This window comes from Gossypium arboreum, chromosome 11, assembly GCF_025698485.1.
Source record: "Gossypium arboreum isolate Shixiya-1 chromosome 11, ASM2569848v2, whole genome shotgun sequence".
Taxonomy (NCBI): Eukaryota; Viridiplantae; Streptophyta; class Magnoliopsida; order Malvales; family Malvaceae; genus Gossypium; species Gossypium arboreum.
The window spans coordinates 2,780,193-2,922,982 of record NC_069080.1 but is presented as its reverse complement, the minus strand read 5'-3'; the positions used below and the strand labels follow the sequence as shown (position 1 = coordinate 2,922,982).

At 30.9% G+C, this 142,790-nt stretch overlaps 18 protein-coding genes and 1 long non-coding RNA gene across 24 annotated transcripts; 10 read left to right on the top strand and 9 right to left on the bottom strand.

The window, feature by feature from the left end:
• Positions 1-349: 349 nt before the first annotated feature.
• LOC108463404 (transcription factor PRE3-like) lies at positions 350-1,728 on the top strand. The gene is made up of 2 exons (XM_017763347.2): positions 350-733; positions 1,485-1,728. The coding sequence occupies exons 1-2, from the start codon at positions 605-607 to the stop codon at positions 1,632-1,634; spliced, it is 279 nt and encodes a 92-aa protein (XP_017618836.1). The 5' UTR covers positions 350-604; the 3' UTR covers positions 1,635-1,728.
• Positions 1,729-9,068: 7,340 nt separating this feature from the next.
• Positions 9,069-11,451, top strand: LOC108461515 (vacuolar protein sorting-associated protein 29). Of its 2 annotated transcripts, none has more exons than XM_017761377.2 (4): positions 9,069-9,217; positions 9,314-9,458; positions 10,443-10,580; positions 10,931-11,451. In XM_017761377.2, exons 2-4 carry the CDS (start codon positions 9,327-9,329, stop codon positions 11,234-11,236), a joined length of 576 nt encoding a protein of 191 aa, XP_017616866.1. In that variant the 5' UTR covers positions 9,069-9,217; positions 9,314-9,326; the 3' UTR covers positions 11,237-11,451. The 2 variants fall into 2 exon arrangements, with proteins under 2 accessions (XP_017616866.1, XP_017616865.1); XM_017761376.2 differs by having other exon boundaries at positions 9,304-9,458.
• Positions 11,452-12,687: 1,236 nt separating this feature from the next.
• On the bottom strand, positions 12,688-14,037 carry LOC108462168 (uncharacterized). Its single transcript, XM_017762151.1, has 5 exons — positions 13,875-14,037; positions 13,744-13,793; positions 13,544-13,667; positions 13,365-13,463; positions 12,688-13,277 (listed from the first exon to the last, which is right to left on the bottom strand). Exons 1-5 carry the CDS (start codon positions 14,035-14,037, stop codon positions 12,688-12,690), a joined length of 1,026 nt encoding a protein of 341 aa, XP_017617640.1.
• Positions 14,038-25,245: 11,208 nt separating this feature from the next.
• LOC108463791 (ABC transporter A family member 2) lies at positions 25,246-31,130 on the top strand. The gene is made up of 16 exons (XM_017763705.2): positions 25,246-25,679; positions 26,096-26,327; positions 26,418-26,587; positions 26,686-26,871; positions 26,985-27,080; positions 27,159-27,359; positions 27,543-27,699; positions 27,792-28,021; positions 28,463-28,580; positions 28,679-28,755; positions 28,906-28,995; positions 29,134-29,277; positions 29,379-29,687; positions 29,769-29,849; positions 29,960-30,136; positions 30,237-31,130. The coding sequence occupies exons 1-16, from the start codon at positions 25,314-25,316 to the stop codon at positions 30,495-30,497; spliced, it is 2,895 nt and encodes a 964-aa protein (XP_017619194.1). The 5' UTR covers positions 25,246-25,313; the 3' UTR covers positions 30,498-31,130.
• On the bottom strand, positions 30,902-35,899 carry LOC108463792 (protein IQ-DOMAIN 31). 2 transcript variants are annotated; one of them, XM_017763707.2, is made up of 8 exons: positions 35,788-35,899; positions 35,596-35,634; positions 35,094-35,207; positions 34,447-34,752; positions 34,111-34,314; positions 33,530-33,610; positions 31,496-33,092; positions 30,902-31,192 (listed from the first exon to the last, which is right to left on the bottom strand). In XM_017763707.2, the coding sequence occupies exons 3-8, from the start codon at positions 35,175-35,177 to the stop codon at positions 31,161-31,163; spliced, it is 2,304 nt and encodes a 767-aa protein (XP_017619196.1). In that variant the 5' UTR covers positions 35,178-35,207; positions 35,596-35,634; positions 35,788-35,899; the 3' UTR covers positions 30,902-31,160. The 2 variants fall into 2 exon arrangements, with proteins under 2 accessions (XP_017619196.1, XP_017619195.1); XM_017763706.2 differs by having other exon boundaries at positions 35,094-35,197; positions 35,788-35,898.
• A 13,002-nt stretch (positions 35,900-48,901) lies between these two features.
• LOC108461313 (uncharacterized) lies at positions 48,902-50,600 on the top strand. The gene has a single exon (XM_017761118.2). It carries the CDS (start codon positions 49,215-49,217, stop codon positions 50,388-50,390), a length of 1,176 nt encoding a protein of 391 aa, XP_017616607.1. The 5' UTR covers positions 48,902-49,214; the 3' UTR covers positions 50,391-50,600.
• A 2,337-nt stretch (positions 50,601-52,937) lies between these two features.
• LOC108463492 (uncharacterized) lies at positions 52,938-54,079 on the top strand. Its single transcript, XM_017763424.2, has 2 exons — positions 52,938-53,203; positions 53,290-54,079. The coding sequence occupies exons 1-2, from the start codon at positions 53,077-53,079 to the stop codon at positions 53,784-53,786; spliced, it is 624 nt and encodes a 207-aa protein (XP_017618913.1). The 5' UTR covers positions 52,938-53,076; the 3' UTR covers positions 53,787-54,079.
• Positions 54,080-56,060: 1,981 nt separating this feature from the next.
• On the bottom strand, positions 56,061-57,257 carry LOC108463004 ((+)-cis,trans-nepetalactol synthase NEPS2-like). The gene has a single exon (XM_017762932.2). The coding sequence runs from the start codon at positions 57,059-57,061 to the stop codon at positions 56,288-56,290; it is 774 nt and encodes a 257-aa protein (XP_017618421.1). The 5' UTR covers positions 57,062-57,257; the 3' UTR covers positions 56,061-56,287.
• A 2,119-nt stretch (positions 57,258-59,376) lies between these two features.
• On the bottom strand, positions 59,377-60,528 carry LOC108461717 ((+)-cis,trans-nepetalactol synthase NEPS2-like). Its single transcript, XM_017761640.2, has one exon. The coding sequence runs from the start codon at positions 60,383-60,385 to the stop codon at positions 59,618-59,620; it is 768 nt and encodes a 255-aa protein (XP_017617129.1). The 5' UTR covers positions 60,386-60,528; the 3' UTR covers positions 59,377-59,617.
• Positions 60,529-64,244: 3,716 nt separating this feature from the next.
• LOC108463620 ((-)-isopiperitenol/(-)-carveol dehydrogenase, mitochondrial-like) lies at positions 64,245-65,299 on the bottom strand. Its single transcript, XM_017763538.2, has one exon. The coding sequence runs from the start codon at positions 65,206-65,208 to the stop codon at positions 64,408-64,410; it is 801 nt and encodes a 266-aa protein (XP_017619027.1). The 5' UTR covers positions 65,209-65,299; the 3' UTR covers positions 64,245-64,407.
• Positions 65,300-66,046: 747 nt separating this feature from the next.
• LOC108465763 (LRR receptor-like serine/threonine-protein kinase FEI 2) lies at positions 66,047-69,794 on the bottom strand. The gene is made up of 13 exons (XM_017761942.2): positions 69,482-69,794; positions 69,183-69,318; positions 69,028-69,099; positions 68,861-68,932; positions 68,705-68,776; positions 68,538-68,609; positions 68,369-68,440; positions 68,006-68,112; positions 67,737-67,910; positions 67,295-67,627; positions 66,945-67,199; positions 66,675-66,808; positions 66,047-66,583 (listed from the first exon to the last, which is right to left on the bottom strand). The coding sequence occupies exons 1-13, from the start codon at positions 69,561-69,563 to the stop codon at positions 66,359-66,361; spliced, it is 1,806 nt and encodes a 601-aa protein (XP_017617431.2). The 5' UTR covers positions 69,564-69,794; the 3' UTR covers positions 66,047-66,358.
• Positions 69,795-76,774: 6,980 nt separating this feature from the next.
• On the bottom strand, positions 76,775-80,553 carry LOC108464368 (calcium-dependent protein kinase 10). 2 transcript variants are annotated; one of them, XM_053021576.1, is made up of 8 exons: positions 79,663-80,553; positions 79,108-79,251; positions 78,835-78,987; positions 78,210-78,325; positions 77,931-78,098; positions 77,602-77,832; positions 77,338-77,512; positions 76,775-77,173 (listed from the first exon to the last, which is right to left on the bottom strand). In XM_053021576.1, the coding sequence occupies exons 1-7, from the start codon at positions 80,327-80,329 to the stop codon at positions 77,339-77,341; spliced, it is 1,653 nt and encodes a 550-aa protein (XP_052877536.1). In that variant the 5' UTR covers positions 80,330-80,553; the 3' UTR covers positions 76,775-77,173; position 77,338. The 2 variants fall into 2 exon arrangements, with proteins under 2 accessions (XP_052877536.1, XP_017620133.1); XM_017764644.2 differs by having other exon boundaries at positions 76,775-77,512.
• A 14,831-nt stretch (positions 80,554-95,384) lies between these two features.
• Positions 95,385-99,857, top strand: LOC108464336 (pentatricopeptide repeat-containing protein At1g74750). 3 transcript variants are annotated; one of them, XR_008274464.1, is made up of 3 exons: positions 95,385-95,634; positions 96,924-99,564; positions 99,655-99,857. XR_008274464.1 is itself a non-coding variant. In XM_017764596.2 (3 exons), exon 3 carries the CDS (start codon positions 96,927-96,929, stop codon positions 99,507-99,509), a length of 2,583 nt encoding a protein of 860 aa, XP_017620085.1. In that variant the 5' UTR covers positions 95,385-95,634; positions 96,080-96,290; positions 96,924-96,926; the 3' UTR covers positions 99,510-99,857. The 3 variants fall into 3 exon arrangements, 2 of the variants coding, with proteins under 2 accessions (XP_017620085.1, XP_017620084.1); XM_017764596.2 differs by adding an exon at positions 96,080-96,290 and having other exon boundaries at positions 96,924-99,857; XM_017764595.2 differs by having other exon boundaries at positions 96,924-99,857.
• A 5,132-nt stretch (positions 99,858-104,989) lies between these two features.
• LOC108464233 (uncharacterized) lies at positions 104,990-113,545 on the top strand. Its single transcript, XM_017764409.2, has 14 exons — positions 104,990-107,910; positions 107,997-108,125; positions 108,226-108,417; positions 108,510-108,562; positions 108,694-108,970; positions 109,115-109,421; positions 110,028-110,141; positions 110,929-111,125; positions 111,240-111,455; positions 111,580-111,855; positions 111,955-112,102; positions 112,189-112,322; positions 112,450-112,536; positions 112,631-113,545. The coding sequence occupies exons 1-14, from the start codon at positions 105,352-105,354 to the stop codon at positions 112,715-112,717; spliced, it is 4,776 nt and encodes a 1,591-aa protein (XP_017619898.1). The 5' UTR covers positions 104,990-105,351; the 3' UTR covers positions 112,718-113,545.
• Positions 113,546-114,467: 922 nt separating this feature from the next.
• Positions 114,468-115,525, top strand: LOC108462167 (LOB domain-containing protein 27-like). The gene is made up of 2 exons (XM_053020885.1): positions 114,468-115,338; positions 115,423-115,525. Exons 1-2 carry the CDS (start codon positions 114,548-114,550, stop codon positions 115,523-115,525), a joined length of 894 nt encoding a protein of 297 aa, XP_052876845.1. The 5' UTR covers positions 114,468-114,547.
• Positions 115,526-122,987: 7,462 nt separating this feature from the next.
• On the top strand, positions 122,988-125,919 carry LOC108463049 (protein NUCLEAR FUSION DEFECTIVE 4-like). Its single transcript, XM_017762987.2, has 2 exons — positions 122,988-123,642; positions 124,576-125,919. The coding sequence occupies exons 1-2, from the start codon at positions 123,184-123,186 to the stop codon at positions 125,743-125,745; spliced, it is 1,629 nt and encodes a 542-aa protein (XP_017618476.1). The 5' UTR covers positions 122,988-123,183; the 3' UTR covers positions 125,746-125,919.
• A 958-nt stretch (positions 125,920-126,877) lies between these two features.
• On the top strand, positions 126,878-130,118 carry LOC108461495 (uncharacterized). The gene is made up of 8 exons (XR_008274122.1): positions 126,878-127,221; positions 127,609-127,699; positions 128,200-128,287; positions 128,419-128,468; positions 128,570-128,639; positions 128,738-128,819; positions 128,951-129,366; positions 129,733-130,118. It is a non-coding gene; the product is annotated as an uncharacterized LOC108461495 (long non-coding RNA).
• Positions 130,119-130,580: 462 nt separating this feature from the next.
• Positions 130,581-132,346, bottom strand: LOC108461494 (AAA-ATPase ASD, mitochondrial-like). Its single transcript, XM_017761351.2, has one exon. It carries the CDS (start codon positions 132,237-132,239, stop codon positions 130,737-130,739), a length of 1,503 nt encoding a protein of 500 aa, XP_017616840.1. The 5' UTR covers positions 132,240-132,346; the 3' UTR covers positions 130,581-130,736.
• A 1,939-nt stretch (positions 132,347-134,285) lies between these two features.
• LOC108463279 (PRA1 family protein B4-like) lies at positions 134,286-135,392 on the bottom strand. Its single transcript, XM_017763227.2, has one exon. It carries the CDS (start codon positions 135,133-135,135, stop codon positions 134,485-134,487), a length of 651 nt encoding a protein of 216 aa, XP_017618716.1. The 5' UTR covers positions 135,136-135,392; the 3' UTR covers positions 134,286-134,484.
• Positions 135,393-142,790: the final 7,398 nt, after the last annotated feature.

Genomic DNA, 142,790 nt, shown 5'->3' with positions numbered 1-142,790 from the left:
TCGTATATTTTTTTTAAATTTAAAATCCCTCAACAACCCTACAAATACATTTAAAATTAATAAATATATATATATATATATATATATATCTTCAAATTTGCGTGAAATACAAATTTAAACCATACATACTTCAAAATAAAAAATAAAAAATAAAAACCCAAAAAATTAAAGTTAAAAGATAGCTTCAAAATAAAATTAAAATGAAGCGAATTGGGAACAACCCCAATGAAAGACAGGATGGCATATCCAAGTGTGGGTTTTGATTCTTTTGTTTGTATTTTATTGTTCTTATTTATTTTTCCATCAAAACCCTATTTAAAGACAAAGAGGCATAAGCATTCTCCCATGCAAATTGTCCCCCCTTCTCTCCAATCTCCAACACACCTCCACTAGCTTTTCTCACTTGAGAGTTTAAGCCTACATTTCACACCAACTAAATCTCTTCCTCCATAACTTGTCTCCCTCAATACCATTCCTTCCTGTTCCTCATCTCCATTTTAACTAACTTTTGCATTAATTTGCTTTCACAAACTCCCCACCTATATATATTGTAATCTGTGTGTTTGTTGAGAATTAATTTCATTAGATCATATATATCCATAAGATGTCAAGCAGAAGGTCAAGATCAAGGCAATCAGCAAGTAATTCAAGAATAACTGATGATCAGATCAATGATCTTGTTTCTAAGTTACATCAACTTCTTCCTGAGATTCGTAACTCCCACTCTGATAAGGTATTTCAACTCCCCTAACCTTTCTCTCTCTCTCTCTCTCTCCATATATATATATATATATATATATAACTTTTGTAATTTTCATTTAAGTATTATTAAGTCTTGAAAACTGGGGTTCTTTTTTTTTTCCTCTGACAAATGATTAAGGACCAAACCCTTGTTTAACTTAACTAAAATAAAAAGATAAGAAAATTGGGTGTAAAATTCAGACAATTTCGCATGCATGTATTTGGCTTTTTACTTCATCGAGAAATGGAGGAATAAAAAAGTTATCAAATTTGGAGTTTCTCTCGGTTATTATTTTTTTTCTATGTCACTTTGCACTAAGCTCGAATATAATAAACTACAGACGGTGATGGATCTTTAACTTGATTTTGGATTTAAATCTAAATTATATTTATCTCCTCTCTTTTTTTTCGTTTGAGGTATTTGATCATATTTACTGATATATTTATATATAAATTTTAGCAGTTTATGATTAAAATTATAAATATAAAATACGTTAAGTTATAAAGTATGAACTTATATATTTGAATATGATATTTCAACCTTTTTGTTCTTTGATGTTGATGGTAAACAGAAATTAGATTTTAATTAATTGTAACTTATAAAATGATCTCACGAAACAAATAAAATTAACAAAGAAGTTCTGTTATTAGCGACGGAAATAGCAGCATAACTTTTAGCGACGATATTATTATTTTTATTTTAGCGACTAAAAGTAGCAATTTTAAACCTGTTGGATTGACAGGTTTCAGCGGCGAAAGTGTTACAAGAGACCTGCAACTACATTAGAAGCTTACACAGAGAGGTTGATGACCTTAGCGAGAGATTATCAGAACTATTAGCGACCACTGACAATGCCCAAGCTGCCGTAATTCGTAGTTTGCTTATGCAATAATAGATCACTTAATTAATAAAAATGAGGGTTAATTTTTGTATTAGGACTTTTATGGCTTCACTACTTTAATTTTATATTTTTAGATTTTTCTTAATTTGTCTTTCTTTATATTTTTGTTATTTCTTTGCATTTCTTTTCTAATTTATGCTTTTTATTTTCTTTTGATTACGACTTTATTTGTTACTAGCTAGCTAAGAACCTAAGTTGAAACCCAATTGAGTAGATAATCTTTGTGCAAAGCTTTATGTGTTAATTTAGAAATAATTTTAAAAATTTTAATCCATCCATTTTAAATTCAACTCATGATTTTTAAATTGATGTATCAAGAAAGATATCTCTTGAATTAATAATTAATCAAATTTATATAATTAAATAATTAAATATTGTTATCTAATGTGTTGTTTAATGTGATTTTAAGGAGAGAAATTTACTTTTTTTTCTCAATAGTATTTCAATTGACCATAACCCATGTTCATAAACATTTATTAACCAATATTAGATTATGATATACACTTATGTGGATGAAAAATAAAATAATATAACAAATATATTTATAAAATATTTGTATAAAAATAAATAAGACTTTAGTTGAAATAATAAAGAAACCCAAAATCATAATGTCCCCCATTCAAATGTCCGTTTGAATAAGAATAATTAAAAATAACAACGAGTTGAATATTAATTTTGTTTTAATCGTAATATTCAAAATATAAATCCGTTTATATATTCATACTAAATTTAAGTATTATCATATGAATTTAGAATAAATAAAAAATCAAATATCTATAAATATCTACCACACATACTGTCCACTAGAAAAAAAATTAATGAATGCGTAATGATATTAATTAATATGTAAACATTAAAAAGTAGTATAACTCAATAAAAGAACTTGATTAAATACAAAATTATCTTAAATAGTGATTAAATAATTTGTAGTCGGTGCTTATTATTATAAAATAATAAGAGAATAGAGATCTTGATCCACTGATCAAGCTTCTCTCAACGTGCAAACGTGATGAACTCACCAATTTCAAGACATTAGTTAAACCAAACTAGTTTTCTCTGCCAATTAATTAGAATGGTAGTAATTGTTAATTACTTATTAAATCAAAAGTGCTCAAGTAAAATATCTGTCTTGGGACTAATCTGTATAACTTTTCTTAAATTTTACTCAGCAGGTGTGTCTACTGATTCTAAAGGCTACCTAAAGTTAATTAATATTGTGAGTACAGTTTAAGATATTCCTTTTGTTTGTAATGAAGATTGAAATTTATAAATTGAATTTTAATTTAGTTAATTTCGTTATTATAATAATAATAATAATAAGATATAAATTTAAACTTATTTAAATATATCTTATTTTTTAAACTTATTTAAAATTTTTAAATTTAGACCCAGTTTATTTTTATTTTCACAAGTAACATTTTTGAAGACAAGTTTTCATAATTTTTCAATGTTGACATTATATACCCATATTTGTTCATAAATTCATAATGTTGGAATTGTGCATAAATGTTGGCATTGTGCATACATGTAGAAATGGGCAGTCATATATACTTAATTGTCTCAAATTATATAGCAATATGAATAGAGGCATGGTCAATTTTATCGTTAAAGTTGAAAGTACTTTTAAAAATATTGTAAAAGAATGTTATTTTAATTATGTTGTTGTAAAATAAAAGTTATATATTTAAATGATATTTAAATTAATTAATATTTTGATATATGAAATATATAAATTTAAATTATAATAAAATATTAAAAATATTTTATTAGAATAATTAATATTATGATATATGAAATGTATAACGAATTTAAATTTATATATTCACATATTATATTTAAATATTAAAACCCTAACCATCACCCCTAATTCATCATCACCAATAGCTTTGTCAAGTACTGCATCACAGTTTACTTTCAACCAATTATCCTCAAACCTCTCTCAGTCATATACATATTTCATAGTTTCGTCTCTATAAGGGTGTATATAAACAATGTTTAATAGGATTAACACTAGTGCAACATTTTCATAGAAAGATCTTTAACTTACTTAGCATCTTTAACTTCTAGATTACTATCTATATTCTGTTATTAACCAAATGTGAGGAAAAGGGTTTGTTTTGCTTTGTACCCTTAATAACTTATACATTGACCTAACAATGTATATGTCACGGTCTGCTCACGAGCAAGGCACCCAAAAGTGCGGAATAAGCCACTAGATGTGAACAAATGCCACTCCAGATGTGGAAGGAGGCCCTCTCAAGTGCAACAAGCCCTCAACATGCCTAATTCAAGAAGGAAGAGTCAAAAGGTTCTTGGAATGTGGTTGAAAACTTCTAGAATGTGATGAAAGAAGGCTTGAAAGAGTTTGGAAGTATATAAGGAAGAGATCAAAATTTTGTGGAATTAAGTAAAACGTTACAGAAGCTCTAGAATACTCTAGGCATGTATAAACTTGTAAAACATTATAAAAAATATTTAGAGACACGATCTTAACCACCCATTGTAATAAATCCTAATTACAGGATCAAAAGGGCTTGACCTATATAAAAGAGGCATCATTCCCTCATTTGTACACAATTTTGCATTTTATCAATAATAGTATATCCCCAAACTCACTTGTGTTCTTTAGGTACTTTCTTATTCTGATTATTAGAGACTAAAGGCTAGTTAGTAGCTCCCGAATTAGATCCAAAGTTGACTTAGGCATATGTTAACATAAGACCCAAGTCAAAAGTTGCACATTAGCAGCACTAAAGTCTCAGCCGTAACATCTACACTAATATAATATAAGGTCATACAATTTTACCAAATCATCAATTTCATAGATTAATATTTTTTGAATTGCTTACTTTTTTTTTCTCAATCAACCATTCTTTTATACTTGATAGATCCCACTTTCTTTCCTCCTTCAATAATATCTCAACTACCTTAACAAGCATATAGATTTATAGTGTCAGGTGCAAGTAATTTATGTTTCTCGATCACTCTACTAATCTATCTTCTCATAGCTTAATATTTTCACTATATATAATTCAGTAGAACAAATACCATGTTCATCATCAATGCATCTCGATAAATCAATCATAAAATTAATGACTACTCACAAACATGCACAATAACATTTATATTAACTCTAATTTATATTTAATTTAATTATATATTAATCTAATTTATAAAATGGATGGAATATAAATTACAACCACATGCATAATTTAACACCGCTTTAAGTAATTAATAGCCACACATTCCATAAACAATAACCATATCATATAAGTACACAACTTAACCCATCCAAAAAAAAAACACATATAAAAATACTCAACAAAACTAAATTCTAATGATAAGAGTGAGATTTACAATAGCATATCTACCACAAATGCATGTTACCTTTTAAGACAATATTAAGTTAAATTAGATAAGTAATCATAATATGAACAAAAATTGTACAGAAATGCTTATGCTAAGAAGATCATTGTAGACCTTTCTTGGAGTCTCAAAATTTTATTTTAGAATCATCAATTAAATAAATATTATAATATTTTATATTATGAGGAAAAATAAATAATTAAAGAAAAACGAAGGGTGGTGGTGGCATTGACGCATAGTCCTCGCTAGCCATAGGATGAATGTCATGTGCGCCCTAATTGCACCCTGAGTACTTCACTCATCACTCTATATTTAATATTTGAGACTGCTCAAATAGATACTTTCATCATCAAAATTACAATACTATTCCATAGTTAATATTAAATTTTGAATTTGATTAATTTAAATTTGAATTGGACTAAATTTTTAAATGTGAGTAAAAATCATTTGAGATTATTTTTCTTTTTATAAAATTATAGACTAGTCTATTTTTAGGGTTTTTAGGATTTATTTGGTATGAGAAAATGAAAAGTGATTATAAGTTTTAATTTTTAATTACATTTTATCTATTATTATAAATATATATATATATATATTTTACTTATTTTATCATCTTTTGTATCAAAGCAAAGCTTTAATCACCAAAACGCATGGGTGAAAAATGGAGATATGGAATGCATTTGACTGCCCTAATTTTCTGAATTATCTTTAAATTTTTAAAAGAAAACATTTTTAAAATTTAATTTGGTCTTGTTGAAGGAGATTAACTCTTTTAAGTGAGTTTTTTAAAGTGTCATTTGTTTAAAGTTGTCAGGAGGGATGCAGTAAGAGTCGAGATTAAGTTGTATATAATTATAAGATTTAAAATATAAATTTTACTCTTGTATTAGCTTGTATTTTTATACATTTCAATTAAATCAAAATTCTAATATTTGGGGGACAAATTGTAAGTTTATCATATATTAAATTAATATTTTATGAATTTTGGAAGGTCTATAATTTCTCATTTTAAGGGGGCCAAGACCCTGTCTACTCCCTCCCTTCACACCCTAGTCGACAGGTTTCTTAACGAGTTAATATTATTTCAAGTTGAAATTTTGTCTCTCAACTTTATGAAAAACTTGAGTGTTGAGACATTAAATTTAACAAAATATGAGAACAAAATTAAAGTTAATCATCTATCAAAAGAATTTAAAGATTTGACATAATAAAATTTTAACTCATATCCTACAATATGAAATGCTACCACTTAAATTAACCTCTATAAAGTTGAGAGAAAATCTCAAACCGTTGAAAACTTCCTAGAAAAAAAAATCATTCAACTCCTAACCAATAATATTTTAAAAACTTGCTCGAAAAAAAAAATTCCTCAACCGCTCCTAATTTATATATTTGAATGTTGATGATTGAAAATTTTTATAATTCATTTCCTTTACATCTTTACTGCTGTAGTATAAAATTCTTAATTTCATCATTTCCAAAGTGATAATAATGCATACCCAAATCATTTGATTTTCCTTAATTAATTAATCCAAATCTCTACCCTTTTCGACTTTTAGCGGTCACAGGCACGTGCTTGCTTATATAAAAAAATGCATGCAGGATTTATTTTTTTAATATTATAAAGAATGGATCAAATCTCACATTAATTTTTAAAAAAAAACATTAATTTGTCACTAAACATAATGCCATCCCTTGTTAATTAATCTGGCAAACCAGCTGTTTAGTATTAATTAATTAAATTTATTTAATTAGTTGAAAGAGTGAATTATGGAGGTACTTTCAATAATTTCTTTTTACTTTTAATTAATTATTTTTTTATAAATATTAACAAATAACAGGTAGGCATCAAAGAATTAATGTACACTAACAATTCATGACTGTGTTCTTAATGGTGAAATTATGTTCTTAGTATTTGTATTTTTTAAATTGCATATTTAGTCTTTATATTCTAATTTAGTCAATTTTAATTTCTATACTTTTTCAAATCTTAAAATTTAAGTCTTGGCTCAAACGGTGACAATTAAATTTGTTTGATAAATTTTACTATTGCTTTAGTATTATGTTCTCCAAGTAATCATTTTAGTCATAATTTTGAATTTTAAATTTCATTATTAACTCAAATAATACTAGTTGAACACATTAGTTAAAATGATGTGGCTTTTTATGAGTATTGTGTAGAAATAGTAAGTTAAAATGATATTACACATGTGATAATATATTTATTGCATAAGATTTTGAAAATAGCAAAATTAATGTTATTGTTTGATTAGGATTGAAATTTCAAATTTTGAAAGGTACAACGACTAAAATTGATCAATTAAAGTGGATGGACTAAATTCATAACTTACGCATAGTATAATGACTAATAGACAAAACTTAACCTATTCTTATTCTCTCTTGCCAAGTCAATAAATAAATGATTAAATATCTAAGAGGTCCTTGCAGTATAGAGTCAAGAACAAAGTAGTCAACATCGCACCAATAGATATATCATTCTTTTTCTACTAGAATCGATTTGTATTGAGACTATTATGTTTCAATGTATCTTTTCGTGTTTATCAATTTTTTTGTATGTATATAAAAAAATCTAAAAAGATGTATAAGATTAAATAAATTTCAAATATAAACATGCATCAATAAACTTCATAAAAATTTCGATCTTATTGTGATTATTAAAGATTAGAGGCTAGTTAGTGGCTCTCCGAATCAGATCCAAAGTTGACTTAAGCATATGTTAACTCAAGACCCACGTCAAAGGTTGCACATTAGCAGCACTGAAGTCTCAGCCGTAACATCTACGCTAATATAATATAATGTCATACAATTTTACCAAATCATCAATTTCATAGATTAACATTTTCTAAATTGCTTACTCTTTTTTTTTTTTTTTCTCAATCAGCCATTCTTCTATACTTGATATATAGGTTCCGCTTTCTTTCCTCCTTCAATAATATCTCAACTACCTTAACAAGCATATAGATTTGTAGTGTCAGATACAAGTAATTTATGTCTCGATCACTCTACTAATCTATCTTCCCATAGCTTAGTATTTTCACTATATATAATTCAGTAGAACAAATACCATGTTCATCATCAATGCATCTTGATAAATCAATCATAAAATTAACAACTATTCACAAACATGCACAATAACATTTATATTAACTCTAATTTATATTTAATTTAATTGTATACTAATCTAATTTACAAAAATGGATAGAATATAAACTACAACCACATGCATAATTTAACACTGCTTTAAGTAATTAAAAGTCACACGACCATTATGTAACGTCACTCACCTGACCTGATAGTCAGATCTAAATTATGGTGTGCCACATTCGTTGTCGGAACAACTACAATTAAATATGCAATAAATAATTATTCACACGTACAATTAAGTACTAAACACATTCAATTCATGTTAAACAATTAATATGTATTTAATTGACGATTTGTTCCTCAAAAATTATTTGGTGCTATTGGCCCGGTCCATTAGTTTTAGTCCATTTAATCCAAGTTTCGGATTTTTTTATGGATTTAGCATTGTTTGGCTTTGAATATTTTTTTATAGAAAAATATATATGTTGATATTTATCTCACAATTAAATAAAGATGTATGGAAATTTGGGATTTTCATCTTTAATTCACTAGTTATAGGTTAATAATCAATCTTTTTATCTTTCAAAATTGAGAAAAAATAGATATTTAATTGTGAAAAAAAAATTTAAGTATTAAATTGAATATTGAAATTAAATTAATATATCAAATAGAATATTAGCCCTTTATTTAGTGATAAAGTATTTTTTAAGGCATTCATTCACCCTTGACCTCTAGTTTCAAAAATAATTTTTAGTTGAATTTGATTTAAAAATAAATATTAACATAGAAATTTGTTTATAAAAGAAAATCAAAAGCTAAACAATATTAAATTCAGAACAAAATTCAAAACCTAGATTAAACGGACTGAACTTAATGGGCCGGGCCAATCTTCTGTAGGCAAAAACCAATCTACCATTGAACAAAATCGAAATAGCAAACAAGCCACCAAACAGTTTTTGTGGAACGAATCGTCAACTAAATAAATACTATTATATACAAAATTCTGTAAAATAGAGTAAAAAGGGAATCTTTTCATTTATTATTAGTGTTTTATGTGCATTTGTGGGTTTCATCCCCAAAATTGAAAGCCAAATCTTTCACCGGTAATCGATCATTTATACAATTTCTTTTCATACTCATGTTTCCTTGTTTGGGTTTCTTTCAAAATTTCTGAATCAAACTGGTGTAGTTATTGGTAGATATTAGAAGAAGATGGTGCTGGTTTTGGCTTTGGGGGATTTGCATATACCCCATCGGGCGGCTGATCTCCCTCCCAAATTCAAGTCCATGCTGGTTCCTGGAAAGATCCAACACATCATTTGCACTGGTAATCTTTGCATCAAGGTATCCCATCTTTCTTTTCCTTTCTGGGTTTTTTTTTTTTTTTGTAGCTGAAATCATAGTTGAATTTGGTTCCACTTCTTTAGCACTTTGGGTTTTATGTTTCTCGGCAAGCAATTGACTATGTTAATTTTCTCTTCCTTTTTTGGAACTATGGATTGTTCATTCCTTTGTAGTAGTTATGCTAAATTTATGCCTAATTTAATCTGGATTTCATGTTTTTGCCCAATTATTTTCTCTTTGAGCTGTAATATGCGAAGAGATATTATTTGCTAGTTTGAATTTGGGAAAAGCAGCTACCTTACCTGAATTATTAGTATTTTAAATGATCGACAGCAATTGTTTTATTTGATAATTGTAATTTTGATCCGAATAGCCATTGCTGCAACCTTGCTTTTATACATGCAAAGAACGATTCCTGTCATGTTTGATCTCAAATGCGTATAATCGCGTGTCAGATACTGGTTTGTGTTCAAAATTTCCGAAGCTTTTCCGTATGTTTGAAGGATTTTATCTCAATCCTCTGAATATTTGTAGGGCATATGTGCCACTTTTGAGAAAACGAGAAGAGTCCGTGTAACATAGCATTAAGTAGGATTGAAGTACATATTCGGTTGAACTTAGAAACATGTAGGAAGTTAGTCACTAAGGGCTAGTTTCTCATTGCTTTTGAAAAGTGCTGCAAAAAAAATGCTTATGAAAAATGCTTTTGAAAAGCTTGGTTTAAAATTTAAGGGTTTACTATCTCTTTAGTATTGCTATGGCTTTAAAAGCACTTTTGAAAAGCAATGAGAAACGATGCCTAAGTCTAAGCTGTTTTTCTCTTATTTGCATAGCCAACAGCTAATCAAATGAACCTGATTTGTTAGCTTTAGCTTTAGCTTTATGGAAATTACGCCATAGTATTTCTACCAATTGAACTTTTACGGTTTTCGTTTATCTTATTAAAATTACCACTGGCTCAGCTAATTCGGACTAAAATTTCAGGAAGTTCAAGATTACTTGAAGACACTTTGTCCTGACTTGCATATTACCAGAGGTGAATATGATGAAGATACAAGATATCCCGAGACCAAAACATTAACTATCGGACAATTCAAGTTGGGATTGTGCCATGGCCATCAGGTATTATTTTCTTCTTTCCGCTGGTATATAGTATTGGACTCTGCATTTTAAATCAGTACCTAGTTTGCCATTGATGCGGATTATAAATTTATATTGAAGCATGCATCTCCTGCTGTGAAAAATATGTGATTTCATGCTAATGGTGTTATCCACACCTATGTCACTTGGATTCTGTTGTGAAATATCGGATGCAAGAATGAGTCCAACTTGAATATGCTCTTTTTCCCTTTTTTTTTCAAGTTTTCCCATGTATTTTTTAATGATCCATGAGGGATATATCTCTGAACCCTTGTAGATCTGCACATTTCAGCCAATACTAATCAGTCTTAATACGACTTTGATGCATCAAGGTCATTCCCTGGGGTGACCTAGACTCCTTAGCCATGCTACAGAGGCAACTGGATGTAGACATACTTGTAACAGGTCACACCCACCAGTTCACTGCTTACAAACATGAAGGCGGAGTTGTTATAAACCCGGGGTCTGCTACTGGTGCATATAGCAGCATCACTTATGATGTCAACCCTAGCTTTGTCTTGATGGATATCGATGGACTACGTGTTGTGGTCTATGTCTATGAACTCATCGACGGAGAGGTTAAAGTCGACAAAATCGATTTTAAGAAGACACCTGCTACAACTCACTCTGCTCATTGAAACTTTGGGGTTTGTTCTCTGTTGCTGTTCACATTTTCTATGAATTCGCTCAAAAGTTTGTCTTTCTAATCTAATGTTATGTCCTGTTTTGGAAGCCATTGGTTTGGATTAAATTAAAGAAAATGAAAGTAAAAGCTAAGACAAGCTTTGAAATGGACTTTTTTTTTTTTTTTTGAGATGTTAGTGTGCCTTTACATGAATAATAGTTTTGATAAGTTATTGGTTTTTATTATTTTTTTTCATGCAGATTATCAAAACTAGATAACCTTTTTTTTTTCTTTTAATGTTGGGTTCGGGTTATCAGCTAGCTTCTAATATGATTTCTTTTTATCACATGTATGAACCGACTTGCGATTTGTCTCTTCTTTTATTTTTCTTGAGAGGGCCATTTGTCTCATTTGGTTATATATTATTGCATAAATCAAGTAAATTGGGTACCTTAAAAATGGAAAAAAAAAAAAAGAAAGAAAGTAAATTGGGGAAATTTTAAGCTACAATTTGATATTCGACACGGTAGATTAGTTTTAAGCTACAATTTGATATTCGACACGGTAGATTAGTTTTTATTGATGAGTAGAACATAGGGGGAAATTTTGTTTAAATTTTAATTTATATATTCGTTACATCTAAAACCATATCATGAAAAAATTTAAACATGGAAAGAGTTTTAATTGATACATGTAATAACAATTCTATCATTTTAGTGATTTAAATAAAATTTTAAATAATTTAATATTTTATATTTTTGAAATTGAGTAACTAAAATGTAAACTTATTAATACTTTAATAACTTTGAGTGAAGTTTACCCTTATATATATATATTGGTCAAAAGAAAATAAACCTAAGACTTGCTTTCACAATAGGGATATTGTTTACACCTCCCTTGTGATCTCTTCAAACAATGTTAGGTTTTTTTATATCAAAAATCAATTTGACCGTACAATCTGTAATTCATTTAACTCCCTAGAAATAGGGTTGCATGACTCTATATCTAATATTTACTAAGAGTTGATGAATATATAACCCATGTATTTTTAAGTATTTTCAAATATCAATCATTAAACAATGAAACAAATTAATCAAGTGTACTTTAATGACATTGGGTATAATTTAATTAATCAAGTGTTTTTATGTCAATCCTTAAACAACATCCTTTTAATTTAAATGGAGATTTAAGGCTCGACTACTAGTCTAACCTAACATAAATTATGTACATATAATTAATAATTGTGAATTACAAAATTTATATTAGTATTTTTATTAAATTATAAAAATTAATAAAATAAAATGAGAATTTGTGTTCAACTTTTTAAGTGTATACACACCTTCAATTAATCAATATAAAAATTATTTTTTATTTGCAACTGTTCTAAAATAATAATAAACAAATAAACAAATTTAAACATACTATAAAATCAATTAGTAAACCTAAACCTTAATCCTCATACTCTTAATGAGCAGTGAACCTATAAACCATAAAATGCTTATATATCCCTCGAGGCTTAACGATCTGAGATGGAAAATTTGGGTGATTCACTGCATCAGGGAATCCTTGAGTCTCAAGGCAAAACCCTGCATGTTTTCCATACACAGTTCCATTTTTTCCCTTCTCATTCTTCAACATATTGCTTGTATAAAACTGGACCCCAGGCATATTGGTCCATAGCTCCATTTTCCTTCCACATTTGCTTTCTACAACCACAGCAACTTTCCTCAAGTGTCTCGACCGCCTCGATTTATGGAGCACGTAGTTTATGTCGTATCCGTGGGGTAATTGGTCGAACTTGCTGCCGATCTTGTGAGGCCGGCGGAAATCATAAGGGGTTTTTCGAACTGGAACCGGTGTTATCTTAGAGCCAAATAGCTCAAGTGTGTGAGACATGATGTCGCCACTGTTGTGGCCACCGAGGTTCCAATAGGTATGTAAGGCTAAATTCACTGGGGTTGGTTTGTTTAGTGGCTTGGCCATCATTTTCACAGCTAGTTTGTTCTTATGAAGCAACATATATGTCACTGAAACTGAAAGATTTCCGGGAAAACCTGCAAAATTTAAGAGAAATTTTTTAATGTTTTTAGGGACGAAAGTTATAGCTTTAGCAACGATTTTGAAGTTTAATGTAGATATACCTTCTTCACCGTCAAAACTTTCGTAGCTAAAAGTTACATGGCTATGTTTTTTATAACTTTTCACGGTCCATATAACATCAGAAAATCCCTTGCTTCCACCTAAATTTAAAAAATGTCAAAATGTTAAAATATAACTAACAATTTCAATTTTAGTTAGAAAATAGTAAAAAAAATTTTACCATGAAGGGTGTTTTTTCCATCATTAGCATCGGTTTTATAAGTGACACCATTTAAAATAAACTTAGCCCCTCCAATTCTATTTGCCACTCGGCCTATAATGGCTCCAAAATAGGTTGTATCATTCTGAGAGAAACCCAAAATTCAAAATCATAATCGATTATAATAACATTCATCACATTCGCTATCATCATAATATTACCTTGTAATCATTAACCAAGTCATAACCGAGAACAACATCATCCAATTTCCCTAAATAAATAAACAATTTTGCATTAGTTTTAAAATTGTGAAAACACAAAATATAAAGTAAAAAAAAAGTACTAGGGATACCAGTTTTATCAGGGAGAATAACAGAGAGCATAGTTGCACCATAATTAGTGAACTTAGCAGAGAAATATCCTCTCTTAAGTTCATATACTTTAACATGCTGTGCTTTAGAAAAGCATAATAAAGAAAGGACAATAAAAACACAAAAGGAAAAAATATTAGCCATGGTTTAATGTTAATGAGAAATACAGCTAAAAGTCACAGACTATATAGAGAGAAGAAGGATTTGCATTAAGTTGAAACTGGGTAAAAAATAAGTAGATATGCACAGAGTTTACAGATCAAAGATAAATATCCCGCTTATTTTGCAGAAAAATCTGTAGGTTATGATTATGAATACTGAAAATTATGGCAAGAATTTATTGCATTATAACTCTGTTTTTTTTTACGCCACCGTATATGGATTTGGTGTTTATTCTTCTAAAACTCAATTTGAGTTTATTAGTTTTTGGATAAATATCAAAATTATGTATGAATTTTATTTTAATTTGTAATTTGATACATAAATTTTTATTTAGTACAATTATATACTTGAAATTTTAATCATGGTTCATATGTATACATAACAAAAATTTGTGATTCAAACTATTAAGTTTAAAGAAATAATACATCACTTTCTTTTCATATTAGATAAATATAATTATATTTGTATATACAATATGTATAAAAGCCGTATAGTTTTGATATTTATCCCTTAATAAATTCAAATTAATTTTAATAACATGTGGAATGATTGGATTTGCTTTTTATTTATATAGATATTTAAAATTATTTTATTTTTATTATATTTTATAAAAATATATATTTTATTAAAATTACATTATATTATCTCTCAAAAATACATTATATTATAGTATTTATTATATTAATAAAAATATACTTATTTTAATAAATTATTAAATATCTTCATGTAGCATATAGGATACGTACTATTTAAATCTGTTTAGATACATAAAAGTAGTGTTATTTGAACAATTACATAAACCAAAATATGAAAATATATAATTAATACGATAAAACTTTTTCACTTATTAAATTTTAATATTTAGCGGATTTAAAATAAGTAAGAAAAATCCACCCATTGGCCATTACTCTTTCTTTTCGCCTGGTGGTTCCAAGAATATGAGATGAGAGATTCGATTTTTTCTTTGTTATCTTTATTTTTGCCTTTAATGGACTTAACGAAATACTAAAATTATTCAAAAAGTTTGAAACTTAATTTGTACAAATAATAATAAGACAAATTCAACATCTATGTCGAAATATATATGTGCAAACTTAATTTTTGCCTTACAGATAAATCACTCTGTGCATATAATTGTTTATATTGGTTTCTGGTGTTAATCAAGTAAATGTAGTTTTCTATCATTTTAACTCTTGGATTTTGTCACTTCTGATGTTTGATGGCAGGCTGCTTATGCATTCATGATATCGACGTTCATTTACAAGTCATCTGCAGCCATGACATACGGGTACTTTCCCACTCAATATCTTCTTAATAGAGGGCTACACCATCTTAATGCGACTACTGAAAATCCAACGGATCCTGGAATGAAGTGGGAGGATCGAAAGGGTAGGCTGGCCAGCTCGCAAGCTCGCACTTTGACAGGCTCACCAAGTGAGGGAGCTGCTGCATGGTTGACCAACTCGTAACAGTATTTTCTAGCAGTGCCTATCCTACTCATAATATTTGCTCAAATTCCAGGTAACTCAGAGTTATTGGATCAGGTCAAGCTCTCAGAAAGTACCAAGTTAGAGCTGGTCGTTACAGTGGAGGGATGAAGCGTCGTCTCAGTGTTGCAGCTGCCCTTTTAGGCAGAGGCGGATACCGGGGGGGGGGGGTGGAGAACAATTCTTTCTTGACTTACGTCATCCCTTATTATCGAGAAAATTACCTCACTGTAAGCACTTCGGTAATCTCAAACTATGTATCTGTTGCATTTTACTTTTTAACTATTTGCCTCCAACAGAAATTCTCCAGGGAACTCCAACCGAGAGAAAAGGAATTCGGCATAGGCGATGTACAACTCGGTCTCACTACGCTCGAAGAAGTTTTCATGGACGTTGCAATGAGGACGGAGTTAGAAACCGCTTTCACCGAAGGACGAATGACGACTTTTACGATGCCAAACGGATTAGACGTTGAGGTATGTTTCAAACGTCCGAACACTCCTCAACGTTTATATATATGTGTCGGATAAGGATACTTACAAACCAATGGGTGTTATTACAGATACCAGTTGGGGCAAGGTATATAGGGATTTCAGGGACAGAGTCACCACACTATCCGCAAGGCTTCGCAGTGGAAGTGTATTGGCAACAAGATCCTTTAACAGAGAAATTATGCATGGCTGGTCACTCGGCTGAAATTGCAGTGCCTCCCAATTTTCAACGCTTGCCTTCTGTAACATCAACTACTCCGCCTAATACCTTAGGCAAAGGTGGTACGTACAGTTAAAAGAATCGTGGTCAGTTACTAAAAAAGAAAAATTATAACATCAGTTTTTTAGAGGTAAATTGCACATCACCCCCGTCTACTTAGAAATTGGTTGGTGAAAAAAGCAACAATTTAATTATTTAATTTGTTTTTAAAATAATAAAATTTTTAATTATATAATAATTAATTGAAATATTAAGTGTTTATAAGTAATATATTTGTTTTTATTGGGAGAATTTACATGTAGAATTACAATATATATTTGAGCAATTACAAAGTACAAATGAACAGTTAAATTGTCTAATATGTCGTTTTTTTTATTAATTAGTCAAATAGACCTTTTTTTTGAAAATTTAGGAAAATAAATCGGTTTTGGAGAGAGTGTGTGTAAGCGTATCTAGCTAGACGTGGAAAGCGTGTCGCATTTTTTTAACTTTTTTAATATAATTAATCTTTGGTTAGATGGTTAAATGTTAGTGGTTTTGTTCTTGAGTTCTGGGTTCGATTTCTCTCTTTGAGTCTAAGGTTCAATTTCTCCTCTTTTAAACATATTTGAAATTAATAACTCTATCAACTAATTTTTTGATATATTTTTCTTTATAATACTTATATGTCAAATATTTATTTTCTCCACGTATATTGTAGACATGGTAATTTCTAATATTATAAACTGAAATAATTATTTCAAATATAAATATTATTTTATATGTAAACTATTTCAAATATCATTATTTTTCATCTACATTGTGCTATGATGCTTCAAATATTTTATATATGAAATATTTTAATTAATTATTTCAAATATCATTATGTTTATATGTGAAATATTTTTAATGCGAAAATAATATATTTATTAATTAAAAAAGAGCTTGAAACAACACGAAATAAAAATTACAAATATGTTTAGAAGAGGAGGAATTGAATTTGGGACTCAAAGATAAAATCATTATTGTTTAATCATTTAACCAATTGTGTAACAGCCTAATTTTCAGTGGTGTTGGAACAGTGATTCGAGATCATTAAATCCGACAAATGAGTAGGAAATATTATTAATTTAGTGAGTATAAGTTAAATGTGAAGTTAGGAAAAATTTTGAAATAGTGAAATGTACAAAAATATATATATATATATTAAAATAATTAGAATTGAAAACGAGGTATCGAGACCTCGAGAATTTTAAATCGAGCCATAAATATTTTTATAAATATTTATGGAGTGTTAATAAGTTAGTATTAAAGTTTCGTCAAGATATTTTTCATATTTTACTGCAAGTAAGTTCAATTCTTGATTATTTCTTGAAATTTTGTGTTTTTTGTGACTTTTACAACTAGGTCCATTTGTTGAATTCATTAGTTCTTGATTCTATGAAAGAAATTGAAAGTTTCTATGAATATGTGCTGGAAGTATATGATGATTTGATATAGAATTAGAGCTTTAAATTGTTTATATGCTGATTTTATTGAAAGAATTGAATAGAAAGTGAATGTTTGGGACCTAAATTGTAAAAGAGTTTGAAGTTAAGAGTTTTATGTGGAAATTTTGAATTTCAATAGTTATGAAATAACTTATAATGTCTAGGAAAAGTATTAATTGAGAAAATTAGTTTAATTGAGGGGTTAATTAAGTAAGGACTGAATTGTATGAACTGTGAAATTTGGGGCAAAATGAAAATCAACATTTTGCACTAAAACAGTTTTGGACAGCAGCAATAGTCTAAATTTGAAAAATCTCCAAAAATTGTATAAATCTAATTAGAGGATGAATAAAATATGAAATTAAATCTTATTGAGTCTAGTTTCTTATAGAAGAAACGGTGTAAGCAATGGAATTGTAAATCATGAGATATAATAAGTTTTGTGAGACAATGTCAGAATGATTTCGGGTTCCCCTGTTCTAACTTTGGAAAATCATAAAAAAATTGGATAAAAATAATTAAGGGATTAAATTTATATGTTTAAAATCCTTAAAGAGTCTATTTTCAATAGAAATAAGCGGGAACATCATCCGAATCTCGTACGATGAGATAATTAATTCTTAGTGAAGAAGGGTCGGAACTGTCAGACAGCAGAACAGGGGCAACTTTAAAGAATTAACTGTACTTATTGGCTAAACCAAAAATTCTGAAAATTTTATGGTAATAAGATAAGTAAGTCTAGTTTCAAGGAAAATTAGCAGATATTAATTTCGAGTTATGTAGCTTAATATATAAATAATTTAGTGACTATGACGCAAATGGACAGTTTTGAATATACATAAGTAAATAGTGAAATTATTGATAATGTTACTTGTTGCATGTTATATAAATTAAGGATGTGGAATGGAGAGGAGGAGGAGGAAAAATATGTATGAATATTCATGTTTTAAGCTCAGGGACTAAATTGAATAAAAGTAAAACTTTATGGGTAATTTTGTAAAAATGTCAGAAATGACCAAATTGCATGAAATGGATTATTTTATTATTTAAATTACAAAATTGAATGAAATTATTAATTTAGCTCAAGATCAGGGAAAAACATGTTTTAAGGATTAAATTGAAAAGTGTTGAAATTATGGAAAATTCTGACATTTTATAGAATTCATAGGTTGTTATCAATTTGTGTGAGAATAACGGCTGGAAATAAGGATTAAATTGCAATAATTTTATTTTATTTTAACCTAAGGATGAAATCGTCATTAATTAAAAGTTTAGGGGCAAAATGATGATTTTGTTTAGAGCATTAGTTGAATGTATTATAACATGAAATAAATGAAAACGACGATCAAATTTCTTTATAAAGATCCGGATGACTTGAATACGAGACTTGAACGTGATAAAGAAAAGATATCGGATTAGTGAAATATCTGATAAATGAATCGGTAACTCCGATAATGCTTCGTAACTCTATTCCAGTGACGGATTCGAGTTAGGGGCGTTACAAATTGAGCAAATATGTTAAAAATATTAATTAAAAATAATAAAAAGTTTAAAACAATATGAAATAAAAAATACAAATGTGTGTGGGGAGGAATCAAACTTGGGACTCGAGGACAAAACTAGAGGTGTGCATGGGCCGGGCCGGGTTCAACTAAAAATTCAAGCTCGTTTGTTAGGCTCGGGCCTAGCTCGGCCCAAAAAATGGGCTTAAAATTTTATCTAAGCCCGATCAGGATAAAAATGTTAAAACTCGGGCCCGGCCTGGCCCATAATACACCAAAAATACTAAAAACATCAAAATAAATATTTTCCAACAAATTGAAAATAAATTTTAATAAATATGTATATTTAAATAATACTAAAATATATGCATCTTAACAAGCAAATGCCTCTAAAATAATAACAAAACTAACAAATGTCTTTAAAATAATAACAAAATTAACAATAAAATAAGTTTTATATAATATCCAAACAATAACAACAAAATAATAGCAGCATAATAGTACAATGGTCGCAAAATAGGAAGAAAACAACAAGAAAAAAAATTAAAAAACAAAAAAAAGCATATTTTTTTCCTTTAGTGAATTTGGGCTCGGGCCAAAAATGCCTTACCTGAGGCTGGGACCGTTTTTTAAACGGGTCTTTTTTGTCTAAGCCAATTTTTCGAGCCTATATTTTTGTCCAAATCCTTCCACATTTCGGGTGGACCTTCGGGCTGAGCAGGGTGGGCCGACCCATGAGCAGATATAGACAAAACTACTAACATTTAAATATCTAATCAAAGATTTATTATATTAAAAAAGTAAAAAAATAAAAATGTGACTTAAAGGGAAAGTGCATCCAACTGAGCGTGTTTCCCTACCACTTGGACGTACTTTTATATTTTCTCTCCAAAATCGACCTATTTGACCAATTAACAAAAAAAATCATTTTTATACTATTTAACCCTAATAAACTAAGAACCAAGATAACTTGTACTTAAAAAGTAAAAAATTAAGTCCTTTTTAAAATAAAAAGAATCTCAGTTCAGTCACTAAATTTGTAAGTGTTTTTTGTGAAAATTTATTAACTTGAAAATTTGTTTAGCTTATTTTCATATGACATGTAATATGATTAATAAAAATGAACATAATGAGTTGACAAATGTTAATAAAAACTACCAATAACAATTATGGATGAATTATAATTTTAAATTAAAACATACTTAAATTTTAAATAAATATATTTTTTTGGTTAAATTTTCTGAAAAATTCGCGTCAGCTCAAACTTAAAAGCTTAGAAGAGAAACAAATTAAACTTAATAACTTAAAAGAAACCAAAAATAAAAAGGAAGAAACTGTTCCACTTTTTAAAGACGTTTCGAGGGAATTATCTACGGAGTTGAAATGTTTTCATAAAGTCATCTGTCAATTGCATTGGATGGTTGTAAATTATGGTTTAAAATTCCAAAAATCAATCTAATATTAATCTAGATTAGATGTTAAATATTAATTTCAATTAGACTTAAAGTATATTTAAAACACAATAATCAACTTTTAAATATATATATTTGTATTACATAAACAACTTAAATAAAACGTATTTAAAAACATATGACATTATTAAAATTTATGATGATATTTAAACATATATATATTCTCAACGTATCAAAGCTATTTATGCAATATGTTAACACTCAAACCAACATAATGATCTAATTTACGTGATATTAATATATGGAGTACTCAATTAAAACACTTAAAATTTGAAGATCAATTTAAATTCTAAATTATAATTTGAAAATGTCTAAGAAGGTTTTTGGCTCATGTTACATTCTTAAGATAATCTTATTTTTCAACATAAACGTTCTCAAGTCCCATAAATTTCCTTGAGTTAGTAATCTTATATTTCCAATAGTGTTAAGATTCTAGATTACACAAGTTAACTTAAGAGTCGATTACATTTTACCTTTCTATTAAAAAAATAGACAAATTAATCTATGTACATTAGATCAAATAATAAATTAATTATTTTTGTTAAAAATTCCATCAATTTATATTGTAAAAAATTGGTGCAATTTGTAGAATAACCAAATAGTGACACATGATATGTCATGTATACCTAAACTAACTTTTAATGATACAAATAGATGTAATTTTTATCGAATGACTAGTTTATTCTTTAATCTAATATATAAAAATATTTTTTTATTTTTAAGTAAATAGACAAAATACATTATTTCATAATACTTTTATCATTAATTTGAATACCAACTCTTTCGAGATTCTAAGGGTAATCATCATGTAAGGACATTTTATCCTTTCAAGGGTAATCCCAATACCTCCCTGGTTTGTCCTCACTTACTGATTTTGGATCCTCAGATGGCTAGAAAAGAAAATATAAAATAAACGTTATTTTAACAATTACTTTGGATCATTCGCAAATTGACCCATATTATTTAAATAATTTTTTTCTGAAATTAAATAATAATCATTTTCTAGATTCATCCTTAATATCTGAAATGACCATACTAATATCACATAATCATTTTATTTTCATAGTATTTTTCAAGTTTTATATAATTATAAAATATTACAGACACTGTTAATAAAATTTATAGACTCCATAATTAAGAGATTAACAATCATTTTATAAAATATAATAAAATATTTTAAAAATATATGATAATTTTTAAAATTATTTATAAAATAAAAACATACTGCGAATATAAACAAATATTCACACATAAAATAATTAGAATTAGTTTATTATAATAATACATAAACCCGGTACAAAATTCTAGAAGACATATATAATAAATCCAAGACGGTGGGCTTTGCTTTGGACAATCTTTTGTGCTTATATTATGGTGGCTTTTGTTTAATGTTAAAAGTGCCAAGACAAATGGCAGGAGCTTCAATATAAAAAAACAAAATTCAACGGTCAAAGGCGATGCCATCAATCCCAATTTTAAAACAAATAAAATATTTAAAAGATAATATACTGGGGTTTTGAAAACCGAAGATTGCTTACTGTTAAAGTAATAATTAAAAAAAAAAAGGCTTTATTTCAAAGAATAGAAAATAGGAAAAGTTCTAATTTTATATTTTCATTACAGGTTTCTTTTTTGTTTGTTGAAACTTTATTATGGGTATTTGAAATAGAATTTTGATCTTCCAGCTATATTTTTAATTTAAATCTATTCATATATATAAAAACTATACCTAAGAGTCGGTTGAGTCATAGCTCGATTGGTATGAACATTATTGTCAATATAGGAGGAAGTAAATTTGAGTACATTTGTCAGCATTATCCTCTTATATATAGATTGGAAAGGGCTATAAATAGTTTTAGATATTATATAAAAAATAGATATGACAAATATCCTTTTATATTGCTCAAATTTCAATTTTGGTACTTTTATTATATTCAAATTTAAGATCATCTTAAAAAATCTATTTCAACATGAGTTAAAATTTGTGTTTTTAAAAATATTCAACTCAATAGTTTAATCAAAATAAATAAAGGTGTTAATTATTTATACTAACTAATGATATTATAAATGTAGAAACACCGAATCATATCAAATTAAAATATAGAAATTAAATCTTAAATTTTAATATAGTAAAAAACCATAAATATAATTTGACTTAATTTATATACCTTACACAATAATCTTGAGAGAAACTATGCTTTTGTTTATATAAATATCTATAGTAATTTGGTGTATAATAAAATGGTAAATGGTGTTGATTTAAAATAAGTATGAACATGAAACAAAATAATATATTTTATCTAAATTTGTTTCTATTTTAATTTCAAATATTTTAAAATAAAAATTTTGAACATTCAAATTGAATGTCTAGGCATATATTGAATAGCAGTAATAAAAAAATAATGAAATTTATTAAATCATTTGAAACCTATAATGATTTAAATTTCCATTTAATAAAAGTAAAATTATAATTATAAAATCTCCAAACGAAATATTGTTAAAAACTCAGTATTAATCTATAAACATACCAGTTAAAATTTCCATGATGAAAATATAGTTATAATTTTATTTCCAATGCTATTAACGAAGTTCAAAAATTTTATAAATTTGATTATTGGATGACACATACCACTTTACGATACAATAAATTAATAAAAATTAAGTGTTAAAAAACATATTACAGCATTTGAATATTTTATTAGTGAAATTAAAATTTCTTAGTGATAAGTGTTGGAATTGTTTTATAAGAAAAAAATTAGTATAAGGATAAATTTAGTCTTTGATTTTTATTTTTTGGCATTTTAAATTTAATTTTTTAGTTAAATTTGATCATTAATTGTTTTACAAAAAAAAATGGTACAAGGATAAATTTAACCTTTAATGTGTATTTTTTTAGCTTTTATTATTTTTTTGTTAAATTTTATCATTAGTTTTTATAAAACAGTCAAATCGAAAATGTCAACTAAAACATCAAAATTTTATCAATATTGTTGCATGACAACTCACGTGGTGGTCCATATATATTTCATGCTAAAATGGCATTATTTGTCTTATGAAAAATTTTCATTTAGGTCATTTAAAAATTTTAATAAAGGTAAAATTGTACTTTACCCCTAGAATGATAAAATTTTAATTTAATCATTTAAAAAGTATAAAAATATAGGCTATTCAAATGGTGAAATTACATTTTTACTATCGTAAAAATTATAATTTAATTTTGGCCCTCCCAAACAAAATTTTCTGGTTTCGCCCCTATGAATCATGTCAACAAATAATTTAAAATTATAAAAATATTTAATAAATAAAAATTTTATATATTTAAAAAAATATAAGAAGTACTCATGGATTATCACAGAATTACCATATTTAAAAATATGATATTTTAATTATTATTTCTATTAAAATCAACAATTCAATTCTTTTTGAATATTGATGATTAAATTCGACATTTTAAAAACTATAAACTAAATTAATAAAAAATTATAAATATTAAAAACTAAATTCATTATTATACCACAAATTTCAAGTCAACCATTTGCGTTTGAAAGCCACGGTGTTTAGAAGCAGGAAAATTCTTTCCCGTTGCTTGAATCACAGAATAAAACAAATATTATTACAATCATAAAGTCGCAATCCTAATATATAAATTAATGTAAATTTACGGAATTGACCATTCTTCCATGGCGGTGATTTATAGGAAAAGTCTTCGTAAGCAGATACAAATTCACATTTATAAACTTTCAACGATTAAAGTACTTTGCAATTGATTGCATCATTAATTTTCACACATAATATTTAAACAAAAAAAAAAATTCATAAGTTTTACCATTTATTTAAATAAGTCCCTATAACTTTTACTCTAACAAGCCAGCCTTTACCTCTGCTTTCAACCATCAACTTATATTCAAATAAGTCCCTAACATTTAATCTATAAGTGGATTTGTTTATCTACAAATAAAAATTTAATGGTTAATCTTAAATATAAAAAAGTAAATACTTAATTTTAATAAATATTTGTCATAATTGATAAAGACGTGTTAAAATTAGAAAAATAAAAACTAAACTTTCTAACATTTTAGCCAAAATATTTTCATTACATCCCAAAAAGTTAATAAACTTAATATTAAAACAAATTGCGAGGGATTAATGAAAATCAAATTCAAGGGATCTGTTTTGTTTTTATCATTTTGGGAATTGAATTGAGAGTTCCGTACTTCCATATATACTTCTTTGTTTTAGGGAACCATTTATAATTTTTAAATACTTATTATTCAATTACTATATTTGACGTGCAATAAAAAATAATATATTTTTAGAATGTATTCACGCGGCTTTTTATAAATGGAAGTGACATAGTTAAGCTTCGAAGTAATTGTTGTTTACAGTTTTTTTCAGTAACATTAATATTTTAAAAATTAATATATAGAAATTATTCGTAATTAGTCAACATTCAATTAGTAACCTTCCGGGAAATGACCCGTCAGTGGCAAAATGGGGAATATCTTAAACTACAAGGTCATTTGCTAGCCTATCACTCTTGCATAATCAACAAAACCCCGCGCCTTTTCAACTGTTATAAGAATCCAAGTCCGTACTTTTAAAAATCGAAGGAAAAAAATGGCGATGAGAGGAATTGGGTTACTTTACTTGCAATTCAGAGCTTTATTAAAGAAAAATTTGATACTTTCATGGCGGAGCAAGAGATCGACGTTTCTTCAACTCTTCTCTTCGCTCTTCTTCATTTTCCTCATCTACTGTATCGAGAAAGCCACAAATGCTCAAAACTCCAATTCGACGGCGTACAAGGTGATCCGAGACCCCAAGCCGTTGGTTGCTCCGGTGATCTCCCCTTGCGAGGATAAGTTTTTCATCAAGCTGCCTTGTTACGACTTCGTTTGGAGCGGAAATGAGAGTCAGACCGTTGATAGGATCGTTAGAGCCATTAGAGAGAATAATCCCGGTAGACCTATTCCCGAGTCTAAGGTAAAACTTTGTTGAATACGAATTTCTCCAACAAAGCAATGAAATTATATTTTCGTTTAATGCTAAGATTAGGATTCGATTAACGGAATGGCCGTCCAAATTTTTTATTTTTTATTTTTGCTTATTAGGGTTCTGTTAATTATTTTGATGTAATTTTGCTTAACAAATAAAATTTATCAACAAGTTAGATCTGAATTTTGAAATTTGAAAAGTAGAGGAGCTAAATTCGTGAAAATACAAGTACATGGATTAAATTCCTAATTTTCCAAACGTACACGGACTATAACCATTTTTAAACTTTTTTTATAGATGTGATAGTGGCAGAATGCTAGGGAAGTTTTGCTGTAGCTATTCTTGGATAAATAATACAGTAACTTAATCCCATATATATATATGTTATCTATGTCTTTTTTCAGGTTAAATCGTTTAGGACTACTGTTGAAGTTGATGACTGGCTTTTCAATAACCGTATGCATGTGCCGGGAGCTTTGCATTTTCAACAAGTAAATGCAAGTGTGATTAGCTATGGTTTACAGACAAATTCTACTCCAGTGGCAAGACGAGGGCAATATGAAGATCCCACACTTAAATTCCAAATTCCACTTCAAGTTGCTGCAGAACGTGAGATTGCTAGGTCACTAATCGGAGGTACTAAGTTCTATCCTCTTCTAGAAATTTTATTTGCGGGCGGTTTGATTTTGTATTTCTTTGTCTGATTGGTTTATATGATGAGTACAGATCCAAGCTTTAGGTGGACTGTTGAATTCAAGGAATTTGCACACCCAGCAATGGAAAGACTTGAAACTATAGCCATGGTTGGACCGACTTTTTTCCTTGCTATTGCGATGTTCAGTTTTGTGTTTCAGATCGGTTCATTGGTGTCAGAGAAAGAACTCAAGCTTCGACAGGTCTTTCAAATTTTATGTTTGAACTGAGATTAGCATTGCATCCTCATACAGAAACATCATGGATTCTCTTTGTTGACTTTCTGATCCTTTCCCTACAGGCTATGACTATGATGGGTCTTCTTGATTCTGCCTATTGGTTATCGTGGCTAACGTGGGAGGGGCTTATGACACTTATTTCGTCGCTCTTCATAATTCTGTTTGGGATGATGTTTCAGTTCGATTTTTTCTTGAATAACAGTTTTGCCGTTCTCTTATTCATCTTCTTCCTTTTCCAACTCAACATGGTAAAAACATGTTCCTTGATCTTCGCTGATGTTTTGTTTGTGTTTATAATTGCTTTTGTTGATTTCTAGTGTTAATTAAGTCATGATTTGTGACTTGTGATGCTTGATGGCAGGTTGGTTTTGCATTCATGTTGTCAGCCTTCATGAGCAAATCATCTTCAGCCACGACAGTTGGCTTCTCTATTTTTATCATTGGTTTTTTTACTCAGGCAATGCTCCAACTCTAAACTTCTTGATTTGAAATTACATGTTCAGCTATATTTATAGACATTAGTTATTTATTGCAGATTGTTACCACCGTCGGATTCCCCTACAGTGATTCCTACAGTCAAACCCTTCGAAGTATCTGGTCATTATTCCCACCCAATCTTCTTGCTCAAGCACTAAGGCTTCTTTCTGATGCTACAGCCAGCTCGACAGACATTGGAATTAGCTGGAGTAGACGAACCGAATGTGCTCCAAATGATGATGAGTGTGTAATAACAATTGTATGTCCATTTCAAAATTAAAGATTTTCTCTATTGAGAATGTTTCCCATTATATCTTCCACATACTCTTCACTTCTTTCCTTCCTGTCTGCTTCGTTCTCCTTTCATCAGGCTGCAATATTTCAAAATGTTTTTGGATAGTTAAATCATTCGTTTATGCTTTATTTCACTTGTTCTTAACAGAATGATATCTACATATGGCTGTTGGCTACATTTATTGTGTGGGTTGTTTTGGCTATCTACTTTGACAACATAATTCCAAATGCATCTGGTGTGAGAAAACCAATATTGTACTTTTTGAGGACTGGCTACTGGACAGGGAAAGGTGGAAAGGAAAAAGGTAATTAAATTCCAAATTCAATTTATATTCAAGAATTTTCCTATTGAATTAGTGAGCCTAACTTATATAGTTTTCTGGCTTTCTCTTCATAGAGGGTGGTGTTTGTAGTTGTATTGGTAAAGCTCCACCTCTAGAGCATAATACTCCTGATGATGAAGATGTCCTTGAAGAGGAAAACCTTGTTAGAACACAAACAAGGGAAGGTACCGTTGATCCAAATGTTGCAGTTCAGACACGTGGTCTTGCAAAGACATTTCCTGGGACCAGAACATGCGGTTTCTGCTGTAAGTGCAAGAAGACTGCACCATACCATGCTGTTAAGGTAAGCAAATCCCTTATCAGCCTTATGCTGTCCAAATTTAAGCACCAGAACCTAAATGGTTTTCTCTTTCCAAAGTACTATTTTTCCTAATATACCTCTAAAGGAAATTTTCTCGTCCCAGTTGTGCTATGTTGGGTCATTTAGGATTGTAAGAGTTGTTTAATTTGATTGGTCTTTGGCCTGCTAGCACCCTTTCAGTTGGACTTCATGCAATGACATCATTATGGCTCCTAGGCAATGTTCTTCCCTATCTATATTTGTTCAACAAGTAATGATTTATCTACAATATGAATATGCATTTAGATTTGGAACTTAATTATCTTTTTCTGCATATCTTGTATGGGTGAACCTCACAAAACATATTGTAGATGTGCATCTAGATTTCTTCTGTAAGTGGAGATTTAGTTAAAATCTGCTGCTTACTTGTAAACTTGTCTTCAGGGCTTATGGGTGAACCTTGCAAAGGATCAGTTATTTTGTCTTCTTGGACCCAATGGAGCTGGAAAAACCACAGCAATCAACTGCTTGACTGGCATAACACCTGTGACTAGTGGAGATGGTAAGATGCCTTGTTCCTCAAATCTTTTTCTCTTGATGCGTATTATTCAGCACAATGACTCATCTAGGGAAATATAATATGTTATAAATTATAAACAGCGTTGATCTACGGTAATTCTGTTCGAAGTTCTGTTGGTATGTCAAACATTCGAAGAATCATAGGAGTTTGTCCTCAGGTAACCCTCTCTCTCTCTCTGTGATATGCAGCCATTCATAGTCGGCAGGTGTGTCAGAGCTTGCTGTTTTCAGCATTTCTAAGAAAACATATAATATCAATTGACATTCGATTCGGATCTTAACATTTTCTGTATCTTGCATTTTTGTAGTTTGATATTCTTTGGAATGCTCTATCCGGTAAAGAGCATCTGGAGCTGTTTGCTAGTGTCAAAGGCCTACGTCCATCTACAATCAACTCGGTATGTACCACGTAGATATGTCTATCTCTGTATAACCATTTAAATATTTACAAGCATGCCAGATGAAATCTTTTACATCAGAAAAGACCCTTTCAACTATCCTACCCATAAAGATCGATTTATTTGCTCAAATCGCAGGTAGTTCAAAAATCATTGGAGGAGGTCAGACTCACAGAAGCTGCAAAAGTGAGAGCTGGGAGTTACAGTGGAGGAATGAAGCGCCGACTCAGTGTTGCAGTCGCCCTTCTAGGGGATCCAAAGTTAGTCATTTTGGATGAACCGGTATGTCAATCAGACCTTATCCTCACGTTAATGTGCTTAATCAACTTCGCAAGCACTTCTCTATCCCCTGGTACCTCATCTTTATTCCCTTATGACTGCAGACTACGGGTATGGATCCGATAACCAGAAGGCATGTATGGGACATAATAGAAAGTGCAAAGAGAGGTCGTGCCATTGTCTTGACAACACACTCTATGGAAGAAGCTGATGTTTTAAGTGACCGTATAGGAATCATGGTAAAAGGTAGACTCAGCTGCCTTGGAACCTCGATCAGGTTGAAGTCACGATTCGGTACTGGTTTCATTGCTAATGTTAGCTTCACTGGAAACAACAATGGACTTAGCCCTCCCAACGGAGATGCAGCCGACACAACACACCAACGGGAGTCTGTAAAACATTTCTTTAAAAAAGTATGTTGTATAATTCCAACTTATTTAAACTCTTTTGAGTTTCAAACACTTGGTTTCTCATTTGGGCTCGTATTCTTTCAGCATCTAGACGTGGAGCCAAAGGAGGAGACCCAAAATTTCTTGACTTTCGTCATTCCTCATGATCGAGAAAAGCTTCTGACTGTGAGCACTTTCTAATCTCGGTTGGAGTAATCTCTTTTTTTTTTTTTTTTCCTTTTTTTGCTTTGCTTGTTAATTATTTTCATTTCTTCGGTATTTGTAATCTCAAACAGGGATTTTTTAAGGAGCTAGAAGAGAGAGCAGGAGAATTTGGCATAGCAGATATACAACTTGGTCTCGCAACCCTTGAAGAAGTTTTCTTGAACATCGCAAGGCAAGCAGAGTTAGAAAGTGCTGCAGCTGAAGGACGATTAGTCACTTTGACGATAACGTCTGGAGCATCAGTCCAGGTAAGTGCAACCAAATTTGATGATAGAATCATGGATATATAAAACTAAAATTGAAATTTAACATAATTTCGAAATTAAAAATCCTCAAAACGCAATGCAGATACCAATAGGTGCAAGGTTTGTGGGGATTCCCGGAACAGAATCCGCTGAGAATCCTAGAGGTATCATGGTTGAAGTCTACTGGCAACAAGATGATACTGGGACACTCTGCATTTCAGGTCACTCCGCTGAAATACCACTACCTCAAAATTTTCAACCGGTGGCTTCTGTACCGTCTCATACCCGGAACCTCTTTGGCCGAAGAGGACCAGTTCAGGGAGTTGTGATCAACCCGGATGAAAGTTTTAGATCTACTTCATAATCATACATCATAAACACCGCCTCATACCAGGAAACTCTTCAGCTGAAGAGCACCAGTTTGGGGAGTTGGTCAGGCCGGATTACACCTACTTCATAATCATACATCATAGACACCTTATTTTCATCATCATTTTACTTGTTTGCTTGAATCACTATAGTCATCTTTCAGGTTTTTCATACGTATATTTTTTGTGGGCATAGTAAGTAATTATTTTTTGTAATTATATTTTTATTTAATTTATAACATTTTGTTTGTAGTTGTGGAGGCCCTTTCTTTAATATCATCTGATAGCAAAGGAAAATATTAGTTAGCTTAGTTAACAAGAGAACACAATTATAAAAGTTGGAACAAACTCTAATACGCAAGTTAGAAGCCAAAAGGACAAATAAAAATAGCAAGGCAAGTTTAGAAGAAACAAGCGAAATGAAACAATTTATCACAACGATGATTATTTTGCGGCATGTTTGAAAGTTCAAAATCTATTGATTTACACTCAAATTCACTCACAAACACTGAGAAACATTGAATTTTCAGAGGCACTCAGCCCGCGCACACATCCTATCGACCCGGTTTCAGTTTCAAAGCAAGTTCTATTAATTTACACCACAAAGCATATGTATCTTGAACCTAATAGTGCCAACAACTCCTCAAATCACAATAAGATCACCTCCTCCACTCTACTTGAGTTGCCTTGGCTGCAAAATCGAACCAAAACAATAAAGTTATTTATTAACATGGGAAAAAAGATAACCATTTTCGATAAAGTAAATGGTACAGCATAACCATTTTCGGTAAAGTAAATGGTACGGCATTCTTTAGCTTCTTATGTGATAGGAGCTATAGTGCAAGTGCTAGCTGTGAACCGACATTGGTGAAATATGTGAACTAAATAAGCTAATATACAACCTTTAGGGAAGCTGCACAGTGAAACATGTCAAGCTTACAACAAGCTATGAACAAAAATAGGTAAGTATTAACCAAGAATCAGCACTTCATACCATTTCTGTCTCTGGATGACAGTGGTCTGTCGCTTTTGCTCCCTTCCTTCCCTGCATGAACCAGTCTCTGCGTCCTTGGTGACTGTGAGTTGATTTTACTATTGGCTGAAATTGGCAGAGACTGGCGACGAGCGAGGTTAATTTTTTCACCTCCGTCCTGGCTAAATCGAGGAGAGCCTTGCAGTCTCAGCTTAGCCTTGGCAGATTCAGTTGCTGCCATGTAGCTTGGCAGTGCAGGACTGATTTGGGGCCCATTCTCAGTATGATCTTGTTTTGCAGGATTAGAAGCTTTCCTGCCAGACTTCTGATTCTCATTGTTGGTTGAATCACCCTTCCTGTTCAGCTCCACGTTTGCTATGGGATTATTTTCATCCTTAACAATACTATCTATCGAAGGCTTTGAATCAACAACAGAAGGATCTGCATGAAATAAACCTGATGTCTCATTCATCCCTAATGGCCCCGGCATAGTTTCAATGTCAGGTGATTTCAAAACTGCCACAGTGGTCTCTTTTTTCATCTTCTCAGCTGAGCCATTCACTTGTGAAGCAATCTCTTTATTAACCTTCTCAGCCGAGTTATTTACTGTCAAGGCTGTTTCTTTCTTCACCTTCTCGTTCGAGCTCTTTACTGTCAAGGCCGTCTCTTTCTTCATCTTCTCAGCCGAGCCATTAACTGTAGCTGTCTCTTGTCTCGTCTTCTCAGCTGAGCTATTCACTGTCCTGGCCATCTCTTTCTTCATCTTCTCAGCTGAGTTATTTATTGTCAAGGCTGTCTCTTTGTTCATCTTTTCAGCTGAGATATTTACTGTCAAGGCTGTCTCTTTCTTCATCTTTTCAGCTGAACCATTTTCTGTAGCTGTCTCTTGTCTCATCTTCTCAGCTGAGCTATTTAATGATGTTTCTTTCTTCATCTTCTCAGCTGAGTTATTTATTTTCAAGGCTGTCTCTTTGTTCATCTTCTCCGCTGAGCTCTTTATTGTAGTTGTCTCTCTTTTCATCTCCTCAGTGGAGCTATTTACTGTCATGGCCATCTCGTTCTTCATCTTCTCAGCTGAGCTATTCACTGTCGAGGCCATCTCTTTGTTTGCCTTCTCAGCCAAACTATTCAGACTCTGTTCCACAATATCCGGATTAGTAGCGCTTGGGAACTTCTCCAAACTTTGCTTTTGCTTATCAGATTCAACCTGTGACTGCACTGAATTTTCTACTACAGGATTATGAACCTTTCTCAAGTTGCGTTTAACCTTTTCAAGCTCATTTTGTGGGTTTTCCTTCACTGCCATCTCAGCTGGATGACTGGAAACTTTCCTCAGGTTACGCTTGGGCTTATCTAATTCAGAGGTCGCTTGAACAGAGGCACAATCCAGATTTGCAGGACGAATCCTGCGAACACTCAGTTTTGGTCGACCTGAATCAGTTTCAACAACTTGACCGTTAGCTTGTTTCTTCTGCAACTTAGAGGCTTTTTTTGGTTGAGGAACCGGTTTCCAGAAGCAGGATGCTGACCAGCGCTCTAACCAGTTACAGACTGAATTTGGTTCCCCAGCATCATCATGGAGGTGCAAAGGCATTACAGGAGGTGATGAAGCAACAAGCTAAAGAAACAAACCCAACAGTCACTTGCCCAGTGTGTAAGAAAAAGAAGGTAAACAAATCAAATGACATTCCAATTAAGAAATCATGTCTACTGATGGTGAGAAACAGGAGAGATTTTAAGTTAGATTATGTGCAATAGTTTTTGTGCCACTGATTCAGATTTTCTTAAAGATATGAGAAATACCAATGCACCATCTAGTGACAGATAATTATCAATCAGACTTTCAAACATCTCGTATTTGCAATACTTTTGGGTGCCAGGTAATGCCATAATGTTTTCACCATCAAAAGGAGTTTATGGATAAGGATAAAGCCCCGAAAGCATAATAGCTAACATATGGAGTCATCTCTAGAAATGTTGCACAATATCAAGGTAAATTCTATATATTTTCAATTTCGTAAACAAGATATATTATAAGCACAAAAGCAGCCATACCTTACGAGCAAAAGCATTTGCAGACAACTTTCCAATGCGTGCAGGCATATTCACTCCAAGAGAAACCACAGGCTTGCTCTCCTGCCAAACAATGAAATAAGAATTAACAAAGCAAAAAAAGCCGGCTTACCTATTTCTTGAATAAATACAAATTCGGTGCAGGAAGATGAGGACAAAAGCTAAAAAGTACATGTTCTGTACCTAAAAGAATTCATATATACTACGAAATCCTGCATATTGCGATTATGGGAAATAAAGAAAATGCATGGTGTTAGATTCAAAAGCATTTTGACCACCCACAGAACATAGTGTTCAATTGTGCACAAAAACCTCAGGCCAAAGATCTCTTTTAATCATTCTCACTAAACTTACTTCATGATGGACTAGTCTAATTCCATTTACATATGGACCATCAGATGGCCAATACAAAATTTAATTTATATAAAAAATCAAGTTGCAAAGTAGTAGGCATGCCTATTAAATTTGAACAAAAAGATTAGTGATTGTAAGATAAATTTCAATTAGTAGCACCGGGATCATGAATGGTAATTGGTCCATGATCGGATTCACAAAGAAATTACCCAGAGGTTCATTTGATTGTATTTCTTCTGCACTTCAAGACCACCATCAGAACGTCTGGCCATTACTCCACGAATATGACTTTGTAGCTTGACAATCCCCATCACACAGCACAAAGTAGCAATAGCTTGTCTTCTAACCAAGTGACCACGAATAAGTGCCTGCAGCCTTATAATGCCTTTGAGGGCCCAGAATGCTCGGCGAGCCTTCACATAATGAACTAATATGAGTGTAGGGATAATCTCAACTAAAGGTCCTTCCTTGGTTATATAAATTATTTGAAAATCGATAGTAACATTTCACAGGCAAAAGGATAAACAGGCAAAAGGATAAAATACCAGGTAACCCCTAAAAGCAGCCTGAACGATGGTTGCTGCTTGCTTTTGCTTCATTCTTTCAGGATCATTTTGGAAATATTGAAGAGCGGATTCCTGAGAATCTATGCCTTGACTCACTGGCAGTGATATCCTGTCATCGTTAGAGATATTTGCAGCCTCCTTGTTTTCCAGTTCTAATTTCCTTTCATCTCTCTCATTTCTCTCATTAGCATATTGATTAAGCTGTGAAGGGAAAGGAGGAGCCACAGGGACTTCAGCTTCTGATGCCCTGGCTGAAACCAGCACCTCATTTACATTGGCAACATTCTGCAAATAACAGTCCAATAAAAAATAGAAGTGTACATTAATATTTTAGGATTGATGGAAGAAAGATGCCATATCATGTTTATCTCATAACTCGAGGAAAGAATGATACATTCCCAAAACCAAAGCATCAAAACAGCCATGTTAAATACAACAGCTCCCGAGAAATTTCGGGGAAGCTACCGCTCAAATCAGCTAATCCTTTACAATTACTTAACTTTCTCAGTAGAGGGAATGAAGCCACCAAAAATAAACCAAATGACAGAGGAACTATATGCAGTTCCTCATGTACATAATCTAAACATTATATTTTTCGTTTAGTAGTAATTAGCAATAAATATTACCTCCCTTCCTTTATGATAACCAGTTTTCGAAGATTTCTTTCCAAAAAGCACAGCCTTAATCCATTTTCCCGGTGATTTTCCCATTTCGCGAAGTTCAGGAGAAACTGCAAATACCTTTAACCGACTTTCAGCATCATTTTATGCGGTAACAGCTTAAGAATACATTTAACCATAAATTCAATAATAATTAAAAATAATGCAAAAAAATACAATGTCAAACGAAAATAGAAATTACGCATAGCAAATTACAGTATAAATTCAAAGTTCAACAAACAATTATAAACAAAAAGCAAAGCAAATTACTAGAATCCGTTAAGAATCCAATGATCTAACAGATTCAAAGACAAATTTCAAAAACTTGAAGAAATTTAAAATAATTAAGCCAAACATTTACGATCTACTGTGAGATTAAATAAAAAATAAACAGATATGGCGCCAAAAGGAAAAAAAGCAAAACCAAACATCTTAAAACTAACAAATTTACACTAGATCTGATACTTACGTCACAAATGCAGTACTTTCAGAGCTCAAATCTACATTCCTGATTTTCAAAAAAACACCGAAACATCAGTTTTTTTTTTCTTCGAAACCAAAGAAAGAAACACTAAAAAGAAGAAAAGATTTCAAAAATCGAGACAATAGAAATCAAAATGTACTATGAGAAAAGTTAGCACAGAAGAGAGAGTAAGCTTACAAGCAAAACAAGAGGAAGATTTTCCTTTTTGTTTTTTTGATTCGCTTTGGCTTCGCTTTTGTTTGCAGTGGTTAGGTGTCTTTGTATTGAGAGTGAGAGAAGGATCTAAAAATAACGGTGACTAATCCAGTACAAGCGATTTTAGTGTAATGATTTTGAGTAGGACAGTTCAGACCGTCAGATGGAGAAACTTGACAGAGATTGTAACCGACAGTGGGATTTGACGGTTGAGATTGATAAAAGATGATAGGCGTTGGCGTAGGGGATGATTAAGATAAGTAAAAGAGGGAGGTGGTGGTTGCCCTATATTACAGTTACTTCGGGAACAAACAAACCAGCCGCAAGTCAAGTTTACATATATTCGCAATTTGTAACTTAAATTTTAGAGATATTTTGTGTATTCGTAATTTAATTCACTTAAAATTTATTGTATTATAATTTAGCACGATGTTTGTTGTTTTTTTATTGCATTATATAGTTGTACTTATACTTGTATTTTTATGTTTTAATAATTTTTTTGTCGTCTCGTAAAATTTGTTCAATTTTTCTTGAAGTCTTGTGCTGAACTTACGTTTCTGCCCTTTTACCTTGGTGTCGCGCGTCGGAGTTATTATTTAAGTAGTGGCAGTTGCACGGGTAGAATGCCATGATGAATTGATGGATAGATGTGGCGTTGGATACAACCCAATATGAAGTAAAAGCAGAAGTAATTTGCTGCGATCTGTTTAATTTATTTTTTTTATATTTTATTATAATATTGTTATAATATTTAATTTTATTATCATTATTATTTTTATACTATTTGTAAATAAATGTATTGTATATCTAAACATATATTTTGTAGCACCCCAAACCCTACTCGAAGTTATGGCGGATCCGATGCCACATCAAAACGTAAAAAAATTCCATTCTAAGTCCGAAAATCGTACTTAATGTTCAAAAGATTAATTCATTAAAGGTTAAAGTGAATGGAAGTCGTGCACCGTAGGAAACCTAAAAAGAGGTGGTGAGTCCATCTGATCGCTAATACCAAGCTCCTTCGGATCCAATCCTGACATGCATACCGCCATTGCCACACCTTAACGTCATGGATATTTCTAGGAAACCGATTCGATTAAGTCATTTTAGGAAAAGTGATTAATTTTGAAAAATATTTTCATTCATGAAGCTTTGCTTGTTGTCGTGTTATTTTGAAATCAACTGTTGTTTTTGAAAACGCGCCTAAAGCTATCCAATTTCAACAATTAAAATAAGTATTACCTATCTTAGTAATACATATTAAAACCATCAAAATAAATAAGCGGCCTTATTACATTTAAAAGCCCAAAACCTCAAACGTAATTAAAAGGATGTCCAGTTCACCGAAGAAAATCAAACTTTCGAGCGGTGGCCACTCAATTCCTCACACTCCAAGCCCACTATGGTTGGGGATTTCTGCGTGGATGAAAATAAAAGGGGTGAGTTTGGGAAACTCAGTGTAAGGAAAACCCATTCAAAGCCCAAGTCACTCAGCTTATTGGGCCTAAGCCCATTCAGTAATATGATGGTCTTGGGCGAGCCCTTTTCAGATTATAATAAAGCTGGGCCTTAGCCCCTTATTCAGATAATGATATGGCCCATAGGCCCATTTCAAAATACATGCAACATCAATAAACATATGCAAGCCCATTTGGGGAGACTACTCAACCCACCAACCACTACACTCCACCCGTACCAGCCATACACTCCATGTGGGGAATAACTCAACCCACCAACCACTACACTCCACCCGTACCAGCCATACACTCCATGTGGGAATAACTCAACCCACCCACCTAACACTCCACAGCTTAAATTCTCGCTTCGATTAACGATAAATTGAGGCAAAGCCTCCAAGACGTGGACAAGCCACTTTCAAGATTCCTCCGTCAATATCCCAGTCCCATGTATTAGATAATAACAACATGGCATACAAAGAAATAACAACAATCAAACATGCATTTAAGTCAATTTAACCTAGGGGTATTTCTTAATTTATCTCCTAGGGGTAAAGCGTAAATTTTTCACTTTTAAAGGTATTTCAGAATTTATCTATTTTAGGGTTTTTCATGCATATTCTTACTTTTCACGTACTAATGTAATCACGCATCGAGGGTTCTTACTGAATTGGGCCCGCTGGCCTATCATTCCAATTTTGGCCCATTAAGCCCAAAAATATTGAGGCACGTAAATCATGCACTTTGCGTCAAACATTGTAACTTACCAAAAACATTAATCGATTTACCTCACGAGCATTCGCACACTCGCAAATCTACAAAATACAGGTTTTCGGCATTTCGCCTTTTCGACTTTTGTCGATCTAGACTAAGAAAGAGGGTGTTAGTTACACGCCTGTTTGCGACGATATGCTGACGAGATCCACACACGAACCGCCTACAATTGGATTACTAACACGTTAATCTAACTATTTAAATACAAACTACGTATTAACCCCTTAAAATATTCGATCAACCACACCTATAGATCATAGTAAGCTTATAAGAAATCAATAAGTAACTCATTAACAAATTTTTGTCAATGTTTACCACATAATCATAATTTCACTGCAATCTGTCTTCCTGAGCAACAGTCACTAAATTATTTATAACTGAAGCTACGAAACTCCAAATCAAGTTCTATTAATTTTCCCTGAAAATAGACTCATATATCTTTTATCCGTAAAATTTTCAGAATTTTTGGTATGGCCAATCAATACCAGATTTTTCTTAAAGTTTCCCATGTTTCACTGTTTGACTAATCTAACCACTCTTCATTACAAATCAAATTTCTCATTGTACAGAATTCAAAATATGTTCTTGTTTATTTCATTAGAAACTAGACTCAATAAGCTTTAATTACATAATTTATTCAGCTTCTAATTCAAGTCCCACAATTTATGGTGATTTTTCAAAGTCACGTTCTCGCTCATTGTCCCAAGCAGATTTATTACCAAATCACTCTTTCACACATACCTTGCATGCATGTTATTTAAACATGTATATCACCAATCAATCATCACATATCTATGATTTTACTTAAGTATAATCTCCATTTCATCATTTTAAAGCACAACATGTTAGCTGATTTTTCCTTTAACATCTAAGGCACATGCATGCTCATCTGCTTGGCTCAACTTCACCTATCTTCCATTTTTCATCAAAAGAACATGAAACAACAACCATTTCCTTCATTTTAATTCATGACTAAATGCTCACAACACAACTAAAAATCAAAATATACTTCAAGAGTTAAGGTAGAATCAAGAAGAACTCATGAACCTCAAAATAGAAGCAAGGTACCAAGAACTTACCTTCAATTTTCCTCCTCCTAATGACCGAATACTCAAGAGCTTTCTCCTCTCCTTTCTCTTCTCTAACTTTCAGCTATGATGAACAAAGATGGACAAAACTTTGTTCTTTTCACCTCTTTTTCTTTTAATAAAACTTCATATTTCATCCATTTAATTCTTTAATACAAAAGACATGAAATTCTTATCATGAAACATTTACCTAACCCATTATCATGAAACATTTACCTAACCCATTATCATTGAACATTTACCTAACCTATTATCATGAAACATTTACCTAACCCATTATCATGGAACATTTACCTAACCTATTATCAATTTGTATCAATTTGTACCATAAATTATGGATATCAAGTGTACATTTTGTCTACAACAACATGATGGTTGGCCACTTCATGTAAAATGGGAGGTTTGTCATGCAAATCCTCCTATTTTGCACTCCTATTTATTTGGCCACTTCAATTTAGCCTATAGCATTTTCAAACATTTTCACATAGGTCCTATTTCATAATTTCACCCCTTTTTTCTTATGGAACAAAAATTAACTAAAATTGCCGGGTTCTATCTTAAACTTGGGCCATCTAGAGGCCCACTAACATAATTAAACCTATGCCAACAGTCACAGGATTCCTGAAAATTAGGGCGTTACAACTCTACCCTCCTTAAAGAAATTTCGTCCTCGAAATTTACCTAATCAAACAGATGAGGGTATTCTTTGTTGCATCGTCTCTTCGCTCCCAAACTCAGAAGTTTCCCCTTCCTTAACTTGTTGAAAACGAGCGACCAAAGACTCATATTCCAACTGCTTTTCCTTAATCTGATCCACCCAGGTTGGCCTCACTTGTAACTCAACCAACAGACTTCCATCATCATAGACTCGCACGAGCAAACATTGCTCTCGGATCGAATCTGACTCTACGACTTAGAGCATCGGCTACCACATTAGCCTTGCTTGGGTGATACTCGATCGAACAATCATAATCCTTAAGCAATTCAATCCATCTCCTTTGCCTAAGGTTCAGCTCCTTCTAAGTCAAAAAATACTTAAGACTCTTATGGTCGGTGTATATAATACACCTTTCTCCGCACAAGTAATGTCTTCAAATCTTAAGTGCAAATATCATCGCCGCTAACTCTAAATCATGAGTCAAATAGTTTCCCTCATGAAGCTTAAGCTATCGTGATGCATATGCAACCACCTTACCTCTTGCATTAACACGCAGCCCAAACCCACGTGTGATGCGCCACCGACACAAGAAAATCATTCCCGGACTCTACTGAATTAACACAAGTGCTTCAGTCAGAACTTTCTTCAACTTCTCAAAAGCTTCCTGTTGTTTCTTAGTCCATACAAATGGTACTCCTTTCCTTATCTGTTTTGTCGAAGGTGCTACTATCACAGAAAAACCTTCCACAAACCTTCTGTAGTATCCTGTCAGTCCTAGGAAACTCCGTATTTTCGACACTGACCTAGGCGGGTTCCACTCCAAAATCACTTCAATTTTCCGAGAGTCCACCTTAATCCCCTCAGCAGAGACCACATGTCCTAAGAAGGTTACCTCCCTCAACCAAAATTCACACTTGCTGAACTTCGCAAAGAGTTCCTTCTCCCTTAATACTTACAGCACTATACGGAGATGCTCATCATGTTTCGTTTCAGATTCAGAATATACCAAGATATCGTCAATAAAGACGACTACGAACTGATCTAAAAATAGTTGGAACACACGATTCATCAAATCCATAAATGCTGCAGGAGCGTTCATCAGTCTAAATGGCATAACCAAAAGCTCGTAATGACCATACCGAGTCCTGAATGCTATTTTATGGATATCTACCTCTTTGACCCTTAACTGATGATATCCAGATCGAAGGTCGATCTTGGAAAATACAGAAGCTCCTCTAAGCTGGTCGAACAGATCATCAATCTTTGGCAGTGGATACTTATTCTTAATCGTCAGTTTGTTCAACTGGCGATAATCAATGCACATCCGTATCGTACCATCCTTCTTTTTCACGAATAGCACCGGTGCTTCCCATGGAGACACGCTTGGCCTAATGAAGCCCCTATCCAACAACTCTTAAATTTGAGCCTTTAACTCCACTAACTCCTTCGGTGCCATCCTATACGGTACGATGGACACGAAGCGCCGCTCGTGCAACAAATCTATTCCAAACTCAACTTCTCGATTCGGAGGCAATCCTGGAAGCTCCTCCGGAAAAAACATCTTGGAACTCCTTTACGGTCCTAACCTTATCCGCTGTCAATCCCTCCTCTTCTGACTGACTTACAAATACCAATTAGGCCTCACAACCTTTCTGAATCCACTTTTCGGCTCTTAATGCCGACACCACATTGGACAAATAATCCCTTCGCTCACCTATCACCATAACCTCCTCATCCTTTGTGGTCCTTAACACCATTCGTTTAGTAGCACAATCCAGGGTCGCTTTATGCTTAACAAGCCAGTCCATTCCCAAAATGAGATCAAACTCTCCGAATGGTAACTCCATCAGATCTCCAGGGAAAATCTTACCTTGAGTTTCTAAGGGTACATCCCTATACAGTTTGTCTACCCTAACCGAGTGACCCAAAGGACTTAGTACAGATACCCCATTCACAATCTCCTCAGAGCAGTCCAAGTCGTCCATAATCTATTCTGTGGCCTCCAACCAATATTCCGCCACATTCGGGGCTATACCAGACACGCCCCTAACGATCTCCGCTCCGTTAGCACGGAGTCATTCAGAAATCGATCCTCAAATTTCGTTGCCCGAACTTGTCCCGGTAACCCTTTCTAGAACACGAAGCATTGCCTGTGACGGGGAATCATCCTCGGTACCGCGATCATGAGACTCTACCTCATTATCGGTGGTACGGTGCATCCACCGCCAGTATATGTCTCAAGACGAAGATCTCGCCGAGCACTTCCTCGGCTCCGTCCCACGGCCTCTTGTACTCATATCGTATTATCTTGATTACGAATTTTATGCATCAATTAATATTCCGGTGTTTATTACGAGATGTTTTATGAATCGACAAAGAGTTCGAGTTTGTTTTCGCAGAATTGAAGTCTAGCTACGCTTTGATCTCTTATCGATTTTCTTATGGTTTCAGATCATCCTATCTAGAGTATCATAATAGGATTTCATCTGATGCAGATAAGATGTAAAAATATTCGAAAGAGTTCGAGTAATACTTACGAGCTTGGTAGGAGATTGAATGCCACCTTCGAAGATCCAAATTTAAAAAAAATTGAGAATTTCTTTCCAAATTTTTTTAATCTTTGTTTTTGTAAACCCATTCCACAGCTGAGTTGTTGCAACTGGGCTCCGATACCACTAAATGTAGCACCCCAAACCCGCCTGAAGTTATGGCGGATCCGCATGCCACATCAAAACGTAAAAAAATTCCATTCTAAGTCCGAAAATCGTACTTAATGTTCAAAAGATTAATTCATTAAAGGTTAAAGTGAATGGAAGTCATGCACCGTAGGAAACCTAAAAAAGAGGTGGTGAGTCCATCGGATCGCTTAAGTACCAAGCTCCTTCGGATCCAATCCTAGACATGCATACCGCCATTGCCACACCTTAACGTCATGGATATTTCTAGGAAACCGATTCGATTAAGTCATTTTAGGAAAAGTGATTAATTTTGGAAAATATTTTCATTATGGAAGCTTTGCTTGTTGTCGTGTTATTTTGAAATCAACTGTTGTTTTAGAAAAAGCGCCTAAAGCTATCCAATTTCAACAATTAAAATAAGTATTACCTATCTTAGTAATACATATTAAAACCATCAAAATAAATAAGCGGCCTTATTACATTTAAAAGCCCAAAACCTCAAACGTAATTAAAAGGATGTCCAGGTTTACGGAAGAAAATCAAACTTTCGAGCGGGTGGCCACTCCGAATTCCTCACACTCCAAGCCCACTATGGTTGGGGATTTCTGCGTGGATGAAAATAAAAGGGTGAGTTTGGGAAACTCGATGTGTAAGGAAAACCCATTCAAAACCCAAGTCACTCAAGCCTATTGGGCCTAAGCCCATTCAGTAACATGGTCTTGGGCGAGCCCTTTTCAGACATAATAAACGGGCCTTAGCCCTTATTCAGATAATAAGATGGCCCATAGGCCCATTTCAAAATACATGCAACATCAAGAAACATATGCAAGCCCATTTGGGAGACTACTCAACCCACCAACCACTACACTCCACCCGTACCAGCCATACACTCCATGTGGGAATAACTCAACCCACCCAAATTTCAACACTCCACGATTGCAAGACATTCTTGCTCGATTAACGATAAATTGAGGCAAAGCCTCCAAGATCGTGGACAAGCCACTTTCAGTACTTCTCCGTCAATATCCCAATCCCATGCATTAGATAATAACAACATGGCATGCATAAATAACAACGATCAAACATGCATTTAAGTCAATTTAACCCTAGGGGTATTTGGTAATTTATCTCCTAGGGTAAAGCGTAAATTTTCACTTTTAAAGGTATTTCAGTAATTTATCTATTTTAGGGTTTTCATGCATATTCTTACTTTTCACGTACTAACGTAATCACGTCATCGAGGGTTCTTACAAATTGGGCCCGTTGGCTATCATTCCAATTTTGGCCCATTAAGCCCAAAAATATTGAGGGCACGTAAATCATGCACTTTGCGGTCAAACATTGTAACTTACCAAAAACATTAATCGATTTACCTCACGAGCATTCGCACACTCGCAAATCTACAAAATACGTGTTTTCGGCATTTCGCCTTTTCGACTTTTGTCGATCTAGACTAAGAAAGAGGGTGTTAGTTACATCACTGCTTGCACGATATCTTGACGAGATCCACACACGAACCGCCTACAATTGGATTACTAACACGTTAATCTAACTATTTAAATACAAACTACGTATTAACCCCTTAAAATATTCGGTCAACCACACCTACAGATCATAGTAAGCTTATAAGAAATCAATAAGCAACTCATTAACAAATTTTTGTCAATGTTTACCACATAATCATAATTTCACTGTAATCTGTCTTCCTGAGCAACAATCACTAAATTATTTATAACTGAAGCTACGAAACTCCAAATCAAGTTCTATTAATTTTCCCTGAAAATAGACTCATATATCTTTTATCCGTAAAATTTTCAGAATTTTTGGTATGGCCAATCAATACCAGATTTTTCTTAAAGTTTCCCATGTTTCACTGTTTGACTAATCTGACCACTCTTCATTACGAATCAAATTTCTCATTGTACAGAATTCAAAATATGTTCTTGTTTATTTCATTAGAAACTAGACTCAATAAGCTTTAATTACATAATTTATTCAGCTTCTAATTCAAGTCCCACAATTTATGGTGATTTTTCAAAGTCACATTACTCTCTTTGTCCCAAGCAGATTATTACCAAATCACTCTTTCACACATACCTTGCATGCATGTTATTTAAACATGTATATCACCAATCAATCATCACATATCTATGATTTTACTTAAGTATAATCTCCATTTCATCATTTTAAAGCACAACATGTTAGCTGATTTTTCCTTTAACATCTAAGGCACATGCATGCTCATCTGCTTGGCTCAACTTCACCTATCTTCCATTTTTCATCAAAAGAACATGAAACAACAACCATTTCCTTCATTTTAATTCATGACTAAATGCTCACAACACAACTAAAAATCAAAATATACTTCAAGAGTTAAGGTAGAATCAAGAAGAACTCATGAACCTCAAAATAGAAGCAAGGTACCAAGAACTTACCTTCAATTTTCCTCCTCCTAATGACCGAATACTCAAGAGCTTTCTCCTCTCCTTTCTCTTCTCTAACTTTCAGCTATGATGAACAAAGATGGACAAAACTTTGTTCTTTTCACCCCTTTTCTTTTAATAAAACTTCATATTTCATCCATTTAATTCTTTAATACAAAAGACATGAAATTCTTATCATGAAACATTTACCTAACCCATTATCATGAAACATTTACCTAACCCATTATCATGGAACATTTACCTAACCTATTATCATGAAACATTTACCTAACCCATTATCATGGAACATTTACCTAACCTATTATCAATTTGTATCAATTTGTACCATAAATTATGGATATCAAGTGTACATTTTGTCTACAACAACATGATGGTTGGCCACTTCATGTAAAATGGGAGGTTTGTCATGCAAATCCTCCTATTTTGCACTCCTATTTATTTGGCCACTTCAATTTAGCCTATAGCATTTTCAAACATTTTCACATAGGTCCTATTTCATAATTTCACCCCTTTTTTCTTATGGAACAAAAATTAACTAAAATTGCCGGGTTCTATCTTAAGCTTGGGCCTTCTAGAGGCCCACTAACATAATTAAACCTATGCCAACAGTCACAGGATTCCCGAAAATTGGGGCGTTACATATTTAATTCATATTAGCGGAATAAATGAGATATTAATATTCGTAATTTATTTCAGTTCAATTAGAAGAAAATTTAAATTGGATTCAATAATTATCGAGTTGAATTCAAGTAGCTTGAGCTATCAATCGAACTGAATTCAAATTTAATAATATTTGACTCGAATGACTTATAAATCTTATCAAGTTTTTTATATTTTTATATTATTAAATTATGTTGTTGCCTTTAATTTATGTCATTAACTCTAAGCTTAATTATTGAGTCAAGCTTCAATAGTTTAATCATATTTCGAGTCGAGCTTGAGCTTAAAAATAGATGATTGATTGAGCTCGAATTGAGTATCCAACTCAAGCTTTGTAATATTTGGGGTCAGTTCGGCTCAATTACACCCCTAATTCATGCTTATATTCAAAGGACTATATTTCATATTAATATCAAAATATGTTTAACATAAAACTTTTGTGTCATTAAACGTAAAAATATCAATGTAATGTTTTGAAAGCCACCTAGTAAATAGATTTGGGTGTAATTGATTATAATTACAAAAACATGGCATATTTGGGGAACCATTGTAGCCGGTGAATCCTACCGAATTGGATGTAATTGAAGCACTCAATTACACTTTTTAATTCTTACGGGTGAGAATGAGAGTAATTACACATGTAATCACACCCAAATTCATTTTTTAAATTTATTTTTATAGAAGTTAAAAAAAAACATATTACAAACATGAATACATACAGTGCTTAAGATGATTATAGCAAAAATATATATAAATCCTATAAATGTATGTAATAAAATAATTTGTATGTTTTATAAAATTATAACAAAAATTATATTATTTAAATTCAAAAAATTTTGAAATTTATAATAAAAATTATTATAAAATAATATACATATTAGAAAAGTATTATAATATGTTTATTTATAAAAATTATGGTCTAATATGGACATAACTCATATTATATATTATAAAAATAATATATTTATTCATAAAAATATTATATATGTTTCTCATAAATATAAATAAGTTTCTAAAATTATAACAAAGAAGTATATTATTTGTAAGAATTGTTACAAAAGTTTTGGATATAAAACATTTTTATAAAGGTTATATATTATAAATTTTATATTATTTTTACTTAATTTACTAATTAACTTAAAATAAATTATTCTCTGAATTAAGTTTATATAAATTTTTATAATTAAAGGTACAAAGTATTTAGATGATGAGTCAAAATATTAGAAGGTTGATGCTATGCAAATATAAAAAAAATTTATTGCACCATATTGTGGGATATTATACCATTTAAGAGAATTGTGTCAAACCCAAACATCATAGATAGCTTGTAAACTCTTTAATTTGAGACACTCAGGGCTTCGAAATCTGATTGAGAAGACATTTGTTGTTCTAAAAAATATTTCTCATATTAACAACCTCACATTAGTAAAGCATTAAAAAATTAGATCATAGTAGCATATTGCATATTTCATAACTTCAATTATAAGTGGAACTAAAATGATTCATACTTCGTAAAAAGTGCACGGGAAAAATTAATATCAGTAATCTTAATGATGCAAATTCAAATTCAGATGATAATAAACTTAATTAAAGACCAATAGATGTTGAGATATAGCATATGTTAAACAATAAAGAGGAACAACCCGACAAAATTGTACTAGAACAATTAGATAAAATTACATATGATGTTTATTTTTCTAATTATTTTTATTAGTAATCACGTTATTAATTATTTTTTAAACTAACATAATACATTTGATGATTTGATTTTAATTTTTGTTACTTGTTTAAAAATTATTTTTATCGTACTAATAATATTTTGTAGTAAGTAATATATTTTAAAAGTATAAATTATGTAATTGTGTAATTACAATTTGTATTACTAAACATCACATAGACATTAATTTTTGTTACTTGTTTAGAAATAATTTTTAGTTTTTTCAATAAAAGGTAAGGGAAAAACTTGAGTTTTTTTTTATAGGAAAATTTCGTTGTTTTATACAAAATTGAGTTATAGAGAAAACTTGAATTTCATCTCTCATAGTTGAATAACTTAATTTCCTATAAAATCTCAAAATTTTTATAGAAAAAGATAAAATTAATTTTAAAAAGTAAATGAATGACCAAAATTAAAACTTAATAAAGTTGGTTAACTAAAATGAAAACAGCTGTTAACATTAATGCTTAATTTGTAAATTTATGAAAACATATGAAAGTTAAGTGACCAACTATGAATTTACCCATTTCTTTTGACCCACGCCATGTAAGGTAACACAGTAAATTTATGTGATTCGGTAAGTCACGGTATAAAATTACCAAATCCATCACCAAACCATCAAAGTGGAAGTCGACGTTTCACCCTTTTATGTCCGATTAATGTTTTATTTTTTTCCATCTATATCCTTATTGTCGGCAATTAACTACTACTATAGGGATAACATTTTATATTTTTATAAAATTGTCTTGTCCAAAAAATTTCTATCAAATACCAACCATATTACCAAATGACAAGTTTTGATTTATGACTTTTTGATGTGTGGGATCCTTAACTAACATTCATCTTATTTTGAATTAACTAACTAACATACATTTATTAGCATTTACTGGGTCTAATTTTTTCAATTATTTAACACTTGGTTAACGTAAACACCAAACAACCCATTTCGGGAAAAAAAATTAAACGAAAAATTACACTTTTAGGTCCACATATTTGTCAATTCTCACATAGACAACATAAAAATTAAAATCAACGACAACAATAATAATAGATTTATGTCACTACTCACTTGTAACAAATTTAGTTTTAATACCCACTGAAACAAAATGATTTCACGTCTTAGAATTTGATTATTAATTTCCTCAATTAGGTGATGATAACATTAATAATAATGAAATTGGTAGTTGTGAAAGTTTAATTCATAATTTTAAGCTACAAATGAAAAAGACATTTGAAATGCCTTGGAATAAGGATTAAGAATGATATTAATCTCAATTTGGTACTTCATAGGGCAGCACAAATTTCTCCTTCGACCTACTAAAACAAGTTTCAAGTGAAGCACTAAACTAATTGGCACACTTCTATCTAGAGGTGTCCATGGTAGGGTTAAACCTAACCAAAATCTTAGGTTTGTCTCAAAAAATAGGTCTAAAATTTTGTCTAAATCCGACAGAAAAAAATGTTAAAATTCGAGCCCGGCTTATCCGTATTAATTTTTTATATTATTTTATATATATTTTAAGCTTAATAATTAAAATTTTAAAATAATCAGCCATAGAATATGGGCCACTATAAACTTGAAAACCTATCGGACCCAACCCAACTAAAAAACCATTTCTTTCTTTTTAGCCCCTATTGGCTATTTGTTGCTTCACTGTACTATTTTCACCAAAACCCTACCGACTAATACCCTATGTTTTCTTTCCAAACCCTGCTTTCCCTCTCAGTCTCTCTTCTCATTTGATTCGAGGGCCTTCGTCAAGCTCAAACTCGGGTCTTTCATTTTCTTCACAAGGGAATCCCTTCAAGGTAGATTTTTTGTTTTACTTCTTTTTAAGCGGCCTTTTTCTAATTGCCTGTTGGGTGGCTTTTGTTGGTGATTCTTTATTTTTTTTCATTGTTTGTTTCGAGGGATTGTTTCTTTGCTTTTACGATGACCTTGCTTGATGTAATAACAAAGGCTTCGGCTAGTACCGAGCCACATACTTCTCAAGCAGACCACCCCATTGTTCTAAACACAGATGATATTTTCTTTAACTTAAAGCCTGAAGTTGAAAACACCAATCCCACATCGCTTGTTAATCCCCTTACTGGATGGGGAATCTCTCAAACCGATGCTAAACTCATTGACTTGAGCAAAAAGTTTTATACAAAGTTAAACAGAAAGCTCAAAGACATCCATAACTTTAATAAAGAAGAGTTTATTGGAATATTGAATCCATTTCTAGAGAAAATTAGGGAGAAAGGTGGAATTGTTATCGGGGTTGATCCAAATGATACTGGGTATACTTCTGTTTTGCTTGAGAAAGTTGGGTTTTTGATTGGTAGAGATGTTTTAAGTTTGGTTTTGGAAGCTTGTATTAGTTTGGAAATTTGGGAATTGTTAGAGGTGTTGATTTTTAATGGCCTTGTTGAACATTCGTGTTATCCCAATTTGGTTGTTAATATTGCTGCCAAGAAGCGGTCGGATTTGCTTTGTCTTTGCGTTAAACATGCTCGAAATTTGGGTTCGGTTGAGTTGCTTTGCATATTGAAATATTTTCTATGTCCACCTAAAGATAGTAATGTTAGTATGGTTAATGTGAGGAAGGAGTGGGAGAGTCAAGCTTTGCTGGCTATTGAAAAGGCCAAACTTGGAAAGAAATCACGTTTAGCCAAGGAGGCTTCGATTTTGCTTATGGTTGCATACGATGGGTTTTCAGATCCTGAGCTTTGTTTGCATTATTTGTTATCTTCGAACAATGTCGATGAGGTGATATTGTCGTCTTTGCTTGGTAAATTAGTCGGTAAAGAGTTGATGAATTTGATTCGATACTTGGGGAAATGGTTGAAAAAGTATGAGAGGTTTCCTCAAGCCATTCCATGTCCAAAGGCATCTTCTGCTTTAGGCTTAAAGGCCTGTGATTGGGTTCCCAAGGTCGAAGATGTTGTGAAATGTCTCGGGTTTGTCGTGGATGAGAACTTCTTTTCACTGATGTTGCAGCCCAAGTTCTGTGAAGAACTCAAATCTATTGAGGGAGTGGTTAGTTCCCTAGCATTTGAAGCAAGATTCTGTTGTTCGATGGCAAATGTAATCGAGAAGTTGAGAGCTGAAGATATTCAAAGCTAGGAATTACGGTAATGTTGCATTGACACACTTTCCCTATCATTTGCACTGCTGTGTCTAATATATTTTTGTTAACTAGACTTGTATTCCTTTTGGATTGAATCAAAGTTATTTTTATTCTTTTTGTCTGCTCATATTTAGATAGTTGAGTGCTTATGATTGCTTTGTTAGTTTCTATCTTTTGTTGAAGCTATCTATCTGCTAGTTGAAAAATGTTTATCTTGGAGTGGCATGGTTCGTTTATTAGTTAGTTAGCCGTTGACACTTTGATAGAATTATTCATGATCAAAAAGAGCCCTAGAATAGTACTTTAATTCGAGACTGCAGGCATGCATGCGCAGATACTTGCGTCAGTTCTATGATTAGGTAACCAGCTATTTGCTTTTTGTCATCATAAAATATGATCTCAATATGAAGAACCTAGATCAGGTTGTATTTTCCTAGGATCTTTCCAAGTTCTTTGCCTTAGGAAGTAAGTTGATTCTTGGATATAAATGAGCTCTACTTGAAGCATGGATCTTGTTGATCGAAACCACAAAAAGACCTTACAATTTTGAATGAGATAGGAAATATGATTGGAGAACTTTGTATCGTATGAAATACAATAATACTATGATCGATACGATGTCATGGTATGGAAAATAAATATTGGGTTTTTATTCTTTGGACCATTCCAAGTTCTTCACCTTAGGAAGGAAGTTCATTGAATCTCCAAGCATTGATCTTGTTTGTAGAAATTGAACCTCTATACAAATAGACTTGATAACTTCGGACACGATTGTAAACACAAAATAAACACATCTTTATTAAATACAGGACTTGTTATATGTATACTTGATATGTCCCATACACATTGGTTGTTTTATTTTTTTAAAGAATCTGAATTGATGTAAAAACGATCAACCTCCACACTCAAGCAATCTATCATCTGTTGCTTTATTTTAACTTTTCTTAAAGATCAATCTCCATTCCTTAAAAGACCAGTTCTTTACTTAAGGCATCATATACTTATTGTTTGCATTAGCTTTCAAAAGTGTAAGAATGAGTTAACTTTTCTTTTCCAGGAAAGAATTTATACAAAATCAACAGTGTTACATTAAGAGAAATAATATGAAATGTAAAAGCAATTGAGAACTAAGTAGCTTAAATGCTATTTGAAAAACCAGTTTGGTGTGATTTTTAACCCATCGCTTGGCCATTGGACAACTTGGCTTTTATATAATCGGATCAAAAACAAAAGAGGGTATCAATTAGGAGAAGGGTAGAATCAGATTTTTTTTTAATGATATTTAATTAAATTGGTTGAATCAGTCGTTTGATAAATTTAACCACCAATACGGATGTAAAACATTGGTGCATTTATGTAAAACTAAAAAAAAAGGAGCCCTTTTATTTAGAGCACGCGGAGCCGCACACTTCCGATGTATTTTTCGTCATGGTATTAGAAGTGTAATTATATTATGGATTACAGACGCTGATTGGCTGACTTAGATCATACATGTTACAACATCGTGCATAATTATTTAAATTTGCCTTTGAGATTTTAAATTTTGTCAAATTTATTTATATTTGATACTTTATTTTTTAGTTTTATTAGTAAAGTTAGAAAATTTTTATGTATTTGTTTTATATATTTGATTTTTCTTTATTTTTTACTATATTTTAAATTTATTTTTCATCACTACAATCTTACTTGTAAAATTTTAGCACTTTACTAACAATGTGTTAAATGTTTTTCTTTAAATTATATAATACACAAAAATATTATAAAATTGAAAAATGATTTATACTCAGAATATTGAATATTAAAACTCAAATCTAATTAATTTTCAAGCCTTAACGTTTTTTTTTGGAAGCTCATTTTTCAAATATTTCAATTTTCATTTAAATTTTTTCCAAATATTGAAGGTGCAAAACCAACCATTGATTGAAGTTGTGTTGATACACGGTTGGAATGATGGTGGTTGGTCACCTTGTGAGTGAGAGAGCCTTAGGTGATAATAGGTAATCGAAGTTTAAAAGATTTGACTATGGGTAGAGGAAGGAAGGGGTGCTCTAGTCTTTTTAAAGACGTGATATGTCGTTGTCATATTAGTTTCATATTTTTTAGAGTTCAATCAATTATTTAATGTTTTTTTTGTCGGTATGAGTTGTCATATCAAATGTTTATGTGACACGCAATTAGTAGATGTTCTGTTTACATTAGAAATGTGATCTCCACTATGTGAATCTGTAAGATCTTAAACTCACAGGTTTAGAGTTTGCCGATATTTTTAATTTATAAAATAATTTTAATCTACTTTGATAAAGCATTCAACAATGTTAAATAAGAGGTGAGTTGAGCCCATTAAGTATAAATGTAATTTACACATGTATCATAGCAATTCCAAAAAATTTCAGAAATCCTCAGTTGAATGGTATTAAAAAAAACAATATTTAAAAAATTGCCTTTATTTTGGTGAAACAAGCAATTCCACCCAAAAGAACATTTCAAGAATGGTAAGTTAAGAATATAACGAAACATAGCTTAACAAGAAAAGCTGTATGAACATAAACAAAACCCAAAATGAACAAAAAAAGAAAAGCATAGTTTCAATGCCTCTATAAAATGATAATACCATGCATGAACTTACAATACGTAAAATATACAAATTACTCCAATTAGCAACAGTAAAAGGTAGCCACAATTATGGCAAATTCTAAAGGTAGCTGGAGTGAACGGTGGCCCAGCCATACTGCCGAGAGGGTTTTCCCCTCATGGGGAGACTGGACTCTGGATTCTGACGGAATTTATAGTCTTGATGTCGATCTTCCTGGTATTAATTAATCAACCATTCTTCTTTAGTTTACCCCTTTATTTTTTAATTGAATATAAATCATATGTATAAATCTTTAAATTTAGGGTTCAAACAACACGAGGTGAAAATATGGCCAGATTCAGATGGTTCTATAAGGCTTGAAGCAGAGACGATAGTTGATGAGAGCAAATGCAAATACATCGACCAAACCATCCAACTGCCGGAGAATTCGGATATCGTAAACCTTTACGGACGATTCAGAGGCCAAGTACTCACCATTACTGTCCCCGAGAAGGTGAAAGCTGATGATCACAGTTCGCAAGAAGATGACCACAAAGGTGAAGATGAAGCTGAAGGCGAAGATGAAGATGAAAGAGATGATATTAAAGAAAATCGGACGAAACCGGAACCCGAAAACAAGAAGAGCGACAGCGATCAAGATTGTCGTAGTTTACCGAAGGAGGATATAAAGAAACCACCGGAAGGGAAAGAAAGTGTGTTAGCGATTGTGATGAAGTGTCTTGAGCGAAACAAGGTGATTGTTGTTTCTAACGCTATATCGTTTTCGATGGGGATGTGGGTGTCGAAGCTTTGGACGTAAGCATTATATGTCTACGTTTACATATATGTGTTCGTGTGTTATGTAATTAGCTCAATTTCTTTAAAATATATTACGTTACACCTTTCACATTATCTAGGACACTTCGTTAAAAAAATGAGTAAATATATGTATACATAACATGTGGAGTTCTTCTCGCCAAGGACAGATGTCGGGTATTCTATTCCATGGGTTCTCATCTCATTACAACCTACCTAAAGGGTTATTGTATTTCCTAAGTGATCGACCATGAAAAAATTACGTCGTACATGTATCAATATTCCAAGTTAAGAGAAGAGCACTCTCATCTATAAATACTCTTCTTTTAACATTGGGGGGAATGCCATCCTCTTTCTAGTTTCTCACTTCACCAAGAACACCAAAACGACCACCTTACAACCCTCGGCACACTTTCACGTAAACCTTCACCCAAACCTCCTACCTCTTCTTCCCCTCAATACACTTGCAAAAAAAAAAATTATAAAATATATTTAAAAATAAGGCATAATAATAAATTTAATCTTTAATGTTTACTACTTTTTCACTTTGACTTGTTGTCTTTAAAATTTAGTTAAATTATTTTTTCGAATCAAAAGTTGATTGAACCATTAAAATTATTTTAAACAAAGTCATAAAGTTACAAAAATATTTGTACTTTAGAAAATTGTTTAAAATTCAAATTTTATTTTAAAAAATTATCCACTTGAATTCCATACTACCATACATACCACCATGTAGTGTCATTAAAATTTTAATAATTCAATAAGTTTTTATTCTAAAAATAATAAAAAAATCAAAACAAAAAAATATTAAAACTAAATTTATCATATACTCAAAAATAATACCATAGACCTCACACACATAAAAAAAATTTTTGATTCAACCATTAACCAAACTTGAAATTATTATTAAAATGGTAATTTAATAAGTTATATAATTTAAAATAAATTACAGAATTTGTGACAACAGCAGCCAACAATGAGACATTTTATTTACTTTTTGTCCATAAAAAACTTTACATTTTAAATTAATAAAAGTAAAACAGCTGAAATTTGTATTTTATAAAACCTTTAAAAATCGCAACACCTTTCAAAAACTTGACAAAAACAATATGTATATACTCATAAACACGTGGCACACACCCACATGTTTCTTTTTTTTTTTCATTCTATAGAAAATGTTAAAATTTTAATTTTGGTCCTTTTAATATATTTAAATTTATAAATTAATCTATACACTTTAAATTTCAACATAACTGGTACATATAGTTTTTAATGTTATTAATTAGTCCACTTGATATTTTTGAGATTTGCTCTTTTTTTATTATCTTATAAGATAATGAAAATTGACCCTTATATAATGCTAAAATTTCAGATTTAATTTGTATACTTTAATTTTTATTTGATACCTCTACTTTTATAATTTGATTCAATATTATTTTTATTGTTACTTAACTACCAAGTGATTCAATATTACTTAACTTCGAGTTTTTATGGTGGTAACTAATGCACTTAAATTTTAAATTTAAAAAGTAGAGAGACTAAATTCTTAAATAAAAGTAAGGAACTAAAATCTAAATATACAAAATGTATAAACACTTAAAAATATTTTAACATTTAAATTTTTACTCTATAATTTGATAAAACAAGTAAACAATCCCAAGCGAAGCACAGAAACCATACTAATTTAATTTCATTAATAACTATTATTCAATAATTATCTAGTTTCAAAAAAAAAGTAATCCTCTCAATAAATTCTTAACCATAATACAAACATTTATGTTTTAAATAAATTTAATGAGGAAGAGATTCAAGCGTAAAATTAGAGTATTTTTATACATTCTAATAATTTTTGTGATTAATATTTTAACAATACAATTATTGAATTTATTAAGATATTTATGCATGTAAAGTTTTTAATAGATCCAATATCTCTATTATATCACTTTAAAATATTATCTATATTAAATATTTAACAAGTGAAATTCTTTTATATAAAATAAATAGTTAATTTTTTTTAATTTACTTCAAACTTGACATGTATAATATATATAAATGAAATATTAAATGTGACGATTAAATTGTTAAAATATTGATAATATAAAATATTATTAAAATATATAAAATACTCTAATTTTATGTTATAAGTGGATCCCTCCCAAATTTAATTATCAAATAATCTTCAATTATACCATAATAATATCTAACCCAAAGTATTGTCCAGCAACCCAATCATGCCAAATGCAATAACCACTTGGTAGTGAATATCTAGATTCACTTTCTTTTGCAAGGTATCGTCATATACAATTAAAGAAGTATCACTATATATGATGCATTAAAATGTATAAAATACAAAAACCTTTTATTTATATGAAAACATTAAAACATAATCAAATTCGAAGGTGCATAATATTGAGAGGCTGCTGGCCTTGTTTGAGCTATCACCAATCAAACATCAAGTGGATGGCCTTAGCTCACTGCGCCAAATAATCGAACATCTGGTGTCTAGTAGACTAGATGATAACCAGCATCCACCACTAAGTCATGCCCGGTAATAAGCTCAGAATCCTGGGACGCAAGAAACAGCACGGCATCAGCAACATGCTTCGTTTTCAGCACCACCCCTTTCAACCGAGTGTAGGGTTCATAGGTCTGCTCCACTTCCTCCACCTCCTTCCCGAGGTACCGACAGAGTAACGGGGTTCCCACAGCAAACGGCGACACACTGTTTACCCTAATCCCATGCACCCCAAGCTGTTTGCTTGCCGATCTCATCAACCCAAGCACTGCATGCTTTGTAATGAAATAGTCGGTGTTCATTTCACCAGCGGCGCTAGCGGCGATGCTCGTCGTACAAACGATACTTCCTCTCACATTCAGTTCCACCATGGCTCGTGCAGCGTGTTTCACGCAGGCAACCATGCCACGGACATTTATGTTGAAGAGGCGGTCAAACTGTGCTAAGTCCAGTTCAAGGACGTTTTGAGTGCAGCTGCTAAATATCCCAGCGTTACTGAACATGATATCAAGCCGCCCATAGTTTTGGACGGTCGATTGAACTGAATTCTTTACTTGCTCTTCATCGGTAACATCACAGTGCATGAATGAGCACTTATGGGAACCGATCGATTCGACTACCTTTTGGCCTAATTCATCTTGGATGTCAGCAATCACGATCATTTGAGCACCATGAGCAGCGAAATGATAAGCGGCGGCTTCTCCAATGCCGCTAGCTCCACCGGTGATTATGGCTATTTTGCCTTCTAGCTTGTTGGACATTGTAGAGTTAGCCGATTTTGCTACTCAGAGTCTCAGAGACCACTAGTAAATGGACAATGATGATATGCTGAGCACCATTTGATGCATAAAAAGCTCTGGGCCGGAACCACGAGCGACAGATATTTTCCAATATTTCTTTCTGACCATTCTAACCCACATCAGTTGGCCGTGGAGCATTAACCGATGCTACACACTTGTAGGGTCTTGATTAAGAGTCAGGCATGGGCCGTACAAACGTGTCCAAGTTTTCTTTGGCACAAACGTTGCATGTCTCCATCAGCTGTTCGGTCTCTCAGCTTTTCTAATTTGGATTATGTGGAATATAGGGATCTTTTATTCAAAGAAGCAAAATTATAAAAAAATAAAATTATAGCTCAATTTTAAACATAAATAATAATATTATTAAGTGATATATATGCGTTTTAATTATTATTTTTAAATAAAATTATTAGCATATATTTATAATCTTTTTATTATTTTTATTTTATCTAATAATTACGTGTAATGTTAATGTTTTTTTTGTAAAATGAAATTTCATTCATTGAAAATCAAATACGAAGGTGGGCTAAAACCCAAAGATATACAAATAAAAACTCAAGGCTTGACCCACACACGGCTACCTAAAAATCCTAGTGACCTAAACAACACCACCGTCACAAAGGAGGAGGAGAGAGCGGAACAAGGTCCAGCAAAGATTTACTTCATGAATCGCATCTCAACAATGTTCTCTGTATTCCCTCAATTTCAATATTTACTCCATGAATCATATTATAAAAGCTTAATCCATAATTTAATATTTGAGTTTGGTATTTAAGTTTTTTCATTTAATGTGAGATTTATATTTAACAAAAGTTATAAATTTTAATATTTAAAGGTAATAATATTAATTTTTAAGTGTTTAAATTAAAGTTTTAGAGTTGATTTAATGAAAATTCGTAATTAGCTAATATTATTAGTAATTAAATTTCATTCAATCAACCCTAAAACCTTAATTAAATCACATTCAGTTGACTATTTTTTACAAATTAAATGCAAAATTAAACAAAGTCACAATTATACTAATTTTTCTATTAACAAAATAATGAAAAATTCAAATATAATAATATTAGCAATTAAATTTTATTAAATTAACTCTAAACCAAAATTAAGAACTAAAAATTAACATCATTACCTTTGAATACTAAAATATATTACTTTTATCAAATACTAAATTCAATAAAAAAAAAGACATAAGAACCACGTTACCATAGTTAGATAAATTGTCAAACTTAGATTATCGGAGAAATGAGAAATAATTTATGTTATGTAGACATGTTCATGGGTCGGACTATTCTTTCAAGCTTAAAGACCTGTCCAAATTTTGGAAGGGTTTGAGTAAAAATATTAGGCCTGAAAAATAATATTGGAAAAAAAAATTAGGCTCGTTTAAAATATGGGTCGGGCTTGAGTTTGAATATTTAATGTTCGACCTGGCCTATTTTAAAGTTTATAATATTTTATATTATGTTATTTTTATGTATTATGTCATTTATAACACACTAAAAATTAAACCTATACTAAATATATAATACTACTCTAATGTAAATATTAAAATAATATAAATAATTTTTTAAAAACTAAAAAATAACATGAGTGGACTTGGACAAATTTTAAACCTATATATCAAGTTGGACCAAGCTTGGACAAGTATAAAATATATTAATATTATGCTTAGACTCGACCCGACTCGACTCATTAACAGTTATGTGATCGAAATTTATTAAACTTCTCACTAGTTATTAAAGCTAAAATGGGTCCATTTCTTAAAAAGGAAATTAAAATAACCTAAAATGGGCCCATTTTTAAAAGGGAATTAAAATAATTTATTGTAAAATAAAAGCTTAATTATAAAGGATTATAATTAAAATAAGGAAAAGAAAAAAGATATGCAGGATTTCTATACTTTTTTTGATAGCAAATAAAATTTCATTAAGCCAATAAATAAGGATTACAAATTACATGAAAATTATAAGGATTGTAAAATTTTTGTTTTTTTAATTTTTAAATTAAGTTTAAAATTTATATTTAAGAATTTACCGACTATGATTTTAGGATATAAGAATTTAGGGTTGGATTTTAAAGTAATAAAATTTTATAAAAGATAAAATTAATTTTTAAATAACTTAAATTAAAAATAATAATAATTGGCTCACGTTTGTCCGTGAGCTAAGTCTCATCCCAAATTATAGCCGATCGGGGCAAAGGATAATCAAAGCTTAGATAAATTAAGAACAAACTGATTTCCAGACAAGTATGATGAAAAGACATGTTCCAAATTCTAGTGCCAAGTCCACAACATTATTACTTATCTCTTCAAGCAAATCACTGCCATTCTTATACAATAGGAGCAGTCAATTGCGATGGTTCGATACCGGCGACCTGTATAGTCACTTTTCAACATGATATTTCGAACCATCTATGCAAAAATAAAACAAGTTCAAACCAACACAAAATGGGCTAGCCTTATTTGAGGAGGGACACAGCTCACTGACTCAAAATAATTAAGGACCTGGTGGTCTACTTGACAAGAAAACCAGCATCCACCACCAAGTCATGTCCGGTAATAAGTTCAGAATCCTGTGACGCAAGAAACACTACAGCATCAGCAACATGCTTCGGTTTCAGCATCACCCCTTTCAACCGTGCGTAGGGCTCAAACACCTGCTCCACCTCCGCCTCCGTCCCCAGGTAACGATAGAGTAATGGGGTTCCCACAACGAACGGCGACACACTGTTCACCCTAATCCCATGCACCCCAAGTTGTTTGCTTGCCGATCTCATCAACCCAATCACCGCATGCTTCGACATGTTATAATCAGTGTCCCTTTCACCACCGCAGCTAGCATTCGTGCTCGCCGTACAAATGATGCTTCCTCTCACGTTCAGTTCCACCATGGCTCGTGCGGCGTGTTTCACACAAGCAGCCATGCCGCGGACATTGACGGTGAAAAGGCGGTCAAACGCTGCAAAGTCTAGTTCAAGGACGGTTTGAATTGAGTTGCTAACTGTCCCAGCGTTACTGAACATGATGTCGAGGCTGCCGTAGTTTTGGACCGTCGATTGGACTAAATTTTTTACTTGTTCTTCATCGGTAACATCACAGTGCATGTATGAACACTTATTTGAACCGATGGATTCGACTACTTTTTGGCCTAATTCATCTTGGATATCAGCGATCACGATCATACGGGCACCATTGAGGGCGAAACGATGGACGGTGGCTTCTCCGATGCCGCTTGCTCCGCCGGTGATTATGGCTACCTTGCCTTCTAGCTTGTTGGACATTGTAGAGCGTTAATGTTGATATTCGGTGACGCTATGAAGCAGACAATAATTATAAGCAAAGCTGAAAGCATCGTTAGATGCACTAAAAACACCAAAGAAAATGTTCAACAAAAAACCTTACGCTATAATTTTCATGTTTTTTTAATAATTAAAATACTAACAGCGTGTTTGTTTGGTTGTAACAACCAACGGAATCAGGCGTTATTTACAGCCAACCGTCATTCAGCCATTTTCGTTATTTATTCATTTGGTTCATGGAAGTTGGTATTCAGTCAATGGAATACCATTCAGAACTCATTCGTTGATTTCAACTTAACTGATATTATTTTTTTAATTGTTATAATAATATATTTAGTGTTGAATATTTATACATTTTATCAACTAGATCCTTAAATACATTAATATAAATATAATTATATTTAAACACATATAATTAAATCATGATAAATATATATGTAAATTTGTGATTTTTATAAACTTCATTTATGATGATGCTAATATCAACAGAAACCTAATTTTTCCCATGAAAGCTAACAAATTAAAAAAAAGTTTCCTACAAGCCATTTTCAAATCATCTTTCACATTTTGTCAATTTAAAGAATCGTGCAATAATCTGCACCTATCTCTAAGCATAAAATTTATTGAAAATTTTATCTTCATCTAATTTGTTTGCAATTTATTTTAAAAAAAATGTAAATTATTTGGATTCTCAAATTTTTAACTTGAATTTTAGTTTTTTAGATACATATATTTTTTAATTTATAATTTATTTTATAATTTAAAATATATATAATTTTATTAAAAATAGATCGTCACATAACCAGTACCATGTATCCTATTCTTAACTTTGTTACCAAAAAAAGAATATCAAAATATTTGATGGAATGAAAATTTAGATTCCAACTTGAGGGAATGTGTCAAGTTGAGAGACTAAATGCATATTTGAACCTTATAGTTATAATTAAATACAAATGCATATTTATTATATATAAAAATAGATATAAATAATATTATATTTCATACTTTTTTATAATATATATTTTATATTTAGTTAGATGTGTTTAAGAATTAAATTGATAGAATTTGTAAGTACGAAGGATTAAATTCCTTAAATTATTTAAAATTATAATTAAATTGATAAAATCTAGAAATATTAAAAACTAAATTTATTATTGTAAGTTAAAAGAAAAATCACATCTATCAGTTCTCCTTCTATTAGTAAATATTTAATCGAGTGGAATTGTTAAACTATCCCAGCGTTACTAAACATGATATCAAGCCGCCTATAGTTTTGGACCGTCAATACTGGACTAAATTCTTCACTTGTTCTTCATCGGTAACATCATTGTGCATGTATGAACACTTACGTGAACCGATGGATTCGACTACTTTTTGGCCTAAATTATCTTGGATGTTCACGATCACGATCATTGGGCACCGTGGACAGCAAAATGATGGGCGGCAAAATGATGGGAGGTGGCTTCTCCGGTGCCGCTTGCTCCACCGGTGATTATGACTACTTAGCCTTGTAGCTTGTTTGACATTGTAGATGCGGACAATAATAATAAGCAATGCACCACAAGAAAACACCAAAGAAAAATTCGAATAAAAAAAAACCTTATCCTATAATTTTCAATGGGTTATTGGGTGGAAATAGAAAAAAAAACGATTGAAGAATTTTTAAAACAACTTATTTTCAATGAAGTTATATAAAATGGAAGGTTAGGTGATGATAAATAATTCATTTTAAAAATTGCATCAATATTTTAATTGTATTGTATAAATTTTTTAAAGTTATATAAAATGGAACGTCAGGTGATGATAACTAGTTTATTTTAAAAAAAATAATATTTTAATTATATTGTATATTTTCTTTCAAGGAATTGTATTATATCTATGATATTTATTAAGTGTTTTATTGAGTTGTCACCTGAATTAGGTTACAAATTCAATTAAGAAATTACGAAAATATTTTTATAAGAAAAGTTATATTATTTATGGATATTTTAGACCTTTCATTTTATCAAAACCAATTAGAAATATGACATGTAGTGAGAATTGAACCTACACCAATTGAATTAGTAAAATCTTAAATTCACTACTCAACCAAAGCTTCATTTTAAAGTATATTTTGTTATATTTTATTTTAATATGTACAAGTTATTATCTTTATTTGTTATATAATGTTGTTAATTGAGTTTATGTCACAAGTCAACTCAACATTTGTAGTATATGTTATTATCTTTAGCAATAAGATTTCTAGTATTATATATTTGGCTTAGTTTTATTTTATTTTTAATTTTCGTGGCTAGTCGAAGTGTTTTTTTTTCGTGAAAAGTATAGGTGAGTGTTGGGTACATTGTGTACAATTTTTTTATTTAACAGTTTTAAAAAATTGGCATGTATTTTTTAAATATTTTATTATACCAGGCAGGATACTTGCTAACCCTAAATCCTCCTTGTGAAATTTAAAACTCTATCAATTTGTATCAACTAATTTTCCGGAAAAATATTTTATTCTCATATTGTCTCTACTTTTAGTTGTTAAGTTGAGTATATCTTATTATGTGCTTGATATATTGAAAAGATATATTGAAAAAGAGTTAAATGTATAGTACTTCCTTAAACTATAATTTTTATTTTAAATTGATTCTTAAATTTTAAAATATTCTAATTACATATTTAAATTATTGAGGTTATATCAATAAAGTTTTTCCATTACTAAAATTATTAATTTAGCCATTAAATAAGATGTCAAATATTATGTAACATAGTTTAAAACGAAAAGTTTTTAAAAATTACTATTGTAAAATGGATATGGTAAAATTCTTGATTTTAAGATTTTCAATTTTTACAAAAGCTTTATTGCTCACCCTTTCTTTTTTCAGTTTTATTTTATTTTTTAGTTTTATTTATAAAGGTTATGCCACAACGTTATATTTTTAAAATTTTCATATTAAATGATGCTACATAAGGTTAGATATTTGATTTAACAGTTTTAATAATTAAAATATTTTTATTTTAAATGATGTTACATAAGGTTAGATATATGATTTAATAGTTAAATTAAATGTTTTAATAATTAAAGGATCTGATTGACATAACATCGATAGTTTGATAATGTAATTAGAATGTTTTGAAGTTTGAGGGCTAATTTGTAAGGAGGGTCAGAGTTTTGAGATGTTCGGTGAAATTAACTCATTAAAAAATATATCTATGCTTTTTGGGTAAATTGTATCATACATCTTTAAAGTATAGCTTCCATTCTAATTTGATCTCAATTTTTAAAACATTGTAATTAGGTCCATAAACCATTGATATCATATCAACCTATTCCTTTTTAACTAAGGGCCTGTTCTTCTGTGCTTAAAAAAAGCACTTCTGGCTCCAAAAGCACTTCTGGAAGAAAAGCTCTGTAGAACAAGCTGCTTTTGGCTGGAATTTTTGACTTGTCAGAAGTGCTTTTCAAAATCACTTCTGAAAAGAAGAAGCTAAAATTTTTAGCTTTTCTTCTCCCAAAAGCACTTTTAGTGCGTAATTACTTTTTCACCTCTCCAATAACATAGTACTTTCCTTTTTTTTCTTGGTGCTTAATTACAAATATGTTAAAATCATTAATTAAAAATAAAAAAATATTTTTAAAATACTAATTAAAAATATTTAATGGTTTTATTTAAATATTTAAAATGTAGTTTATATATTCTAATTAAAATTTATAAGTAATTAATATTTATTACTTAAAATATCTAAAATTTATATTTCATATATTAAAATATTAACAACAAATTATAATAATTTTTTATATTCTTACTAAAATATAATAATATTAATTAATTATAATAACATGTATAAAATAAACATTTTATTTCTCAAAAGCACTTTTTTACATCAATGCTAAACACTCTAGTTTTAAACCAAACTTTTTTAAAAGCATTTCTCAAAAGCACTTTTCCACAGCACTTTTCAAAAATACTTTTCAAAAACATTGCCAAACTAGTTCTATAAAAAAGGGTTGAAAAACATTAGGGTACTGAAGGGTGAAACCCGCCATCTACAACCAGATTATGGCCAGTGATGAACTGAGACTCCTCACTAGCAAGGAACAGAACAGCATCAGCCACATGCTTCACCTTCAATACTCCATTATTTTTCAACCAATACATCCTCGCGAAGCTTGTCTCTACGTCCTCCGCCCCCATCCCGAAAGCTTCGCAAAGCAAAGGCGTTGCCACTGGCCCTGGCGACACACAGTTAACACGTATCCCATGTGGACCTAATTGAGTACTTGCACACCTCATCAAAGCCAACACCGCGTTTTTCGACATCACGTAATCCGTATGCCTATCGCTCCCTACGCTTGCAGCTATACTAGCGGTGCATATGATGCTTCCTTTGGTATTTGCCTTCACCATGGCAAGCCCTGCGTGCTTGATACCGGCAGCAACCCCGCCTACGTTGATAGCGAAGAGCCTTTCGTACAATGATAAGTCGAAATCGAGGATTGTTTGCAAAGATTTACTCATAACGCCCGCATTGCAAAACATGATGTCTAAGCGACCGAACAATTGAATCGTGGATTGAACCAGCAATTCAACGTCTTGCTCCTTTGTTATGTCGCAGTGGACATAGGTACAGGTGCAACGGAATCGACTCGATGCAGCAAGTTCCTTGCCCTTCTCATCTTGGATGTCTGCAATCACGATGGCTCGTGCGCCATGATCGACAAAGAGGTGCACGGTGGCCTCACCGATTCCACTGGCACCACCAGTGATTATGGCTACCTTGCCCTCAAGCTTTTTGTTGCAGGCTTTGGGATCTGCCATTTTAGGCTCAAAGTGTAGCCAGCAGATTATAACCTATCTTATATAATATGAAGCATGAAAAGAAGATGGTCATCATATAAAGTATCAAACGCTGACCTGTAAGTGGCAAATTTAACTTAGATTCCTCGATATGGTTTATGTCCTATAGCGAAGTGTTAGAGATTACGCAATTCCTTATGTCAGCTGAACGCAACTCTAATGCTTCTTTATTTTCATTTATTTGAATTTTAATTATTTATGTAAATTCCAACCTTAAAATAGGGACAATCATAAATAATTTAATGTTAAATGGATAAATTTATATGCTTTATTTTGATAAACTTTTGGACACAATGCTATTTATTTTAATGTTTATTGTCTAATTTCTATGTAGATCCTAATGATTTGACAGCTTTTTAAATTTCAAGATTATTTTATTTTAAAATTTATTTTTATTATTTTATTTAAAATATTATTTGTAAAGATATTTATTAAAAATTTAATTAGAATTTAATTTTCTCTTTATATTATGATTTTTATATTCTATTTTTAAACATAAAATTTATTTTTCATGGATTCAACAATCATAAATAAACCTCAAAATCAACTATAAAACTAACAACTAAGGATATTTTGTTCAATAATGAAGTAACAAATTGTGGTTCAATGGAGGTGCATTAACTTAAATATACATATGCCTTGTTTGCATTTTAAAATCATGTCTAAAAAATTCGTGTTTAGGATCTGACCAATGATGCTTGAACTATACCAGACCAGCCAATCAAACCTGTTAGATCAAGAATCGATCGAGATATCAATCCAAAAAATGGTTTTGAACCAACTGGACCGTGAACACTAATTCAGGATTGAACCAATTTTTTTTTTAAATTTTTAATCAAACTAATGGCCTGATCGATACAACCACCAATCTAGTTCTAAAAACATAGGTGCTGCCGTTGCTATATGAAATATTGGCTAAAGCAACTGATAATGTGTTCGAGAGTGAAAAACCATTCGAGCTGATAAAAGCTGCAAGACCATCATGCACATGCATGCATTGCTGTGACAATGATATACAGGCCCCAAAAAGGGGGGTAACAAAATCGCATGAACACAAAGGAAAATTTGAAGACTGGCCATGTTTACTCGATATTTGTTCTCTATGTCCGTTTTAACAGTAATCCGAGTGAGAGTCGTAAAAGTCACTAGGGCAAGGTGACATGACCTCTTGTTCAAGCAACTGAACTACCTGGCTCATTGTTGGTCGTTCGTCTGGATTTGCATCAGTACATTTTGCTGCTACTTCAAGAATTGCTTCTAAAGTTTCCATGTCAGCGCCATTACACCTTCGATCAACTATGTATTCTAATCGGTTCTCTCTCAATAGTGTGTTCATCTGCACGTGTTGGAGCAAAAACACAAATTATAGTACCCACGCAAACAGTTAATCCTCCATCATACTAGCGGAAAAGGTTTGAGGAGCTTACCCAACCAACAACATTCAAGCCCCGCTTCACAAAAGTTGGATCGGTTGGCCTTTTTCCGGTTACAAGCTCCAACAAGAGAACTCCAAAGCTATAGACGTCAGACTTTTCAGTGGCTCGACCACTTTGCAGATATTCTGTCCCATGATAACAACACCTTAATGACTGCAATGTTGCTAGATGTGCTACTCGAATCTCTCGAACTTAGACTTGAAACAACAAAAAGTAGGGGCAACTGAAACATTCTAGACAAGAGTTTACAGCGAGATGTACCTGGAGCCAAATAGCCGAAAGTGCCAGCAACGACGGTAGTGACGTGTGCCTCCTCGTCCACCAAAAGTTTGGCAAGACCGAAGTCGGATACATGAGGCTCCAAGTTTTCATCAAGAAGAATATTGCTGGATTTTATGTCTAGATGAACTATCTTAGGACAACAATCATGGTGCAAGTAAGCGATACCTCGGGAAGAACCAAGGGCTATTTTTAATCGAGCACACCAATTCAATGGCCTGGCTTCTTCTTTGCTTTCTGAAAATGTAAATAACATACAAGAGCACACAATTTAAACCAAGAATTTCGTTGTCTTGTTAATGAATGCATAAGATATCATAGATAAAACATACCATGAAGAAAGTTGTCCAAGCTGCCCATAGCAAGATAATCATAGATAAGAAGTTTTGATGCCGGCAACCTGCAGTAACCTCGTAGGTTGACTAAATTAATGTGTTTGATGCTGCCCAAGATCTCTAACTCTCTCTCGAAGACTTGATCAGATCCTTCACGGTTCCGATCTATTCTTTTAACAGCAAATGTTCCACAATCATTCATGACCATTCGATATACAGTTCCAAATCCACCCGACCCCACAACATCTTCTTCATCAAGGGATTCCAGCTTTTCTATAATCTCGCATGATGGATACGGCAGATCCCCATGAAAAGTGATAAGTTTTTTGCCTAAAAAAGTGAGAAAACTTTTAGGAGCCAAGTAGGGTTGATCATGCAGAGCTGGGGCAGAAGCTGGGAATAATAGGACATTGTATAGAAAAGCCAGAGTTTAGCTTACTCGAATCTTCGTGGACTTGTTTTTTGACTTCTGTGTATCTCTTAGCAGCCCTTTCCTTCTTCGATAGAAGACATATCCAAAGAAATGCAAGGAGCACAACAAGCATGACAGCCATTGTTGACATTGCACCGATCAGTACACCTTTTATGTAATGAGATGATCGCTTTGTTTGGCCTGCAAGAATCGGAAACAATAATCCCCATATCATTACATGGTTAAAGCTTTGAAGAAATATAGTAATTATAGTCTGATTTATCCATAAAACTTGCCAGCTGCTTCATCACTTTCAGCATGAGGTAGAACTGCTGGGAATCCGAGTGAAGTCCGACATGGCCGGTGAACTTGTTGTCCACATAAATCCAAATTGCCGATAAACCTGAACATAAGGTCGGTGGGAACATGCCCATGTCAAACAGATACCAATATCCAACCCTCACACCAAATCAAAGTGATATACACTCAACAGCTTCATCATAAATAAATTATCAAAATGCTTAAAACAATTTCTTTACTGTATGCTTACGAAAAGGCAAATAAACACCTTTCAATATATAACATTCGAAGAAATATAAAGCTTGAGCATTGCAGCTTGTCATTAATAAGTTGATCCACATAATGAGAAGGGTACTCACGACTTGTTCCCAAAAGTGTTAAGTACTCCGATATCTGGGATTTCACCGGAGAAAAAGTTGGTGGACAAATTACTGCATCAAAAGTTTAAGAAACCTCATTTTTGCTTCTTAGTTTTCAATTAAACAGCTTAAATTATTTAGCAAAAGCAATAAGTTCTTGTGAACTTACAGGTAATGCAATCTTGTAAGACGGCCTATAGACAAAGGTATAGAACCCTTAAGCAAATTGCTCGATAAATCCCTACAAATAGCAAAAGTATCAACAAAAACAGACCCTTCGATTCACATTTATGCCTTGTGACTAAAGTAACATGGTAGCATATTCAAGGATCTTACAGTACAGTGAGAAGAGAAAGGCTTCCAATATTTGATGGTATGCCTCCTTCAAGATAATTAGCTCTCAAGTAACTGTGCATATAGCGAATCAAAACGTGTAAATAAAGAGCTCTCAAATGAAAGAATAAATAAGAGAACTCATATGTTTTTGCTTACAGAGCTCTCAAATGAGTACAATTTGAAATTTCATTAGGAATTAGTCCATGTAAATTGTTTTGGTGCAGTGCCCTGTATTAACCAACATAAAGAATGTTAAAAACAAGAACCCCAAATTTTCATGCATTAATCTTCTGGGTATTGAAGAAAATGAGGATTGAACTCACAGTCTTTGCAATCTGTTGAGTTTGCCAATGCTGGGGGAGATTGACCCTCCTAATTGCATGTATGGTAGGTTGCTGTAAAAGCAAATATCAATATTAAAAGAGCCAAAGCAGTAAAATGATCAAAAGAAACAAAAGGAGGTGTGGTTTACACTTACATTGATCGAACTCTTTGAAGATTGGGAAAACATGAAATGCCAGTCCAATTACAGGGTGATTCATCAGTAGCAAGCCAGTTTCCAAGAAAGTTTTTACTGTCATTCAGTGTGCTTTTGATCTCCAGCAATGTTAAACCTTTAAAATAAATAAGTAAAATCAGATCAAAGAAACCAAAAAGGTTCAACTCCAAAATAAAGACCCAAGATTAAAATCTACTGGAATGGGAAGGTTTCTTAGAAAAAAAAACATCATCAAGCTGAAAAAAATAGTGAAAAAGTTATGGGTTTCCAGCTGTTACCGTCGTCAGTGAGAGCAAAAGAAGCAGAGTTCCAAAGGGTAACTGCAAAAATCACAGAGGAAAACCACACAAACACACTCATTTTCCACCTCAACTTCCACAACAAGTTTCTGGGAAGTTCTAGCAAAGAAAGGGGGGTGCAGGGGAGAAAGAAAGTTGTGTGGGAAATGAAGTGATGATGATAGTGAATAATTATTTTGTAGCACGAGAGAGAAGCAAAGACGAAGAGAGAGAGAGCTTTTTTCAGAATATTTTATGAACGCAATGGAGGATACTCCCTTTTTTTGAAAATTTCATTGAAAGTTGTGCTGCTGTGTGTAGCCGTTGTCGTACCAATTAAAATTCAATTTCAAAGGTAAAAAAAATCCATTGAAAAAAATAATTTGATCAGGAGATTAAATCCATAGATTTTCTTTTTTCTTTTTTCTGTTCAATCGATTGCATGGTCAATTAAGCTAAAATCAATTTCGATATTTTACTGACAAATAATACTGAAATTTTATGTATAATATTCTAATAATATAATAAATATATTATGAGTGAATTAGATTGTATCAAATATATAAATTAGCATTATATTAATTTACATGTTAGAATTATATCATGTTATTCTTTAAATGCTGTTAAATAATTAGTAGGTTTTAAGATTTTATCTTTTTTGTTTGATGATTATAAGAAGAAGACAAATCTTTAATAGCAACACGATTAACCTAACTTGATCTCTTAAAATTTTATGAATTTTCATCCAAATCTTCAAATGGTTTGGTTCTTGCTCTACAATTACTTAAGAGATGCTCCCAAGTTTTTTGGAACTAAAGATATAAGATACTCGATTTTTCAATAATTTTAAAAAATTATACACTACTACCACAATATGCTTCTTTTGGTACAATATTAAAAATGAAAATAAAATAATATTATTTAATTTTATATTAAATGAATATCTGATAAAAACTTTAACCATCACATCTCGCGGTTTTAACAATAGGGACTAAATGCAAATTCAATTTCTTTCTTTTTCTTCACATAACATATTTACACTTTGAAAGACCTTTTATCAAACCAAATTTCTTTTACTACCAAACTTTTAGGAAAGGCAAATACTCAAGTACAGGGCCACCAAAGCAAGGGGGTAATGTTTAGGGGTATTATTGTCCTTCGAATTAGCGGCAAAAATAATGAAAGTTATGCATTTGTCAAAGCTACTAGTGAGTGTGAGTGAGTGAGTGGAGTGACAAAAATAGTGGGGGCCTTTGAAGGTAATTTGAAAAATCAACTTTTAGGTACTGTTTTTTTTTAATAAAAAATTATTCTTTAGCGCACTTAAATTCGCTTATATATTTATAATAATATTTATACTAATTAAATTAAAATTTAATTAATAAATTTTTATTTAATTCATTTTAGTTCATCTTTTAAATTCCAAACCTATAAAAATTAATTTATACTCCAATATATAAATCTTAATTCGTTTTCGTTAAATGTCATAATTAATTTTTCTTGATATATTCTTTACACATTAACCCTATTTTTAAAAAATATATTAAATAATTAGTTTGTAGTGATGATATATTACAACTATAAATATATTAAATTGTTTGTTACAATTTAAAAAAACTATAAAATTTCAGAAATAATATTTATTAAGAAAATAAAGAAACAATAATAAATGTTTGGTATTATGATTAATATAAAAGAAAAATAATATTAATCAAACTAATCAAAAGTTTTGATTATGTCTTTAGTATTTACCCTGAAAGTTGTTTCAAAATTAAATTATAACTCTAATTGTAGAAAATATTAGTAATGATTTATTTTTGTGTGTATGAAAATCATGATTGTTGAAATCATTTATTTAAATATTTTTACTTATTCCTTTACCATTGCAGGATGTACTCGCCATGTTATTTAAGTAATAAACTATTATGTACAAAAATTTCTTTTTTATTAAATTTATTATTATTAAATTTTATTCTTGAAATAATTATTTTGTTTTTGTTTTTAATCATTATATTATTCAAGTATTTAATTATTTTTTAGAATTTAATTTATTTTGTTTAATTAAAAGTGTGATGTTTTAATAGTATATTCAAATTATTTTTACATTATTTTAAAATATGTTTTTAAATTGAAGGTTTATTATATTCATAATATAATTATTCCAAATATATTTTTTTAAATTGAAAACCTAATTTGTTGATCAATAATAAATGTGAGAATATTTGATGAACTTTTAGTGCATAACTTTAATGCATAACCAGATAATAATAAAATGATACATCATTATTAAAGTAAAAAATATTAAAGGGTTTAAAATAAATTTAAATAATTTTATTATAAAAATAAATATTAATTATAACTATTAAACATAAATAATATAAAATATCAAATCTGAAACTTGAAACCTAAAACCTAAAATCAATGCCTAAAACTCCAAACTTGAATGAGAAACAAAATAATTTTAATTAAAAGCATATATCATATTTAAAAGCTTAACCATTGGAAAATATTGTTTAAAATTTTAGAATCTTTAGATTAAAAAAACACAAACACAAACACATGATAAATAAAATTATCATATTTTTGTAATGCAAATGTTGAGAGTATTTTCGGAAAAAATGCAAAAATATATATTTTATGAAACAAACAAAACAAAATAAAATCTTCAAAAAATAACTTTGATTTTTTATTTTGCTTTGACTGATGTTGCTTTTGAGCTACCAATTTGTTCCTTTTATAGATTTTGATTCTAGTGTCTAAATTTATTTGAACCTTTTCTTTTCCTCTTTTATATCGTCAAATTTTAAAAATATTTAATTAATAGATATTTAAATATTAAATAGTTATAGAAAATATATAATGAAATAAATAAATTTTATTTATATTAAATTAAATGTATAAATTAACATTTTTAATTTTATTTATCTAGTTAACTATTTATTTTAAATATAAAATCTGAAAAATATTAAATTAAAATATGGTTATAGGGTTTAATAAATAATAAATTATTTAATTTAATTTAAATGATTTTTAAAAAAATATTTATTTAATTAAAATTTTATGTTTATCTAATTAAATATTTATTTAAAACATAAATTTAACGCCCATTCAAAAATTTTGATCCATTAAAATTAATATTTTCAATTATCTAAGTTTTTACGCATGTTTTCTCTACAAAATTATATTTAATTTTCTTTTTACAAGAAAAATATAGAAAGAAATAAGTAGATAAGAGCTATTATCACTTATAAATTTTTTTAATTCTTTTATTTTACTTTATTTATTTTAATGTTATATGATCTTATAGAACTTTACGTTTAAAATTTTATTTTTAGTTTAAAATAGATGGAATGTTTAAAAATTAAGGAAAAATGTAGAATATAAATTTTTATAATTTACAATATTTATTTATTAAACAATCCAGTTATATCCCGTAATTAATATTAAGTAATATGTAAAACAAATTTTATAACTTAAAATTTTAATATTTAAATTTTAACACTTATTTTTTTGCGCTTAACTTTTAGTGTATATACCTGGTTATATTATAAATATTATTAATTCTTAAAAATATAGAACTTTAATTTTTACGAATAACAATTTTAAATATTTATTTTCTATAAAATATTTATTTCAACCAATAACCTGTTGCAGTGAATTTAAGGGCAAGCAAAGGGCCTTTCCTCCAAAAGAAAAATAGCATGTTTAATCTCTTCTAAAATAATAAAATTATAAATTAAAATATAATTAAATTGTACTTTTTACCTTTTAAAATGAAAAAATATTTAATCACTTAAAAATGATAAAATTATGTTTTGACTTCTGAAAAATTATAATTAAAATTTCAACCCTTAATAAAATTTTTAAATCCACCTTACTTCTTGGCCTTTAAAATTAAATTAGAAAAAAAACATTTAAACTCACTTAAATTCATATTTTTATATTTTTCTTTACAAATTTTATTGTAAATAGAAATTGAAATAAATTCAGGGGAAAAAAAAAAAAGAACCCTCAAGTTTTCAAGACGTGCAAATGAAGTTTGTTTCAAACTCCAGATTATCCTACGAGGTGACTACCTTATTATCAACATAGCAATCCTACCAATCCAACTTATTTACCATAATAAGTATCCTTTTATCTATATTTATATCTATATCTACACCATATTTAAAAGTTTTTAAACGAGCACGAGGAGTCCCGGTCCCTCTTAAAATGAAACATTTTCTATTTAAGTTTTTTATAATTTTTAATTAGTAAAGATAAAATTATATTTTAAACCCCTAAAATGATAAAATTTTAATCTAATTTACTAAAAATTATAAAAATATAGGCTACTTAAATAGTAAAATTACATTTTAGTTTCGTAAAATTATAATTTAATTTCAACTTTCCTTAAAAAAAATTATAGTTTCGCCGAGTATGATAATCTCTTTTAATAAGCAACAATGGGATTGATGTGAGCTTGTGAGTTTTCGCATGCTTCTCTTGTAAAGTATGCATATATCTACAAGGGTCCTAAGTGATGAAGTATAGACGAAGTTTTTTCCAACTAGATGAAGGTGAAAAAATTAATTTAAGTCAAATACCAATAACTCTACGCTTATAATGATTAATATAATAACTAAATGCAATTTTGATGTCGTTACATCATCTCTTACCAAGAACCCTATCAAAATAACAACGTAAAAGTTGAGGGAATTTATTTGAATTTAGACCAAGAAAAAGCAAAAGGAAAAGGGCAATAACTATTACTTTGAAAAGCTCGAAAACATAATGTACCTAACGGCCAACCACACCAAAACCCAGAAAATCATGCCATCCTTTTTGCGTTTGGGAGTTTTCTTTGTAATCTAAGCAAAAGTTTTTTTTTTTTTTTAAATAACAGATTTTTATATCGGAATAAATTATTTAAATTCGTTTTAGTTTTGCAAATAACGAATTTGAGTTTGGATATCGAAGTCAATTATCTACTTTGTTTTTTAATTTTTTTATTTATTAGACCAAAATATTAAATATCTAACGATTTTTATATATTCGATAAATACTATTATTTAATTAATTTGAGTACGGATTTAATGAATGTTTAGAGTTCATCCTATCAATTTAAAAGAATATATTCATTCGAAAAATAAAGAATAAATTGTTCAAAAAAGAAAGAAAAAACCTTGTAATGTCCTAAAAAGAATCATCTAACAGTCCACCGATGTGGGCCTACTAAGATGGGCCATATTCTCCTCTGAGAAAAGCTTTCGGGTCCTTCCGACCCAATGAATTTGGGTAAAAAACCCATAAATCTGGGGCAAGTTTTTAATGCTAGATTTTTAATCCAACTTATTATTTAAGTTAATGCAATGTCATGCATTTAACGACAGACTTAATATTTTTAACCAACTTTTAAGTTTCTTTTTTCCATTTTTTTTTCTTTGCAAAGTTTTTAAATGTTGAATATTTGAATGACTAACATGAAACTTATTAATGTAGTACGGAATTCCGTATCAAACTCGAATCCCAAAATTGTGTACAAGATTTGGTAACAAAGGATTAAAAAGCAGGCATTTTCAAGAGTAAATACTAATACCGGTATTAGTTGTTGTTTTTATCATCATTGTTGAAGCAAAGAATCAGACGGGAGGAGAAAGTGGTGGGTGATTGAAGGTTTGGTTCATCTGTAATGGGCAGAGAGTCAGAATAAGAAATTGAGGGAGGAAAAGAAGAGAGGAGAGGAAGGAGGGAAAAGGGATCCCTTGTCCCTCATGCCCAAGGACATATATATAGGGAGTATCCTTCGTATGACAATGTCATGTCACCGATAATATGGATGGTAGGCTTGCTTGCACGGTCAAGTAGGTAACAAGTCTTTTGCATGTCAACTACTACCATGCATAATGTTATATGGTTTTGCTCTGACATTCTTCTTGCTGAAGTTGTAAAAGGTTGTCACACCTTAGTGGTCCTCACTGAGGGCCCATAACAAATGGCCTCTCCATTGGATTGAGTTGAATTTGTGGATGGCTGGTCATGAATGATTTTGGACAAAGAGCCACCATAAAGGCTATGAAATGAAGGGCCGCTTGTGGCTGCACCTAGTGAGGGGTGCTTGCCTAGGTTCTTGCAAGGCATCTTTCGTTCTTTCGTGTATCATTTTTGAAGGAGGGTATAACAATTATAATATTAGAAGAGTAAATATTAATATCAATCTTAATTTTTTTATAGTTATAATATAGTTTGACGTATCATCTAAATAATTTTAACCACTACTTTAAATAAGTCTTAACAATATCGATCTTGAAGATTTAAAATTCTGTTTGTTGACCGGATTGGATCAAGTTTAACTTAGGTATGATATTATACTAGTCAAGGTAAGACCTAGCAAAAGGCCAGACTGTTTACTTGGGCCAGATGGGATTTGGCCTATGTCAGTTTGACCTCGAGCCTACCTAATGATTTACTAAATTTTCAATTAAAAATTATTTATTTTAATTAAAAATATTTTAAAATTTTAAATATTAATATATTTTAAAGTTATTAAATAAACAACTAGACATATTTCTTAATATTTACATATATCGTTAGAAATTTAATCTTTATATTATAACAATTAAAAAATATATTAAATAGTTAATAACTTCGTGATTTAATGACAAAAATATTATAACCTCATTTCTCTTTTCAAATTATAATACCTAACTTAACTTGGCACTTGACTTTTAAGACCCGATCAATTTTTAATTGGATCTTTTCTTAAAACCTTTAAACGTCACAAATCTACGGACTAAATTATTCAAAAGTTTTCATTGAAGTCGCTAGGTTGTTAAAATCGTACCGCCTATACTAATAAAAAACTCTCCTTCTCTCTCTTTTTTATAGTTCAACTTTTTTTTTATAAAAACTTTGAATGTTATGAATTTACGAACCAAATTCTAAAATGCTTTCTTCTCTAATTTTCGACACTAACTCTCAAATCAACTTGAATATAAAATATGTTCTTCTACTCATTGACAAATATTAATCCACTATACCAGTCAAAGCTCGCTCGCTAAACTTTCAAATAAAAACATTCAAATAGTTTAGCTATCATTTTATAACTTTTTAAAATTAACCAACCAAAACATAAAGTGATATTGGATATTGTTTACCCATAATTTATAATCCCAAGTCTATTTTCCAACTTATGTTTTTTTTTTTTTTCAAATTCTTAAGGAATAATCCGAACCTCAGAACTTAACAATGATTAAATCCATAAGAAATAGATTAAAAGAAAAGAATAAGGGAAAAGAACAAAGATCGGAAACATTTTTGTCATAAACAAACCCCTACACTACATTCTGCACAAAATAGTAAAATGAAACAATATGAAAGTCAATCATCAAACCACCTTACATGAAAAAACAAAACAAAACAAAAATATACACGGACATGCCCTTCACATTCTACTAACAACTATCCTATCTTAAGACTCATCAAAAGTGAGTGTCAAATACAAATTCGTATTCAGTAAATATATGCTGAATTCAGAAAATCATACTCTCATACTCGTATCTGAATATGTATCGAGTATGATAACTTTAGGACAAACAAATAATAACAACCAGCAGCTGGCAACTTTATCCGATCAATGCACACTTCATGCAGCAGCAAAAGGAAAACAATCAAACCCGGGCCACGTAAACATGTTACGAAAGAATATTGTGTCTGCCATCCAAAAGGCTGTGTTAAACTTGAACCCTAAATGCCATTTCCGTGAGGTCAATGGTGCGGCACGTTTCGGATATATGTAGATCGTTTATCGACAATAAATGGTCAGAGAGAAATATAAAGCAGGCACAAGCATGACTAAGTCGACCGATCCCATTTACCTCAAACAGCAACAGCTTGGCCAGTAACAGCATCATGGAGATGCAAGGAACCATCTTTCATCAAGTTAAGACTTAAGCTCTTGAACCTCTCTCTTGAATACTGTCTCGATGCCTTTCTCCAATCAGTGCCGGCTTTCATCATGGCAACAAATTCGTCATAACAGATTTGCCCGTCCTGAATAATCAAAGGTATATAGATTTTAAGCACCATGAAACGGAAAATGATTTAAGAAAAGAAAACTATTGAGAAAATGGAAGCTATACCTTGTCAGTGTCGACTTCACGCATGATGTCGTTCAGTGCATCAACATCAGTTTCACCCGATTCATCAGCTAATGCATCCCGTAACTCATCCAATTCAATATATCCACTCCCATCTTTGTCAAAGAACATAAATGCTCTGCGGAAATGCTCGTCATTTTCCATCTTTTGCAAGTGGATTGTCACTGCTACAAATTCCCCATAATCCAATACTCCATTTCCATCAACATCAGCCTGATACAAATTAGATCGCAACACAGAAAACACAAGTTAACATTCAAGTTCTTGCAGCATGCTAGTAGAACAGCTTCAAAGTGAAAACTGGACCCTACCACTTCCATTAACATCTTGATCTCTGGTTCAGCCAACTGCGAACCGACCTTTCGAAGGCCGGCCCTAAGCTCCTCGTACGAAACTTTTCCATCATTGTCTGTATCCATCAATGCGAACATATCTTTGATTACTTCAACCTCTTCTACTGATAAGTGCTCAGCAATTACCTGCAGCATTTACAAAACAAAATCACCTGCAGGAACTTGCACATTGCATGATGGCACAACGGTTTTGGATTTTAACTGACAAAATCACATAATCTGCCTAACAATACTTACCCGTAAAGCCTTCTTTTTAAATCTATTCATCACTGAAAACTGCTTGAGCCTGGCTCTCACAATATCTCCCAATGGAACATTCGGAGCTTTCTTTGTATTTTGCAACCAGGGATGTTCTGTGACCAAAAGAAAGGTTTCTGCTGATTAGAAATTCTAAAAAGTGAAATATTTGCATGAAAAACAAACTTTTCCTGAGTAACTCACTGAGTACAGATCATAGTGCCCCACTTTGCTCACTTCAATATAATTTCCCATATAAATTCGGAAGAATATATACTAAAATTTAAACTAGATAAATGTATACATATGTCATCATTTGACACGGTCAGCATTTGACCACACAAAGTTGCGTACAATGTTGAGTCATTTTCAGATGCCAAATGCTATAAACCCAACCCATACACTGCATAAAAGTGAGCTCAATGCTCAAATTCATTATGGAAGGATCTGTACTGTCAAGATGACCCTGACCTCACTCTTTATAACAATAATTTATAACATTTAGGCAGCAAGCACTTTGGGTCCTCAAATGCTATCTAAATGCTTTCAGCTAAGCATGCAATTAGCGCGTCCTCTCTATACCAACTGGAAATTCAGTATGATAAGGAACTGCCAGAGAACTTACCAAGCACCTGTTGAGCAGTCAACCGTTTCCTAGGATCCGGTTCTAACATCTGCCGAACAAGACTCTTTGCACTCTCTGAAACTTGAGGCCAAGGTTCTCTCTTGAAATCAATGACCCCTCTCAAAATTGCAAGAGCAACTCCCTGTTCAGTCTCTGGAAAAAAAATACATGAAGGTAAAAAATCAGTGTGTGTCTATCTATATATATATGAATGCCACATCTTCATGGGAGTGTCTGAAACTGCACAACCATGGAAAAGTAGAAAAGGAGTACCTGCCCAAAAGGGGGGAACCCCACATAATAAAATGTAAAGGATCACACCAGCACTCCACACATCAACCTCTGGTCCATAATTTCGCTTCAGAACTTCAGGGGCCATGTAATATGGACTTCCCACGATTTCAGAAAACTTCTCCCCTGTAAAAATAAATCCAATCTCAAATATCAAGCTGAAATCCATGAATAGATCTCCCTAAAACAGTAATCCGACTCCAAAAACTCAAGATTTAGCGGTCGAACAAACATCCAACTAGCAAAATCCAAAATCCAGTCAAATCAAAGAGTCCCACAGAAATCCCCATAGCACTCAGCTTTGTCACAGAAACAAGCCAAAACCCACACAAAAAATAATTCTATAAATTCAGAGTAGAAAAAGCGACCAAAACCCTTCTTCAACCACACAATTGCGGAAGCCAGGGAAATTTTTAAAGAAAAAGAATCCAACCCAAACTTTAAAAATCCAAAATTTTATCAGATGAAGTTCCAAACCATCAAGGAACCCACGTAAAACTTCAAAAAATGGAACAAATAAATAATTCTTCCACATACCAGGCTTAAAGAACACGGACAAACCAAAATCAATCACTTTTAGCGGCGCGTGTTCTTTCTTGTTAGCAAACAAAAAATTCTCGGGCTTCAAATCTCTATGCATAACGCCATTCTCGTGGCACATCCTAACCACCTCTGCTATCGTCTTCGCCACGTTCGCCGCCGCGCGTTCCGTGTAATGCCCCCTTGCTACTATCCTGTCGAACAATTCCCCTCCTTCACAAAGCTCCATAACCAAATGAACATTTTCATTGTCCTCGTACGTCGCTTTCAGCTTCACAATATTCGGGTGTTCCGGCAACGTTGACATTATAGCAACCTCGCGTCGGACGTCTTCGATGTCGACTGCTGTTCGGAGCTTCCGCTTGGAGATTGACTTGCACGCGAGGGCTTCGCGCGTTTCCCTGTCCGTGCAGAGGTAGGTAATGCCAAACTCACCTCGGCCGAGCTCGCGCCCGAGGATATACTTGTCCCCTATTCGTGTTCGGTGACTCAGTGGGATCACATCTTTCAGAACTCGGATCGGAGCCGGCGAGGCAATTTTCTCAGAGAACGGGTTCGGTTTCCTTTCCCGGCCTTTTTTCTTTCCCTTCTGGTTCTGGTCGGACCGGTTCGGTTTACTCTCCGGACTCTCGTCTGGTCTAACGCAAGCGTTACAGTTTCCCATACCAAAAAAGAATTCAAAGAACAACGGAAAAAACTAAGCCGCCGACGTTACGGGGTAGGTGCGGACGACGGCGGAAGAAGGCGGAGGAAGGAAGAAAGAAATGAAATGAAATGAATGAAAACGCGGGGTGGACTGGTCAGTCGAGAAAAACTGGGGGTTTTGAAATTTCTTCTTAGTATGATTTTGATTATTATTTTATTAATAGATATTTGGGAAAAAAATGATTATTTAATTGTTAATATAATGATCTTTTTCTTAATGTGATTAATTGGTTAATTAGTATGAAATGTGGAGTGAAATGATTCGTCTTCATAAACAAAGTCAATATGCTGTAAATTTACACCGTCACATTTCGGGATTTTTTTATTAAATATTTTATTACATGTATACTTTTTTTAATTATCTTAATTTTAAAAAATTAAATAATTTATATTGGTTATATTTTTACCTATTAAATTAATTATATTTTCACATCACATTATATACGACATGCAACTACATGTGTCAAAGTTATATTTGATATTTATTTTGTAATTTTGTTAAATAATTTGATATGATTATGTATTTTCCTGCAGTTTATTTTTTCAAAAATAGGTTGTCTAACTGTAATTAAATAAAAATGGAATTCTTTTATATGTATTTTGATAAGGAATCTTCCAAAAATATAAATTAAGTTATTTTTTCCATTCTTTTATCTATAAAAATTTTGAAGCAGCGGAAAACAAATCTAATGATTTTTTGGACCCACAAGAGGAAAAACTTATTGCTTTAATCCCAGCCGTTGCTTTTTATTATTCCAAGACAGCCATCCGTTTTTAACAATTCTCTTTTTCTTTTTCCCCTCAAAATTTAAAACAAAAAAATCTATTGTCGACAGTTGTATACACATAGAAAATATGGGTGGATGCCAATACATCTAGAAGTTTTATTTTTTATTTTTGGTATAACTCAATTTGAGAATTAAGTTTATCTTGATATCTGAATTTGTATTTTAGTTTCAATTTAAATTTTATCGAAAATTTGATGATATAATTAGTGTTATCAATCGATTGATTAAGCAAGAATAATTATATAATAATCTGAATAAAGTAGTAGAATTAATTGAATAAAAAACTAGAACAAAAATCAACAGTTGAATATGTTGAACTAATTTAATATTTTTATGATTTTTAAATTATTTATTTAATCATTCTTTGGTCTTATGATTAAATCGAGAATCGATAGTTTGATTTGAAATCACCAATTTGGTTATTAAAACATCGAATGTAATACTCTAAAATTGTACTACGTAATAGCTAAAAATTGATATAATTTGTTAAAATTTCAAGTATATAACACGACTTTAGAGTATCACATCATTAAACATTTTATATTTTTAAAGTTTAGAAATAAAATGGATCTAATTATTAAGTTTAAGTGTTAAAGTGAACCAAAAATTATAAGTACCAAAGTGAGCGTCTTATTATCAAATTCAAAGGTCAAAACTTATATTATCCCTTTAATTTGTTGAACTGAAATAAATAAAAAATACTATCCATATATCAAATACTAACCTATTAAATATTATTACTTTTGTTTTAAATTTAAATGCATTTATATATATATAATCATGCTAGTGCAAAATTTCATTTACTTATTATAATTGTTTTTGGAAGTCAAATTATACATTGATAAATCCATTAAATAATTATTTGACGGTCTCCTAAGTACTACAATATTATTTTGTTACTGTCTAAATTATTATTAATTATTATTATTAGGTAATACATCTTTTTGGACGATGCTAAACTATTTGGTTTGGTTGCAACTTGCACTTAGTATGAGGAGTTGCTCAAAATATTTGACCTATTTTATTGCTGTCCTTTTTTTTTTTTTAAATTTTAATTTCTTTCTTGATGGGTTGGTTGCTTAAAAATTGTCCTTTGAAAACAATGGGACAAAAATTTGAAATATATTTTTAATTTTGAGTTATATTTACACATCACATTACAATGAAAAATAAAATAAAATTTCAAAATTTGTTAAAATAAATATATAACATTTGATTGAATCAAGTTAAATTAAGTCCTAATTTATCATCTTAACTTGATTGAAAAAATTTGAATCGAGTCAATGAAATAAAATTGAGTCAAGTTGAATAGAGTAAAATTATTTGAGTTATATTAAAAATTAAACATGTCAAATTAAAATCTTGTTATAGTATAATTAATGTCATGTTATGGCGCATAAATTTGAAATCATATATATTTGAAGATTTTTCAAAGCAAAATAATAAAATAAAATACTTTAGTATGATAAACTTAAATCATTAATTAACCTATTTAAGTCCCAAAATTGTTATTTTAGAAAAAAATTAAATTTTTAGCTTTCATTATATATTTTTAGTTTTTTAAATATAATTTTTAAAATATAAAATATAAATATTTTTGTAGTTTTTATCAAGAGAGACTAATTTACTTATTTTTAAAATTGAGGGACCAAAGCGTATTACACCAATCTATTATTTGAATTATTAGAATTCTAATATTTAACTTGACTCGAAACTTTAATTACTTAATCGAGTTGACTCGAATAATTTAAAATTTGTATTTTTTCAAATTAAAACAAATTTTGCTAAATACATTACTTTTATTATTATGTGGGTAGTAAATTAAAAATAAATTTATCATAAATTGGCATTCTAGAAGCTAGACCACGAAAAAAACATAAAATGAACATACATATGTTTTAATACATTTAATACTTGTGTTTAATATTTTAATTATTTTATATTATATTTGTATTTAGTTAATAAATAAATAAAAAACAGAAACAAGATAGTCAAAAGTTTGGTTCAAACACCGAACTCTAACTGCCATCTAAAAACCTTGGCGCAATGTCAGAGGCCTTTAATTTTGCTTAGTGAAAACGGATAAATTTAAATTAGGTAATATTAAGGTTTATTATTTGAAACGTTAGTAACGGAAATTTTTTTAATATTTCAAGTGGTATTAAATAATCGTCATATATCATTCATCTATTTTTATTTTGTAAATACTAATTTTAATCTAACAGTTTTTATTTTTGTTTGTAGAATTAAAAAATTCGCTTTCATGATATTTTAATCTATATTATGTAAATTTATAATTGAGTTAGTCATGAATCAATGAAGCATCAATTTAGTTAAAAATTGGTTTAAATATTTCTTCTTCTTTTTTAATGATGAAAGAAGATAACCAAGTGACTTTAGATTAAATAAATCTTACATGTAATGCACCGGGTTTATCTTCTAACAAAAATTTCTTAACAAGGAAAGTTAGGAAACTAAAAAATAGTAAGTTCAACATCATCAGTCGAGCCTAATTTAGCAAACCAATCTGCTACCATATTACTCTCTCTATCATTAATCCTTAGTACAAGGTTACCGAAAGAGTATTCACAAAACTTTCCATTATTATCTCAACGATATTCAAGCAATCACTTTCAACAATAACTTTACTATGATTCATTAATCGAGACACTTCAACTAATTCCTTTATATATATATAATAAGTTATATTTTTATAATTTTATATAAAATTGACAAAAACTCAATTATGATAATATTTGAACTCATAGCATAATAAAATTTAAACATTTACCATTTTAACTGGTGATTTATTTATTGTTGATATATTCGTTTATTTAAATGTATATTTAAATTAAAATTAAAATTTAATACGTATACATATAAATATTCACTCAGTAAATATCCCATAATCTAAAATTAAATGATTTTGTTTGACAAATTACAAGGAATATTGCCCAATATATGAACAAAAATAAAAAGTAGGTGTGGAATTGGGAAATTGGTTAGAAAATGCAAGCAGACGGCAGGGCAGGGCATTGTTAGGTGGAGACGTGGTCAAGGATGAGGATTGAACAAATGAAGCACTCACCAAATACCAAAGTCTTTCAAAGCAGCTTTGCTTTGTTTAGCATAGCTCAGCTATCCTAATCAAAATCAGCCTAATCTCATTAATACCACTATTAAATAAAAGGGGGTTTACAAAATTCAACATTCCAACCAATCAAAGTCAACCCCAAATTATTTCCCCAATGGAAAAATAAAAACAAATGAAGTTGTAAAAACATAAAAGAAAGGGAAAAAAAAGGTTGCCTAAGCTTAAGCCATTCCTTCTTTACCTTATTAGTTATTATTCCTACCTCATTTTACCCTTTTATTAAACAAGGTTGAAGCTAGTAAATGCTCTCCTCCCTATTTTTATTATGTTATTATTGATTAATTTTAAATAATATGTTTCACTATTTATTCCTATTTTTATTATGTTATTATTGATTAATTTTAAATAATATGTTTCACTATTTATTATATGTTATTTTTGATTAATATTTATGTTTTAAATTTATAATTTTCACACATATATCTGAATGATAAGATTTGAAAATTTTTATTTTATAAAATTTTGAGTAATTTTATAAAGGTTGGTTTAGTGTTGTTGATGCTGTTGAAAAATATTTTTGAAAAGTTTAGATTGAAAAAAATATGATTTTGGAAAGTATTGTAAAAAAAAAGAATTATTTTTAAGTTCAAAGGTTTATGATTTTATCTTGATATTACGCTTTGAGAACTTAATGAGAATTCTTAAAGGAACATAAAGAGTTATATTAAATGCTTGAAAATTTGAAAGGCTTATTAAGAATTTTTAAAAGTTTTGAGGATCTAATTAAAATTTAAAAACTTTTCAAGGCCTAATTAAAATTTTAAAAGAATTTAGTGAGGAATGCCCTTCGACTCCCATTACCATACGCCTCTATTTATGATTGCCATAAAAAAAATGTCGTAGATTTAATAATGAAGTTAGAAAGTAAAGAGTACTTTCTTTCCCGAACTTATAATTCGATTTATAAAAATAAATTATAAATAATACATATTCAATTAAATAGGATTAGAATCAACTCAATAGAAAAGCGCAATAAATTGTAAAATTTTATTTAAACTTAATTTAAAACAAATTTAGACATAACTCACACATAGTAAAATTTATATCCAAAATAATTTTGGAGGGAACTTGTCATTTGCGTGTGGCGGGACTTGAACTTGGACCATCAAGATTTCGTAACTTCAATCTTACTAATATATATACAATCAAAATATCATAAACTAAAAGTTAAATGATATTTAAATCTGATAATATTATGATATATAAAATTTAAATACTTTCCACTAATATAAATTATATTTTATATATTAAAATCGTATATAAACATAATTCTTACAATATAAATGTAATGCTCTATATTTTATATAAATTATAAAAGATAAATAATTATATAATCAATATAAATGTTAGAAAATAATAGATCTAGAAGTTAAAAGTTTTCTATTTTATTTTTGACTTACTAAAAAATATAAAAATAAAAGCTTGCCCAACCGTCAAAAGCACTTAACTGCAATCCACCGCCCACCCCTCTTGAAATTTGAAGGAAAAAATCGATTGTTTAATAATGCTTCCTGTGTCAAAAAACTTCTAGATAGGCGGAAGTTTTTTAACCCCATCGGTACTGGAATCGATTAAATAATCGAATTTTATTTCCTCCATTCAATTATTAATTTAGTTTTAATTAAATAAATTATATAGAAGATTATAAAATGTAACTCAGTTATCAATTTAATCAATATTTTTTATTTCAATTTATATAAAAATACGAGTTAATTCATTTTCTCTTTTACTCTAGAATGATGTATCAATAAGTTGAATTTCAACAACTATGAGATATGTTGTTGAGCAAAATGGAAAAGATTAAAAGACATTTTCTTTCTTTAAAAAGAATAATTATTGTTAGCCAACCGTTGACAGGAAGTTGAGTTGATAATTTCCAAACCCATGGAAAAGGGGTTATCTTTAGGAGTCGGAAGGAAAATCAAAGCGTGGAAATGGACCACATTTGTTCCTCTGCCTCTACACACACGCTGTGTGAAGTGTGTGAACATTTTTCATTCACATGGCAAACGCGTGGAACTTCCACTTAGTCCTTCCGTTTCACAACTCCACGAGCTACGGCCATCTAAAAAGGTCCATGGGTTTATGTATAGGTCTACGTGATTTTGAGGGCACGTATTATATTTTTAATTAAAAGTTAAAAAAATTATGAATAATTTTAAATATTAGATAAAAATAAAAGTTTAAAATTGTGATATAGAAGAAAATAAATAAATAAATAACACAAAATATATGGATATGATAAATTAAAAAGTTCTTAATATAGTTGACAAAATTAAAGTATTAAATTTTGAAAGTACAAATTTAAGTTCTATGTAAGTATGGGCGAATGTTATATTAATTTCTTTTAATTTAATCTCAACACTTATGGAACCATGCAAGTAATTAACTAAGATGATTTTTCATTTTATTGGTGTAATTACAATTTACAAGTTAAATATATAATTAAAAATATTATAATTACTATTCTAATAATTATATTATCAAAGATTATACTAGTTTAATAAAATATTATTAATATTATATATATATAATTTAAAATTTTATTGTATTAATATAAATTTTATCTGATTTAGAATAGAATTAATTTTACGAAAATTTTAAATAAGAAATTATTATAGATAATTAGTTTAGAAAAATTATATTTCATACTTTATAATAATTACAGTTAGAGGTGAAACGTTATTATAAAGAGCAAATAACTATTATAGATAAATTTTAGGAGCATTTTGATTAAATTAATCTTAATTATAAATAAAACCAGAAATGAAGTGCTTACTCGTCATGATCATGGTTATTGATCTTACATACGATTACGACTATGAAAATAAACAGCTTGTAGGATTGTATGATAACAACTCTAACATTTGATCCCTTTTTTTTTTTTTTTTGTAGATTAGATTACCATAGTCTCAGTATAATTGACTTATGCGTCATGACATTAATAATATAAAGAAATTTAAAATGTGTACTTCACATATATATGTGCCCCGCAAAGTGGTGGAACCATTGGTAGAGGTTTTGTTAATGCATTAAATGTTGGAGTGTCTTAATAATTATTTGATTATCGATTTTGATTACTCATCTTATATATTTTGTATTTTATATTTAAATATGGAATAAAAGTAAATAAGTTAAACCTCACAAGGCAATGATGAGGAGTCATTTTAAGTTTAATGCAGGGGAACTTTATAGTCTGTCATAGATAATTAGTGTCGAACCCATCTAATAAAAAGGGAAAAAATAAAGTAGAAATAGATGACCTCCATCATTATGTTGGGAAAAAGAAAAAAAAAATGCCTTTTCCATTACCCTGCCCCCCACCTCACTCTCCACGCCTTGGAATAATATTAGTAAAGATTCCATTTATTTTTTTGAGCTTTACCTTTTCAATTTATAGATGTTCGTTCGTGATGGCAAAATATTTGTAGTTACGATTTTTCTTTTAAATATTAGGTTATATTAATTTTTCATATACTCATATTTTATCTATCTACTTTACTCTTGCATATGATAATAACTAATTTTTATACAAATTTATAATTCTTTTTTAATCTTATCGAACTAATCAATCAAATCGATAATCAATTGAGATATTAATCTAGAGAGCCATCAGATCTGTTGACACGAGAATCAATACGAATCAATTGAATTTTTCTAATTCTTTTATTATTATAAATTTTTAATGATTTATTTAATCAATTTGACCAAACTGATTAGATTGACGAATCGGTAACCTGATCGATTCAATTCCGAAAACATTTAAATGTTTAAGCATACTTAAATCCATGTTCTCTTTATTATTATAATATCAATTATGCTAATTGAGTTAAAGCTAAATCAATCGTATAATAATTTTTATTTATATAAAATTGAATATGTAAATAATTTAGGTTATATAAATAAAATTTAAAATATTATTGTATTTGATTAATATTTTGTAATCGTAAATCTAAAATATTTTTAAAATATTTGTTTGATGGAAACTTTTATATTCTGATTTGTTTGTTTTATACATAATTGGTGTTTTTCTCGAGTATAAATATATAAGAAATGAATATAATTATTAAAATAAGTGATAACAAATATTAAAAATAAAATCATATTAATTTATTATATTTTTATTTAAAAGAATAAAAATTCTGCCAAGAGTTTCATGTGCAATATGATTTAGTAAAAGATAAATGACATAATAATTTTTTGTCTCTCTAAATTTATAAAAAAATTATTTTAACATTTTATTTAATTTTAGTTTCTTTTATTTTTCGAACATACATTTTTATCAAATTACTTAAAATGAATGAAAAAGTGAAGGTTTCTTTTCACTTTGCTAACATGGTACATGCGTAAATTATCATATGGATGATGCGTCAAGATTTAATTATTTTAAATTTTTTAAAAATTAAAAATATTTTAAAAATTAAAATATTTTAAAAATTAAAAATTATTAAAATTATTAAAATGATAAAATATATATTATTTTAAAAATTAATTAAATGACGATGTATAATTCATATGACAATCCATGTGTATATTACTTCAGTAAAATTAACAAATATTATTTTTTTCCATCCATTCGGCGATGATTTAATGAAAAATATAAATTTAAAACCTAAAAATAAAAATAAAAATTAAGGATTAAAATATATATTATAAAATTAGAGGATGACATAAAAGAAAAATCTTTGACCATAACTGCCTGCTCTCATGTACTTCCTGGCTGACATTGCTTGCCCCATTAATGAAACGCCCGCGGCTCAATTCTTTTAGATTAGGTGAAAATATCAAGCAGGTCCCTCTTTCATAGTAATCAGATTAAATTAGTCTATTTTCTATTAAATGAATATGGAGTTAACAGTTAACCTATAAAAGTAAAATGAAAATTATATCTTTTATTCTGAGTTCAACTCTAAATAAAATATTATATTTGCAAAATCATAAAATCTATAAATATATTAAATTTTTAAATAATAAATGTTAGTTTTATTAAAATTAAACTTTATTTGATTATTTTAATAATACATGAGTATATTAATTCATTTAATAATTGAGAGACTAAATTAATAAAATCCCTATAATGGGGGAGTTTTCAAGTGCTTTTACCTTTTAGATTCTTACTAGAGTGTCGGCCTGTGCTTCTTCTACCCAGTATTATAGCATAAAAATAAATTAAATAAACAATGGGAATTATTTTTTCTTTAATAAAACAAAATTATATGAAAAGTGTTATAAAATAAAGAGACCGAGAGAATAAAGAATAAATAAAATTTAAAATACATTAAAATACATTAAAATTTTATTTTGATCATAATAAACATCTACTTAATAAAATATTCATAATAAAAATAAATTAAACCAAAATTTTACTTTATCATATTGGAGGTTTATCGAACACCTGTAAATTGTTTAATCTTTCCACGTTCAGTTTAATCATATAATCAGCTCTTTTGTTGGCCTCACTGAGGACAAACAATGAACCTTTTTCTCTGCACGTATTTGGCATGTTGTATGCTATATCTCAAATGTTATTTGAATTCGGTTTGGACCGTAAATGAAAGTTGAGAATAGACAATAAACTCCAACTTCTTAAAATGATAAAATTAATAAATTTATAAAATTACGAATTAATATCCTTTAAAATTACATTTTAAACTTTTTTTTTTAAAGTTTTAAATTCGAGTGTGAATGTAAGATACAAATATATATTCGACACCGATGTATCACTATATTATTATGTCAAGTACTGTATTTCAAATCCAAGTAACGTAGGCCACGTATCAAGGAACAAAAACTGTCACCGCTTCATTATTTGTGAAATGCTGCCCATCGCCAAAAGCTAAGACCCAGCCCATTAAACATTACACTTATATGGGATGATTCTAATATATGCATTTGGATCAAAAATAATTATTTCATTAAAACAAGTTATTAATATATATTTTATAATTAAAAGAAATGAATGAGATATTTTCATGCCTACAATATAATGTTTTGGACTAAAATAATATTAGCTATTAATAAATTTTATTTAATTATGAGTAAGAAATTTGTTTGATTGGAAGTTGGAATACTGTGACTTAAATTTTATTTTGGATAATATAAAATACAAATTATATTGAATTACTTTACTATATTTATATACTCATGATAAAAAATTAATATAATATTTTAAAACATATTTTGTCTTACCTAGAAAAGCATTGTATATATATTTTTAGATAAAATATTTTTATAAGATATGAAAAGCTAGAAACTTAAATCACAATAATTTTATGCATACCAAAACTTTTTGTAGATGATCGTGTAAAGAGTCGGATTATTTCATCCGGTGGCTGTAAAAACTTATGCGTTCCCAAAGGTCTAGAGAAAGCGAAAGCAGCTAAGGTTTCGACAACTTTATTCCCTTCTCTGTAAATATGCAAAATTTTGACCTTTTAATTCAATTACATCAATTCGTTTATTACCTGTGCAAGTGTGTTTTCTAAATGATCCGTCACTTGCTTACTCGCAACTGTTGTTGCTATCATACCACCCATTTCAATAAAAACTTTACGTGCACCCAAAATCCAAGCTTGCTCGAGTCCCTCAAACACTCCCCATAATTTAGCTTCAATAATCAACCAAGTTCCGATGTTTCTAGCACACCTCGTAAGTCATTTACCATTATAATCCTGGATCACACCCCCAACCGTAGCAAGGTCTGTATCACCATGTTTGGCTTCATCCGATAGTGCTAATAGTACCAATATTCCTAAATATAATGGTAATTTCAATACTACTTATTCCTTAAATAATGTAATATTTTTTTAAAAATAAATTTACCCATACTTAATGACTCTAAATCATTTCATTTAAATTCTAATAAAATGATAATAACAACTAATGAATTAAATTATCCGGTTCTTTGAAATATACGCTTCAATATATTATTTCAACTATATCACTATAAGTCGAAAGAAAAGTCCTATTTAGTTATTGCTTTTATATAATTCAATTATTCATTTGAAAAATAGATATAAAATTAACTTACTAACAATATGTATTAATTTATGAAAAATATTTAGTACATTGTTAGAAAATTTTTAAACTTTATAAACAAGATTGAGGTGATGGAAAATTATCATGTAAGGTATAATAAATATTAATAATATAAATACTGTTAAGGGGGATCAACTCCTTCGGAATAAGTCTTTAAAGTGTCATCTGTCGAGTAGTTGATGCGGCCTTCAACAATCATAGGTATTATCCTAGGACCCGAGTTTTGTTTCCCAACTCCACGGAAAGTCCCAAGAGTTCATGGAGTGGTATTACCTTGGTTGGTGGAAAGCATAAGTATTTGAATTGTGCATAGATAATTAATTGGCGAACTCATGCAATATGTGGATTGAAACGCCAGCCAAGTGGTACCATGTCTCATTGAAAAGGCTACTTATGCCTTGGTTGGTGGTTCAATCCACATTGCGTGTGACTTCATCAATTAATTATCTCCGCATTTTTTAGGTACATACTCTCTCCATCAACCGAGGTGCTTCCACTCTATAAACCCTTGTTGAGAACCATATACATAAAAACACATAAAAGAAATGAGATATATGTTAATTTTTAAATATGTTTTGTGGAATTAAAAGCACATCTTGCCAATGTATCAATTACTAACCCTAACTTATTAGTAAAAATAAAAGGATGATTATTTGATACATTAGTAATGAAATTTTTATTTTCATAAATGATGTTAAGGTTTTATTACATGTCTTTAAATTGTATTTAAATTACTTAAAAATAATGGATATGGAAAAATCTTAATTTAATTTTTTAAAATAATTACCTAAAATAAAATAAACTACAAGCTTAAATCATTATGTGATAATATATAAACAATTTTCATAATTTAGTAAAATACGTTTTAATTAATATTATACTTCTTCACCAAATATTAAAATCTTATATTCTAACATAATTTAACCATAAAAGAATGTAACGTGTCCGTTAGTATTAAATAATCTTACATGAAGCATAATAAATATTAAAAATATATATGATAAATTTTAAAATTATTTATGAAATAAAAAATTGTACTAACCCTTTTAATGATAGTATCACCCTACCAAAAAAAAAACATAGTCAGCCATGATGAATGCTAACGAAATAACTCCTAGTATTTTTGCTCAATTTTTACGAAACACGTGGCTGGTGGAATTAGCGAGTAGAATACGTGAGTTGTACTCGTTTCCTGGAAGTCTCAGTATCAGCGACATAAAGTATCTTTTATCTTTCTTTGTTCGCCCTGGATTCGTGGGATTTACGACAAACCCCAAATTCTGCGTAAGCTCCAAGAAACATATATTACTCTTCAATTATTTTTTTATTTACACGTAGGCAAAAATACTTTAAAATTCTTTTTTTTATTTACTCGTTAAACCTACCAAAACAGTAAAACATACTCAAATTCGCAATTTTGAATTATTTTAATAATAATATAAACTAAATTAACATTTAATTTATTACAATAATATTAAACTAATTTAATGTGATTAAATGCAATAGTAAGATATATTACATTATTAAAAATTATTTAAATTTAAATATTAGAGATAATATTATTGAGAATAACAACAATAAACGTCAAATATAAATTATAAAATAAACATGAAGAATATAAAAAATAACATGTTATAGAATTCATATTTTACTTTCTTAATTAACTTTTGAAAACAAATAAAATATATATTATTGAGAATTGTTTTTGTTTTCTATGTTTGGTCAAAATAAATTTTCACATGTCATAGCATACGTTATAATTATGTTTTTGGGTTAATAATTAATTGCTTGCGTATGTGTAAAAACGTGTGATGTTTAATATTTGTATTTTCTATATCACATTCAAAATTATGGTAAATAATAGAAGTAATCATTTAACTATTAAAATTTTTCATTTTAGATGGTAAATAAAAAACTTGTAATTTAAATACTCATGTTATATAATTCGGTCATTTTAGTCACTCCTACTAAAATGATAAACGGAAATCTAACGTAACCTAATATTTAAATTTTCATTTCAATTTTGTTTTTAAACCAAAACCAATAAAATTGAAACAATTAACTTTAGCTTTGATTTTTTTTTCACCGTCATCAGCTTCATTCATAATTTTTGCAACATCAGTTGAAACATATATAGGAGCGGCTGTTAGAGAGATCTTGAAGGTTAGTGTCAAAGAAGAAGATGACAATGGGGGCATGGGTGTTTCAACTGATGTTGCAAAGATGATGAAGGACAGTGATGATGGTTGAAACAAGAAACCAAAGCTAAAGCTATGTGTTCCAATGCGCTTATCCCTCGCGTCTAACGTTATAACCAATCATTACCGTTGGATTTCTAGAATCATCCATCACCAAGGGAATATTCTATTTTGATGCTGATTGGGCTTTATAAAAAAATGTAAACTAAATATTAAGGAATTTCTAGCCATCCGTTGGGGACTTGTTCAACAACTTATATAAATAAATATATATTTATATTCAAAGTAAAACAGCTTGACAAATTTTATATGAGAAAAAGAAACAAATTGTTGTAATCAAATTGAATTTCAGCTCAATAAAATTTAATTTTATTTATTTAAATTCATCTTAATTGGGTAAACAGACCACATAATATTTATTTCTTATTAACTGTTTTCGAGTAAAAATAATTTTAATTTCAATCATTATCTTAAAAAATATATAAAATTTAACTTTCACATTTTAAAATATATATTATATTATAATTTATTATACACTATAGGAAAAAAATTTTGATAGCTTACACTATAGGAATTTAATTATTAAAGTTGGGTTTATTTTGACCCAAATAAGACAAAAAAGTTGCCCAATTCTGTCCTAATACATGTCTTAATCAAACTTATAAATATTATTATACTTGGTGTTCATTTTTAGGAACACAACATTATTGGTTAAAATAAATGACTTGATAGTTAATGTTGTTTATTATTCCAGTTGTGACTTAAGTTTGAGTCGTACTAATCACGTTAGTTATTTGAGTTTTTCCTTGTTATTATAATTTACAAAAAATATTTTTTCTTAAATTCACTGTATTTAACATAAAAATGTTTTTTAAACAATTATTTAGATAAACTACTTTTATAATTTTCATATTTTAATATATTATATCTATTAATACTCCACCAATAATACAACATATATTTGCATAAATATTAATTTAACAAAAAAATAAATAATGTATATTTTATACACTTTTCCTTTTGTTAATTTAAAATATTTAAATATTTTCTTTATAATTTTCTTGCTTAAATTTTCATATACTTTAAGTGAATATTTATATTTTATTGAACTTAAATAAATTTTTTATTTGAATAAGCCTTTATTTCAAATGAAAGACAAAAGATTGATTCATGCTAATAGTTTATTTAGGTATTAAATATTAATTAAAGGTTAATTTTCTAATACGATGAAAAGGACTGAGGTTTATTACATGTTAAATAAAATTAAAGAGTTTTTTAGGTGTAATAAAATATAAAATTTCTAAATAAAATTAAAGCATATTGGAATGCTTTTTTTTTTTTTAGGCTAACCTGACAGCCACAAAGACCCCATTGGTTGCTTTGTTGTCTACCTTTATCTCCATATATTTACAACCCAAAGGAAACCCTAATTCACAAAAGATGAAATAAATTAATTGCAAATCTCTAATTCTTCATATTTAATTACCATAAAGATAGTGTTAATCATTTTAATATTGTTATTTTTTAATATTTTTATTTTATAAAGGAAAAATAGGAGTTTGTAAGAGGACGAATTATATATTTATGATAAGTTTAGTTTTAATGTTTAATTTGATATCTCTTTTATCTCGATTTGGTATTTGAGTTTGGCTTTAATATTTAATATGATACTCGAGTATTTTTTTGTTCTAATTAAATATCTAATCATACTTTTACTAGAAAACATGTGTTAGGGGCACATGATGCTATTTGATTTCGTACCAAATTAAAAATTAAAGCCAATAAAAAAAATCTCAATTATTAAATTAAATATTAAATCTAAACTCAACTACCCAATGTTACATTAACAAATTAAAGAAAAGCAAAATTTTGAAGAGAAAAGGCAAAGCTATGATAAACTGCTACCGTCACAGCCACTCCCAAATTGCTTGGAAAGAAAAAAAAAAAGAACTAAGGGTTGACAACATAGAGAAAGGCAAGAAGAGAGCCGCCTCTGTTTCTCTCTCTCTAAATAAAAATTTACAGAGGCTTCCCCTTTTTTCTCTGCTTTCTGTAATAGACCCAGAAGCTTTAACTCTATTTTCAGGTATTTTTCTTCACATAAACTACGATCCTTTTCCTTGTTTTATTTTTTTTTGCATTATGTTAATAACTTAATATCATTCCTCTACTGGGTTTCAGCTCTTTTGGTTTTATATTGCACCATTTAAAAACAGACCTTTATGTTTTTTTTTAATTAATGGATAATTTCTTTTTTTCCTTTTTTACTTCATGATTAAGTATATAGGCTTTGTTGGTTCGTTATAAAAGGAAATTGGAACTTGTTTTATTTTGGGTTTAAATTGTTAAAAGCATTAAGAGGTTAGTCAAAGGAAAAGAAGCGTTTTTAAGGGGGGATTGGGGTTGCCCGTGTTCTTTTGTTGTTCTTAGTGATCTGTTGTGTAAAACAAAACACTTGGTGTTAATTGAAGTTATTTGCAATATATTTGATTGGTTTTCTTTTGCGGGTGACTGATTTTGTTGTCATTTAGAGTATGCTAAAGTGAATGGGGAATTGCTTGCTAAAAGAGGTGAAAGGGCTGCCAAATTATGTAATTTTTTAGATCTAGTTCGAGAAGTTTTCTTATTTTCCTACTGCTTTCGGAGATCAACGATGTAGACCAAACGTATGTTTGGTTTTTGGTGGATTTTGAACTGTTAGTAGGGAAAATTGTGGATGCGATGGATTATTTCTTTTGACAGGTAAAAGGAGGAATCATTCTTTTCGACTAATTATGTTTCTCTTTCACATTATAAGTGTTTGAATGTCACCTCTGGGATCGGTACCATTCTTCTACGGATGCAGAGTGTAGATAAGGTATCCGGAATGTTTGTATTACTGGTAAAAATGTTGTAGGCACATGGAGTTCTCCCATTTGGAATTGATAAAGAGGAGTTAGAGCTGAAAAATCTTACAGAAACATACAATTTATAGATTATAAAAAACAGGCTCCTTGTTTATTCCATGCAGTAGAGTGAATTCATTGGTTTAAGGTGATTCTTGTTCATATGCTCTATACGATGTCTAGACGCAATTACTTCTCATTTTCTGTGACGTGTAACCTGTTTTATTGCTTTTCCAGCTGTTATGAAGATATCAAAGGGCAATGCGGGATTTGAAATTGTTCATATGATATTCATCTGTCTCAAAATATAATTTGCTGACATTTAGTGGCATGTAACGCTATTTGTTTTGTAGCAAATATGCAGATTATCCTCTTTGCCTTTGGCTTGTTTTAGTGCCTTGTCTTTGTATTATCGATGTTTTTCTTAATGATTGATACACGGGGGTTAAACTTTTCTTCCTTTGAAAAATTTTCTGGTCTGTGTGTGCAGATCATGTTACGAGCAAAGCATATCGGTAATCTCTCCAATGGTGCAAGGACATTTCTATTTAGTGGCTCACGAGGTACTGCTGCAGATGGGAATTCATGCACGTGCCCTGAAGACGAGTCCTGTGTTTCAAGAAGGCAGAACATAAGAAATGAAGATTTGTCAAAATCCTCATCCAGGGGAGCTCTGAAGTTGGCGATTGCATCCCAAGCTGTTGATTCTCATGAAGCTGAGAGAGCACCACAGCTTGTCTCCAATCCTATTCCGTTGCGTAGATCTAACATTGTAAATTCTGCCAGCAGCGCTAATGCTATTCAACATGATGAACATGCATCAGCTACTATTTCTGACCAATTTGTTAAAGTTGGCATTGAAGCTGTATCGTTCTTGTCTGACCTGATGAATTATAAGCTTCCTTTGTCTGATGGGGGTACGATATTAGGCTCAAATGGGCGTTGTGTGGTCGAATCAACAAGGTCACTTCCAAATATAAAATCCCCAGCTTTCAGGTCTGTCAAACGAGAGAACATTGCCAAAGTCAATCCAAAACCATCATCTGAAATAGCGGCTGGGGATAAGTCAACAGTTAGCTACAATGGTACAAAAGATAGAGGTAATAATAAATCCAATTTTGTTAGAGGTTACAAGCGAGTTTCAAATGCGGAATTTGTGGATTCATCAGAAACTCATAGTAGTTCTGCAAATACTTATGATAGGAGGAAGCCTATACCACAGAGAGTGAAAGCTCAGTCTCATCATTTTATGTCGAACTTGAATTCCAATGTAATACCTTCTCATGCAAAGGTTTCAGATCCTGGCATAAATGGTTTTAGGAAATCCTTTAGAGACATGAAAACGGCAACCACCGGAGTTTGTATGACCAGAACTTTAGGAGGCATGGGGCATGTTGTGGAAAGTGTATCCCAGATATTGCGACAGCTGAAGTGGGGTTCTGCTGCCGAGCAAGCTCTTAAAAATCTCAACTTTTCAATGGATGCATATCAAGCGAACCAAGTGCTAAAGCAAATACAAGATCCTGCAGTTGCTCTTGGCTTTTTCTATTGGTTAAAAAAGCAGGCTGGATTCAAGCATGATGGTCATACATACACCACCATGGTGGGTATCCTTGGTCGTGCAAGACAGTTCGGGTCAATAAATAGATTGCTTGATCAGATGGTGAAGGATGAATGTCAGCCAAATGTTGTGACATACAATCGTCTCATTCATAGTTATGGACGTGCAAATTACTTGAATGAAGCTATGAACGTGTTCAATCAAATGCAGGAAATAGGTTGTGAACCTGATCGTGTCACGTATTGTACTCTTATTGATATCCACGCCAAAGCTGGGTTTCTTGATGTTGCCATGGACTTGTACCAAAGAATGCAAACAGTTGGCCTTTCGCCTGATACATTCACTTATAGTGTGATAATCAACTGTCTCGGAAAAGCTGGGCACTTACCCGCTGCCGACAGGCTGTTTTGTGAAATGGTCGATCATGGTTGTGTTCCTAATCTAGTTACTTACAACATCATGATTGCTTTACAAGCGAAGGCAAGGAACTATGACAGCGCATTAAAACTTTACCGTGATATGCAGAATGCTGGATTTGAACCTGACAAGGTCACATACAGCATAGTAATGGAGGTGCTTGGAAACTGTGGATATTTGGATGAAGCAGAAGCAATTTTCGGTGAGATGAAAAGGAAAAACTGGGTGCCAGATGAACCTGTTTACGGCCTGCTGGTTGACTTATGGGGTAAGGCTGGTAATATTGAGAGGGCTTGGCGATGGTATCAGGCCATGCTACAAGCTGGATTGCGCCCCAATGTTCCTACTTACAATTCTTTGCTCAGCGCTTTCCTTCGAGTACACAGGTTGCCTGAAGCTTATAACTTGCTACAAAGCATGCTGGATTTGGGTTTAAATCCTTCTCTGCAAACTTATACCTTGCTCCTGAGTTATTGTACAGAAGCCAGGTCACCATGTGATATGGGGATTTGTTCCCAGCTCATGGCTGTCACAGGTCATCCCGCACATATGTTTCTGCTGTCTATGCCTTCAGCAGGACCTGATGGCCGAAATGTGCGGGACCATGTGGATAAGTTCTTGGATATGATGCACAGTGAGGATAGAGAGAGCAAGAGGGGGCTGGTGGATGCTGTTGTGGATTTTCTTCACAAATCGGGGCTTAAGGAGGAAGCTGGGTCTGTTTGGGAGGTAGCTGCGGAGAAAAATGTGTACCCAGACGCTGTTAGAGAGAAAAGCTCATGTTATTGGCTAATCAACCTACATGTGATGTCGGATGGTACTGCTGTAACAGCATTGTCTAGGACACTTGCCTGGTTTCGCCAGCAAATGCTAGTTTCTGGTATCAGTCCCAGCAGGATTGATATAGTGACTGGATGGGGCAGGCGGAGCAGGGTTACTGGATCATCACTTGTGAGACAAGCTGTTCAGGATCTTCTCAGTATTTTTAGCTTTCCATTTTTCACCGAGAATGGCAATTCCGGGTGTTTCGTAGGGTGTGGAGAGCCTCTTAACAGATGGTTACTTCAATCATACGTGGAGCGGATGCATTTACTTTAGCTTGCCGTCCGCGTAGCACAACAGAATTTTGTTGGAGGATGTAGAAGAGGAAGAGGTTTTGTATATTTATTTTAATTATTCGCAGCCTTTCAAAGTTTTAGAAGTTAAATAAGGAGCTGATGGCAGCTTCTTCATCATGTTGCAGTTAAGATTAGCTTTTGATTGAAAATTCGAACCCCAATGTTGGATCCAAGTGCTATGCAATGGCGACCGGTCTATTGAGCAGCAGGATATATATAGATATATATAGTGTTAATGGCAAAAACTTTTGGCTGAGAAGTTTATGTAAAAGATCCAACTTGAACAGGGAATTTGCAGACAGATTTGACATTTTCCTATTTTTTAAAATTTCAGCATGTGATGATTTTAACCCTTCCATTTTCTCTGGTTTAGAGATTTGCCGACTGTAAGCTATCGATGCAGCTGAAATACGAGTACCGTTGATCACCGGTGGCGGCAATCTGAGAACTGACGTGAGTTAAAAATTGCTTAATTTGACAATGGCGCGGTTCCCTAGTCATTTGCCATCAACTTCATCCTGTGATTTTGTTAATAAAGTAAATCTATAAAATTAATTGATAAAAATCTTTGAATCAGATTGAACTAGCCAGTAGGATAGGAATTGACTGGGATACCGGTCCAAAACTCAATTAACACCCGAAAATTCATAAAATCAATTTTTACTTGAAAAATTCATGTAATTATGAATTGGAATAAACACAACGCAATTAACATTCGAAAAGATATGGTCCAGTCCATTTTAATGGCAATTATTATTTTAACCACTGCCTAAGATAGAATAAATAAAAAATAAATTATTTAATCTTGAAGCTTTGAACTTGAAGCTTTTATGTTAGTAGCATGAAGCTACAATCAACCAAGCTAATAAACTTAGTTGTTTCACTTGTAGAAAAAATAATATATGTAGGTTTTCTTCATTGGTTAGATGGTAATATATTAATTTTTGGATTTAAAAAGAAAAGGATAATATTTTAATTTTAGCTCCTCTAAAATATTAATGATATAAATTTAAATTTGATTTAAACAATAAAATGCACATCCCTAGTATTGCTGCTTCTGTTTTGTTTGAAGGATATTGGCAGGGATCAAAAGAAAGTTAAAATGCAGCATTTATTTGAGATTGTCAAAAGTTCTGATTCAGAAATGTTTATATTTTTCTCATCTACATTCTACAAACATCAAAATGCCCCTCTAAATTTGGTAGTCTGTGATGTAATTGGAAAAATAAATCGAACAAACTTCGATTCTGCTAAACTGAAACCACTGATGCAGCCCTGGCTATCTATCGAGAGCAGAGTTTTGATATGTCGGAAACTTGGGTTTTTAAGTGATAAGCGGTTGCTTCTGCATGAATGCAATTCCCTTCTCGGTGCTGGCCTTTAATTCTGGCTTAAGAGCTTCCAAAGCCTTCTCTTTGTACTTGGATAAGCATACGAGTTCAGATGGAATCAACGCTTCAACTCAGAATGGAAGATCAGTCTGATCGGACTGCGCGAAAGAGCACTCCTAGATGTCCCAATCTCCATCCAAAGCGTGAAGGGATGATTCTACAAAACTTGGGGCTGCACAGGTGATAGAAGCAAAGGTAACTTGGTAGACTGCGAACTCTAGAAGAAAAGACAAATCTTTATTGAATAACTTCTCTAACAGAGGTAGTCCACATGGAGAGGACCAATCTCATGATACAAGCTGGAAAAACAAATGCAAAAGATGAAAACATGGCTGGACCTAATATCCTATTTATAGCTGTAAGAATCAATTATTTGCAGCACAACAGAATCTGAAGATAAGCAAATAAAGTATGTGTGTATAGGTGGTAACGTATGAATAGGCCGTGGATGGCAGACCTGCCTTTGCCTCCACAACCTCCGTCCCGCCAAAGATAAAAAATATATATATTAATCATTTAGTATACAGGTTTCGAACGTAGGCCTTTGTGTTAGTAGCATGAAGCTACAGCCAACTGAGCTAGTAAACTCAGTTGTTTTTCTTCAGTAGAAAAACTATTATATCAAGGTTCTCTATTGGTTAGATGAGAATATTTTAACTTTCGGATTTAGAAAAAAAAAACAATAATGTTTTAATTCTAGCTCCTCTAAACTATTAATGTTTTAATTTTAATTTTTTAACACCTTAAAAGAAAAATATTGTATTTATAAAGATTAATGTATTGTGTTATCCACTTCCTTTTCCTCCCACATGTCTCGCATTCAAAAATGGTATTGGGTATTGAATATTATATCAATAGTTATAATTAAATAATTAATTCGACAAAATAAATTTAAATTAAATCCTATGATATTTAAATATGAGACTTTAAAATTATGAAGAAAAAAAGCTTAAATACCAATGTAAAAAAGTGATATAGTGCTTTAAACCAAATATTTATTACAATGAAGAAAATCATCAAGGATGCTAAACCAAGCAAGTAAGTTGATTTTTTGACAAACATTTATTACAATGGAGAAAGGTATTGAACTAATTAACCTGGCAATTAGTATAGACCGGCTGAATCAAGTTTAATGTATAAGAACTAATTCACTTATCTTTTAATGAATAAAATGCAATTTAACACTTAATACAGAAATTATCATAATATTCTTACCTTTTATTTTGTACTTTAGTTTTAACAACACATTTTTTAATAATTTATATCATACTTGTATTTAGGTTTCTTTCATCTTACCCACTGGGGAGAATTTGAGATGGAATCAATTGAGGTATATTCTTTTTAATTGGTATGTTGAGTCCCTTAAATTTCACAGTGAATCTTGTTCTTTTACAATAACAACTCCTTTTAAAGTTATTTTTAGTAAAAATAAACGTATAAGTTCAAAATATATATATGTATTTTTAAATTATTTTAATATAATGAATATTTCTACTCGTAATCCTCAAATCATAGAAAAACACACTTAAGTGCACTTACACTTATATATTCTTTGTTATTGTAATAACAATGGCGCCAACTGTTCTAAGTAAGGTCATTTGAATTGAACTAGATTGGCTGAATAACTAATTTGGAGAGAGGTTGGTTGACTTAATAATTGATATGGATTGGTTGAATGAATTGAAAATTGGTTGAATTGGATTTTAAATATTTTTTTCTAAATTTTTAATGATTTGTTTAATTAAATTGGATGGACCAATCATCAAGATTGACAAATAGGTGGTCTGATTGATTTGATCATCAGTCCAGTCCGGTTCTAAAAACCTTAGTGCTAAGATGATTTAACATAATTTTATTTTTATAAAATAACTAAAAATAAATAATTATATGAATGATAAAAATAAACATAAAAATATTATCACACATGCTAACAACGAGGTGAGTAGCTAGGGGTTGGTAAGGGGCCTGCCCCGTTAAAATAGAAATTTTTTTATTTAGGTCTTTTAAATTTTTTTAAAAATTTAAATTAATAAAGGTAAAATTACACTTTGCCCCCTTAAAAATGATAAAATTTGATTTAATCCTTTAAACTTTATAAAGAAATAATTTATTTAAATGGTGAAATTACAATTTAACTATCATAAAATTACAATTTAATTTTAACTCCTCTAAAAATTTCCTAGGTTTGCCTATGCCAACAACCCCTTAATCTAGTGGCAAGTACATTAAGTAATTCCACCTCCAATCCCAATTATAAAAAAAAAACCATTCCAACATAAATACTTTTAATGAATTTTGATTATTTATTATTTATTTATAAAAATTATTTTTATACCTTTTATATTTGTTTTATGATTCAATATTCAAAATTTCTTATTATCCATTTTAAAAATAAAATTTCACAATTAATTTTAATCCCAGGATTACAATATAAATATCAGCACTGGTTTTAATTTTATGTTGTGTTAAATTTGTAACATAAAGAAACATGCATGTTATGCGTGTCTCCTGTTGATTATTTTAGACTTTTAAAATCATTTTTATATTTATAAATATGGATAATGAGACATCTCTTTCCCTATCAGTTGCAAGTAAACATCAAGATCTCAATTTATTTGACATCAAATACTTATACTTAAGATGCCATTTGTTCCATTAAGAAACACAGCCTATGCCCACTTGGTCTAAGTAATCAACCTCCCTTCCATTCAAAACTTTTATTATATCTGAAATAGATTGATTTGATAATAACTAAAAATTAAATGTTTATATACATTTATTTACTAAAAATTAAATGATAATAACTATAAATTTAGTTAAAAAGCAATTTATTGGATTATTTATTTAATTTAAATATATAAAATTATTTATTTTTAAATGGATAAAGAAAATGATTTTGTATTTAGTCAATTGTCTCCAATTTTGATCCCCTAAAGGAATTTGGAAGAATTGATCCCTAGTATAGATAGTTTGGGCCACTAGAGGATGAATATTTGGAATCATTCCCCATGAAAATATATTTTTAAAAAATTGATTTTAAAATTTTATATATTTAATGTTATTGTAAAAAACTTAATGCGAAAAAATTTAAAATATTTTAAACGTGATGTTAATATTATGATATATAAAATATTAATTTTAAATATTTTTAGCTTATTAATAAAAATTGTGTATAAAATCTAATGTGAATATATAACTTGTGTTTCATAGATTAAAATCACATTTTAATATAACTCTTATAAAATAATAAAAATAAAAATAATAAAATAATTGACTTGAACAACTGACATCACTTGCAACCTTGATTTAGATTTATTATATATAAAAATATATAAATATATCTCATGCAAAACTTGTGAGAATTTGCATGAAGTAATAAAATTTATTATTATTATTAATTATATATAAATTAAAATTAGTTAATTTTTATGAAGATTTTTATATTGAAAGTTGAATTATATTTTGTTTTTTATTTAAAAATTAAATAAATTAATTCATATACATTAAATTAAAGAGTAAATTAATCTTTTATTAAAAAATAATTTTATTATTAAAATTAATCCGTACATAATTAACACGATATCGATTGGATTTGAAATTTAGAATTTTGGACATCATTTTGTTATTACATGTATAAATTATGCATGAACGAATTAAATTATTAAATAATTAAAAAGATAATATCTTTTATCATAAAAGCTAATATTTTCTTTTACAAAGTTTAAATTGCTTACACCTACCCTTCGTTGGTTGGTGTGAAAAGCTTCACCTTTCCTGAAAATTTTATATTCTATTATTCTTCACATCTTCCTTCTAAATAACGTATAACATTTCTCATTTTATAATTTAAAAAGTAAATTAATATTAAAAATAATTTTAATTTGAAAATTATATTGTTTTTAACATAGTTATTATATAAAATAATGAAATATAATATTTACTATTTTAAACACGAAAAAAGCCAAAATTAATCTAATAAATTTAATGGTTCATGTATATGTTAAATATTTAAAAAAAGGAAAGTGGGCTTAGCATTAAGTAATAAAATTTATCGTTATTAATTATATATAAATTAAAATTGGTTAATCCCCATTTTAGCTTTCTCGCGAATCAAAGTCTCACCCTCTTCCTTCCATGGAATAGGTGCCTTTGTCTGTCACACTCTTGGAGAAGAAGAAGACGAAGACGACGACTACGAAGCTATTTTAACGCTTCGGTTTCATCGCCGATCATTTTCCGTCATCGTACTTTCAGAATTTACGACTTTATCCCTCGCATTTCCAGTAAGTTCATCTTCTTTCTTTCTTTCTTTCTTTCTGAAATCTTTTCTCTGGAAATATATTGATAAAGCACAAGGAGAAAAGAGGAAAAGGAAAAAGAAAAAAGAAAAAGAAAGATTTATGCATGTTGATTCGATTGAGATAATAATCGATGGGGCACAAGAAGAAGAACGTTGCTCCGCGCTCAAAACAGTTTCCGGCGCCAGTGAATGTCGTTAATGATTCAGGTGAAGCTGAGTTGAGTGGGAATAATGCGAAGGTCGGGGTATCGGCTGGTGTTCCGGATGAATCGAATGGTTCGTCTTCGTCGTCTGTGGTTAAGGCTGACTGTGAGCGAGCCCTAACGGCACTCCGACGTGGCAACCATACGAAAGCGCTTCGGTTGATGAAAGAATCGTGCACTCGTCACGAGAACTCGGCTCAGGCCGCTCTAGTTCACCGCGTTCAAGGCACGGTGTGCTTGAAAGTGGCGTCCATCATGGATGACCCTAACGCTAAAAATCGGCATTTGAAAAGCGCGATAGATTCAGCCAGAAAAGCTGTAGAGTTATCACCCAACTCCATCGAATTTGCTCATTTTTATGCTAATTTACTGTATGACACGGCCAACGATGCAAAAGAGTATGAAGAAGTGGTTCAAGAATGCGAACGCGCGTTGGCCATTGAGAATCCGGTGGATCCCGCTAAAGAAAGCTTACAAGAAGAAAGTCAACAGCAAACATTAACTGCGGAAGCGAGGATTTTGCAAGTGCAAAGTGAGCTTAGGTCGTTGATACAGAAATCACATATCGCTTCAATTTCTACTTGGATGAAGAATTTAGGGAGTGGAGAAGAGAAATTCAGGTTTATTCCGGTCCGGAGAGTGACTGATGATCCAATGGAGGTTAGGCTAGTGCCATCGAGAAGGCCTAATGAGATCAAGAAAGCTACGAAGACACCAGAAGAAAGAAGGAAAGAAATTGAGGTTAGAGTTGCTGCTGCTAGGTTGTTGCAGCAGCAGAAATCTGAAGCAGCTTCTTCTTCACCACAGTTGCAAAGCAAGGGCGAGAAGGATGAACTGGATTTAACTTCAGGAAGCGGGCAAAGAGGAGCAGATAGGAGGAGGAGGAAGAATGGTTCTACAGCTGAAAGGAAAGATTGGGTTCGATCATATTGGAATTCAATGAGCATTGACTTGAAGAGAGATCTGCTTAGAATTAGGGTTAGTGACATCAAAGCGCATTTTGGTTTGGTGAAAGATGAATTGGCAAGTGATGTCTTATCAGAGGCTTTAGAATTTGCGGAGGCTTATAAGACTTGGAACTTTTGGGTTTGTTGTAGGTGTAGTGAAAAATTTGCGGATTCAGAGTCTCATATGCAGCATGTTGTTCAGGAGCATATGGGGAACCTCATACCAAAAATGCAGAACGTGTTGCCACAGAGTATTGATAGTGAGTGGATAGAGATGCTCCTTAACTGTTCTTGGAATCCTTTGGATATTTCTGCTGCAATTAAAATGATTGGGGACCGTAATGAGCAGTGTAATGATTGCTTTGATGATGCATGGGATTCATCTCCTGCAAAGGAAATTCTTGGGGTTAGTTACAGTTGTGGTAGTGTAGAGTGTAATGTTTGTGAGCAAGTTTCTAGCATTGAGTGCAAAGGATGCGATGGAAACAAGGGTTCTGTAACATATCCCCTTGTTGATTGTTGGCCAACAGTGGCTGATGCTGAGCGTGCAAAGTTGCTTGAAAGAATTCATGCCACATTTGAACTGCTTATTAGACATAAGTACCTTGCTGCTAGCCATCTTAACAAGGTGATACAGTTCACAATGGATGAGTTGCAGAGTCTGGTTTCTGGTTCTCAGCTTCTAAATCATGGCATAGATCAGACTCCCATGTGTATCTGTTTTCTGGGATCTACACAGCTTAGAAAAGTTCTCAAATTCCTACAGGACTTATCTCATTCTTGCGGTATGGCTAGATACTCTGAGAAGACTGCTCCTGTGGATGATGTGCATGGTGCTACTAAGATTCTTGAGGTTAAGGAGAAGATTGTTCTTAATGCAGATGCTTCGTGTCTCCTCTTGGATGAACATTTATTGCCTGATGCAGCAATAGAAGATTCTGCCCTGGAAAAGTCCAGAGGTAGCAATGGAAATGAGTTTGTACAGGATGCTGATGCTCTGCTGTCCTGGATCTTTTCAGGCCCCTCAAGTCAGTATCAATTGGCATCATGGGTACACATGAAAGCAGAGAAAACACAGCAAGGACTAGAAATTCTCCAGATGCTGGAGAAGGAGTTTTATCACCTACAGAGTCTCTGTGAGAGAAAATGTGGCCATATGAGCTACGAGGAAGCATTGCAAGCTTTAGAGGATCTCTGTCTTGAAGAAGGTAAGAAGAGGGAGACTGCCACTGAATTTGTTCATCAAAGCTACGAATCTGTCCTTAGAAAGCACAGAGAAGAACTTGTTGAGACTGAGAGTGATGATATGTTCCTTAGCAGTAGATTTGAGTTAGATGCTATTACAAATGTTTTACAAGAAGCAGAAGCACTGAATATCAATCAATTTGGCTATGAGAATACTTATGCTGGTGTGACTTCTCAGTTGTGTGACTTGGAATCTGGGGAAGATGATGACTGGAGAGCTAAGGATTATCTGCATCAAGCGGACACCTACATAGAAGTTGCCATTCAGAGACAGAAGGAACAATTATCTCTAGAGGTCTGTCATTTGCTTTAGGTGCAACTTTCAATATAAAGAATTGATTCTTAACCTGCCATTCTTAATTATTTCATTTTGTCAAGCAGCTAAGCAAAATCGATGCACGAATTATGCGAAACGTTACTGGGATGCAGCAGTTGGAACTCAAACTTGAGTCTGTATCTGCACATGATTATCAGTCAATAATGCTGCCTTTAGTGAAATCATACTTGAGGGTTTGTATTAAGCTAATTGGATTTATGTGTTCTATTTCGTATAGACTATGCCATATCGTGATATGATTTTTATCTATTTATTTATCATTTTTAAATTCAGGCACACTTGGAGGACATGGCTGAGAAAGATGCCACTGAGAAATCTGATGCTGCGAGAGAAGCATTTTTAGCAGAGCTTGCACGTGACGCTAAGAAGGTTGCTCGAGGAGGAAGTGGTAATTCCAGACATTCTCAGGAGAAAGTCAAGGATAAGAAAAAGAACAAGGAGTTCAGAAAATCCAAGGATTCAAAGGTATTGCTACTTTTTATTTTTTAATATTCAGCTGCTAGTAACTTAAATTGCATGTTCCATGGTGCAGGTCTAATGTTTTCTTAATGTTTCAGGGTTATGGTGGAAATGAGCTGCATATGCTAAATGATGAGACTGCTGAGCAAGTGTATATTTCCTGCTGTTCTCCATTCGCATATTCTCATTGTCTATAGTGATCATTCTTCTCTTTGCAAGTGGTGATAGTACCTTTTGGTATAGTTTAATATTAATGTGCATTTTCATGTGTGTTTCTTGCAGTTCTGGGGCAGCTGATGGTGACCATCTAGATTCTAAAGTTGTTTCTGTGAATAATGATGACTTAAAACAGCAAGAAGAGGAATTTAGACGAAAAATAGAGCTCGAAGAAGAGGAAAGGATGCTTGAGGAGACTTTGGAGTATCAAAGATGGATTGAGAATGGGGCTAAACCGAAGCACCTTGCAGAGCAAAATACAAGAACTATTCAAACGCATGCAGAGAAAGCGGTTGATGGATTGCATGATGCATGTTTGGATGCTGGTAATCTAGATATTCAGGTGAGCATTATGTTGGTGACTCTTTCCTTTATGCATGATGAGATGGAAAGTTGGAAAGATATCATGCCAAGATGTGCTTCATGCTGTTACCTTTATAGGAACCATGATGAGATAATCAGAAAACTTTATAAACTTTCTTTTCAGCAACATTTGGCACCAAGGAGCGGGGTCGCAAACAAATTGGATAGCATACCAATGAGCGCTGCCAATGGTTCAGCTGTGCCAGTGACTTCTATTACATCCGGCACTAGGGGTGCTGTCCCAGATGATGGTTTTTTTCCTAGTAATCAATGGACAGGAAGAAAGGGTCGACGACATAAGGGTAACAACAAATTTCTTGATGGAAAGTATCGAGTCTCGTCATCTGAAAATCAAAACATTCAAGGTAGAATCTCTCATGGCAACGTGGAAGAACAAGTTGGATATGTTGATGGTGGCCCCATGGACAGTGGTAAAGCTTATTTTGATGCTACATTAAATCTATGGTTTGATGAGCTGGAGCTTTTTGATTTACTGGATATCAAGTCTAGACATATGTGCTCATGCACCCACACTCTTATCCTTATAATATTGGCCTATCTTCTCTTTCTGTTTTGCTTATTCAAAATATTCTTTTGGCTACCTTGTATTATACTATTAGGTATACAAAATTAAGTATGAGATTGTATAGATATAATGCTTGCCACGTTTTCTTTTGGAAAGTTACATTTTCCTGCTTAATTTTGTTAGCTGCAAAAATTATTCTATATTAACCCGTTCCACATGCATTCTCTTATTATCTATCTATACTATGTAGAGGGAAAATGACTATCTAAGCTTTAGAATACAAGGAATAAAGTGTATGAAGTTGTATGAGGAAATATAATCATTATTATATGCTATCCCATTCCACATTCTGCTCTGATCACCGTGCCATAATGGTTATAGACCATCTGTCATTGTGAATTTGTGTTAATATTTTTTTATTATTGTTAGTTTTTATGTGGTAAGCTGCTTTTCTAATTTATTTGTCCAACTTTTGGGAACTAAGTCGATGTGGGTGTTTCTGTAAAACCAGCTGCTCCTGTATCTGGGGAAGGTGGTACAAAGACTTTAAGACAACTGCAAGCTGAGGAAGATGACGAAGAAAGGTTCCAAGCAGACCTTAAGAAGGCCGTTCGCCAAAGTCTTGGTAATGTCCTTACCGCATTTACTTTTTCATGCTTCTTATTGTTTCCCTACACTTACAAATTTGTACTTGAGATTAGGTATCTTGAAACAAGTCATCCATATAACTGTTTTAGTGTATGTTCGGTAAATTCTCACCCATTTTCTCATTAGCATCTCATGAACAGACTTTAAGACGATTTCGCCTATGAATTTTTTATTGGTAAAAGAAAAATATCCGTTCTTCTTTAAGGAAGATTTTGCAGTCAATAATGCTTTTCTACAGTTTTTGTTGAGACAAACTCAGGTGAAACACTTTTTCCTGGGTATTTGTTACAAAGGTTAAGTGTTGGTGTCCTCAATCTGATTGGCTAAAGTGCGAAATTTTTTTGACAATGAGCTGCCTAGTTATGCATTTATATTTAACTTTGTAGTTTTGGCTAAACTCTATTGCATGTACCTGTATTTGGCAGTCTATTGTGTTGGTGCATGAATAATCTCACATGCATGCATTTGTATTTAACTTGGTAGTTGTAGCTCAACTCTAGCGAGTGTACCGGTATTTGGCAGTCAGTTGCTGAGATAAGTTCCACTTTTATAAATTGGACTGATACTTTTTGTTGTAACAGAGGTATTCCTTACTGTAGTATAGTTCTGTTGTGTAGTGTTGTTCTTTATGATTGATTGCAGCTTGGCTGCAAAGCTGCACATACCGTTAAACATGGTCTCGGCGTTAAGTTTCTAATTTTCATTTTTCTTGAGTAGATGGTCTGCTTGAGCAGCTTTCTAACCTTGTTATTGTCATTTTTCAGACACATACCAAGCACAACAGAGATTTCCCTTGGCTTCAAGTTTGAAAGCAGTAGAAAGGGTACCTTTGGAAGTAAAAACCCATGGTGTCTCACCAAATGAGGTCTCCGGTGAAGGTTTGAAAGAAACTGAAATGTTTGGTACAGGTCTGCTGAATGATGTTGGCGAATATAATTGCTTTCTGAATGTTATTATACAGGTTAGTTTTTCTCGTACTGTAATTCCTGGTCCCTTTCAGCCCACCGTCCTTAAACTTGGCCCTCTATGTAATCTTCCCTTTCTAATCATTTGCTGCCTTTGGTATTAACTTCAGTCATTGTGGCACTTGAGACGGTTTCGTGATGAATTCTTGCGGAGATCAGCATCAGATCATGTTCATGTGGGAGATCCATGTGTTATCTGCGCACTATATGAAATTTTCACTGCCCTGAACATCGCATCTAGTGATGCACGGAGAGAACCAGTAGCCCCTACATCACTTAGAATAGCCCTTAGCAACTTGTATCCAGATAGTAACTTTTTCCAAGAGGTAAAATCAGTGCTTATTCTACATCGCATTTCTAATTGTTAGCTATCCCATCATTACTCAAAATTACGATTTTAGATGGATGTCTATGTTTGAAAGATTTGACAAAGATACTAGCAATTTACAGGGTCAGATGAATGATGCTTCTGAAGTATTGGCCGTAATATTTGATTGCCTTCATCGGTCTTTCACTTCTGCTTCAAGTGTTTCTGATGCTGATTCTATGGACAGCAACTGCACGGGCTCTTGGGATTGTGCAAATAGTGCTTGTACAGTGCATTCTCTTTTTGGGATGGATATCTTTGAACGAATGAATTGCTACAGTTGTGGTGTGGAGTCCAGACATTTGAAGTACACTACTTTCTTTCATAACATAAATGCCAGTGCACTGCGAACAATGAAGGTGTCTATCCTTTGCGCATGGAAAAAAGAACTCTAGAACTCCTTTTGAACAATTTTCTTTTCTTGGTTATTCCTAACAAAACATTTTTTTACCTTTCAGGTTATGAGTGAAGAAAGCTCCTTTGATGAGCTTTTAAATCTTGTGGAGAGGAACCATCAATTAGCTTGTGATCAAGAGGCTGGTGGCTGTGGGAAGCTCAACTATGTCCATCACATTCTCTCAAATCCACCACATGTTTTCACAACAGGTTGTGCTTGAAGTTATTAAATGAATTTATACTTGGTTACTCAGTGGTTTATACTTCTAAAATCATTATCATTTTTGGTCTTGCAGTTCTCGGTTGGCAGAATACATGTGAAAGTGCTGATGACATAGCAGCAACACTGGCTGCCTTAACTAATGAAATAGATATTAGTGTGCTTTATCGGGGTATTGATCCCAAGAATAAGCATAACTTGGTCTCTGTGGTACGAATGCGCAGTCTATTTTCCTCTTTGCACGTGTTTGTGTTTTAATTTGGAGTACAAATTTTAAAATGCAGAAATAGGGGTGATTATTGGACATTATTTTTAAGGTTTGATTTTAAACTCTCAGGTTTGCTATTATGGGCAACATTATCATTGTTTTGCCTATAGTCATGATCATGAAAGATGGGTTATGTATGATGACCAAACTGTCAAGGTAAGTTTGTGTTCTATTATGGATGTATGGCATGTCATGTCATCCAGTGTATTCTCTAATCTCTGGTACTACAAAACTGATTTTTGATGTTCAGGTAATTGGTAGCTGGGCTGATGTTCTTACAATGTGCGAACGGGGGTGCTTGCAACCACAGGTTCTTTTCTTTGAAGCTGTAAACTAAAGAATTTTTTGTCAAATCTTGTCATAATGATACACAAAGATAGCATTGAGCTTAACATGGGTTTTGGCTTCGGTTCGCTATCAAGTGAAGTGTTGTTCATAGTCACATTGCAGTTTATACTGTAAAAATATGCAAAATTGGTTCCAGAGGAAAGCCAGAGATGTTTTGTTATAGTAAATCCAGAGTTGTGATGTATAAAGGAAAGGGAAGAATTTTGGGACTCCTTTGAGTTTTTGTAGGAGAAAGTGAAGTCGTTTTTAAGGGAAGATATGATGTACCAAAGAATTTTGGAACTTCCTGATAAAGTGGCTCCAGTCGAGGGGGAAAAGTACCCCTGAAATTTTATATGAATGGGTAGCCATGAATGGCATTATTGAATGAGAATGTAATGCAGCAAGGATTGTTGACAGGAGGATATAGCAATTATAAGTGGGGAAGATATTAGATATGGAAACTGTTGTAGATGGATTTTTTTTTTTTTTGGTTCAAAAGATTATTTCCCCCAATATATTTTGAAGAGAAGGTTAAGTATGGGTCAACATCAGGACCCTACGGTGTTCAACTCATGATATTTCAGCTTATAGTAAAATTTTGTTGTGACCCTGATGCTGTTTCTATTTTGAAATGTACATGCATCTGTGTTAAGAAATTGCACCCATTCACTGCCTCTTCATTTTCCTACAAACCATTGCCAGATTTGTAACTATTTTTGATATTTAAGTAGATGCTTTTCTTCAATCATGGTTTTATGAACTAAGTAGGGTCCACTCTCGAGTTTTTGTATAATAATTACGAATAGAAAATTTTTATTGCATTATGGATTTCAAAGTTATTTGTCAATGATAAATATTATTTATGAATGTTAATGAATAATTAATTATAAATATAAACAATTATTCATTATTATTCTTAATGTAACATTAAAATAATTTGAAATGTTTTCACCATCATAATCATAATAATTTGAATTGAGGACATTTACCATTTTTTGGATTCATGATTCTAAGCAGGAGACAATATTAACGGCAAAAATTAATAGATTTAATAAGCTATAGAATTTTAAAAAATATATTTTGATACTTATGTAACTATAAAATTTTGATTTTTTTTTAATTTTAAGATAATTGATGTTATTTTGGATTTAACAAGATTTTTTTTCAATTGAAATACAGTGTTTATTTTTTTAAAACTACAATTATACTAGAAGTTACAATCATAATATTTGAAATATGCGATTATTTAAAAATTAAGTGAATGGCTTAAATCGTTAAATATAAGATACAATCAAACTTTTTAAATTTTAAATTAGAATATTGAATAAATATATATATTAATAAATTTTAACTTTAATTTCAAATATAAAATATAATTAAAAGTAAGCTTATGTTAAGGAAAATGCAAGAATCATTCGCATATATCTTACTGTGTTATATATAATTATTTATTAAAGGTTCAACTTTAAAATCTTGCACTAGTTGTTTGCCAAGTTACCCACTGTCGACACTTGTGACACACAAGTACCCAACCCTAAACCTAAGGCAGCCCCTTAAAATTAGAATTCTCCTAAATTCCCCAATATATGTTCCCTAAGCTAACGGTCACACACTTGGAAACCCAACCCAACTTCCCATTTCCATTACGCCTTTTCTCTTTTTTACTCGGTCTTTTTTTTACATCCACCAAATCCGCTGATATCAGACCTTTTCACCTCAAATTTCGAAACCCCTATTTTCAGTTTCAACTCCCCCCTTCCCCTATTTTCTTTGCTCCTTCTTCTCCGTTTAGTGTTTCACCCCCACAGTTAACCCTGTTTAATGATACCATGCAAACATGACCCTCAAAAGTGGCACCACCAGCGCCTGCGCCGCCTGCAAATACCAAAGGCGAAAATGCATCCCCGAATGTCTCCTCGCCCCTTATTTCCCTGCCGACCAAACCAAAGTCTTCCAAAACGCCCACAAATTATTCGGCGTTAGCAACATCGTTAAAATCCTTAAAAGTTTAGATCCTTCTCAACATGCCGAAGCCATGCGTTCTATTAAATACCAAGCCAACGTTCGTGACAAGTTCCCCGTTTACGGCTGTTTGGGTGTCATCCGTCAGCTTTATTACCAAATTCAGTTACTCGAAGAGGAATTCCACTCCGTGCTTTCACAACTCGAAATGTATAGACAATATCACCACGAGGTGCCTTCGCAACTAGAGCTAGGCATGGCACCGCCTACGAACGGTCTAAATTTTCTCACCGCCGTATCGGACATGCCGGTTTCGATGCAACATTCCTACTCTAACAGTAATAACATTGGTTATTGCTCTTCTTACGTAGATTCTAAGGACCATAATAATAATAACAATAATAGTAATAGTAATAGTAATAATAATAATAATAATAATTCTTTGTGGATTCAACACCCTTTTCTCGCTACAAACAATAGCAGCAGCTCCAACAGCAATGAGAATAATCCATTAATGGCAATTCAATCTCAGCTGTTGGTTTCAAACACGCAGCCTTTAGTTAAACAACACGAAGTTGTTCAAGATTACGATGAACTTCATCCTTTCTTCGATACTATCGATGACAGACAATCATTTATTCATTCTAAAGAACCTTATGATTCCAGGTAACCAATATATATATATGATCATATATGTGTGTGAATTAAACTGGGATTTAAGTATTGATGGTGTGGGTTTGAATGGTGCAGTTGTGAAGATTCAGCAAAAGAAAAAACACAAGCAATTGAACTTGTTCCCAATAATGAATTGAAGAATGCTGCTGCTTGCTTCAGTCTCACTAGTGTTCACTGATGAAAAATAGCAGCCAGAGAAAAAAGAAAAGAAAACCTATGTACTGCAACTTACATATTCTTTTATGTCATTTCATTTCTTCATAGTTTAGATATTCTATACAGTGCATCCCACTGCTAGAATAAGAGTTGAACATTTCTGGGCTTTAATGGTTCCATGTTTTACCATTTTTTTTAAATATTTTAATTAGTTTAAAATTGGTATAGATAATTATCATATACCCAGCCAGGTCAAGATGATATGTGTAATTTTTTTAATTAGTTTAAAAATTATTTTTTAGGGTGTAGTGACAAGGTCTATCACACTTTTAAAGTGAGAAGGTGATGCGCTTATCTTCTTAGTATGTTTATAGAAAATGAAGGATTAGTCACGCAACTATGGAGAAGATATTGTCGAGAGGGATAATTACGAATATCAAACATGAATCTTATAATCAACTTGAAAATATGGAAAAATATTTTTCCAACTATTTTAAACACCAAATTTGTTATCCTAATCCAAATCCATATAAATGTGTAATTTTTAAATTTTAGTTCAGATGTTTTTATTATAAAAATTAAATATCAAATATATTTTCATTGGAATTTTTTTACTTTTTTACCAAACATATTTTTAATTAAAAAACATTTTCAAAAATAAATGAAAGTTTAGTGAATTAATTTTTATACAATGTCTTCTTCTATCATAATCTATTTCTAATTCTTAAATTAAATAAAAAATTTAAAACACAACTTTTAATTATTATAATATCAACTATATTTAATTTATACATATAAGTTGATTGAGTTTTAGTTTGATTAGTATAGGTAATATTGTCAATACAAGAAAACGTGGGTTTGAGTGCGCAACAGCGAATTATCTTCTTATTTATGAGTTGATGATAGATTATGAATAATTTTAAATATTAATCTCACAAAAAATAATCAGAATATATAATAAATTAAATATTATTAAAAAAAAGGCGTATAAACTTTATAGTTTTATCAGCATGACATCAACATGCCTCGACAAAATCTTTGCCTATTTATGTGGCAGAATTTTTTCAAAACCAACCAATGATGATGGACTACCGTACGAAGGAATATTGCTCTTTTCCACTCGAATTCCAATTTCGATTTTCTTAATTTAAAATTACATATAATATATAATACTATTTATAATCTCTTTTCTAGGATAAATACACTACTTTAATAGGTCTAATCTCATTATATTAATTGAATTAAGATTTAATTAATCTCTAATATTAATATTTAAATTGATATTATTTAAAATATATCATATATTATTTATTAGACTTATACATGAATCGAGTTGAGTCCTAACAAAATTCTAGACCCGTTTGATATGTTTGGATTCGCCCAAAAATAGACTTAAATTTTGCCCAAGTCCGACTCGGATTATAGATGTTAAACATGGGCTCAACTCGTATTAAATATTTTTATTTTATTTTTATACAATTTTTAAAAATATAATACATAAAAATACTAAAAATATTAAAATAATTATTTCTCAACAAATTAAAAATTAATTAAAAAAGTCTTTATACTTATGTAACATTAAGATAAGTACAACTTAACAAGTAAATATCTCTAAAATAGTAACAAAATTAACAATAAAATAAAAGTTATACAATATCTAAATAACAACAACAAAATAATAAAATGACAGCAAAACAGTGAGAAAACAACAACAAAACAACAATTTTTTTTTCTTTTTGCAAATTGAAGCCAGGCCTGGCTTGGGCAAAAAAAAAACTTACTTGAGGCCTAACCTATTTTTTAAATAGGCTTTTTTTTTTTGTCCAAACTCATTTTTCAAGTCTATATTTTTACCTAAATTTTCTTATTTTTTTGGGCAAACCTTAGATCCAAATGATCCAACCATGAATATATCTATTCTATAGGATTTTTCAATATATTTAAAATTATTAAATTTTGATGGAAGGATAGGATATCTCATTATTCATAATAAAAGACATAACAACAATAAATTAACCGGTTACTATTGTCACCTTTATAAAACATTAAAATAGAAAACAATTAATATATATATATATAATATATATCGATAATGTATGTTATTAATAAATTATATGGTAACATATATAAAAATTATTTGAATTTAATTTTTAAATTTTATTTATGTTATATTATTATCTAATTTGATTAATTAAGAACAACAATTATATTATTTTTTGAATAATTTAATTATAAGTTTTGATTATATCTGCTCGTTTTGACACGATGCTTAAAATTACTCTTAGTCTTTTCTCAACTCATAAATATAAGGATAACGCGTTTCAATATATTAGAATCCACATTCTCTTGCATTAATAATAATATCTATGTCAATTGAGTTAACACTCAGTTAATAATTATATCACATATTAAATAATAAATAATATAATACCATTGGACATGGATAAGGATTAGCAACCATATCATGAACCCGGTGACACGAAAGCTGACAAGTGACATCCAATTTGGCAATTTGAAGTAATTTTATTGAATTTTCTTTCCAAAAATAATGGGATTGTTTAATATTAGATCTTATCAGGTGGTGCATGCTTAGAATTATTCCAACATCATTTGAATATTTTATCAGGTGGTGCATGCTTAGAATTATTCCAATATCATTTGAGTATATATTCATATTAAAACATTCAAATATGTTGTAATTTATAATATATTTTATTATATTTTAACAATTTCAATTTGTATACTATTTTGTGTTACAATATATTTTATTTATACGAAATCGCATAGCTCAAAGTTTATTTTTATTTTTTGGTCAAACGTAGCTCAAAATTGAAACTTCATTAATAATGACTATTTTTCAAATTTGTATTTGTAAACATTACTTCAATGTTGAAAACTATATTTATTTTGGATTTATTTTCTTAATGGTCAAGACGTCGAGTCAGCGTCGCAGCTCAAAGGATATATATCTCAAGGTCCCTGTAATTTTTACATTTTTTATTTTTAAATTCGAGTACAATTATTAATGTTGTTAAATTTATTAGTATAATATTTTGAAATAATAATAAAAATATTTATTTGATAATCATGTAATAAAAGATAATGTTATTAACTCAAATTTAATTGAATAATTTTAACATTATCAACAATTAAATTTATATTTTAAATATAAAATATAGAGAGATTGAATTCTTTAAAATAAAAAGGACTAAATTCTTAACATGAAAAGAGTACAAGGGCCTAAAGTATATTTTAACTCTTTTTCCTAAAAGAGGAATTCTCTCAACTTGTCGTGTACGAGTTTCCTAGTTCCTACTTTCACGTATAAATTATAAAAGTAAGTTTATTTTACGTAAGATTTACGTAATAATTTTTAGGGTTAAATTAAAATTGTAAAATTTTATGAGTTAAAATCTAAAAAATTATTGCTATAAAAATTTGAACTAAATTATTGATTCATTTGAAGTGTGTAAAATGAAAATTATCTATTAATCAAAAGATAAAATTAGCATAAATTAAATAATTAAACATTAGCCCTTTAGTCAAAAAAAATTAATAATTACAAGAGACTAAAATGAAAATTATTCCATTTGAGATTACTACGTGATTTAGTGTCGTACGAATAATATTTAGCAATAAAGTTAAATATTTTAAGGGTCTTTTATTTGTAAAAGATAGTTTTTTTAGATTGATGATGAAAATGATTGGTTTTGGCAAATTAATTAATAGCTATTGAATTAGAGGAGACAAAAAAATGGGTATACTTCATTTCCTTGCATTAGGTGTAAGACAAAATGATAAGCACAGATCTTTCTTACCTATTCACGTTAGACATGGCAAAATTCGAACCGCTCATATGGAGTAAATTTTTTTAGATAGTACGTATGGATTAATTATGATAATTTATTGCCTTTTACCGTTTTGCTCCACCATAAAAATTATCATTTTATTTTTAATGTAATAATATATTATAGAAAATTTTATATATTTTATGTTTAAATATTTTTTCAAGAATTATGTTTAATTATTTATTGGACTTTAAAATATTTAAAATATTAAAGATAAGTAATAAAATTTAAATTGAAGCGGTGCAGGGCAAGATAAGATAGGGTAAGGTAAGGTGGAGCGGAAATAATAGTGAATTTCAATATTATATATCCAATAGAGCGAGACGGGTGGTGGAACAAAACATATCAACTGTGAAATAGTGATAGATTTAACAATATCCACTCCGTCGTGCTCCGTTGCCAATCCTAACCTCTAGTTTTAAAATTAGAAAAGAAAAAAAAGTGTGCATAAAAGGAGCATATATATTCTTATCCTTTTGTCTTTTTAATTATTTATATATATATTATATTTGGTATGAGAATATACCATGCTATTTAGTACCGAATTAAATATTGATACATCATCAAAAGATATGAAATAAATTTAAAGTATATTTTTGGTATAATATCACATTTAGCTCTCAATATTTACATTTTTGTTAATTTGATCTTTAATTTTTTTTAAAGTTAAATTTGTCCCTTAAATTTTAAAAAGAGCGAAATAGTTTTTTAACAAAACATTGACTAAAATATTAATTTTTAATGATATTGGCACGAAGACCTATATGACAATCCATGAGTACTTCAAGTTAATATGATACTATTTATTTTATATGTCATGTCATCAAATAATTTAAAATTTATAAAAAAAAAGTAGCATGAAGTACACATAGATTGTCACGTTATCGTCTTGTTTTAAATCTAACATTTTGGTTAATATTTTTGTTAAAAAAAAACAAATTGAGTCTTCTTGAAAGGTTAATAGTCAAATTCGATTATTGTTAAAAGGTTAAAGCTAAATTTAGTTAAAATAAATAAAAACTAATAGAAAAATATATAAATATTAAAAGCTAAATTTAGCATTAAATTTTTATTATTTAATGATGCCTAGTGATCTAATTTAGCATTAAATAGTCACTAATTAACAGTTACCGTTAAGTTGTTAACGGGATTGCTGATGTTACAAGTTAACCAGCTGATGTGGCAAGTTAACTTGCCACATCGGTGAAGTGGCTTCATTCTTCTTCTTCTTCTGCTGCTGCTGCTGAGTTGGTTGAAATGATTATTAACACCAAAGGATAGTACCTTCTGAAAAACCTTCATGGTTATGCAACTGGGGCTTTTTGTGGCTTACTTGCAGTAACAACACTAGATTCAGTCGAAGTTTTGTTGGTTCACATTGAGAATTTTGCTTAGGGTTCAATGCCTCTGCTTCTTTTGGAGAAGACCTTTTTGGCCCTTCACCGGCAACATTAATCACCACTTTTCTTCCTCCACTGTTTCCCTTCGCCATTTCTTTAATTTTCAGTACATCATCTTATCCCTTTCAATAATTTTCACTCTTATACATAAGTCTAATGAAAAAACAAAGTTCTTGCAGGAAGAGGACATGCAAAATGAGGAGGGGACTAAAGTGGTTAACACAAAGAATTTGAACCCAAATATAGAAATAGAGCATTCACAGAGTCCCATTAAGGAGTTTGAGAGCAGGAGATTAACCTTTGAAAGGAAACTGCTTGAGTTGGATAGTCTAAAAGAGAAGTTGTCATGCATTGCTTATTTGCAGAAGGATTTAACTGGCAAAACTGCAAAAATTGGCAAGCTCAATTTCACAATTTCTGCACTTAAGGCTGAGATAAAGGATCTTCAAGAAATTATAAGACAGGGTAACATGGAAATAAAGCAGTTGATAGAGGAATTTCAGAGGAAAAATAGCAATGGTAGCCAGATAAAGGGGCAGATAATTTTGCTTGAAGAGCAATTATCCGGATTTACAGCCATTGAAACCTCTACTATAGAGATGCTTTGGTTAAGAACAGGCTTGAAGATATTAAAAATATTGAATTAAAAGTTATTAAAAAGAGGAGGAGAAACAAAGAACTTGAGCTTGAAAAGAGGGAAATTTTTGTTCTAGATACACGACATATTAACCATTAAACCTTCTTCTTCTTCTTCTCCTCCTCCTCTTCTTCTTCTTTTTTTTTCTCTGTTGGGAAGCTTAAGTAAAAATGAAGAACGAAAGCATTAAGTTGAATTTGGCAGAAGCGAGTGAGACGATCTTCCGATTCCAGATTTGGCCAAGTTGTCAGTTGCTTGATTAGCATCCCCGGATTATGGTCATTTACTAGCCATTTAAAAATTTTTCCCATTAAAAGCTTGAAATTTATCCTTTCTTTCAGTGTGTTTTTCTCTGCTATAAGTTTGAATGCAGGTACCGTTCATTGAGATTTTTAGTCCTAATTTCCATATTAAATTTTATCTTTGCAAAAGCTTGAATGGCCTATTTTCTCGTTACAACTTACAAGTATACAACAAGTATTGTATAGGGAGGGATTGTGAGAGAAATGAAACTCAGAACTTTAATTTGAAAAGCAAAAATAAAAGAAGGGAAAGGTAAATTACAGGGATTGCGTTTGTTTTGTCTTCAAAATAAGAAGAAAATTACAGGGATTTCTTTAAAGGAAGAAGAAAGAGAATGAGAGGGGAGAAACGGGTTTAGGAAAGAAGAAAATGTTAGACCCCGTCACCTGCAATATCACTTTGCCGTGACGTCTGTGACGGAAAACTGCAAAAGGGACTGTTTTATAATTTTTTAAAAGTTGAGTGATTAAAATAAAATTTAAGTGACTGTTTTGTCAACTACTCTAAAGTTGGATTACTATTGATGGAACTTACCCTTTAATTTTAACCGAAAGTGGTTTTGACGTCCATTTCATTACTGTGATTGAGTAGGTATTTTTGGTTCTCCATGTCCATATGTGGTCTGTATCTAACCTTAAATATGAAGAATCGTCATTTTACAAAAGAAAGTATATCAGTATCCTACTCCTAACCTATAGGCTATATGTTTTTACTATAAAAAATTACACTTGGTTTAATTGATACCTACAGTATTTTTTTAATAATTTCGTTTACATTTAAAAATATTTTTTAAACTATATTAATAGTCAATAAATTAAAGTTAAAATTTTATTTTATAACTAAATTAAAATAAATTATAATTTAATCATTAAATTTTTGAAATTATTTTTTCACTTAATTTTTAAATGATAAATATGTTTTCCGTCAAACTAAAAAGTTACATCAATTGATATATATATATATAATAAATTTATGTTGCTATCATTTTAATTTATTTAACGTCTATTTAAAGCTTTTTCAAATTAGTTAGTTTCAGTTAAACTTCATGATCATCTATTTTCATTTTCATTTTGTTGCTTTAATTTTCTTTTATGTCTTTTATTGAAAGTTTTTTAAAGGACCAGAGATCATTATTTTGCTGAGTTGTTTCCGACTAATAAATGTACTTTTTAAAGGACCAGATACCTTTTAATTTTTTGAAAATTTTAATTAATCATAAAACTTTTAAAAATTTAATTAGACTTCTAATTTTTTTATATTTTTATATCACACCTAAAATTATTTATAATCTCTTTGAATCCTTAAATAAAAAATAACCTTGAGAAAAACATGCATTTCTCTTCATAAAACATTCCCAAAGGAACCTTCCTTTCAAATATATATATATATATATATTAAACTTCAGCAAAACACACAGCTTTATCTTACAAAACACACCAAAATCTTCCAAAAACAACAGATTATTAATTGTCTCTCTCTTTTTTTTTTTTGCATGGAGGGTTTCCTCAACACCAAATGGATAGCCACGGCGGCGAGCATATGGATTCAGTGCACCAGCGGTGCATCTTATACCTTCGGCATCTACTCTCCGGTCCTCAAATCATCCCAATCCTACGACCAATCAACTCTGGACACCATTTCCGTCTTCAAAGACATAGGCGCTAACGCCGGTATCCTCTCCGGCCTCCTTTACTCCACCGTCACCTCTCGCCGTACCAGACTCCTTAATGGTCCTTGGGTGGTCCACGTAGCCGGTGCCGTCCAATGCTTCGTTGGGTATTTCTTGATATGGGCATCCGTGGTGGGGTTAATCCGGCAGCCGCCGGTGCCGTTGATGTGCTTGTTCATGCTGGTGGCAGCTCATGCGCAAACATTTTTCAATACGGCAAATGTGGTTAGTGGCGTTGAAAATTTTCATCAATTTGGTGGGACCATCGTGGGGATTATGAAGGTACGATAAGAGCCATGGATTTTTCGTATTTCCTTTTATTGTTTTAGTCACCATAGATATTTTTATAGGAAATAATTATTTGAAACGTTCAGAAAAAGAAGTATAGAAAAATACGGACCATCAGTATAAGAAAGATATTACTTACACGAAATATAATAATTGCCTACTATATATCCATGTCAAGTTGCCGCTGCTCAAAACCAATCAGATTATTCCTGTTTATTTCAGAAAAAACAAAAATGGAAAATCAATTTAATGGATAAAAATTAAGAACTATTTGTAAAAAAAAAACACACTTTACAGTATACATCCTGCCTGGATGTAGTTGATCGTTTGCTTTAACTTTCTGTTCAAAATTATTAGTATTCTTTTTTTTCTTTTAAATAATTTTATTATAAATTTTGATGTTATATATATATATATTTTATAAATGCCTAAAATTATCTATAATTTTTCCTTAAATTATAAATAAGAAAATAATGCGATTTAGCATCTGAAACCCACGTCCTCCTACATTAGAACAATATCTATACTAGTTGAATTAAGAACCAATCAGCTTGTCCAAGAAACAACTAAGTTCACTTTATTATTGTTAAATAAATATTAAAATAGTAGTTATTTTTATGTTTTTGTTTATATAAATTAATTGTAAATAAAATAATAATTTAATCTAGACAAGTGGGATATCCAATGTAAATGGTTGAAACTCGAAAACTTCAAATCTATAAAAATTTTGATGATATTGGTATTTTAAGATTGTGTCACATTATCACTATTTTTTAAATATTTAACAGTGTTAATAATTAAACTTAAATATTAAAATTAAAAAATAAAGAGACTAAATTTTAAATTTATGAAAAATAAAAAAAATTCCCATATTTTAACCTTTTATTTTCTGAAATTAACACAATTTCTACTGTTGCGTGATATTAGGGGTTTCTTGGTTTGAGTGGAGCAATTCTGATTCAAGTTTACGACACATTATGTGAGGGTGACCCAACCGCTTACATTTTGATCCTTGCCATCACTCCCACTGTGACCTCCCTATTGCTCATGCCTTTGGTCAAAATCTATGGAACCACCACGGTCGATGACAAGAAGCACTTAAATGGTTTCTCGTCCAGTGCTTTGGTCGTTGCCGCTTATCTCATGGTCATTATAATATTGGACAATGTCTTCACCTTACCATCATGGGCCCGGATCATTACCTTCATGTTTCTACTCCTTTTACTTGCCTCACCTTTTGGAATTGCAGCCAAAGCCCACAAGGAATGCAAGAGGCCTTCTATCGAAACGAGCCCTTTGATGGATGATTCAGAACCAATGCCAACCAAATGCGGGGAGTACCACGAGATTCCTGGTGAACCGGACCGAGTTAAGGAGGTTGCTTCGTCTTCGAATGAGAGCTTATCAAATGATGATCTAGAAGATGGTATTGATATGAATCTATCGAGAGCGATGCTTACTGTTAACTTCTGGTTGTTGTTCGTTGCGATGATATGTGGAATGGGTTCGGGTTTGGCGACTATAAATAACATTAGCCAAATAGGTCAATCTCTTGGTTACTCGACCATTGAGAGATCTTCTTTGGTTGCTTTATGGAGCATATGGAATTTCCTTGGTCGGTTCGGGGCGGGGTTTTTGTCGGACATAATGTTGCACAAAGGTTGGGCGAGGCCGTTGTTCATGGTTATTACGCTAGCCACATTGACGTTTGGCCACTTGATCGTCGCTTCAGGCTTTCCTGGAAACTTGTACATAGGCTCAGTCATGGTAGGCATTTGTTATGGCTCACAGTGGTCGTTGATGCCGACCATCACGTCTGAGATATTTGGTGTTAGACACATGGGCACCATATTCAACACCATTGCCATTGCTAGTCCTATCGGATCTTACATTTTTTCCGTGAGGATCATCGGGTACATTTACGACAAAATGGCAACCAGTGAAGACAACTCGTGCTATGGCACTCGATGTTTCATGTTATCGTTTTTCATCATGGCAGCGGTTGCTTTCCTTGGATTCCTCATTGCGTTCGCATTGTTTCTTCGAACAAGGAGGTTTTATAGGCAGATTGTGCTTCTAAGATCAAGGCATTCTTAAGTATCTCGAGAAGCAATTAGTAATTCTTTTAGTAGAGATTCAAGAGAAGATTCGAGTAAGAGATTAAAATTTCGATTTACCTTTTTTTTTTATTATGATTGCAAATGTAATGAATGGTATTGCTATTAAATTAGACCCAAAGCATAGTATAAATAGGGTCGGATATTATTTAAATATTTGTTTGATTTTGTGAGTATATATACAAGCAGTTAGTTTTCATTTTTTTTGCTATTAGAGCTTTGTTTCTAACAATACAAAAAAAGTCCATCAAAATTTTCACTTTTAAATGTTTATATTTAACAATATTTTAGCATAAAGTATATTAAATACATTAAAAGTCGATGAAAAACTTTATATATATAGTTAAGTCTCTAAAAGTAAATATATTTAATTCCTCATCGCTCACACGTCTTATCACTAAACATGTGATTATTTTAAAGGAGAGTTATAGTTTTGTAAAAATTTTGTATAAAAATAAAATATTTATATTTTCCAAAATAAATTTTAATTGACAGAAAAACATTAATTATTTAACTCGATTACATGCAATTCACAAATCAATTAATCTAGACTCCTTTTTATGAATGAATATTGTTATTGATTCTTAATTTGATCTGTTACTTTAATTTGATTTAAAGAACATTGGAAATAAACATAGAATCGAACTTTCGATTGATCCAGGTACTTGGAGTCCTATGGATGAAGACATGATCTCTCTGAATCCCATTGAATTTCAGTCTGAAGAAGAGCTTTATAAAGATCGTATTAATTTTTAACACACTAATCAATTAAACAGTATTCCCATAGCAATCGGAGTTATGGATTTTCAATTTATAGGGAGAGTATGGAATCCTTAGTAGGCGAGAAAATCACCCGTTTGATCAAATATGCTATAAATAATTTTTTACCTTTTAGTATATTTTTTTATCAGAGCTAATATCTAATTAATTGGTGACTTCAAATTTATAAAAACAAAACTATTTTAATATTTAAAAAAATCTGAATAATAAAGATATATTTTTAAGTGTTTAGAAAATTTGAACATTTTTCATACTAGAAAAAAAGTTCCTTTTGCATTCGCAAGTGGCAGAGTTAAGAACAGGTAATTTCCTATTGGCCCAAGGATAAATACGGGATTACAAATTAGAAGCGAACAAAAAAGGGGAAAGTATAAAAAAATCCATCGACACAAAACTCACTTCTACCAACCAACTCCGAAGAGGGGTTTTCGTTGCTGATTGTCGTTATTACTATTTTTTCCCGTTCTGCCCCCTCGGCCTACTGAAACTGAAATACGTAAATTCCGCACTTTCGATTTGATACCCCCAAAAAAAAAATCAGGAGTAGAAGAAGAAGAAACCCTTAAGAATTTAAGAAAATTGGCAAAAAGAGAACATGAAGACGACGAAAGGAGGCAAATTGATGAACCCTACGGACGCCTATCGTAAGGAGCTCCGTAAGAAAGAACTCAAACGGGTAAAAGTTCAGTTTCCTTTTAGGGTTTTATGTTTCCCTTTTTTACTTCAATGATGCTTAATTTCGTTCCTCGTTTTGCCTGTTTGAATGAAGATAAATGCAAAACGATTTCACCTAGTTTGAATGGCTTAGGTTTTTGCTGTTATTTTACTAGTTACTTTAATCGAATGAATTTGCAAAGAACAATGTTGAATTGGAGGGGAATTATTGGCTTCCATGTTAATATCTGTTTCAAATAAGCTTTTGGAAGTAAAATAAAAATAAAAATAGAACATAATAATGTCGCTTAATTTTTATTTTGTTGTTTTTGAACAGAATTTGTAAATGTAAGTGATTGTTTCAGCTTAGAATTCTATTTTATTTTAATGTTTTAATAGTTGTTAACAGAACAAGGAAAGAAAGAAGGTGAGAGAGGTAGGGATTTTGAAGAAGGATCCACAGGCAATGAAGGAGCAGATTGAGAAGTTAGAAATGATAAGTAAGTCGTTCTATTATGATGTTTCATGATCACGATCTATTGATGATTTAAAGTCTGTTTAGATGCAAATTAGCACTTAATTGAAATGAGCAGAACTTAATGGAGATGGTTATGTTTTCAAATTAGGAATTTTTATTTGCAATGGACTGTACCCATTTTTTCCTTTAGGAAATTTTAGGACTGTACTTTAATGCAGAAGACTGAACAAGCCTTAAATGCTAGCTGATTTTCTACTCTGTTTTTTTTCCTTCTTTCGAGGAGGTTTCAGTAACTATCTTTGTGGCATTCAGATATTTCCTTGAGCTTGAGATTAACCATGTGTAAGGTTGAAAGGGGTAATTATAATCAGTTTGAGAAATGTATTCCTGTACTGAGCCTTTTGTTTCCGCAGATCACCTTGTTCTCACTAGTATATTTGGGTATTTCTTTACCAATTTGAATTTGAAATGCAGTCTGGTGCTCTGCCAATTATAGTCATTAACTTTGTTGAGTTATTACAGAGGCTGAAGGTGCTTTACACAAAGCAAGAAAACACACAAGAAGAGACAACTTCAAGACATACTTAACCTTATTTTAAAGAAAAGGAAGGTAATAATTTAAGTGATTAATAATTGGAACTGTTTTTGAAGAAATAATTACTGGCTTAAGATTTTTCTGCCATCTATTAGAATTAGTTGTTTGTATGAGACAACTACAATATCCTTTACTCCCTTGCTCAGGAATTTGAAGATAAAATGAAGGAGAAGGGTGAGACCCCTGTTATGTTCAGGTAGTCGTTCTCTTTATGATATCATTGGCATGTTCCTTTATGCTTCAGTCTTAGCATCTTCAAAATTCTCATTTACCAACTCTGGTTTATCTCTGCTGCAGTCACTTGGGGCATCCTCGGAGAAGGACAACTGCAGAAGAAGATGAGAGAGTGAAGCATCCTAAACCTAAAGTGTGATTCAAATCAATCGGTTAACTTCTACATTTTCATTTTTATGCCTGCTTACGTGGAGTCTAATTTGTACTACTTTTTTCTTTCCTTATCTGCAGGACTCTGTTTATTATCACTCTACTCCGAATCCTACAGGGGCTCCAACACCTGGGAAACCACCAATGTACAAATCATCAATAGGTCTGGTAACTTCATCTTTGATCTGTTTTCTACTGAAACACAGTTCTCTTTCCATTGCTTCTGACTTAAACACTTAAGCTGGTTTTACTCTCTCTCTCTCTCTTAGATTCTGTTATTGGTTTTCTCTTCAGGACCTAAAATTCCCTTGTCTGGTGCATCATCAAGTGCCGCTGCTTCTTCCTCCAGACTTGAGTTAGAGGATACTTCTGTAGCTTTACCACCTCCACCTCCTCCTCCTTTGCCAGATACCAGTAAATAGGACTCAGGGGATGCCTCTGATGTTCCTGCTTCTTTGCCTCTACCACCCCCACCTCCTATGCCACCCAAGCCTGCCACAATGAACTTGGGTATTCCTTTGCGTCCTCCCCCTGGTCCACCACCACCACCTGGTTCCCCATCTAAAGAGCAAGTTACAGTTCAACCTCCACTGCCTCCACCTCCTCCCCTTCCGCAGTCTGTGCTGCCTCCTCTGCCTGGCACCAACAGAAATGAAGGGGAGAAAATATCTCTACAGTCAGATGACTCAACCTCCAAGGAGCTGGCTCAGGTAAGCTCTTCTCCATCCTCTCTAGATATGCTGTCTTTCTACATATTAAAAATGGCATAGTAGCATGAATATAAGTCTTGTATGATATTTGTGCATATATAATCATTGCTCCACTTTTAGATATAAAATTAGTACATACTAAATAGTAATTGCATATTTTATCACAATGGAAAATGGTATGTTATAAATGAAAACAAAATAATTTGTGTTATAGCCTTGTAGGCATTATTTTTATTAAATAATTTTTTTCTTAATTTATATAGATTTTAAATTCAGGTCATTTTGGATTCAGTTTCGAGTTTGTTGACTTTTTATAGTCAAATGCATTGGGTTCATATTCTGATTTAAGCTTTAATGGGGTTTTAGGTCCCTGCATCAGTTCGAGTAAGAAGGGAGACTGCTGCCCCAAAAGCAAAACCAAAGCCTTTACACTCAACCATGACAATGGCAGCCGAGCCCGTGGCTCCTGCCATCGTGAAGCAAGAATCAACCAGTTTAAATTTTGGGCACATTCTGATTGTAACTGATCAAATTGTTGCCTTGTTAACTGACAAAACTATAATTTAATAAGAACAGTTTAGGAGACCTTTCTTTTCTATTTTTATGTTCATCTTCTTTCTTGTTAGTCACTTTGCTATTTGAAATTTTTTATTTACTAAGTAATTGTACTTGGCTTATGTAAGAATGAATGACCTAGTATTATAATCTAAATTCGAATCTTAAATAAATAAATTATTTGAATTCGAGTACAACGGATAATGAACTCAGATATCTAAATTGAATCTATTATTCACTAAAGTAAAGCAATTTTAGATATTCATTATCCGAATACATTATTTACAAAAAGCAAAACAGATTCAAATAATAAATATTTAAGAGTTAATATTACGAATAATAATTTAAAAATAAATATTTGAGAGTTAATATTGCTAATTGTAATTTAAAATATTTTAGTTTAAATACTATCTTAATACACATTATCAAAATTTACAAATAACCTAAATTTGCACTATCCATTTGAGTTGATATAGTTTCTTAAGATTTTGCGTTGTTCCTATATCCTAGAACATAGTCCAGGGCCCATTGGTATGTATGTATGAATGCATTAATTTCCTTTTGATCATTCAGTACTTCAAATTTTCTGCCATTGATGTATGTATGTATGTATGCATCTTGTTTTCCTACAGTTAATGAACATCCATAGCATGCTCAAGTTTTGTTAAATAAAACAGCTTATGTTATTATTAACACTAATAAATTCCAATCTGATGCGCTCACATACCATTTGCTTTTAACAGCTAAAATAGAATCCCTTCTAACAATCACGCCCACGAATCTGTAATCCACTAAAAATCAATCTGGAATTTGGCTCACTCTGAAGCCTTCTCTGCCATACAATTTTCACTGCATACACCACCACCATCCTGACTTTGCTCTACAACCTTCTTGGCAGTCGCAGCTTCAGCTTCAGCTTCAGCTTCTTCCTTAGCTTCCTCAAGAGCCTGAATCAAGCTCCACAGACATTTCTCAGCATCATCTAATGGAGACTTAGGCATAAGATTCTCAGCAACATCAGCAGGTGTAATCTTAACCTCTTTCATCAACCCATCAATGGCATCAAACAATGGATGAGTTTCCAATTTCAAATAATTCTTAGCAAGCACCTTGAACCCTTCAAACCCACAATAAGAAAGCTCAATATGTTTATCCATCCTGCCCCGTCTTATCAATGCAGGATCAAGTTTCTCCACATAATTAGTAGTAAAAACAATCAACCTCTCCCCACCACAAGCAGACCAAAGCCCATCGATAAAATTCAATAAACCCGAAAGCGTCACTTTGCTGTTACCACTATTACCACTTTCTTCTTTTACCTCTTTCCTCTCTTTCTCATCATCCGCCATAGCTTTCCCGCCTTTTTTCTTCCTTTGACCAGTAAGATCAAGTGAACAATCTATATCTTCAATCACTATAATAGACTTACTCGTTGTCTCAATCAAAAGCTTCCTTAACTCAGTATTATCTTTAACAGCAGTGAGTTCAAGATCATAAACATCATAATTCAACAAATTCGCCATTGCAGCAATCATAGTTGATTTCCCAGTCCCTGGTGGTCCATAAAGAAGATACCCACGTTTCCAAGCTTTACCAATCCTAGCATAAAACTCTTTACTTTCACTAAAAGTAACAAGATCTTCAATAATCTCTTTCTTCTTATCTGGTTCCAACGCCATTGTTCCAAACGTAGCTGGATGTTCAAACACGATGTGACTCCACATGGTTTGTTTATAACTCGGCCATTTATAACCTGGACTGTTTGTGTAAAGCTTCCTTTGCCTGTTTCTCACTCTAATTTCCTTCCCTTCTTTCACTACATATTCTAAATAAGCACCGGTTATCATCTCTCTGTACCGTTTATGAAAAGTGAGCCTGTAATACCTTTTCTCCTGTTCGGGATAATACGCCATGGGCCGAGTAGCTGACACCACTTTGCTCGCTACCCACCATACTTTAGCTCCTCGGAACTCGTCGGTTACTTTCTCGTATTCGTCCATGCTGAGAACTAAGTTGTTGCTGTCTTTTCCCATCTCGGCTTTTAACCTTTTAGCTGTTTTGGAAGAGTTGGCGCTGAGATAAGCTTCAACGGCGACGTAAGCCTCGCTGCGTTTGAGGCGATCGCCGGTGAATTCGTGGATGGAGATTTTGATGTAAGGGGAGAAATAGGTCATGATGGTGTGAGTGTATTTTTCGAAGTAACGGCGGAGTTCGTAAGGGCAATATTGACGAATAATAGCCCATATGAACATGAAACTGGCAATGGTTGAACCCATTGTCGTCCACATCTCTGTCATTGTTGAAGGCACCATCTCCATCAGTTTTTTCTTTTTTGCTCTCGGCTTATTGCAAACTCCTTGCTCTGCTTTTTAAAGTAGCCTTTCTGCGTAAGCAGATGTCTTTTTTTCGTTTTAAAATATCCTTATAGATTCTAATAATATAATTTATTTATACTCTTAAACTCACTTTCTATTCTATTCATAACGATTCAGTCCGCACATAAAAATGTAAAATAATTACTTAATTTTTAAAAAAAATATTTTAGTTGAGTGGCATCCTATTCTATCAATCAATTAATTTCATCATCTTCAACGGTTAATTGAATTAAATGATAAATATATGCATATTTATTAAATTAATAGATTCGATCTTAAAATAAGAATTAGTCTATTATTGAATTCATTCAGACTCAATAGTATCAATTTTAGAACGTTTAATGTCAAAATTATAGAATGGATAAGTCATCAATCCCTAAAACAGACTATGTAATGTACCATTAGATTATTAGAGAATATTTTACCAGACGTTTATATTGTATCAATCTACCATTATGTGCATGATTCCTATTAAAGCATATACTCAAGGGTGAGTGCAGGAAAAACTATTTTCTATAATGAAATTATTTTAAAAATAACAACTAACTCTGAAACTATTTTTGTTACACATCAAAAGTTACTATGTAATTTACATATTTCAAATATGCTTCAAATGTAATAAAATATCCAAAGATTTAAAATTTTATTATTTTATCTTTAAATATATTATAAAAACATTTGACAATATCTTTTAATTTTTTTGGAGCTTTTTTATTCCGTAAATAATACAATAATCCCAAATTTATAGTATAAATATTATTATTAGGGACACTGAATAAATGGAAAAGCTCCAAAATTAGTTTTTGAGAAAGTACCATGTGCATTTTAATTAATTTTTATTTTTAATATAATTTAAGTACATTTTATAGCTTTTGAAACCCATTTGTAGAATTTTTTCAATTCTACTATCGAGAATAAATTTGATATACAAATATTTTAATATATTAAAAATAAAAAAATAATAATAATTTTAGAAAAAGAAAAGAAAAAGGGTAGATGAAATAGAACAAACATCTATCAACATCCTACTCCATTTTTAAAATAGAAAGAAAAAAACAAAATAAAAGTGAAAGTGGATAGTGGAAAGTGGATAGTGGTAAAAGAAAAGCCAACAAATAGGACATAGCTGACTAATCCACAACACAAAGCTACCTATAAAAATTGAAGGTAGGTGTCAACCTTTTAAACCATCTAAACCACTCAAACAGTGGGGCACTATGAATTTTCACTTTTGTCCTACCCAATTTTCACATATTTTCCAGCCACGTTTTATGGCTGCTTAAACCGCCTTTCTTTAGCCTTTCCAAATAATGCATTCGAATTTACCCTTTTATATTAATAATAATATTAATACTAATTAAATTAAAATTTATTTAATAAATAAATAAATTTTTATTTAAGTAACTTCCTTTAGATTTAATGCTTATGTATGACATGTACATGTGTTTACTATATGTGTATAAGTATTAATATCAAAAAAGATACCAACTTTCTGTCTTGTTATTAGGAGTAATCATAATTTTTAGATTTTTAAACCGTTTATTATAATTTGATTCGGTTGGATTTGATTCTCATCTTTTCTTTTTGGATTTTAAATATTATTTAACAAAATTTTAAGATCTTTTTCATAAATATTTCTAAAAATAATAGATTTTCAAGCACTTTTAAATTATTTTAACTATTTTTATTATAATTTTATTTTATATCATAAAAATTTAAAATTATTTATATATTAAATAAAATTTAATTTGACTTCAAATAATCATAATTTTTGAAATTACATTTTATAAATTGTCAATTTTTATTTTTCTTATTCATTCCTAGTTGCTATTAATTGAAAGATTTTATGTAAATTATTTTTTAATGTATGTAAATATTTTTAATCATTTGATTTTTTTTTTTACACCTTACATTTACAAAAGGGAAAATATTTACTCTATTCTGAAAAGAGTTTTTAGACTTTGCGGTTGACAATTGTCTAATAAAATATTATAAAAAGAAACGCCACAAGCTGTTTATAAAATAAATAGAAAATTACAGTGCGAGTACCAAACGCCCACCCTTCGGAAAAATGATGGCTAAAACGGTGAAATTGTTATCTAGAAAGAACTGAAAATCAATTACAAATGAAGCGATAATGTATTATCTTTGTGAACAAGATTTAGATATGTTGATCATTGAATAAGGTTCATATACGAGTGTTAGAAATAGTAGGAACAGTGGCGGCAACGGCATTAGAGGCGGCGCCACCAATGAAGGACAAGAAACCGGTGGCTGCTGGTTCTTGGTCATCCAAGAACAGATCATCGGGAGCTTTAAAGGCACCATGAGCACAAACAAGACCAAACCCAAGCATAATAGCGGAAATGATAAGAGATCCAACAGAGGTCAGGAAAATCACAAAGATACTGAAGATGACAAGGATCCCAAGGGTCTCACGGTCCGAAAAGGTGCGACCGAAGATGATAAGAGGTTGATCGGCAGGACGGAAGAGGTAAAGGAAGATCCAAGAGAAGAGAAGCCCTAGAAGGAGGAGAAGGGAGAATGGGTGGAAAATAAGCGAAAATGCAAGGGTGACACCAATGACCATCAGATAATTGACTCGGAAATAAGAGTAATTTTTGCGGATACGGAGGGTAGCATCGGAGAAAGATTCCGGCTTGGAGAAGGTGGAACGGTCAGCAAGTTCAGGCCAAGGACGGCGCTCTGAGAGGCTGTTGCGGAGGGAATCATTAAGGCGGGAAAGGAAAGCGCGAAATGCAGAGATGGCGACGGGTGGCTGGGTTTCGTCGGGTTGTGTACCGGAGATAGGGAGGGCGGCCGGAACTGAGGCGGACATTGCAACGGACTCGGGAAGATTGGAGAACGGGAAAATGTTGTGGGTCCGTTATTTGTTTTCTTTTTCTTTTTCTTTTTCTTTCTTTTTTTTTTTTTTTTTTGTGTGTGGTTGGATTTGTCAAGTTTATGAAGGGAAGGGGGAATTTAGATTTTAGATAGTCCTAGATTAGAGGTTTGGCGTTGAGAGAGATTAATGGGGGAACGAAAGACATGATAGAATACAAACAACCATGTTTTCCTCTTTTTCCTATTTTATGTTTAGTTTATTTGTTTTTTAAAAAGAAAATTTTAATGAATGGACTTAAATTTAAATTAATATATTCGTCGCGTGCGCTCAGAAGATTTCGGGCTCATAGAACAATAATGAATATTCCTATAAGTTTGATGTTATTAAAATATAGAGATGGAGAATCTTTACAAGATTATGTTAAATGTTTTCATCTAACAAAAACACCAAAAATTTAGAGAATCAATGAGTCATTAATGCCTTTATAATACGTGTTTAGAATAAAAATGTGGAATATTAGTTAATTTAATGTAAACATGTGTGTGAGAAAACATACCATAAATTACATTTATAACTATGGTTGGAGACTAGTGATAATGATATATACAAAATTACAATAAAACTAATTTCTGAAATGATAAATATATTTGATAAAAATATTAAATATACTCCAATTGATTTCATGCCTTTTTTGCAATGTTTTATTAACATTCAAAAATTAATCACGTTAAAAACTATAAAATAATATAGGTATTAATATTTAACAATCTATAACAATGATTCATCTAATAATTAATACATGCATTCTATTGCATAGATGGCTATTTACATTTTGGCCCTTTATTATTTTTTACTTCTAGTTTATATTCTTGTTAATTAATTTATGTATTAATTTAGAAATAAACACATAAATAATAATATTTTTATTAATAAAATAACAATTTGATATATATAATTTTAACAGAAAATCATATACATGCATTTTCTCTTTATTGTCATTGTTTTCATTAAATTCTATTTTATTTCCTATTAACTTTAATTAATTCATCATGAATTGAAAATTTTATTTTATGAATTATTCTCATCATATCATTTATGGTCTTTTTTAATTATTTAATAATATTTTAATAATTTTTAAACTAAAAAGAAATAAGTAATTCCGGTGACACATGTGTCATGTCATCCATCATCTATCATTTTCCTGTTGAAATCCATTTATTTTCTTTTGCCTAAATAAAAGAAAAAGGCAAGACAAATTATAAAATGAAAGTACTTCAGTAAGTTTTCACTATAAGGGATGGAATCAAATTACATTTTATTAATAAATTAATTAATTTAATTTTATATTATTAAAATTCAAATAAAATTAACCTTTAGTGTTAAGAAAGCATCATTTATGTTGCTAAGATTAAGTATTAAAATGGTACATTTAAATGGTGAAGGGTGTCAGATAGACAGTACACTTAGTGTATTTTTCCCTTCACTTCTTCATCCGGCTCGTATCAATTTATGTTTTTAAATTTCTTTTTAGGGATATAATTTTTTTTTCTTTTATTATTATTAATTTATTAGTTTGTTAGGTTAGTTTTAGTTGGTGTTATTTGAAATTCGAAGTTAATACGATTTATACGGAAATAGGCTGCTTTTGATTATTGATTAATGTAATAACAATTTTTTTTACAACAAGCCAGATCGCAAAATCATAAAAAAAAATTTATTTGAGTTGAAAATAAAAATTGAGCCCAACCAGGTATTGACCAGGCCGGCCTATGGAAATTGGAAATTAATAATAATAATAATAAACATAGTAATCTACTAACTATTTCTTCTAAGCATATGGGGACCAAACCAAAAGCCTACCCCCCCTTTATACTAGAACCATGGGAGGGAAGGCTCCAAAAATTCGATTTTTTTTTAAAACTACAACGAGCTAAAAAACATTGACTTGTCACATCGTTAACACCGCTGACGTGATGTGACAGGTCAGTCACGATTTTCTATCTTTAATTTTTTATCTTTATTTTTTTGATTTTTTCAAAGAATAACTCAACAATTTTTATCTTTTTTTCCGTAAATGACCTTTTCTTTCTTTCTTCCATCTCACTCCCTCTCCCACTTTCTTTTAAAAATCACTATAACCCTTAACTCTAAATCTTGATTTATTTTTAAAAATCACAAAACCCCTTAACCTTAAATAATTTTAGCAAAACCCTAACCTTAAAACCCTAAAAAGAAATTTAAAAACATGATTAATATGAGCCGGATGGGGGAGTAGGGAGAAATACACTCGGTGTGCTGCTTATCTGACACCCTCCACCCATCTAAATGTACCATTTTGGTACTTAATATTAACAACATACCATTTTGGTATTTTTATATATATATATATTATTAGGTAAAAACCCCATCATTTATGGTTAAAAATTTAATTTTTAATTTTTTATAAATGGAATTTTGTTTAAAATTTAATGGTAAACCCAAAATAATTATTTTCAAGTTAATTTTTAAGTAGTATATATTAATTATATTAAGATTTGATATTTTAATATTTTGAATAGTATAAGAATTAAATTCATTTATTTAATGAAAATAGATTAATTTTATCTAATCTTTATAATAGAGAGATTAACATATACTTCACCCAAATTAAAACTCATAACACGTAAAAATAAGACTAATACCTCGATTGGTTATTAGTGTAATAATATGAGCAAAAAGTTTATTTATTACATATATATTACAATAGTTAGACATAAAATAAAAATAATTGATAATAAATCTTGTAAAAATAAGACTTATTTAAAATAAGCAACAAATTTTCTCTCTCATTACTCAAAATAAAACGAAGCATAAATGAATATATTATTATAGAGAAAAAATTTTAAATAATAAATACTAAATTATGATACACTCATAGTATAGGTGAATTTTTAACAAATATAAATAAAAATAAAATTTTAATTGGGTAATCAAGTACAAATGTAGAAAAACACTAAAAGGCAAATATTCAATTTTTTATATTTTTCTATATAAAATACATAAAATAACAAAAAAACTTTAAAGTAATACATTTACATTGTAACATGGAAATATTTTTATTTTTTTCAATTTTATAACATTAATTCAATCATGGGCTTCATGCATAAGACAATTAACACTAATATACGACTAAATAAAACCTTTAAAATCATGAAAGGTTGGTAGGTTGAAAGGAACAGAGCAAGAGGCATCGGAGAATGGAGATGATCGGTCCCCTCGAGAGCTAAAGGACAGACAGTGGACTCTTTGTTTGCGAAATTGGACTAAAAAGAAAACCAAGGCGTGGCCACTCTCTTCCATTATCATCCACCAAGACAAAGACAAACCCTTTCTGAACTGGGAAACCCAGTTTTCAATCTGCCTTTGTCGCCTTTACCTTTTCAATATTATACGACAATATTTGTCCAGTCATTTCATTTCACGTCGCATCAACTTTGCACCCCTTACCCCTACTACTTCAATCTTCCTTCATTCACCCTCCTTTTTCGCAAGGACTTTATATTCAATGTACAAAACAATATAATGCCTTAAAATTGAAAATATATTCAAAATTTATTAAATGTAATTATACACACGAGTCTTTTAATTTCATCATTTTTGAATTTAGTTAATTCAGTTTGGATTGTACCAGTTTTTATATCAATTATGCTGTAATTGTTTAATTTTATTTTGTGATTTATAAGAATGAATTACTACTCGGGTTCCTCATACATTTATTTGTAATTGTACTCGTAGCATTGTTAAAAGTAATTTAGGTCAATTTCGCAAGAACATTTGACACAAAATTTTAATTCAATTTTGGGTTGTATTATTATTTTATTAACTAATAAATACATAAATTTTGATTTAAAATGTAAAATTATATAAAAATTTAATTTGTACAATTTTATATATGACAATTTGATTTTATTCAATTTTCATAAACTATTAACATTATATAATATAATTTTACATTCATAAATTGCATACACAAATAATTATATTAATGGGAAATAAAAAATTTATATATTCATTTTGTTTAAATGCGTACACTTGAATGAATACCAAATGTTTATATCAACCACAATTCAAGTTTCACTCTTATAATTACATCAAATCAAACATTTATCTTTTCTATTAATAATATTTTAATCTCTTGAACTATTATAAAATTACATTCTAGCCTTAAAAATTTATAAATTCAATCTTTAACCTCTTTTATAAAATTGATGGATAATAATAACCTCTAATGTCCTTTTCTATTTGGGTCTAATTAAATATAGATTTGAAATCGACCCCCCAAAAGCTCCTTTATTGATAGGTGTATGTATCTACTAGAGTTGGATTTTAACCAAAAAGCTTAGCTCAATTGATTAAGACCTAAATGGCCAAGATCCTTTTCTTCCACAAATCAAGTTTAAATTTTGTGAGTATTTTGAAAATAGATATCCATAATAGCAAATATTAAAAAGTGCATTTTAAAATTTTGGGGAAAAATAAAATTGAAACAAGGTTGGAAGATATTCTAAATATATTACAAAAGTCCCATAAATTATAGAGTTAATTTATGCTAAATAAAATTTAAAATATCCTTAATAAATAATTTAGGATAGTTTGATTAAATCTTAACTTGATTGGTATAGATATTGTTGCCAATGCAATAAGGCATGAGTTTTAGTGTGCTAGAGCGTATTCTTTTCTTATTTATGGGTTAAAAAGGGCTATGAGTAATTTTAAATATTATGTCAAAAAGAGCAAATATGATCAAAACCTATAATAATTTAGATTGAAGATTCATGTTTGCTCTATATATTATTAAACTAACAATTTATTATAAATTTTATTTCAAAAATAAAAGAGTATAATTTCAATTGTCTTGATATTGCATGCTCACCTTTTAAATAAATATAAACAATAGCTTAAAGTAATCCATTGAATTGAATATTTATTGGATGACATTTCTCATTTAATTAAGCCTTTAATCTCTTTCATATTTTTTTCTAATTAAAAAAGCCAAAGAAAAAAATATTAATTCTTTTATTTTTATTGACATTATAACCATTATGCATAAAATCATTATATTAATGGGGAAATGAAATTTAATTAAGCATCCGATTCTTCTTTTGCTATTTGCATATTTTTAAAAATAAAAAACATAAATCTAAATCCATTTATTCGACATGTTTTTCTCTTTCTGTTGTTAATTATGTATATTAATGAAAATATATAATTCTCAAATATTTAATTTCATGACTTATTCAAAGCAAAGCAATTGTGAAGTTCATATTTAGCACATGATGATAACACGAGTTTAAATTCTATCATTATCTGTTATCTTTTACAATATTGTAATAACCGAAAGATTTTTCTTACAATTAACGTAGAATTATTTTATTAATATTAAGGGTACTTAAGAAGAAATTGTCATACAGTTTACGTATTTAGTTTTATAATTCATATAAATTTGTTGATAATATTAGGGGATAGTTAATACCAACTAGAAAAAAGTTTTTTCTCGTCGCGTATTTGGAAAAACAATAATTTCATTGTTTTCTAATGAATGTAATGGAATGCCAATGAATTTATCAAAATCTCATATAGCTGGGTTAAGCAGTATGTCTCCTTTTATAAGGGGGGACCGGTCAAGCGGTAAGAAGTTAGATCGACAATCCTTTCGAAGGATAGTTAGATTCAGTTCGAGAGATTAGGGAAGAAAGTGGATATTAGGATATAACAGGTGTTTGGGGAATTGCTTAGTATTCAATGTTGCACTTAGGGGAATTTTAGATGGTTTGAATGTTTCTTGAGTAAGAGGTTTGAAAGAGTTTTAATTCAGATTGATAGTATAGAAACTATAAAGGCTATTCAAAACTACACCAAGACACCTTCGAATTCTGTACTGATTAGGTGGATTCACCAACCGTTGAAGAAGGTTGGGAACTGACTTCTACAGTACGTGCCTGGAGATAATACTAAAATGATTTTTGATAGAGAGGAAAGCTTGATTATTATGGAACAACCTAATATATTAAAATAATATAATTTTTGTTATTTATAAAAAAATATTAAATTATATTATGAAAACAATCTTCAAAGGAAGTATTATACTTGAACTAAACTTTCCAATCATCGCAATGAAAAAAAAAAAAAGAATTGCTAGCGTTCAAAACATTATCAAATATAGATATTGGAATAATGATATATAAAATATTTATACCTCTTTTAATTAAATATTCGTATATAATACCACACTCAGATAGCATAGGTCTTAGGCATGAATTTTATATGGGCCAATGGCTCAAGAAAAAAAAAGGGTGGGGGGAACAAGTTTCCTCTTATTGGCATACATGACTACTTTGCCTATAGAAAAAAATTATATTGTTGTTTAGTTGTGGAATAGTTATCCAAATCAATGTTTTTAAATTGAATTGATAATCATTTCATTAAATTGATTGATTCAATTAAAAATTATTAAAAATACTGTTCATGTCTTAAATTAGACCTATAAGAAAATTTATAAGACAGAGAAACTTATGGTAGAATTGAAATTTATATTAAAAAATACTCTCTGGTAAAAGAAAAAATTTAATAGAGTATTGATAAAGATTAAAAAGAGTAACATGATGATGAATATATTCGATCGTTAATGTCCAAACCTTTTGCTGTCATGTGCCTATTGAGTGAATGAGAGTTTTTAAAGACTAAGTTGTCCCTTACATGTAATTGATTAGAGCATACGTCCTTAATTCAATAAGAAAATGTCTCTAACTGCTTAATAAATCTTACCTTTTAACTTATGACAAGTACTATTGAAGGTTGATTGCTATTTATTGTAGAGTTGAGTGTTTGTAAAACTTCAATCCTCTTAATTTTTGTGAATTTTGCATTGGTATAACAATTTCTTATACGAAAATATATTCACAATTTCCGAATTAAATTATGATGTATGTAACTATTACAAACTACCAATCATTCACATCCAATCACGATTAAGGAGAAAAAGAAAAAGTAATGACCTCAACTATTGAAATCGTTTCCTTACGGTAACATTACTTAATGTTTTTCTTCTCTATTTATTTTTAACAACATTTACCTTGGCTTCCTCCAATAATTGGGTTTATTGGGGAGTTCAATCATCTATGGCGGTTGGGTATGATCGATAGTGTTGGGACATAGTGAACAGATGTAGCGTGAAGAAAAGGGTAGAACAAGGGACAGTAGGCCCATTTATTTATGGACTTTATGATGATGTGAATCTAATTTTCTTTGTTTCTGTTTTATTATGTTGCATGGTTGTGTATGGGATTTTGTGTTTGTACTCAACCATGCTTGCCTTTTTATCTCTTGTTTTCTTTCTGTTTTATGCCACATGTAACCATGAAAACTGGCCCAAATCCTTCGCTCGTTGCCTTTTACCACGTACATTCGAGAATGAGAGAAAGGCATCGCTGACACCGGTTTTTTTTTTTTGACGATTCATCATTTAAGATATGATTTTTGGACACTGGTCGATGCATTGCCGGTGGCAATTGGCGTTGGAAGCGGTTTAAACATTTGCTTAGTCCATGTTGCGGGTATTAGGCCTCCCAACAAGAATCGGAGGCAGGACTTATGCAATATGGAGATTGGAG

Bases quoted from the DNA above. Each gene is read 5' to 3' on its own strand.
- LOC108463404 (XM_017763347.2), top strand. From the start codon at position 605: ATGTCAAGCAGAAGGTCAAGATCAAGGCAATCAGCAAGTAATTCAAGA. The intron at 734-1,484 runs GTATTTCAACTC...TTGGATTGACAG, and splicing joins GTAACTCCCACTCTGATAAG to GTTTCAGCGGCGAAAGTGTT.
- LOC108461494 (XM_017761351.2), bottom strand. From the start codon at position 132,239: ATGGAGATGGTGCCTTCAACAATGACAGAGATGTGGACGACAATGGGT.
- LOC108463004 (XM_017762932.2), bottom strand. From the start codon at position 57,061: ATGTCCAACAAGCTAGAAGGCAAAATAGCCATAATCACCGGTGGAGCT.
- LOC108462168 (XM_017762151.1), bottom strand. From the start codon at position 14,037: ATGGCTAATATTTTTTCCTTTTGTGTTTTTATTGTCCTTTCTTTATTA. The intron at 13,668-13,743 runs GTAATATTATGA...GGTTTCTCTCAG, and splicing joins ACTTGGTTAATGATTACAAG to AATGATACAACCTATTTTGG. The intron at 13,464-13,543 runs GTAAAATTTTTT...TTTTAAATTTAG, and splicing joins TGGAAAAAACACCCTTCATG to GTGGAAGCAAGGGATTTTCT.
- LOC108461515 (XM_017761377.2), top strand. From the start codon at position 9,327: ATGGTGCTGGTTTTGGCTTTGGGGGATTTGCATATACCCCATCGGGCG. The intron at 9,459-10,442 runs GTATCCCATCTT...CTAAAATTTCAG, and splicing joins CTGGTAATCTTTGCATCAAG to GAAGTTCAAGATTACTTGAA. The intron at 10,581-10,930 runs GTATTATTTTCT...TGATGCATCAAG, and splicing joins GATTGTGCCATGGCCATCAG to GTCATTCCCTGGGGTGACCT.
- LOC108464233 (XM_017764409.2), top strand. From the start codon at position 105,352: ATGGGGCACAAGAAGAAGAACGTTGCTCCGCGCTCAAAACAGTTTCCG. The intron at 111,126-111,239 runs GTTAGTTTTTCT...TATTAACTTCAG, and splicing joins TTCTGAATGTTATTATACAG to TCATTGTGGCACTTGAGACG. The intron at 112,323-112,449 runs GTACGAATGCGC...TTAAACTCTCAG, and splicing joins AGCATAACTTGGTCTCTGTG to GTTTGCTATTATGGGCAACA.
- LOC108463279 (XM_017763227.2), bottom strand. From the start codon at position 135,135: ATGTCCGCCTCAGTTCCGGCCGCCCTCCCTATCTCCGGTACACAACCC.
- LOC108461313 (XM_017761118.2), top strand. From the start codon at position 49,215: ATGACCTTGCTTGATGTAATAACAAAGGCTTCGGCTAGTACCGAGCCA.
- LOC108464368 (XM_017764644.2), bottom strand. From the start codon at position 80,329: ATGGGAAACTGTAACGCTTGCGTTAGACCAGACGAGAGTCCGGAGAGT. The intron at 78,988-79,107 runs GTACTCCTTTTC...TTTTTTTTCCAG, and splicing joins GGTTCCCCCCTTTTGGGCAG to AGACTGAACAGGGAGTTGCT. The intron at 77,513-77,601 runs GTATAGCTTCCA...TTGATTATTCAG, and splicing joins GTGAAGTCGACACTGACAAG to GACGGGCAAATCTGTTATGA.
- LOC108462167 (XM_053020885.1), top strand. From the start codon at position 114,548: ATGACCCTCAAAAGTGGCACCACCAGCGCCTGCGCCGCCTGCAAATAC. The intron at 115,339-115,422 runs GTAACCAATATA...TGAATGGTGCAG, and splicing joins AAAGAACCTTATGATTCCAG to TTGTGAAGATTCAGCAAAAG.
- LOC108461717 (XM_017761640.2), bottom strand. From the start codon at position 60,385: ATGTCCAACAAGCTAGAAGGCAAGGTAGCCATAATCACCGGCGGAGCA.
- LOC108463791 (XM_017763705.2), top strand. From the start codon at position 25,314: ATGGCGATGAGAGGAATTGGGTTACTTTACTTGCAATTCAGAGCTTTA. The intron at 28,756-28,905 runs GTAACCCTCTCT...GCATTTTTGTAG, and splicing joins TCATAGGAGTTTGTCCTCAG to TTTGATATTCTTTGGAATGC. The intron at 28,996-29,133 runs GTATGTACCACG...CTCAAATCGCAG, and splicing joins GTCCATCTACAATCAACTCG to GTAGTTCAAAAATCATTGGA.
- LOC108465763 (XM_017761942.2), bottom strand. From the start codon at position 69,563: ATGAGTGTGTTTGTGTGGTTTTCCTCTGTGATTTTTGCAGTTACCCTT. The intron at 68,777-68,860 runs GTAAGCAAAAAC...CTATATGCACAG, and splicing joins TGTACTCATTTGAGAGCTCT to TTACTTGAGAGCTAATTATC. The intron at 67,628-67,736 runs GTAAGCTAAACT...TCACTTTTTTAG, and splicing joins ACAAGTCCACGAAGATTCGA to GCAAAAAACTTATCACTTTT.
- LOC108463792 (XM_017763707.2), bottom strand. From the start codon at position 35,177: ATGGGAAAATCACCGGGAAAATGGATTAAGGCTGTGCTTTTTGGAAAG. The intron at 34,753-35,093 runs GTAATATTTATT...TGTTATTTGCAG, and splicing joins GTTATCATAAAGGAAGGGAG to AATGTTGCCAATGTAAATGA. The intron at 33,611-34,110 runs GTAATTTCTTTG...ATTGTTTGGCAG, and splicing joins ACAATCAAATGAACCTCTGG to GAGAGCAAGCCTGTGGTTTC.
- LOC108464336 (XM_017764595.2), top strand. From the start codon at position 96,927: ATGTTACGAGCAAAGCATATCGGTAATCTCTCCAATGGTGCAAGGACA.
- LOC108463620 (XM_017763538.2), bottom strand. From the start codon at position 65,208: ATGGCAGATCCCAAAGCCTGCAACAAAAAGCTTGAGGGCAAGGTAGCC.
- LOC108463049 (XM_017762987.2), top strand. From the start codon at position 123,184: ATGGAGGGTTTCCTCAACACCAAATGGATAGCCACGGCGGCGAGCATA. The intron at 123,643-124,575 runs GTACGATAAGAG...GCGTGATATTAG, and splicing joins CCATCGTGGGGATTATGAAG to GGGTTTCTTGGTTTGAGTGG.
- LOC108463492 (XM_017763424.2), top strand. From the start codon at position 53,077: ATGGCAAATTCTAAAGGTAGCTGGAGTGAACGGTGGCCCAGCCATACT. The intron at 53,204-53,289 runs GTATTAATTAAT...CTTTAAATTTAG, and splicing joins TCTTGATGTCGATCTTCCTG to GGTTCAAACAACACGAGGTG.